This window comes from Struthio camelus, chromosome 3, assembly GCF_040807025.1.
Source record: "Struthio camelus isolate bStrCam1 chromosome 3, bStrCam1.hap1, whole genome shotgun sequence".
Lineage (NCBI taxonomy): Eukaryota > Metazoa > Chordata > Aves > Struthioniformes > Struthionidae > Struthio > Struthio camelus.
Window position 1 is genome coordinate 72,053,052 of NC_090944.1, and position 143,224 is coordinate 72,196,275.

Genomic DNA, 143,224 nt, shown 5'->3' on the forward strand with positions numbered 1-143,224 from the left:
AGGAGCAAAGGCTTCTGTGTTGTGGGGTAGCCTCTACCAGAGCTCACGGTGGCTTTTCCCTCTCCTGCCTGACTGCTCCTTCCAAAGCTTGGAGTGACAACTTCCCTTCACGGCACAGTGCTGCTATTGGGGCATAGGGACCTGAGCTGTTTCCTATAAACATCCCCCTTTCCTACACTTCTACTGGCGTGGGAGCTTCTCCAGGCAGTTGAACTATCACAGGGCACAAGTGGCCAGCATCAGCATCTGAGGAATCGCAATATTTGCCAGCAGTGTTGTAAGAGAACTTTAACGTTTTAGATTTTAAGAGAGCATGGATCTAGCGATGCAGATGTTGAGTTTTTGTGAGTCAGGCAGGCATTGTCTGAGGTTGGGAAGATGGCTTTTGATCAACATGTGTATGGTATAAGGATGTTATTTCATATGTGAATATCTATTTGCATTTAAAAATAGAAAGGGCTATATGGTGCACTGCAGTGATATTCCACACTGCAGTTTGGACAACATTTTCATTCCCAGATTGTCTCCAGCTCCCTAAATGAAGTGTATTGGGTCAGGGTTGGCTCTCTGACTGGAGCTCCTCATCTGCCTCTACGGTGCAATATTCTGTGCTACAAGGTGCCACAGACTGTGCACAGAAAGCAGAGCTAAACAACTGCTATTTTAAACTCATAAAAGTTTAGTAAGCCTATAGTACAAAAGAGTTACTTCTCAGTAAGTGGTAGCAATAAAGTAATAATGCCGCACTACTACTAAGCAAAGCACACCGAGGAGAAGCTTGTGCAACCAGAATTAAGAAGCATAATTATGATCGTTTTAGCCGATGATGTCATGTCTCATTTGGACATGATGTCAGTGGTGTACAGCTTCAGTTATGGTAACAGCAGGGGAAGGCTGGTGGCTGTGGGTCTTGTTTCAGATGATCCTTTTCATACCACCGTCCAAAAAGCGTCACAGTGATGACTGGCTTTGTTGGTCCTATCTTATTTATCAAACGCCCATCACTCAGCACCTAATTGAAGAAGATAAGAGAAGGATAAGGAGGAGTACTCATAGGAACAAGTTAAAAGCTTACAAAGATGTGACAAAACAATGAGAAGGTACGTCAAACCCTATTGCTCACGGAAACCAGTGACTTCGTTAGGCGGACATTGAATAAATCGGACTCCTCACTACGAGCAAGTTTTCTTTGGCTTTTCTGAGACAGCTTACTCCCTTACTAAGCCCCAGAGAACCTAAGGTGAAACAGCTCAAGGGCATCCCATTACCTCAAATTCCCCAGGGGCCAGCTGAACCCCGCTGTACAGGACTTCTGGAAAGACGTAGTGAGTGCCGAACGTGCCGCTCAGGGAGAACGTGTCAAACTTGGTCTGAGCAGTCTCCATGGGCTGCCCACAGCTTTTCAGGTCTGTGCTTTTACACTTCAGCAGCGTGCATATCTGTGGGGGAGAGAAAAAGACAACATATTTAGCAAGACGGACACACTCCGGGTAGGAAACCCTTGTGTCATCAAATCCAGTGTGTGACAGAGCAGGTGATTGCCACAGGATATCTTTCATAATCCTAAGGCAACTTCCTTTTAGTTGTAGCTTAATTTTTTCACCCCTTGATCTGACTGGAACATGTTCCAGAACTACACCGCTTTAGGAGATAGAAATGACCTTAGTCGCTGGTGAAAGCACTGCTGGAGCAATTTCTTTCATGCCTGAAGGCCAGTCCTGTCACTTCCACTAATTCTTCCAATTCTTTTCTATGAAGACTCCCTTTTCACATGTCTTAAGGAGAGATTGTGGGTGGAAACTTGGAACAAAATGAAACAAATGAAACAGATCTCCTCATAAGTCCATTGTACAACTGCAAACTCGAGACCTTTTACTGCCATTTGTACATGTTGCTAATGAGAACCCAGGAGATGGTCTCGTAGGTGATGGGAAGACTGGATTTGATTATCTCCATCCAACTCCTGGTGAACAGCTGTCCAAGTAATGAAGCAAGCATGGCCTGTCACACCTTTGTGTTAGCAGTTGCAGCACACAGAGGAAAATAGTGCTGGTAATGTAGACCGACTATACTTTGGTCACGGGGGTTAATTCTCCAGCTTTAATTTGATAGATGCTAAAGGGAAGCGTGAAGGAACAAACCATGGGGTTAGCACTCCTGTGAAGACTTAAAGGATATTGGCTGGCTTCGTTGTCAGGGGATGGAGGAGCTGGTCTACTTTTGTGCCAGATATTAGGGGGCCAAAAAAGCCTCTCTGTAAACATCAAATGTACTGTTCATCAGCAAACATGGTTTCCTGTGGAAGTGCAAATGAGCAGAAATAAAGATTCTGATTCTCTCAGATTGCTCTAAGGAAAAGGACAACATTACTGAGGGGAAAAAGGACAAGTCCCGCCTTCTCTAGAACAGTCAGTCCTGGTAGGGACCATCTGCCCCCTCTTCCATAGGCACTGAAATAAATTGTCCAGGCAAGCCCACCAAGAACACTGATTCTATTCAAGCTACCTTCTTGAATGCATCAGATGAGCTATTAGCTGGCTAAGAGCTCCCCTACCTCGTGGTTATCAAAGTAACTCCTAAAGATGGATGTGATTTTGGGGGGGAGAGGCTGTGGGGAGAGATTCCAAACACTTCCTACAGATACTCCTGCCTGCCTAAGGAAAAAGGAAAAAAAAAAAGAAGGAGCCAGCGCCCTCTGGGAATTTGAAGGAGGTTTAGAGACCTCTCCACTGCCACAGAGCTGAAGAAGACGAAGATGCCAGATTTCCTCTGTCAGGTGATTGCTGTGCAAACGCAGATGTCTGCACACGTTTCAGTGTCAGAGGCAGACACGGTGGGTGGGGGTTTCAAGCACCCTGAGGACCAGGTGAAAGATCCACCAGCATGTCCTCTGGGGTGGGGTCGCCAGCCTCACGGTTGTTATGCAGAGGCAGAAGGAGGAGAGGTGACCGCTCAGATGTCATCTTGCTGTTGTCCACAAGTGTATGCTCCTGTAAGAGTTGTATAAATAGTGCAACTGTTAGCAAAAATAGGAGGCAGGAACTCAGGTAGATCTGGACCAACATGTCACTCTAATATTTATCCCTTTTGCTCCCTATAATGGTACCTACAACCTTTTCCGATCTTTAGGGAGGCGAGGGAAGGAGTGTGCTGGATTTAAAGCTAAATAGACATTTCAGTAACTGCTTCCCATTGCTGACAAATAGGACTCCAGGGCTGCAGAACAGAAGAAGAAAGTCCCCATCCCCATCCGAAGCTGAAGATTTTTCCCTTTAAAGAAGCTTTCTAGAATAACAGCCCCAAAAAGGAATCATTACCTGGAGGTAGTATTGTCCTTCAACCACATGAAGCCCATCAAAGGCACCCAGCACATAAACTTCATCTTCTTGTTTCTCTGCCATCTTGTAATTCAAGTGACAGCAGAGGACTTTCTGGCAAACTGTGAGATTCCCTTCCGGCTTAGTGAGCTCAGTGAAAGTGAACCTGTCATGGAAGATGAGCCCACTGAAATCATGGTCATTTGGTGAGAATCTCTCGATGCTTTGAGCATACGAGCTCCAGTTGACAGCAGGAGGGTAGGCAGGAGAAATGCGAGGGTGTGAACTGAGTTGAGCAACAAGGAGGTGACCATCCTCTGTTTTCATATTGTAATAGTATGCTCTGGCTCCATCTGGTGCATAAATACCACTTCCTGAGGAGAAAACAATTTTGAGTTCAAAAAGAATCAGACATTTCATATTGTCCTCTTAATTGCCCCATTGCTAATATATTCACCATTTTATAAGTACTGCGGAAATGTTAGGGTCCTCAAAGCAGAACTGTAACAACTCAATGCACAGAGATCATACTTTGGCAAAGAATACCATTTGTGTCTCCACATGAGGTCTGCTTAGTGTAGCCAAAAGGCAGAGGGGTACCTTATGGTTTTATTTACAGCCTCCCCAATTCTCTTTTCTCCTATACAGAGCTGCATGAGAATTCCTCTGTTCTGGGTTTGCTGATGTAAAAGGATCATCCACTAGTTGAGAATGTCCAAAACATAAACACATGCAAGTGTCACAGGCCTCTCCTGATAGACATGGAAGGATATGGCAGCTCTGTAGCCCAGTTTATACCAGTTGAGAGCTCCCTGTATGGGGAATCCGCACCTGACCAGTGTCAAATGAGGGAGGGAAATCAATGCACCTACAAGGAAACATATGTCACACCCTATATTGCCGAAGAGCTCTGCCCCTCAGTCACATAATATGGATAACAAGCAGCGAATTGTTAGGCATTTCAAACATGAAGCCCCAGGCAATACTGCGATTTCAGAACACAGTAAAGATACTTGCCTGGTTAAAATATATTATCCCATAAGCTAAGCTCTAGAAAAACACAGTGCCGCCCTATTAAAAGATGCAATGTTATTAGCAGCATTTCCACAACAGGCCTGAAAACTTGTTTTTAATAATTTTTCCACAACTATGTTAAATATAGCTACAAACAAATCTTGCATTTGGCCAGAATAAACGGAATGATGCACTGGGTTTGCAAGTATATTTAGAATTCTGCATTTAATAGCAGGATCACGGGTGGCAATGAACAGAGCCTAAGTTTCAGAAGTTTCTACTCAGATAAAAGGGGCAGTAGCTTAACTTACAGCTTGCTTAGAGATAGTAAAAGAAGGAAAGGAAGTCCCTAAGAAGCTAGGGAGGAGAAAAGAAGATACCATGAATTTTGTTGTGCCTTATATAGCATTAGTTGGGATAATGCTCCTCGGGTTTAAAATGTCATGACTGAAGTCTTCAGCTTCCAAATAAATGGATTATAAGAGCAAAAAAATCACCTTGTAGAACCTTGTAGAACAGAGAATAAAGACTCATGATTACAAAGATTTTTCAGACACTTAAAATTAATTACCTGTCATTGCCAAGCCAGTGTTGTGTGTATTTGCTGAAAGTAAATTGACACCCATACCCATAGCCCAGGCAGAGTGAAATTCAACAGCAGTCAAAAATGGCAAGACATTCATCCAAGCAGTTGGAAACAGCACAGTGTCCACCTGTAACTTGCTCACCAGGACCACCGCAGGCTCACGGAAAAGTATGTCGAAACAAGTGAAGATGCCAAACTTCCCAAAGGGTGTCTCAAAAGTGACAGTCTCTGGCTCTTTAGGGATATTAAACTGAGTTTCTGACATAAAGAGGTTATACTGTAGGGAAAAGGAAGAAAAAAAAATTAGAGAGAGACAGAGAGAAAACAATTACAAGACACCTACTGCAATATCCTGGTGTCATTGCATAAAACTATTCAGAATGACTAAAGAAGCTTTTTTCAATCTGCTGAAGCTATTTTTGAAGCCTTCATATGTAGAAAGTCAGGCTAAGATTGGATGATCACTACAGCACCCAAAAGGTGAATATGGGGAGACAGATATTGTCCTGGCATCTAGACAGAAAAGCAGCTTGGTATCTGCAGATTTTTTGACTTTGATTTGCCACCTGCTACACCCATGAAAATAATCTCTTCAGCCTCCCCATGTTCTTTAAAATTCTGACAACCCAAAAGGCACAAAGAAGAGACATAATAATAGAAGAGGTATGCAGAGGAAAGAAAGAAAAGAAACAGAATTGATGACCCTGATGCAGAGATGCATGGAAGGATTGGAAGCACACAGGTCCAAGAAGAAGTGTGAGATATTACAGTGAGACCCGAAACAGAAAAGAAAAAGGTTGCAATGGTGGGAAGGGGGCAGGTGGTCTCAGCCAACAGAAAAATCCAAGCATGAGAGGTTCTCTGCAGTGCAACGTTTTCCTTCCAACTTTTATTCTCCCTTAAGGTTTGCCTTTACTTAGAGTCCTTTTACTGTCCAAGTCACTTGGACAAGAAACACACGTAACCAAAAGCAGGTTACGTGCTAGTAAGCAGGTTCATGTTTACTGGTGCAGTATTTCAAACCTGAACTTGGAACCCAGCTCCAAGTTGGGCTGTGCCTGGCTGGCACAAGGGAGACTTCACTTCAGCAATTGTAAGTTTTTCCCTCACCTGCTTTGCTCAGAAACAAATACCTTGGCAACATCCATGAAAAACTAGGTGAAATAACGAGTCCAAAGTGCATTAAATAAACAACTGACTTCAGACTGTCCTTGCCAGCATGTTTGATATCTGGCACACTAAGCCCAAACAACTTTGATGTACCTTGCAGGTACCTACAGGTACATAAGACTGGAAAAAAGAAAAGATACTTTCACTGGGTACAATTGTTTCAATTCAGTCATCTCTTTTTACTCCCAGCATATCCAAATAATTCCTGTTAAGCAAAAATTGGGCTGAAACGAAACATCACTGGGGGAGGGGAGGGAGACAGAAAAGGGCCAGTCTGCCTCAAATCAGACTATTCCTGTAAGATGAGAGGCAGCTAACATTTAAATTCCTGGAATATGAAGGAATAGTCTGAGGCAAAGCTGGCACTGAAAATTTAAGTTTTTTCCCCCCCCCCCCTTGCTCAAACAGCAGGATTTCCAGTAAAAGGGAGTTAATAAACTGAGGAAGTCAGCTAAAAATATCTGCCACTAAATTGGACCTGAGCAGTCATTTTTCATTCTAGTCTGCTTTTAGAAATATCACAGTAAATACAGGTTTAGAGTCAATGCCTTCCAGCAAAAGAGATATTCTTTTAAATTATGAATAAAAGCAAGAAAAAAAAAGAGGTAGGGCAACTGCCATGGGATAATAAATGGAATTAAATTCACTTTTAAAAGGATATATTTTGGAAGCTGTGGAAAAATAGGTCCCAGCTTTCCAAAACCATTTCTTACCTTATGATAACGTGCTATTAATTTCCCTTCTGAATCAAAGACAACATCAGTATTGTACTGATAGCGACCGTCTCTGGGGCAGCTGGGATCACTGGAGTTACACGACTTCTTGTCTCCAATGTTTGCCACCACATAGATAGAGTTATTCCTGGCCATGCAGCTGAGTCGTTCCTGCACTGGTGCAGGAGCAAATCTAATGTGTTTTAGACAAAAGAGAAAAAAAAAAGACAAACAAATAGAGGGTGGAGTGTAGAAGGTCCCCTGGCGGCATCTCTGATCCTGCCCCAAGACAGCATGGGCTTGGGGCAGACATAGGAGCCCTCCCACCAGCACCCGGAAGGAAATACCCCTGGAGGCTCGCAGGATGCCTCTGAACTGCTCTGTGAATACACTTGCTATGTACAGAGCAGGCCATCCCTGGACACAGCACTCTTCTTGCAGTGCAATGCACAGATCTACTTTCCCCAAACCTATATGCATTAGGAACTGGAACAAAAATGTACTTAGACCTGCTTGCCACCACACACACATTCAATGAGAGGCGATGTATACTTAAGTTACTTATGCCTCAGTTTTAAAAAGCACAGAATGTGCACCTCTCCCAGCACTCACTCCACACTGTTAATCTTCATCTTGAATCCATTGAGGAACATCCTCACATATATAATACTATGGTCTTAAGACCTCATTATCAAGCCTGCATATGTAAAAAGGGCAGACAACCATAGCTGGGACTATGACTCCAGTACTTTTCATGATGTAGGGACATGAAGTCCAGTGCTCAGCTGTAGGTGGTCATGTCGCTGCTGGAACATGATACTCGAATGACTGATCATGTTTCAGAGCACAGATACTCCAGAAATTAGGACCTTATCTTATCTTAATTGTGAAAAGCTAAGATTTGAAGTTTCAGGGTTTCATCATGCAGAAATTTGGACTTTGACTAGTGAACTCATCATTCCATTATTAGTTGCTCAGAAACTAGTTTTCCACAAAAATGTTATGCATGCTTTTATTTGAGCATAGCATTTGCCAGCAAGAAGTAAATACATGAATAAATAATCAAAAACTTTTGTTACAAGATTTTCAATTAGCTCTAGTCAAAATAGTGTGGAAAAAAATGAAACCATAATATGAAGTGGCATATTCTGGCAACAAAGCTTTTCTAAATGCCGAGAAAAAGCTTCTACACTTAGCAACCCAAAATCTGTATGTTGTTTAAGGAATTTTTCTTTATGGTGTCTTATTTGGAACATACTTTTTTTAAAAAAAAGAGTTCCCTTTTCAATTGGTCGTGGATATGCTACATATTTTATCATGCAGCTTACCTCGATATCATATTATGCAACTATTATTGAAACTTTCCCTGATATCAAAAGCATTAGCAGTTCTTACACATTCATTGAGAACAGCTCACTGCTCTGTGAGACACCAGTTTGAAACCACATAAATCACTGCAGAAGGACTCACCTTTTGGGATCAGTGCAGGGAATCCAGTTCACCTCTGGATCAGGAATATCCTCCAGGTAGGGGTAGATGGCTTCTCTGGTGAAACGCCAGCCATAAATGCCGTCTTCAGGAGTCACAATGATGTGGGCACCCTGGCAGGACAGGCTCCGTTAAGAGTTCACCAGGTAACCAGGAGAATCAGCAGAAGGGAAAATGCAAGCTGATAGTGCTAATAATACATCTAGTACCTGCCGGGCGGCTTCCTTGATGGCCCCTTCCAAGATGTCCATGTTTTTGTTCATCAGTGCCAAAGCATCGTCCGGAGAGGGAGGCTCGTTGGCGAGCGCCGGCAGGATCACCGAGTGCTCGTACACAGCCGCAGTGAAGCTATCCCAGGCGACGGCCTGGAGCACTGAGAGGGCGAAAACCGTGCCCTGTACGAGAGGCTGGAAAGCGAGCATGGCTCGTGCCTTGTGGTTCCTGGGAATGGGCATGGGGTATATAAAGCGAATAGAAAAAGGAGTAAAGTTTTCAACAGTTCGCTTTGGAAATAATCATCTATTAAACAATCTGGGAAGGTACAATGTTATACCGTCAACATTTGAGAGCATTCATTCATGGCAAGAAGTCTAAGAATCACTTCTAGGAATTGCGTGTCATTTTAAATTCAAAATGCTGATGGGAAATAAAAGGCTAAGAGGGCATTCTGGAACAATATTGGTCTATAACAGTCTTCCTGGAAATAGTGCTTGCAAAACCTATTTTTACATTCCTCTTCAAGCTTCCAAACCTGATCTCTGGGCTCACATGTCCAGACTCGCATGGTTAGGGCTGACTATTTTCTCTGTGAGTGTCCTCTATCACTTAGAAATCCAGCTGGAGGGGAAGGTAGACAAGCAGCACAAAGTACGGTTCTCATACTTCAGAGAGAAGATTATACCTTTTCTAGATATGAGACATATGGACCTGCCATGCCTCTTGCCTTTGGCGAAGAACTTATTATACTTGCAGCAACTGCCCCAAGAGTGTCCTCCCTCATAGGTTCATGATGTGATTTACACTAACCTTTGAACTGTGTTAATCTTTATGTCTCGACCTGAAATATGTATCTACTTTGTGAAAATGAATTAAACTTCATACAGATTTTTTTACTATTTTTTGATATGAAAAGCAAATTTTGCACAGTGACTGCTTTGCAAATAGCACACTACTACCATAGCCTCCATTTCTTCATAAAAGATCTGCTGTTAGAACTGTATCTCTGATCTCGCACTATCTCTGAGGGTAAACTGACATAACCTGGCTAATAATATTTGCTGTTCAATAAGAAATCAAGGAAAATATTCCTCATCCCAACAATATCTCCCTCTTTACTGTGCAATTTCACCCTGAAATCTTATTTTGTTTTGAAGGCATCCTCAGGAGAAACAGGTATTTCAGTGTCCTCTGACAAGATGACATTGTGCTCATAGACGGCTGCAATGTAGCTGTCCAGGGCACAGGCCTCAAGAACAGACAGGATAAAAACCGCAGCAGAGGCATGACCTTTACAAAGACCCATATCTGAAGCCTGGAAGTCACTCCAAATGAGGACGGGGCAAGCAAAGACAGGTGATTTTATTAAGAAAAGTCTTGCATGAAATTGGGAATTCCCCAGTGCCAGAAAGCCGACACCAAGTGATGCAATCGCCATGTCCGGAAAGTCTCGGGGCATCAAGGGGCAGGAGAGCTGCAAACATTGAGCAATTCTGCGTTACAGCACAGGCAGAGCAGTCACCACTGGGTGCAGCTGAGGAAACGCGTCCCCTGCCAGATTTAAGAACGATACAGGCATGGATACAGGACCAAAGCAACACAGGAATTGCTACAGTGAAGTGAATTGAAGGCAAGCCCAGGTCACAGCAGGAAAACGAGCCAGAGGAGTTTTGAGAAATCTCAGCAAAATCCAGTGCAGACACTTTCCTGGCCAAACTCATGCAGGCAGGGCAGCTAGAGGCAGGCAGCCAGTGCCGAGCTCTGTGCTGCTGCTGTTCACATCCAAGCTCGCTCAGCACAGAGCCAGCGCAGGGCTGCAGGGGCTCAGGGCCAGCTCCACATTTCGGAGGGCGGGTATCAGGCAGGCTCTTACTCTAAGCAAACCCATCAGCACACCACCCAGTAACTGAGCCCTGAAAAGATCCCCAAAGATCATTGCTGGAACAGCATGATGAACAGGAGTCATAGTTTCTAAATTTTGACTAATGCAACCTCCATCAGTCTCAGCTGCAGGTCACCACTGCCAGAAATCTTAAAGTTAAAGCTGCATGTGCACAATAATGACTTGTGTCTGGTTGCCCAAATCTCTTACCTTCTTTAGGTCCTCCTTTGCTTCACTACCCCTGAGAGAAGTGTTTATTGTTGTCAGCGGTATGTGCAAACTTGTCTTTATACACAGTGCTTTGGTATGTGGATGGATGGGCAGATTTCTGTACGATTGCTTTCCGCGTGCTTGACTCATTCCACACAATAACACATTTCACAATGATAAACGTTATGCAATCTTTGCAGTAAAAGAAATTCAGCACAATATCGGCTCGTGCCAGTCTTCTAAGGAAAAATATTCAAATTTTTTTGGACAGGTACAAATATACCTCAACTAGACAGCAGTGGCCTTCAACCAAATCCTGAAATCAAAATAATAACTAGATTCAGGATGTGGGATCATATATTGCTTACACACACATTCCCTTAGCCAGAGGACTTGTACCTACAGTGAGCAGGCCTGAAGGAGCTGCTTCCTGCTTCCCAGGCTGGAAACGTGCTCCTCCTCTATACCTTCCATATTGGTGAAATGTGGAATTTTCACCAGCAAGGTGAAAGCTCAGTGCCCTCCTTCCACTTGCGCCATAGTCTCCCTTTAATCCAGATCCTTTCCCCAGAATTGACTTGCAGTGTAATCCACTAGGTTCCTGGCCCCAAAACGTGGGCGACAAGCACAGTGTCCACAGTGAGTCTGGACTGATGGGAAGAGCATCTGACTGAACATTCCCTTGCTGGCATGAGATTAGTCTTTGGCCAAGCAGGGGCTGACTCCAACAGTGAACAAGGTTTTAAGAGAGCATGGATCTAGCGATGCAGATGTTGAGCTTTTGTGAGTCAGGCAGGCATTGTCTGAGGTTGGGAAGATGGCTTTTGATCAACATGCGTATGGTATGAGGATGTTATTTCATATGTGAATATCTATTTGCATTTAAAAATAGAAAGGGCTATATGGTGCACTGCAGTGATATTCCACACTGCAGTTTGGACAACATTTTCATTCCCAGATTGTCTCCAGCTCCCTAAATGAAGTGTATTGGGTCAGGGTTGGCTCTCTGACTGGAGCTCCTCATCTGCCTCTACGGTGCAATATTCTGTGCTACAAGGTGCCACAGACTGTGCACAGAAAGCAGAGCTAAACAACTGCTATTTTAAACTCATAAAAGATTAGTAAGCCTATAGTACAAAAGAGTTACTTCTCAGTAAGTGGTAGCAATAAAGTAATAATGCCGCACTACTACTAAGCAAAGCACACCGAGGAGAAGCTTGTGCAACCAGAATTAAGAAGCATAATTATGATCGTTTTAGCCGATGATGTCATGTCTCATTTGGACATGATGTCAGTGGTGTACAGCTTCAGTTATGGTAACAGCAGGGGAAGGCTGGTGGCTGTGGGTCTTGTTTCAGATGATCCTTTTCATACCACCGTCCAAAAAGCATCGTGCCAAAGCATCGTCCGGAGAGGGAGGCTCGTTGGCGAGCGCCAGCAGGATCACCGAGTGCTCCTATACAACCGCAGTGAAGCTATCCCAGGCGACAGCCTGGAGCACTGAGAGGGTGAAAACTGTGCCCTGTATGAGAGGCTGGAAAGTGCACATGGCTCGTGCCCTGTACTCCCTAGGAAAGCTCCCAGTCAGAGAAACAGTGACAAAGGAGCATACACATAAAAGAAAAGAAGGGTAAAGTTTAACTTAAAGGAGGGACAAAGTGCTGATCTGTTAAAGCATTACCTTGGAATCAACATCTGAGATGCAATATGGGAAAGCACATTGTGTTGTAAGGATATCGCAACTCAAAATACTTGAAAATTGGCAACTTAAGTAGCCAAGCACAATACCGAAATAAGTTACCAAACAAGTGAATAGAAAGAGTTATCTGCATTCTATTGTTAGGTTTTTCTTTGCTACCAATTTCAACACACTTTTACACTGCACTTTCTTTTTTTATTAATAGGCATTGTGATAGACTTTTCTGTGCATTTTGGCTCAGTTTTGATATCTAAGTAAAGCGTGGATGTATCACCCCTGGAGCAATGTTTTGTGAAGTCCAAATGACAAAAATGATGGCCCTAGGAACCATTTGCTTTATTCCACTGTCTTTACATTCCTCAAATCCTGTGCTACACATCATTGTTTGTAGCTTGCTTCCCAGAGTTTCTTTAGATCAAAGTCTTTACATTATCCCGCTGTACTTAGAACTGTCCCTTGCTTTTATCCCACCGACTTTCAGAATGGAAATTAAAACAGAACAAAATACTTCCCACAACTTTCAAAACTGATAAAAAGGGCACAAAAATCAACCTCACTTTTAGTTAAGCCAGCTTTTAAAGAATAATAATAATAAAAATAATTTTAAAAAATATTTTAAGGAACTTGATTACATTTTGAGCTGCTTCATCTCTCAGTTTTTACACAAAATTATCTTTTGCTAGGAGGAAAAAATAAGCTCTGGTTTCATTCACACTACAATAGGTAATACAACAGGAGCAACTAACCTGTAGAATAGCTGTAAGTATTACCTGAGGATATCTGACTATACGAAAAGGCTAAAGCATAGCTTTTGTTTTGCTATAGATTACTTTTCAACAGACTTCCACAAGAAAATAAGCATCTGGAGGAAATGTTTTCCCCTTGAAATCAGTCAGGTAAGCTGCCAGCTTGATTGTTTTCCAAGAACCTCCTTGCCAGGCTGCCACTTGCCTGAAGCAGAAGGACAAACTGTTCCCCAGGCTGTGCCTCAGCTCATGTCCCCCCTGCCCAGAAAAAATATGCTTACTGAAGAAGTCATCACCTTTAACCCTTTAGTTCAGTTCAATACAAATACATTTTCCTATGACTTTTTCCACAAAAAAAGACACTCCAGTACTGGCAGTGTTCTCATTTGGGAAAGGTTTTTCCTGAATAGCAGGAAGCAGAACAGGGTGCCTGACTTTTGCTTACGGCAGGCTCTCCTTGTAGAGCTGTTTCTTCTAATCCGGAAGTGCTGTGCGCGAAAGCAAAAGCTAGAGAGTTCCCTGCTAGAGCAGCACGAACTGAGTGAGAGTTTCAAGCATTATGAAAATCAATGTGCATCTGATAATCTGAGTATCTGCAGCCTCTAATCTGAGTATTTTTCTGGGTACTTTGCTATTTATAGCATGCTTATTCAGGAGCCATAAATGGGAGCCTTTAAAAGACTTCAAAAGAGATTTCAGTGATAACTGAAGTAATGCAGCTTGGAAGCCTTTTTTTTTTTTTATATTAGTTCTGATTTTCACATCAACTGAAATATGGCTTGTGTCACATTAACCACAGTTAGCCATAAGCCTGAAGTAGGAAGCAGTAAATGTCCCCTTGTTTAGGAACAGCTAAGAAAACATTCAGCCCGGGAAGGCGACTGACCAAGGACAAAAAGCAACAGGCAGAGGGGATGGAGCACTGCCCCACACTGCCCAGGACAGGGACATTTCAGCTGGACGGAGGCATTCCTGCCTGCCAAACCAGGAGGTCACCCAGCAGCAAGGAAATAACCCAGGTTAAAAAAATAAATCTGCTGAATAAAACCTTATGAAACTACAGCAGTGCAGGCTATAGGTAGTGTATGGGGAAGTTCATTTTAGAGCTCCAACTACCTTTCACACCACTGTTCTCCCAGTCCACTCTTTCTTCTCACCCCTGTGTTGTTCCCTCTGCTACTGTCTGAAGATGAGGGCTATCTGAGGACCTACTTGTGCCAAACAGGATATAATCCAATGTCAAATCAGCTTCGCTGTAGAAGTAGTCTGCCTTCAAATTGTTGTCCTGCTTCTTGTGCTGAGAGAGATTCTGTGGAAAGCTACTGTTTAGCTGAGGAGTTAATCTTTTCCTGGACAAATCTGTGTGAAGGGACACACCTACAACTACGCAATCTTTTCACAGAAGCAGTGGGAGCATGCGCTCAGGGGCAGGGAGATCAGAAGCCATCCGTTTTTAGCAAAAGCACATGATTGTGTTGCTTAGGTATAACAGGAAACCATATGCTAGGGTTCAGATAAAAATGTAGAGGCAGAGACTTTTTCTCCATACAAAGCAAGAGTGTTCTCTCTTATTACTGTTACGGAACTGCAGCACTGTGTTACAATTTAATACCAATCTACAAACTAAAATCTGATTTTTACAACATTTACTTTGTTTATTTCATTCAAATACAAAGTATTTTATGTCCACTAAGTCTTTTTTTATGATTTCTGTCAGATTAAATGTGAACATTGCTTTTATTTCAAAACAAACTTTCAGAATAAAAAATAAACTTAACTCTACATAGACAACTTAACCATACCACCTAAAGTAATCCACTTCAAAACACACCTCCTTTTTGGTTATTTTGTTGTTGTTGCCGTTTTCTGGAAACTACACTCTGCTTTCAGTGCAGTGCCTGCACCCACACACATGCAAGTCCATCCAATCTGTTCAAACTATCAGCCAGCCTTTCCTAAAACCTGCCTGCAAATTCCTGACCCTGCCTCATGTCAGCATGAGCAACCATTTCACTGGGAGACAGACACGTACCTGTGAAGTTGCTAATTTCTGAGAATTATTGATAGGGACCCACCTGACTGCTCAGAAAAGATGGTACAGTTTTCACTAGTTTTGTGGAAAGGTCATTTTCCACACTTTAAAACTGTGGCCAGGAAAAGCAGTGTCCTCAAACTATAATTTAGGGTGCAACACAAAAAATATTACAACAGTGTGGGCTGAGTTAAATATCAAGCTTTGAAGCAACAGTGTTTTGAGGCTTTCTTTCTTTTCCAAATTAAATCACAGAATCACAGAATGGTTGAGGTTGGAAGGGACCTCTGGAGATTATCTAGTCCAACCTCCCTGCTCAAGCAGGGTCACCTAGAGCATATTGCCCAGGATCACATCCAGACGGGTTTTGAATATCTCCAGGGAAGGAGACTCCACTACCTCTCCGGGCAACCTGCTCCAGTGCTCAGGCACCCTCACAGTCCAGAAGTTTTTCCTCAGGTTCAGATGGAACTTCTTGTGCTTCAGTTTATACCCGTTGCCTCTTGTCTTGTTGCTGGGCACCACGGAGAAGAGTCTGGCCTCATCCTCTCAACACCCTCCCTTCAGATACTTACACACATTGATGAGATCGCCTCTCAGTCTTCTCTTCTCCAGGCTGAACAGGCCCAGCTCTCACAGCCTTTCTTCAGAGCAGAGGTGCTCCAGTCCCCTCATCATCTTGGTAGCCCTCCGCTGGACTCTCTCCAGTAGCGCCATGTCTCTCTTGTAGTGGGGAGCCCAGAATTGGACACAGTACTCCAGGGGAGGCCTCCCCAGGGCTGAGGAGAGGGGCAGGATCACCTCCCTCCACCTGCTGGCGACACTCTGCCTCATGCACCCCGGGATCCCAGTGGGCTTCTTGGCCACAAGGGCACACTGCTGGCTCATGCTTAACTTGTTGTCCACCAACACTCCCAGGTCCTTCTCGGCAGAGCTGCTTTGCAGCAGGTCAGCCCCCAGCCTGCACTGGTGCATGGGGTTGTTCCTGCCTAGGTGCAGGCCCCTGCACTCGCCTTGGCTGAACTTCAGGAGGTTCCTCTCCGCCCACCTCTCCAGCCTGTCCGGGTCCCTCTGAAGGGCAGCACAGCCTTCTGGTGTGTCAGCCACTCCTCCCAGTTTAGTATCATCAGCAAACTTGCTGAGGGTGCACTCTGTCCCTTCCTCCAGGTCATGGATGAATATATTGAACAAGACTGGACCCAGGACTGACCCCTGGGGGACACCACTAGCCACAGGCCTCCACCTTGACTCTGCGCCATTCACCACAACCCTCTGAGCTCGGCCATCCAGCCAGTTCTCAAGCCACCTCACCCTCTACTCATCTAGCCCACACTTCCTGAGCTTACCTAGGAGGATGTGATGGGAGACAGTGTCCAAAGCCTTGCTGAAGTCCAGGTCGACAACATCCACTGCTCTGCCCTCATCTACCCAGCCAGTCATTCCGTCATAGAAGGCTCTCAGGTGGGTCAAGCATGATTTCCCTTGGGTGAATCCATGCTGACTACTCCTGATCACCTTCTTGTCCTCCACATGCTTAGTGATGACCTCCAGGAGGAGCTGTTCCATCACCTTGCCAGGGATGGAGGTGAGGCTGAGAGACCTGCAGTTTCCTGGCTCCTCCTTCTTGCCCTTTTGGAAGACCGGGGTGACATTGGCTTTCTTCCAGGCACCTCTCCTGATCTCCAGGACCTTTCCAAGATGACGGAGAGTGGCCTAGCGATAACATCCGCCAGCTCCCTCTGCACTCGTGGGTGCATCCCATCGGGGCCCATGGATTTGTGGATGTCAAGTTTGGACAAAAGATCTCTAACCTGATCCTCCTCAACCAAGGGAGAGTCTTCCTTTCTCCAGCCTTCCTCTCTTGTCCCCAGGGTCTGGAATTTCTGAGGACTGCCCTTAGCAGTAAAGACCGAAGCAAAGGCAGCATTCAATAACTCTGCCTTCTCTGTATCCTTCGTTACCAGGGCACCCGCCCCATTCAGCAGCGGGCCCACATTGTCCCTAGTCTTCCTTTTGCTATTGATGCATTTGGAAAACCCCTTCTTGTTGTCCTTGACATCCCTTGCCAGATTTAATTCCGACTGGGTCTTAGCCTTCCTTGTCGCATCCCTGCACGCTCTGACAGCGTCCCTGTATTCCTCCCAAGTGGCCTGTCCCCTTTTCCACATTCTGTAGACTTCCTTCTTCTTTTGGAGTTTTGGCAGGGGTTCCTTGCTCATCCACGCAGGTCTCCTGCCCGCTTTGCTCGACTTCTGACTCAGAGGGATGCACCCGTCTTGAGCCTGGAGGAAGTCATACTTGAATATTAACCAGCTCTCCTGGACCCCCCTTCTCTCTAGGGCCCTACCCCATGAGATTCCCCTAAGTAGGTCCCTGAAGAGGCCAAAGTTAGCTCTCCTCAATTCCAGGGTTGCGATCCTACTTATTGCCCTGCTCCCTCCTCGTAGGATCCTCAACTCCGCCATCTCATGGTCACTGCAGCCAAGGTTGCCCCACCCTTCACATCTCCAACTAGACCTTCTTTGTTTGTTAGTACAAGGTCTAGCAGCGCACCTCTCCTCGTTGGCGTCTCCACCACCTGTGTAAAGAAATTATCATCAATGCTCTGCAGGAACCTCTTTGACTGTTTGTGTCTAGCTGTGCTTTTAAAAAGCTGTTAGCTTTTAAAATTTTACTCATCTGCCTTCAGACTTTCTACTCATCTCTGGTTTAAAAAAGGGCATGTTTAGACATGGGTCTGAACAAAGTTCCAGGATAGACCTCTAATCCCCCCAAATTTTTTTTTAAATTAAAAATGCTTTGTTATTGGGCTGCAGTCCACTGCTACGGGCTTGGATCCCACACCATTAAAGTCAGAGGAGTTTATTTTATATTATCCCCAGTGAGAGCAAGGTCAAGCCTATGACAATCAAAAGATATCACGCAAAAATAAATACAGAGCTGCCCAGCATAGTAATTTATTTTTGCTGCAAAATCAAGCCAACAAATCAATGTGCAATGACTATGTTGTAAGATAGCACAACTTCAGATAGAGACTGCCATTATAATTACGGGTATTAACATTAACTAACATTATGATTAATTAGCATTACAGGAACACACAGATGAGATCTCAAAGGATCCGCAGTAAAATTACAGTGAAGCTTGTTCTGTGTGTGGTGGGTCCTTTTCATACCACCTCCCAAAGAGCGTCACACTCAAAACTGGCCTAGATGTATGAGTCTGGCTTATCAGACGTCCATCGGTTAGCACCTAATTATGGAAAAGTAAAATAAACAGGAACAAAGCAGTATTAAACATCAACAAAGCAGTATTATTGCATGACAGATAAAAAATAATATTTTCACTAATGTAGACCTAGTTAAGAATTGTCTTGAAAAAGACAAAGCAAAGCACAGCTGAGTCTCTTACTCACACAGGGACCATAATGTCTGAGAAAAATTAGACTTTTCTCTCATGAGCAACATCTTGTTCTAGATTTCTGGGGAAGTAGGTACTGATCTGGGATTTTGCCTTTAGTCCATAGGTGCTCCAATCATTTGGACAGAGGCAAAAGGAATGAGAGAAATGGACTGACTATACTAGCCTACTCAGATGTGGTGAACAATGCTCTAGGAATGCAATCAGGAAAACTAAACAGAAAAAAAGCTACCTTGAACTAAAGCCAATTACTGAAATGGAGGACATTGATAATTTCCAAGTTGCTGCTGTGTCTTGCAGCAGTTTTTGGCCATTTGTGTTGCAAGTCTGACAGTCTGCAAGGGTATGATGTTACCTCAAATTCCCCAGGGGCCAGCTGAACCCCGCTGTACAGGACTTCTGGAAAGACGTAGTGAGTGCCGAACGTGCCACTCAGGGAGAACATGTCAAACTTGGTCTGAGCAGTCTCCACGGGCTGCCCACAGCTTTTCAGGTCTGTGCTTTTACACTTCAGCAGCGTGCATATCTGTGGGGGAGAGGATACAGAAAAGCAACTTACTTCTCAGCTTTAAACAATCACGAGCTGGGTTTGATAGAAAGAAAAGCTCTCATGATGAAGGAATGATCCAATATATCTACTCCTTTATTTAGACTAAGGGGATCTGTGGATACTTCGCATTTGAAACTTTGTAATAAGATAGTTCTTCACCAGCATCACAGTAAATCACTGTGTCTGTGTGTACCCGTGTATTTATGTGTGCATACCTGCATAATGCATTTGCATTTAGTCAGAGATGTTGAACAGTTTGTGACCTGGGTAAGTTACTTCAGCTTTCTCTGTTTCCTAAATAAAATTAAGTCATATATATTAGCCTACTCTACTGGGAATACTGTGAAGATATAAGGAGAAGATAATAAAGATGTAGAACATTAGAAAAAGCATCATATAGAAATTTAAACAATGAATACATGTGAATACAAAGGTTATACCCATATAATTTCTTCATTTTATTGAATAACTACAAGTTAGAGCATCTGATTAGCACAGTGATAATATCCGTAGCAGCAACTAGCTCTCTGTTGTGACAAGAGCATCCCTTTTGAGACAGCACAGACTCTAGAGATCTCTCCTCTTTTGTATGCAAACATGGAAATCTTCTTAAAGTGTTATAGCATAGGATCAACTCAAGGTCTTGATTTTCATAATTTGTATCACAGATGGAAAAGTAGGAGGAATATCCTTGATAAAGTCAAAATGACTCATGAAGAAAATATAAATGTTTTGTGGGGGGGGCCCAACAATGTATTCTCATAAACTGCCACAGTCAAAAATTGGACAAACGCAAAGGAGGTGAAATGAGAATATCACAGCCCTCCCTTTGTCCAAATAAGAACAGAAAAACTTTACCTGCAAATAATACTCTCCTTCCACAATATGTAGCCCATCAAAAGCACCTAGAACATAAATGTCTTCTTTTTGTTTCTCTGCCATCTTGTAACTCAAATGGCAACAGAGGTCCTTCTGGCAAATGGTAAGATTTTCCTCAGGCTCAGTGAGTTCAGTGAAGGAAAAGAGATCATGGTAAACAATTCCACTGAAATGGTGGTTATTTGATGGAAGCTGTTTGATGCTGCTGGCATACAATTTCCAGTTCACAGCAGCAGGATAAGAGGGAGACAGACGTGGGCGTGAACTCAGTTCTGTCACCAAGAGGTGACCATTTTCTGTTTCTGTATTATAATGATATGCTCTCGGACCATCTGGGGCATAAATACCACTCCCTGCAAATACATAAAAGCAGAAAACTCTCAATATGAAAGCAAGTGTGTGGTGAGTAAGTAGTCTTTACTAATTAAACATGCATCAAATTTTCTTCTAATGTTGACCAGACTCTTTCATAACTAAATTAAACCTGCACATACTACAATCCTAATCTAATGCTTTTTGCAGTCACTGTAAAGTAGACCAAACTCTGATATATTGTGGCAAGATTAGTGCACCAATTCTATGCTGTTACACATGATTTAAGTGACTGAAGCTCATTTCTCATTGAGTTAAATTCCTTGTCTCTCTGACAACAATATTTCTGATTAGAGTGAATGGTAACTCTGTCATGTCCAAAAAATTCTTTAAGGAAAAACAGGTTACCCAAAGTCATATTTATGCGAAAGCTGTTCACATAAATACATTCTTAAAGCCCAGAGGAAAACCCATCCGCAAAAAATACGGGTTGTATGTAAGGTTTTCAATGAGTCAGAACAACAGGAATGGGCCAAATTTACTTTCATTTGGAAGGCAAAGTTTAGGAATACTTTTTAGCCACATCAGTGAGCTTCTCTCATTTCTGTAAGCATATGTCCATTAAACTCATGCATGAATTCTAGCATTTTTTCAGAAAAATATACAGCAAAAACAGAGCCTACAGAGAAAGCTTTACACAAGCTCTCCATTCCAGAAGCAGTATTTGCAAGAAGACTCGTGGAGAATATTTCTCAGCGCTAGGTTTCCACCTAGTGGAGAAAAAAAATATCGGCCTTCAGATCAACAAAGGATTGATAAACATCAAGATAGGAGTTAGAAGATAATGGATCACATGCATTACATCTCACGACTACTCATTTAACAAATAAGTAAAGGTGTCCTAATTAATCAAAACATATCTGAGTTCTAATACACACCACATTTTTATTTCCTTCCCAATCCTGTTGACATGTGTATGTGCGCTTAAAGTTTACGGATATTTCTGCTCAGGTCAGCAGGACTAAGTAGATAAAAATATTACCCATGCGAAGAAGATCAAATAGACCAATGTCACCTTACCCGTCATATCTAAACTGGAGTTGCGTGTGTTCGCTGAAAGAAAGTTGACACCCATTCCCATAGCCCACGCTGAGTGGAACTGGACAGCTGACAAAAGCGGGAGAGTATTACCCCACGCTGTTGGGAACAGTATGGTGTCAACTTGAAATCTGCTTGTCAAGACCACAGCAGGCTCGTGAAAGAGTATGTCTGCACAAGTGAAAATGCCGAAGTATCCAAAGGATGTATTGAAAGTCACGAATTCTGGCTCCTTGGGATAATTAAACTGTTTCTCTGTCACAAAAAGGTTGTACTGTTTGTGGAAAGGAAGGAAAGGAAAAAAAAAAGAGGGTTAGGAAAGAAATGAAACTGCTTACATCACGCTATAATAGTCAATATAGTACTGATATTCACTTAAACGCAAGCAATGGCACATAAGTTTTTGTGAACTTGCTATACGTTCATTTTGTAAAGGAAAATTCATACCACGCAACAGAAGTCAAGCACAAATATCTATGGATCTGACATATCAGTGAAGGGGATTTGCATTTAGTTATCAATAGTTTATGATATTAGAGTTTTCCCATCTCATGTGTCATTTCCTATTGAGAAGCAGGAAAAATACAGGGTTTTCTGAGTTTCAGTTAATTTCATGCAATTACTTGCTGTTTCAGAATAGCTGGAATAAAGCTCCCTCAAGGCAAGGACTTTTACCTGCTCTCTGACATCTGCTAAATAATGACTATAGAAACACGTTTAAGCCTAGGAAGTTGCTTTTGTTTCACATTTCTACTCTCCTGAGGATCATGCACTTTGTAAAATTGTCTTACTTTGTGATAACGAGCCACCAATTTCCCTTCTGAATCAAAGACAACGTTGGTATTGTATTGATAGCGACCGTCACTTGGGCATCTTGGATCACTGGAATCACAAGGCTTCTTGTCTCCCATATTTGCAACCACATAGATAGAGTTATTCCTTGCTAGACAGCTCAGTCTCTTCTGCACTGGTGAAGGGGTAAATCTAATCAGCAAAGAAGAAAGGAAAAACAGTTGTTCAGTATAAATGACAAAACTAAGACTTTAGATCGTAAGAATGACAGGTTTAGATTAGTCATTTCTAAGACAAGATAGTAGTTTTCTGTTAACCAAAAGAAGGAAATAATAGATTAATGATGAACCTGTAGAGGTGTGTGAATAGAAAAAGGCTGGTTGTACCAATAGTGACCATCACTTGGGCATTTTGGGTCACTGGAATTATGTTACAGAACAACTATCTGAAGCTTTTGGCTTCCAACTAAGAGACCACAGAGTTTTGGGGGCATGGGTGAAATAGTGGCTTCAGAAAAAACAATGATGAATGTTGCCATCATCTTCCATGGAGCCTGAGGTTCAATCCTGTATCTCTTCAGAGCCTGATGGGGTGGATACCAAAGACATTGCTTAAACCACCTGGACGATTACACGCTGTTGCCGTGAGACTTTTATAAATCCTTTTGACAGTGGTTTTGAACTTCAAAGCTTAGAATGCTTCACCTCACATCAAATACCAGGGGAACACAGGGAGTTCCTCACGGTAAAAGTAAATCTTGGCACCTTCAGATCTCCTTTCTGTTGCCATTGTCAGGCAGAACCTCAATGATATATTGATATATGGGCTAATTCAACATTCTGCTTCAGTTCCGGATTCAGCAGCCAGTTTAAGGTAGTTTAGGATTTCTTTCTTCTACACTGTGTTTAGTTATCTTTACCTAAACGTTGCAGACTCGAAGAATGGTGAGATTTATTAAGAAAAAAAAAAAAAAACTTAAGCTTCCTTTATTTTATAATACTGGCACATTGACAAAATAGGACCGAACAATATCATGCTTTAATTTGATGGAAATAAAATACGTTTACAGGACAAAAAGGCCACCATGTCATGCTTCTTGTTCATTTAGGGTCCAGATTAAAAAATATAAATCCAAAATTGTGCAGTATACACTTTGAATAACAGCTGCTATTATATTCAGAAATATTCCTGTATCTTAAGTGTCCTACCACATGCATGGAATACATTACAGAAATGTAGATTCTGTATATTTAATATTTTTGTTTTAAATAAATCTTGACCTTTATGAGTATACTAACTAAAAACAAAAGGACTACAATGAGAAAAAACTATAAAGAAAAAATGATGAATGAAGTTGTTTGAAGCAATTTATGGCAAGTAGATGGTATCTAACCTGTCTTCATCTCACATTTAAAACTATCCACAACCACTGCTAAATGGAATGATCGCCTTCCCATCAGCCCACTCCTCCTTCCATAGCAGAGACAATACCTTTCAGGATCAGTACATGGAATCCAGTCCACCTCTGGGTCTGGGATATCCTCAAGATAAGGGTATATTGTTTCCCTTGTGAAGACCCAGCCATAAATGCCATCCTCAGGAGTCACAATGATATGGGCACCCTAATATAAACATATCAAAAAAAGGGAAGGCATTTATTTTCCCCTATAAATAACCAGTGTTTACCAAACTACATGTCTGTAACTAGGCCATAATACCTGTTTGGCTGCTGCTTTGATGGCTGCTTCCAAAATATCCATGTTTTTGTCCATTAGCACGAAGGCATCCTCAGGAGAAACAGGTATTTCAGTGTCCTCTGACAAGATGACATTGTGCTCATAGACGGCTGCAATGTAGCTGTCCAGGGCACAGGCCTCAAGAACAGACAGGATAAAAACCGCAGCAGAGGCATGACCTTTACAAAGACCCATATCTGAAGCCTGGAAGTCACTCCAAATGAGGACGGGGCAAGCAAAGACAGGTGATTTTATTAAGAAAAGTCTTGCATGAAATTGGGAATTCCCCAGTGCCAGAAAGCCGACACCAAGTGATGCAATCGCCATGTCCGGAAAGTCTCGGGGCATCAAGGGGCAGGAGAGCTGCAAACATTGAGCAATTCTGCGTTACAGCACAGGCAGAGCAGTCACCACTGGGTGCAGCTGAGGAAACGCGTCCCCTGCCAGATTTAAGAACGATACAGGCATGGATACAGGACCAAAGCAACACAGGAATTGCTACAGTGAAGTGAATTGAAGGCAAGCCCAGGTCACAACAGGAAAACGAGCCAGAGGAGTTTTGAGAAATCTCAGCAAAATCCAGTGCAGACACTTTCCTGGCCAAACTCATGCAGGCAGGGCAGCTAGAGGCAGGGTGGCAGGTAGCTGGCCTCAAGCTCTGAGTCACTGCCGGCCACATCCAAGCTCGCTCAGCACAGAGCCAGCTCAGGGCTATGGGGTTTCGGGAACAATTGCTCAGATTTAGGTGAGAGTAGTCTGGCTATACCATGCACAGTCCCTGCTCATGCACAGGTGCACAGGTTGTACAACTGCTTTGGTAGAACAAACTGGGTATTTAAATATGCCACTGCATGACACAGTCACAGCATTAGCAGGTGGAGTGTTCAAAGGCAATACAAAAACAAATGCCAAAGTTTCACAGAGGAGGTCCCACAGCTCTACCATGTCAACCTCTAAGTGTGGTTCCAGGACCAACAGATGATCACGGCAGAACATGCTCATGAGCCATTTTGAACAATAAACCTGGAAACCAGGATTCCTCTTTAGGTTTGTTTCACCTTCTTTCAACTCCACTGTGTATGTGAAAGGATGAAGAAGGGAAAAGAAATGTATTGCCATAAAGCTACACAGGTTTAGTTAAGCCTGTCTGGTTTCTACTGGAGTTTGCCCAACTTTGAGTTTCAGGACTGAACACAAATTTCATAGAAAGTAGTGATCCTTCTGATAATCTCTGCTGCCTCAAGTCCTCACAGCACAAATCAGGTAGGTAAACAAGTCATCAGCACTTTTGCATCCCATGCCCCTTCACCTTGCAGCTACCTCTGATTCTCACAGCTCTTTATCTGCCTTACCACCAGAAGGGACAGGATTGGTACTTTTATGATAGGATGAGTCTTACACTCCGCAATACAAAAAGGAAAGGGAGCTATTGCTAGGATATTCTCAGAAGACACCTTCCTTTTGCTACCCTGAGCCTTCACAGTTCAGCTGGGTATCAGAGCAGCTTACCTCACTAGCGTCTCAAGAATTCTGCCTCTGCCAGAGCCTTAAACTTTTAAGTATTTCTCATGCAAATGCTACTAGCTATTCACAACAAAAGAAATTGACTGAAAATTGATAGAACTAGAAATTAAGCCATTTGTTTTGTATTTGGAAAAATGGCTGCTGTAGAAAATCCCTTTTAAGACACAGTTGCAGGTTCAAGAAAAAGAAATAAGACTTGTGCCACATGTAAAGACTTGAAGACGACTGCCAGCTCCCCAGCCATGTCCTTATTTCAGATCACCTTGCCTTTTTTGCTGGGCATCCAGAGGGGAAGAGCTTTTTTGTCAGTGGTGGGGGTGCTTTTATTTTTATCTTCCTTTGGTTTGATCGTTTCTGTGCCTAAATGTTGGAAGATTACTATGAAGCCCTAGACTTTTGAGAGACTTGCTGTTGCAGGGGCAATTAGTGCAAACATTCCATCTGGCATTTATTAGCAATATGGACCTCTCACAGACCAAGTTGAACCTTCATATATAATACAAATATATATCTGTACATACATACACACACACACAAATGTCAAAAGTCTTCTATGACTGAGGATGAGTCCTGCATGTAGATGCAGTCTTCTCTTCATTACCTTTGCCTACCATTTTCACATAACGCAGGTACTGCTAGACACAGTCTTACAGGCTTTCCTTGTCTAAGAAAGTTCACAGAATTTCAGAAAAAAGTTGCTTTATTGTAAACACTATTGTGCTTAATGCTTTGCCTTTTCAAATTCCATTTCAACATTTTATGTTATCAGTTGAAGTATTACAGGATCCTTTAAAAAAAGGATACAGAAAATCATGGTAGGAAAACCAGTAGTTTTATCTGAGAATAACCCACAGCAGACTCAAGTGTAGAAGTTAAGACATTTGAAAATACACCTCTTCACATACAGTGGTGCACTGCATGCATATGGTGCACTGCATATGGAACACGATCAAACAGGCTGACATCTGAAGGTAACTTATCAGTTCAGTCAATCCACATGAGGACTTCCAAAAAGAAAGGTAGTCAGTGTTTAGTGTTTCAAAACAGAGATGCAGCTACAAGTAAATGACAACTGATTGTTCACTAGTGGATCACGTATCCCAACTCGAGATTAATGCAACATTTCTAAGTCCACTCATCTCAAGACTGAGTTAAACTGCAATAGTTTTAAAGAGAGAATCCAAAAGTATGTCCGGCTATGTTTCACTACCCAACAGATGAGTTCTTTCTTCATTACTGCCAGAAAGGTTTTGCAGGCTGGAACTGGAACTATTTGCAGAGGGAAAATAAAAGGAGGGGGAAGAATCAGTTTTAATATTCTTTAGCTATTTCTATGTAACACTAACATGATAGCATAAAAGCCAGATGCAACACGGGAAAAGCTGCCTGGATCACTGAATGTGGTTCCCTACTATCGCACACACATGCAAGCACATACATGCAAGCAATAGCTTTCAAATCTGTCATTCCTACTGACATAAAACAGCTCACAGACATCCTCTTGGAGGAACCATCAATAGCATTTGCTCTCTAACGTAAGCAAGCCCAGCTGCTTGCCCTGCACAGCAGAACCAGCACCGGATAGAGAACAGGCATTACTTGGTTTAAGTCTCTGTTTAGCTCAGTGGGGATTTAGTAAAGCATACAAAGAAAGAATTTAAGCAATATTTTTACTGCTCATTTTGTCATTACCATGCTGGTAGTAAGGAAAAAATGAAAGCACATCTTTCACAAATTTGTTTTATAAGGCTTTTAAGTAAAAGAAAGAATAAATATCTCAGCATACCTCCTCCTTGTGGCCTCAATGATATAGAATATTCCAATTGCGAGTCCCTTTGAGGAAAAAGTCAATTACAATCCTAATAATAATAATGACCTAATGCAATAACTTATAATTCCAATCGATATAACAAGCAAAAATTTGTGATTACTTACACTTAACAGCGACCATCCCCCTTGGATGGCTGAGGCCCATTCAAAACCCAGCTTCTCATATAGAAAACCTCCTAGAGTGGGACCTACAAATGCACTGCACCAAATCAAAATAAGGTGTTGGCATCCCAAAGAAAAAATAACAGATCATATTATCAGCAGGTTGTACTTTGTGGCCTCCTTCCATTGGTTTGTTCTTTGTCAACAGACAGTCTTCCACAGACCTACCTTTTCTATAATCCACAATAAATATCAATTCTTTGTTTGCCCAGCCCCAATAAACCTGTTTAGTTATCTCCTCCCAAACATAGCACCAAATACACTCTTTCCTGTATCCAGGACTGCTTAGAGGTACCATTAAGGACAGTGCTTTAACAGGATATCTACACAGATTCACCTCTGCCACAAAAAGAAATTTAAACCCTCATCCCTCCAAATTTAAACCTTCCAAACTTCAAGACAAAAGACTGATGGGTACAGGCAGGTGGCAAGGATACTGTGGCAGATTTCATCACTGCAGTCACTACCAGGCTGAGGTGTACATAACCTCCTTGCACCTCCACACCTCTGTAAAAATGTCCTCAAAGTTATGCAGCTGTTGTCACCTTATGAAAGGGATACATGACACGGTCACCTGCTAAAGCAGGGGACAAAATGCTATAAGACCAGGGGAACATCCTGGGATCAAGTCATATAACAAAAAACATATTTGGTAACAGCAGAAAACTGCATTTTGGTAGGTTTGTACTACATGTACCTGCACTAAATCCTAGACCAGATAAACAGGACAGCTAGTTCTTCAGTTATTTTTCAAAATAGTGCAAATTTGTACCATTAAAACCCACTAGAAGTCACAGAGGACTACAAGGACTGATAAATATTACTGGAAGTGTCTGTCAATAGTAGATCTGTGTCTGTCCCCACTAAGTGACAACTCTGAACGGAGTTGCTGGTAGCATCTCTCACCCACTTCTGTTATAACCACTGGGTAAGACGTTCAGATGTGCTCTGCTAAGCTATGCAAACACAGAACTTGAATAATGGCTGAGGCTCTAAGAGAACAGAAAATTATGTCCTAAGCTATGCAGGACAAAAGAAGCTAAACGTGGAAACAGAGAGGGAGAAAAGAACCAAGTCAGAAGCAGATGCTGCCTACCTCATTCTATGTAGGAGGACTTAGCTCTGTAAAGCATCTGCTAAGTTAAACATGTCTAAATATTAAACATTAAAGGTTTCAGTGCTAATAAAAGTGACCACACAGAAGTGCAAACTAACATCCGCTTAATCAGAGCGGCTTTTTGATATGAAGGGCAATACATTTCAAGGAAGATGAGTCAGAGCCCATTCCCTTTGTTGAGCAACAAGTTATGTTTTAACATGTCTACCCTGACACCTATTTAGTAAGACCCTTTTGAACCAAGGTCCAAACAATGCCTGCAGTGAAAGATTTTTAGTCATGACATGGCAGGCTTTCATGTGACAATAGCGTAGAACAATCAAACACTAACAGTTTATCCAAAGGTGACTGTATACCTACCCAAGAGACCACATGGCACTGAGGAGCCCAGACACCAGTCCCAACAGACTCAGACCTTCTTCAAATCCATTATCACTATGGAAAGACAGACCAGTTAGACTAGGTGTAATACAGCATTGTGTCTCAATCTATAGTCTTCCTCTATAGGGATAGTTTTTTTTCCCCCTCTCCTTTTAACTTGTCACTTAAGCAGTGACAAACAAGAGTGCACAGCAGTCATGTCTGTTTATCACAGCATCACTCATTCCCCATATGTCAAGCGTAACACATGACAGATAAAACAAGATCTTTCCTTCTTAAAATCTAAGAGGAACATACTTTAATACAAGAGTAAACAAAGCCCATCTTAGATCGTTACTGCCAAGCCATATCACAGACCTTGTACTATGAGCAAGAATGACTCATGCAGGTGCAGTTGTTAATGCCAATGCACCCTGAAAATCCAGTGAAAACTGCTGGATATTAATCTGCTGAAGAAGCTGAAATAAATCCCTACAGGAAACAGCACCAAGGTTGCCCCTACTATGAGAACCAAAGTGAGCTGAACTTCAGAGCACTTAACAGCACACAGATACACACTTTTGAAACTGTATTTGGGAACATAACTACAGTGTCTTATTGAGCTGGTCAATCAAAAAAATTAGGACAAAAAGCAACGTAAGCTTTTAAGTATTATGTACTACCTTTGCCTCAAAAGGAGAAAAAAGCCACACCAAAATCCCACTTGACGTTCACTCCTGAAAATATGTTGTAACTTGAGCTCTCTACTATGAAAGGTAACATGAAAGACATATTGGACAAAATTACTTACTATGCACAGTGCAGTATCTCTGGAAATACTGGAATAGCGCTCATGCCAAGGGAAAAGCCAATCAAAACCAGCACTAGGACAAAAGTCCACAGCTGACTGCAAAAGAGGCACTTAGAAATAGTCAATTGTTTAAGAATCTTTTTCAAATCATCACACCATCTGACTGAACGTTGCTGCACTTCTCCATGACTGATGAGAAAACTAAGTTTCTTGAAGCCAAAATGAATTCTGTTTTAACTGAACAGTAGGACTGGAAAATAAGGCTCTCCACATAAAAAAATGTTTGTAAAAGAATTTTTGAAATCTTGCGCTTGAGTCAAATATATCCTTATCAAATGGAGTTCAACTTATGAGGAGCACGCGCAGAAGCAGTAGGCAAACGAGTTTAATTCAGCAACACGTATGTTCAAACTCCAGACTTGGTTTTTTGCATGAGTGAAGGATTTTGCAGGTGAAGTTTTTAGCCTAATGCATTATGCCTCAAAAGATGTTACTGAATGAGGATTTTACTGCTTTCTTTTTCCTCACCAGCTCAGTTAGAAATGCATTATCCTCTTTAAAAAGTGAGAGCCTAGGAGGAAAGGGCCGACTAATTCTACACATTAGCAAGTCTATCACCAGCTTTAACAGAGTATATAACCTAGAACAAAAGGATTATATAGCCGTTTTACAAACGTAGCAGAGTACATTTTGCTATGAATTAACACGGCAATGCAATGTTCAGGTAAGACTGACACAGTCTCCATTCAGCTAGCTGAAATCAAAGCTATATCCTGGCATTTTCTCCAGTAATCTACACAGGGAGAGAGAAAACTTTCTCCAAATAAAACCCATAGCAAATAAAACCCATAGCTGATAAACTTTTAAGAAACTGAGATTATAAAAATAAGAGAGAAAGACGACTTTGTTTTAATGCACTGGAAATGCCACAGAACTGGCAATGCCAAAGAAAATATGAAGCATCACTCTTCCCACCTGGCACATATTAACATGAGCATTAACAAGAACAAAAGGTAAAGAAAAAGGATCCATTTTAAGAAGCTGTTATTTCTCCTCTATTTTAGCCACACCTCAGTTTTCAGATGCTTCCACTGATGTACATTCATAGTCTCATGTCTGAAGCAAAAAAAACGCTGCTTTTTCATGGTCAGAGGTGCTAACAACAGATTTGTTGACATCTATGACTATGTCATTATAGTTGTGACCAAAAACATCACTTAAGGATATGGTTCAAGAAGAAGCAATCCTGTACCTCTCAATGTGCAGTACAGGAGCAGGTCCTAACATGAAAAAGCACACTGCTGTTATTAAGCCTCCAGAAACCAGCAGCCACTTCCTGAGGTACTGTGAAAGAGCAAAAGAAAAAGGTATGTAGTTTAAAGATATGAATTTGTAATGTAACAATTTCATCCTTCCCAATCCTTCTCTTCTAAATCTTCATCCTTTAAACAGTACTGCTCCTATAGAGACCATCATTACACACCAGCTAGGGATTCACAATTTCTCTGCCAGTTCTGAACACAGCAAGAAACACCGAATTCATTTTTCCCTGCCACAAATGCAATCGCTGGCAGGAGCTGCTTAATACAGAGATTTCTTCAGGACGCTGAGTAAGGAGTGATACTGTTCTGCTAGCAAAATGTTTTAGGTCTTACTCTTCCTTAAGATAAGAAAGACCATCTAGCATTGCATGTAATTCTAACATATGATCAAAGGTCATTATTAGTTCATGTCAGGAAAAAAAAAAAAAAAAGCTTCAGAAAATTGGCATTGCCATTCATGCAGATAACACAAAGTCTAGGTTGTTTTGTTTCTCTGATCACTCAAAAACGGCTGTCAACAAGGCAGTGTTAGATATATCTGTTCAACTTGATTCCTATGCTGCAGTTAAACAGAGCTAGAAAACCAGCTATGACAGGCTAGCTCTCCTGCCATAACCAATAGGTGTGCTGATACACATCTAATTCTGATAATACATTTTTTAAGAGATAGAAGTCAATACAGCAGGCCAGAATATCTTTATTCCTTTTCCCAAAAATTGATAAATTAGAGGAGAAAAAAAACCCAGCAATAACTGATGAGTTTTCTCACTTTCCATATTGGCTGGGAAGTGGACTATGTTTAGTCCACCAGAAAAGTTCAACATGTTTTAACTACAGGATACTTGTCCACTGTTTTTACAACATTGGACTTTCTTTTATTACCTGGACATTGCACAAGAGACCTGTAAGCTGAGAGGACTCAGTGCACGTGTAAGGGGCTGAAAGATAGATCCCTTTACAGTACTGGGCCCATGTCTATTTTTTCAATATCAGAAATTCTCCAGCATTAACTATGTATACAGAGTGCTTTATTAACGCTACACAAACAACAAGAGAGTACTCACTGGCAGCTTGTCGCTTAAGAGTCCAAGGAAAGGAGAAGAAAGGGAATACGAGAGTGCCAAACCTAGGAATACTAAGCCTACATAACCAGCTGGGAGTTTGAACTATGAAAAGAAAGAGGAAAAAAAAAAAAAAAAAAAGCTAAGAATGCATATGCTACATTTATTAAAGGAAAACTTAAGAATTGTATTTTAGGTCAAACTGCTGAAATCCATGCATGATTTTTAGTGTCGGGTTTTACTGTATCATACAGAGGTTTGTGAAATATTTGAAGTCATCAAAGCTCCAGCCTTCTTCCACTTTCACATCTTAGTGTGAAATGATAAGGTTTGACATGACTGAACATATATCAAGCCTAAATAATCTTACAGGTAACACTGATCTTTATCCCTAGGCCAGCACACTGGATTCTAACATCGATATCTGGCATATTTGAAAAAGACACTTCAGACACAAAAGTTTAGGTGGATTTAGTCTTTACGTCTCCAAACAGTTTTATTTTCATTTAGAAAAGTAGAAATACAGTAGTCATCCATTGCAAATCAGTGCATCTTTAAAGCAAGCAGTCCTGCAAAACACAGCTTGGGTTTTTCAGCTAGAGGATTTTCATGAGAATGAATAAGAGGCTTTTTGCAAACACCCTGAGGTCTACAGTTTCCTAATGTAAAGTCACTTTCCTATATTGAAGCAAAGCATGGAATGAATTGAAAGTGTACTAGCTTCTCACATGAGTGCTTTAACTACCACTTATAAGGTATTACAAGGTGTTTCATGTGGCATGGACTATATAAGTATTCATTATTTCCTTGCCATATACAATAACATGATAATAACTCTAATTTAGTGATTAAAACACTCATCAAGAGGGCTACAGTCCTTTTACAGCAAGTGTCTGCTAGCACAAAGCAGGCAGACAGCACAAGAGCCACATCGCTGCAGAATATTCTACAGGGGGACAGTTACAGATCCTGCCTGGATGGTCAAGACATACATTCACATCTCTAGTAAAGGAACAGGTTAGCTCCAAGTCTCTTCCATCCTGGATGAACACACTAAATGCTGGACTAGAGAGGAAAAAAATGTAACAGCAGTACTACAACCTGCAAAACTCTACTCCCTAGGGAAGCTATTAATAAACAAACCATTCAAAAAGCATTGCCTGACTTCAGGCTGTAACAGAACCATAGGACTGCTTACTTCAAATTCATTATCTTAAATCCTGTGGACAGTAGGGGAGGGGGAAGCGTTTGCCTTCTAATGCGTGAAAAAGTGAACCAGCAGGCTATGTCGTTGCAATACTTGCAAGCACTTTAATATTGCCATCGCTTTAAAAGAAAGAAAAGCAGTGACACCCTATCCCCCAAAATAAGTGTCTCCACCTACGGATACAACATTGTTAGTGACTGTTGCAGTTCCACAGAATTTGCTTTCATGAAGAAGGAAAAATCCCAGTTTACAAAACCAGCTGCTGTGCCTGTTCAGAGAAGGGACTCTGCAGTTGAAATTAACTGGGAAACATATATTTTAAAGGCCCTAGATTTCTTCATTTTCAGAGGTACTGAAACCCTGCAGCAACAGATGAAGTAAATGGGAACTGTGATTTGTCAGTACTGTGGAAATCAAATTATTAAAAGCAAATTAAAACTAGTGGATTTGCATAAGGTTTAACATTGTTTACAGTATTTAAACTAGATTTATAACCAGTTATCCACTATTTAGGAAGTCACTACTTTCTTGCACATTAAAACGACTTACCTTCTTTAGGATAAACAGAGACATTGTAGGATCCAAAAAGCCCAAGCATGCACTTAGAGAAAATATAGTAAGACAGAGAAGTAAGACTTCTGGCAGAAGAACGAGCTTCCAAAAGGAATCCTTGCTAGGGATCGAATCTGTCAAGAGAGAAGGGGAGAAAATTGCATTCTTTTGCACAGCATAAGCTTATGACTCATTTTCCTGTTTGCAAAACAAACAAAAAATCCAGTATTTTCCCTTTTATAGCCCTATTAAGCCTGTTATCTAACAAGCAAATGGAAGCCAATACTAAACTATTATGCAGTTATAACCTGACAATTATCATCTTGCATGAGGACTTATTTTTAAGCTACTGTTGTTCCAAACAGCACTATGTAAAATTTAGGAAAATTTACACCATTACAGTTAAAACCTCTGTTTATTAACTGTAACATTCATTCACATTAACCAAATCTTGCATTACACCATATAAATAACCCCCTTTGCTCTCCCTGTAATTTGGGGGGAGGGGGGGCTTCCAGCATTAACCCCTCAAACATGACAAGTTCTCTTGTTCCACGCAAAACATCTCCAGCCTTTCTTCAAGTAGCTACCATGACAAGCTGATACTAAGCAGATAAAACTGATCCTTTACAAGCCTTGAAGCTAAGGAGACACAATGAAATAAAAAAAATACCTCAGTTCATTTCTATATAGACAGCTTAATGTTTGCAGAAATGGACAACCAGAAATGGAGGCTGGATTCTTTCTAGGCCATCTGCATGCATTAACTTTAGTTAGCATTAAAAGATGGGCCTGATCAAGATCACAAATTAATTTAGCTGGAGCTTTGCCCTCTGAGCTGCATCAGACTCCAGAAGTTGCTGTTTTAATAAGGGACAGTTATATACATGAGAAACTAAGGTTTAGTGCAGTCATTTGTCTCAAGCTGACCAACCAAAGGAGGGAGGAATAAGGAAGCTTACCATATTTTGGCAACAGAAACATATTCACAGGCACCAAGACCAACATCAGACACCCCAGTGTAATGAAAGGGACCTCATAACCAAATGATTGATATAAAAAACCACCTAAAGGTGGGCCCAGCACCATTCCAAGCCCTGTAAAAATTTCAAGGCTGCCCTAAAGGATGAGAAAGAAAACAAAGTGGAAAAAGTAAGTCTGCTAAGAAATTCCAATATAACAATGAAAAGCTAACCACTTATCTGAGGAGAAATACAATGCAGTCAGGCTAAAAAAAGAGGGAATTCATCACTAAGGGGAATAACAGCCAGTACAGACCTTTACAAAGGGGGTTAGCAAAAGGAATTTTACAATTGTCTGGGTAACAGCTATTACCTCTCTCGCTTCATTACGGAGAACCACTTGTATTTGAATCCATTGCAGCGTTAGCCACTCGGCTGCCACCAGATGTGTCTAACTCCTGAGGCAAAACAACTGCTCTACTGATAGACAGCGTCTCCAGGACAACTCAGGCTGAAGTGATTATTTCTCCCACGTGCAGAGTTACACTACAGCCCGAGGGGGAGGACTCAGACAAGCCTACCTGGATAAATCATATCGTGTAGGATGAGTGAGATGTCTCAAGTTAAAGCTTTCCCTCCATAACCAACTGTTCAGATTTAGTGACTATGGGTAAGGAGTAACACTGAAATTGCACTGGGGAAAACTCAGCGTGGTTAAGTTACAGACAAAAAAAACTCTTGCTTCTTTTATCAGATCTTAATTTTAAAAAAAAAAGGAGAGTAACACAATTGCACTCAAATCTCCTTGCATTACAACACCATGGTCAACACTGTCAATACCTGCCTAAAAGTTTCCTTAATCAATGCACAGGCCAACCCTTGCAACAAGTAACAGCTGGTCAAAACAGTTACTTAAGTTTCGATAACTTCTGGGACTCACAAAGGCCAGAGTTTCATCTACATAAGGAAGTTGTTTAGCTTTAACTTGACTGATACAAGCGAGAGCAGACAAGTACCTCTGGAGTGGAGCACCCAAACTGCATTCAAATTATGCTTTACTTCTGTTGCTCTGAGATTAAAATATTTACATTTGAGGAGACTCCAATTTAAAATCAGGCTATGCATCATTCATTCCTACTGAATTAATGAATCCACTTCAGGGGAATAAGGCATTGGATCAGTACACATCAGGGTACACCTGATACTGTATGAAAAGTGATACCGCTTACGTTTTGCGGTTGTATACCTCCTCTGATAAAGAGACAACACTGACAGAAGCTAGACTTCCCACTTCAACAAGACTAACATGCCTACATTCAATAACTCCCCCACACATTCTCTAGGGCATCCAATGAGTAAAAAGTGAGCCGAAAGCTGGTACCAAAAGGGTAAGGAGAGGAAAAGTGCTTTTAGTTTCTGGCCATATCAAGAAAGGCAACAGAAAGCAAGGCTAAAATTCCTCATCCATTCCTTCTGGTTTATTTTACCCTAAGATGCATCTTGATTTAACAAGCCAGCTTTTCCTTCTGCCTACTGCTTCTGCAACCACCAAAAGGGCAGCTAAACATAATAGCAGGAGCTCTTTGTCACATCCATTCTGAAGGGATGAAGTTTAAGGACAGCAAGTCTACATGAATGACTTGGAAGAGGTTTTATTCTTATGCAGAACATGCCACACAGTATATAATACGGCAAACTAACATTTTGTAAGTTCTCAACATGTCTTCTGATAGTTAAGCAAAGGTATCTACCAAGCCACAGCTGTGTTATATCTGCAATTGTGTTCTTGAGGTGACTTACACCACCACTTACTGTTTTCAGCAACGCATCATTTTTATTGTGCTGCCATTAGTGTTTATGATCTTTTTCTTTCTTGAAGTCTGATGGTAAGATAGACAACTGTATACATCTTGTAACTCCAACTAGGCTCCTTTAAGTCTAGGTTACTTTATTTACCTATTTAAATTACATTTTAAAATTTGCAAACAGGAAACCTTAACATTATTGACTGAATTAATCCAAAGTATGACAACAATGTATTACCTGCTTTTCAAAGAAAATGCTAGTTCCTTATTGCTGATTGAATTTAGTAGTTTTTACTATCTAGTATTTGTATATACATTTACACAAGCAACTATATGGTCTAACAAGAATCTTAATAAAAGTATCAACTTTCTCAATTTTATTAAATATTCTGGAGGATGTTCTTAACATTTATTCACTAATTAAAGTTTAACCCAATTATTTGTGTCAGTCTATATTTGAATTGAAACCAGAATTAATGAAGAGACAGAAAAAGCAGTGTTTTATTAAATATATAGCTTTTTTTCCCCAAAATATAAAAGCTATTTAAATAAAGGTAATCTCTAATTGGACTGAATCATTGATGACCACAAACAGCGCTCTTCAGATTTCAAGAAGTTCTAGCTCTCCTCTTCTTTTATCAATATCTTATCACTTTTATCAATGGATTAAGCAAGAGGAACAAAACCAAGGTTGTTTCCAGTTTTGGATCTCTCATTCATTTAAATTAACACTATTTGAATGAATTATTCAAATGTGTTGAATAAACTGGAGCCAAGAATATGCCTATCATCCATGTGGAAGCAGTTATTAAAAGACGCATTATAATTTTAATAATCTGGTTTCAGGTGAGGAGATTACTACTACCACCATCAATTCAGTGAGCTGTCTTCAAAACGTAAGCAAGTAAAAACGTACTGCTTGATTATTTACACTCTATTTAAGTTATGCTAACGTGTAAACTTATTCATTCATAATCACAATTCTAGAACATTACATGACAATTTCAAATAAACCTGAATATGAGAGCGCAAATCTTATCCTACTGGTTCTAGGCTGCCTACAGGTAATTCACTGTGTTGTGGGTATTCAGCTATCATGTTGGTTTTTTGCACTTACCATGACAGTAGCTATGTTATTGGGGAATGCCTTTGCAAGGATTGAAAATGACGCCGTCATTGCTGCTGCAAAACCTACTGCATCCATTGCTCTTACTAAAAAGCACAAACTGATGAACACTGGTCCACTGGGCACCTTGTCCAGCATTCTGCAAAAGAGTAAGCTCTTAAGAGGAGACAAGTCATCTCCCAAAAGCTTCTGCAACACTACTACTTCTTAGTTAAAGGACACAGTTAAAAAGAGTCTCAATGCTATCTACTGCTACATCTTTTTGAATCATATTTGAGATGTTGAATGACATTGCCAATTCTTTCTGACAGTTTTCTCTTTCTCCCTTGGAAAAGGGCAAGGGATAAAGGTAGCGCCCTCCTAACCTGCGAAAAACTCTAATGCTTTCTGCTGTATTTCATAGCTTTTCCAAGCAACTGTGAGAGGAACCTGATGTAACAAGTTAAAACTACCAAGGGCTCCATTTACTTTTTATAAAACTTTTATTTTGCTAAAATGAGTGGCTTACCCTCACTGGCTGCCTGGTAAATCTTCTCATTTGCAATCCACATTTTTTTAAAGAAAGGAATAATTAAAATATTATGCATAAATACTTCCCTTATTGCTGCACTTTGACAGATTTCTTGCCACTGACTAAGGGAGCTATTTACATATATAGGACCTTCATCCTTTGCTTTCAAAGTACGAAACAAACCTTGGAACCTACTGAGAGAGAGACGTGTTCATTCTGCTTTACAAAGGAGAGAGATAAAGTAAAGATGCAAAAAAGTTAAGTGATCTACCCAACACACAAAAGATGCCCATAAGAGTCTCCTGTTTTGTTTTATGAACACCTTGTCATATGGATGAAAATAAATTGGGAAAAAAAAATGCAACAAAACCCAAAAACTACTCACCCAAACAGAATTGTAACACATCCAGAAACAAACATCCCTGCTACAAACATGAATTTTGCTCCAATTTGCGTAAGCTGTAAATTAAATATCATCTTTACAGGTTATTATTTCAAAGCTAAATCAAAAATCTTTCAAGTACATTACTGTTAAGAATTCACAATGTTACGGGAATTTCACAGAAAATGCAACTACCAGATCTGGAGAAACTGCTCCTGTCTGTGTGCCTTCATACAATACTGAACCTAAAAATATTCTAAATGGCTAAGTGACTTAACCCAGTTTTCAGATTGGTACAGTTAACTATTTCACAGCTGTTTGCTGCAGCTTCCGTACAGCAGCAGATTACGGCAGCATTCATTACTACAAACAATCATTTACACAAAGCAATACAATCCCCCTCCAGTTTGTCACTGATATCAAGTTAGCAGTGAAGCACCCACCACGTTTACAGCACAAGAGAGGCTGAGGAGACTCTCTCAGAAAAGAGTCAAGGGAAGCTGGCTCAAAAGCAATTTTACCATGAACTTGAATACCACAAAGCTTTGGAATAGGAAACATGGTTAACTCCAGCCTTTCCCATTCTCAAAATTAGCAGAAAAGAGATCTCATCTTCATTCATTTTAGACTCTATCACCTGGGTGATGGATGACGAAAGGCATGCCACAAGGCTAACTCAATCCAGTAACACAGTATATCTGAGCTTGTAATTCCGTGCTATAACCTTCCCCTAAGGAAAGCAGACATTTCGGACTGTTTGTCTTGTTCAGGCCTGGGCAAAGTCGTTGTGTCTCAGCCGTTATTAATGAAGCCAGTACTCCGCTGAGTTTCAGTGAAATTCTCATGATTTCTGACTGCAGGACCACGCACCTCTATTGATAAAAACTTGTTCACTTCAGCGTCTTTAGTGAAGGCAGCTCCCTCCCATCCACAAAGTACTTGGTGAGGTTTGTGCCATAGCTGAAAGTCATCCCAGGCACTTAGGCTGAACTAACCAATGGCACTTGTGTGACATCTTGATGAGCCACCTCATCCTCAGGAGGAAATCATTCACCATGGGTCAGGGGAGAGACTGTCCAGCCAAAGAAACAGAAGATGGTGAAACTGCAGGAGCCCCAACTTATATAGGGTATAAGGACCTTCACCAGCAAGTCTAGGCAAGGAATTACTAACAGCAGTGCTTCAGCATATAAACACATAAACTGTTACGTAATTCATTCGTAATTTCTCCGTCAAGAAAAAAAATGCTGAATCTGTGTGAGAACTTAAGTTGCAAGAAATGGAGACACTTACCTCATACTGAGGTAAATGAAGAGGAGAGGGAAAAGGAGTTAAGGAGCAGAGAGTCATAACAGGAAGAAATGTTATGAAAAGGCAACATACCAGAAAAGAAGAATGGATGCAGCAAACTAAAGAAGAAAAAACAAAGCCCTTATAAAATAGGCCAAGGCAAACAGAATAAATAAGTGCAATAAATAAAAAAAAAAAAAGGGAGGAGAGGTAGGTTAGGGGAAAAAGGAAGTAAAATAAAGAACTGATGAGCAGATTACTCTGAAGTAAACAAAATAATTAACCAGAATAACAAAACAGAGATGTGTCAGCCATCTTACGCTATCTTCAAGAATTGCAGCGAAGAGTAATTTTTAAATTGTACTGACAAGATTTAGCACCATTCAGACTGACTAGCCAGGATCCACTTAATGTGGAGCAAAACTTTCAAAGGCACCGCTGAAGAGACACCTCTCTTCTCCACCTTAGAGAACTATCTTCAGGTAATAACCTGTCATCATAGAAATAAGTTACAGCTTGAATTATACTTACATAATTTCCTAAGATTAAAGAAGTCAAGAAATTGAATAAAGCAAAACATCCAAAAATCATGCCAACAACTGTGTTACTGGCACCTTTTTTTTCTGCCTGTAGAAGAAGAAAAAAAAAGATAACAACTTAGTAAAAATGGAGGTAAACTCTTGAGGCAAATAACACTCAAGCCTTGCACTGATTTATTTTTTTAATTCTCCATCAGATCAGTTACAACGCTATTTTCTTTTTCAAAGGCAATAGAAAGTCATAAGGTAATAACATAATAATTTAAAGACATTTTGTCCCTCTATTTAAGTTATACTTAATGTAGGGAAAAGTAACATTCATTCTGCAATGAAATGGAAATTCTGTCATGTTTGCTGTACTGCTGAACAGGTGACCAGACTTCATATACAGATTCCTTGCGCACCAGCTTAAACGGAGCTAGCTACAGAGCTTTGATCCCTCACACGTTGGGAAGGCAACAAACAGAAAAGCTTATCTTCATTGTATCACATCTTCCCATAACAAACACCAGGCAAATCATTTACCCGTCCAACTGAGAGACCTTGCAGTGGCCAAGTACACTCCTACGGTATAGGCAATTCACTGGAATATTCAGAGCAGAAACGATCTTAAGATTTTTCTGTTAGAGCTTGAATAATTGGGAACAACTTGGCCTTGAAAGAAACGGACTTCTGCTGCAAAGGCATCATGACAATTTATGTTTCATCCCTATTTAAGCATTGCATTCACTCAACACAATGAGAGATTTTTTTTTCATCAGTTGCCAGTCCAGTAAGTTTAACACAGTAAAAGACAGCCAACACGAGCTAACGATAGGTAGTTAAAAAAAAAAAAAAAAGTCACTGAGTGGCTAAGGCACTGCAGTGCAAGTCAAGACATGGCTAGAGTTTTAATCTCAACTCTACCACCAAACTACTATGCAACACAGGACAAAATATGGTTTCACTTCTCCGAGCACATATTTTTCCTTCTCTCTCTCTCATCTATTTTGTCCATATAATCCAATGTAATCTGACATTTTCCTTACTAAGGACTGGATGTCAGCTTAGAAACCTGTTTCGTGGATTTTAGAGTGTGTGGAAGCTATGACTATACAGGTGACAGCAGGAAAAAGCTGCTGAACTGAAGCCTTATCAGAAACCCTGAACATATCTGAAGCCAAGCAAGCAGACATTGCCTTATTATTAGTCTCCTGGCTCCTCTGCAGCCACAGGGAAGATGGCATTAGCCTATAGACAGGATCCCGGTCACTACTACACACATTCTGAGGTATTTTAGCCAGCATCAGTCTCCTACTATGAATTCCCACAAATGAAAAGTGTAACTCATAGCTCACACAGAGCCACAAAAGTTCTATGATGCTCAAGATCTTCTAAAAAGTTTCCACATGCCAAAAAAATTTGAGTAGCTGGTTAAATTGTTGGTTTACCTCTGCAGGGAAAAAGGGACCCAGGATTGAATAGCATATCATTGAACTGAAGTTGAGAGAAGCTGTTGCAACCATTGTAAATAGCTGTTCTCTGGTAAATCTTCCCGATTCTTCACCAAGCGCTTCTGGTATGCCATCTTCTTAAAACAAAACAAAACAAGCTTATATTATAACCTGGTAAAAGGAGGTACAATTTATAAACCAGGTTTGAAAATAAACATTTATACAAGACTTCTACCTTCTTGGCCCTTGCAATTAAGTCGAAGTATACTACTTTTCTCCTAAGTTCAGGCATACAAATTTTGCCATAAAGATTCCATCTTCTCAACGCAGTACTAAAACACTGCATAAACGGAGAGTCATCTCCAGCCCTGGAACTTGTTTTAATACATCTCCGAAACCCTGCAGGCCACCCTCAGACTTCACTCACTGAAAGTGCAGGTGCTGTTGCAAGAGCTTAAGCTGCACTCCCAGCACATTAGCACACATAACCCCACTGAATCATAACCCATGGGGCACTGTCTCAGCACCTGAACCCTGCTATGTAACATGCCGGATTACGTAACAGAACAACGGAGAGAGCCTTGCTCCTCACTTTTTGCCCACGTGCCTTGTTTTACAGTGCAGACTACAATCCTTTCTCAAATAAAACACATTAAGACATAACGGGTCGGCATTCTGTGTCTTCTGCTCAAGCTGGACATAGCCCAAAGGGAACTTCCAGTTGATTTGCTTTCATACTCTGGGATTTCTTTTCCTGCGGGCCCTTCGCACAGCCACTGAGGCTTGATTCACCCCGCACCAGCGCGCTGTTAAACCCTGCGCGCTTTAGCTGCCCTCCCAAAACGCTTCCCTTCCTACCGGGAGCTTCCAGAGCCTCGGCAGCGAAGGAGGAATACCTGGTCCCCCCTCCGCCCCAGCACCGCGCCTCCCCCCGGCGCTGGCGGCGCCCGCTCCGCGCTGCTCCGCGCTGCTCCGCCGCCGCCGCCGCCGGGGCGCCCCGAGCACGGCCGAGAAGGCGCCGCGGAGCCGCGTCCGCCGCCCTCCCGCGGCCCGGGCCGAAGGCAGGAAAGCGGGAACCCCGCCGCTCCCACCTGGCGGTGCCGTGACCTCCGCGCCGTCCGTCGCCTGGCTCCCCATGGGCGACGCGCCGCGCTCCCGCCGCCTCCCCGGCTGGCAGCTCCCGCCGCCGCCGCCGCCGCCGCCGCCGCCACTGAGCATGCTCGGGCAGCCCCGGGCAGCCCGCCCACCCCGTCGCCTCGTCCCTCCGGCCGGGAGCGAGCAAAGCGCCGGCGCCGGGGCCGAAAGGCGATTCGGGAGCGGGGGAGGAGGGGAGCTCCTAGGCTGCTGTGGAGGGTTTGGGCCGCCTTTGGGCTTTTTGTGCTCCCCTGTGCCTGTGTGCCGGTTGCCAGCCCTGATAAGGAGAGTACCAAGAGCCAAAGAGAGTACCGTTCCCAAACAGGTAGGGCCAGGAAAGCAAAGTAAACGAGGAAAAAGCCAAACGTTCCTCATCAATGACGGCTGCAGTCGAGTCAAAGTGGAATTTTCAGAAATTTCAGCCATTTTTGGAAATGCATACACTGGAACTGAAATGTGTTGGCAAACTCACTTGTGCAGGAGCAGAACTGTGATTCACAGAGGTGGTGGTATAACTGCCACCAGGCTTCACACCGCCTGGTAACAACCAGTTGGCTCCCAATACACACTTCACATCTGGCTCAGCTGAATTAATTATTTGCTTACTGGACCCGGCAAAACAAGAAAAGCAGCTCATGTACTGTAGGCACAGCAGCTTCAACATGTTACAGGTAAAGATAACAGAAGGGGTAGCAAGCAAAGCTGTCACAAGAACAAGCGGGCATTTGCTCGTTACGAGTAAACTTAACTTTGACATTAGAAGGATGTTTCCAGCAAGCGGAGGAATGCAAATTCCAGAAGAGCCTCCCAATGGAAGTATAAATCCAAAGTATGGGCTAAACCAGTTTATGAATATGTTACTGTGATTGCTACGGACAGCAGGGAGCTGGGGTTGATGACCCAGGAGGTACTTGCCACTCCTGTGCAGCTAAATGAAGCTTTGACAGCAAAGAGGGACTGGTCCTAGGGACTATATGCTTTGGTACAGCTGACTGGCCTGATTACATATCCTAGACACACAACCACTTTGGCCAAGTTTTGCACTCTAAGATTCTTCAGATGTGACTGGCAATTACTGATCATTAAGACTGCTGACTTTGTCTTGTAAGCACAGCCATTAACCTATTTTAAAAGGGTTATAACGCCTCTGTCTTCCACTAGAAAGGCTGACTCATTGATCACAGTACATCTTTGCTACTTAGTGTAGTTACTAGGCCAGATCACTTATTAAGACTGGTAGAACAAGCAAGATGACTAGTCACCTTTAGAAACAAAATTCAGCAAGTCACAGGAACAATAGAATAGTAACAGAAAAGTTAAACGACAGTTGTCACAAGAATTAGTGGCTATAAACTAGCCAGGAGTAAATGCAGGCTGGAGATAAGACTTGGAGATAAGATATAAGAGGTGATCTAATCAACACATTTGGCACAAGTTTTGGGAGGTATAGGGGGAAAGGAGGGAAGATCAGGAATGACCTGGGGAGAGAGGAAGGAACCTCTTCAGATAGTAACAAAAAGACAGCCCAAGTATTGTTTGAGGAGAATAATCAGTAGTTACTCCTTAAAAGCACTATTTTGGCTATCCCATCAGTATTCCATCCAGGGACCAGTTATACTACTAAGATTCCTGATAAGGACATTTCAGAGCAAATGTTCCCATTTATCTAACTTTAGAATCCCACACACCATGTGACAGGAAAGAATAGAATACTTTTCACAAGTTTAAGAAACTGTAAAGCCTTTTAGCAGTCACAGAGAATAACACACATTCCTCTGCTGAAATGTGTTTTGACAATATATTGTGTTGCATATACTGTGGCTACGAAGTTGCCTGCCTCTTTTCCTGTTTGCCTCCAGAAGAACACACAGACATAAATCCTTCTCATAGATGCTGCCCCTTCAACAACCTTACCCAAAAGAAAGAGGAAGGGTACTTTAAGTGGTCCTGAGTTCAGCAAAAGGAAAATAATGAAAATTGCTCTCTTCAGCCTAGATTCTGCTCGTTCTCTAGCTGCCCACTACTTTTAAGACCCAGTCTTCTTCTCATTAACAATTATGCACAAAACATGATTAATTCCCATAAAGCCTATGGATTCAGATTTCCCTGAAGTTAACGTGCGCAAGAAAAAGACAAAGTGTTGGAATCGTTAATATCTACACTAAGCAGCAATGATGCACTGTGATTATTGAGAGCTATGGCTCAAATAATGAAATGCAGCTATGAACTTCCTATGCCTGTATACAGTTTACTAACGCAGTGTTTATAATTATAAGAGGAGGAATTTTTTAAAAGTTCTTTCTTATGTCAGTCTGCAATAAGTTTACAACAGCTTTAATATAACCAGCAGCCCCTTGCGATGAAAGTTTGCAAACTGCGATGGTGTTTCCCTTTGCTAAAATCCACAGGTGCACAAAACCTGTGGAAGGGAAGCAAAATCAGCAAACTCTTTTTTGATTTTACTCGAGTAGCACTTGGTTAGCTGTTCTGAACTGGTTCCTGGAGGCGCTTAGGAAGTTTACATCTGCCACCTCTGAGATGGTACGCAGGACTTCTGTGGATGAGAAGATGGGTAAAAAAAGTAATCTGTAGTAAGAAAAGGGGTAAAAAATGACCTTCCTCCACAAAAATATTTATGATGCAGAACATATTTCTGAACCGTGTGACCAGGAAACAAATAAGATGATTATTCAGGAAGACTAGGGTGGAATGTGCACTGATGTTATTTGAGAGGAGGCTTCCGACATGATGTTTCATAAGCCTGAGAAGTCTTGGCTGTTTTGGAATGAAAAGTGAGATAATTCTATCTTGTGATATTAGAAATTGTTCATAGCACTGCTTGTATTTTGTATTCTTAGAAACACAGACGTCAGAGGAAAATAAGTTTTGCACGGTTTGTTCATAGCTTTAGAGGTTAGCAGTGTCAGGATCTTTCTTGGAACTCCGATGAATAGAGACAACTCAGTTTTTTCATGGCTGACACACTCCCCTTCCTATCTGACTGCCTCACTGTACTGTGCAGCTGTCTGAACTGCTCGTCATTCAGTTCCTGAATCACTACAGTTTCTAAGATGGTACTTAAAGTCAAACTATAACCAAAGGCTGGCATTCTGAAGAAAAGATGGGTCGTTGCCAGGGTAGGCACAAGGTGGAAGCAGAGAGGCTACCACAGCAAGAGACCAGCGAAAGAGTCGAGAAAGAGAAAGAAGAGGATGGCTGAGATACAGTGGGCCATTATAGTCTCATTGCAGCGCTACTCTTGAAAAAGCCCCCAGAAGTGCAGTTGTCGTTTTGATCATACAGGGAAAAAAGAGGAACATTGCCACAGTGGAAAGGGGGGACAGTCAGGGAGAAATCAAGAAACTGAATGGAAAGCAGAGAAGGTAGCAGCTATGACCAACACATTTTTAAATGTGTGCAGGCAGATAATGAGTCTGAATAGATCACCTAGAACAGCTACCTGATGAAATCCAACTGCTTGAACGTTATGTGACAGCATCTTGTGCCTGTTCCTCCTCTCCTCGAATCCAAGTTTATAGGCAGCATGTTATATTAACTACTTATAAGATGAACAGATCTTGAGAGGACTGAGTAAGTTCCCTGATATGGCTGGCTGTTCAGTGAAACCCAAGGCCAGCACCCACACAGGCATCTTCTCAGCATCCCAGCCAGGCTGTCGCACTGCATCTGGAAACTCTGTTTTCTAGCCTTCTGCTTGTTACCGCGCTCAACCAGCCTAAGTAGACTAAAAGTACTCTCCTAACAATGTTATAATTCAAGAACTTTCTACATCTTTGTGCCTTCTTTCTGCAAGCAGTCCCCAGATAAGGATATCCTTTGCCTCTGTAGAACTCCACAAGTAAATATAGGGTGCAGAGACGCGGTTATCATTGCACTATGCAGCACTGGACTGCGGTCCTTGGTTTAAACAGATATGATACAAACGTGGTTGTATGCCAGCACTGAAATGGCAGGTTGTTATACCGTCATAACTGCAAGCTGACAGAAGTACAGGCAAACAAACCACCTACTCCTTGTAGGAAGCAGAGCTGAATGGTAGAGCAGCTGGAGCAGTGCCAAGTGTGGGCCAACGTGAACACTGAGTTCACATTAACGCATTGCTGTAGAGTGGACTTCCAATAGGACCACTCACTATCACTGATTACCTACATACAAATACATATACTTACTGTATTATATATATAAACATTTCAACACAGAATTCAGTACCAGTGAAAATCTCCCCTCCACATGAAGATAACTTTTATCGTAAACTGTTTGTTTTCTTGCAACTGAACTAGGAAAACTCTTCCTGTGTATTCCACATACAGAATATTAGACTATAATTTGACTGTCATTATCTCCTTCCTTAGATGTAATACAAATCTTTCAGATGTGCATACTTCCATCTCCTAGATAGAATATATATTGCACACATATATAGGACATATTAATGCATCTTATGGCTGTCTAAGGACCTTTTGTTATCTCATGATGACGTTGAAAGGAAAGAATAGTTTATTGTTCCACTCAGTACAAAAAGCTCCTCTATAGATTAAGGTTCTTTGGGTTTTTTTGAAGGGGCCCATGAAGATTAAATGATGTGTGTAGGTAGAAACATTCTTTCTAGGAGGAGGGAAGGAAGGTGGGCATGATAGTCTGTGTGTTTTCTGAGGTGCAAGGAATGTCTCCATGAAGGAAAAGGCATGTTCCCACTTCCAAAGCCTCTTCTTGCAGAGGAAGGGGGAAGTCGTGGCCAAACGTCCCACAGGAGCTGCTGAGCAAGAACACCTGTCTTAGGGCTGCAGCGGAGAAGTTCAGAGCTTTAAGCACTATATGGCAATACCTGGAGATGGTCTTATACACTTTGGAGGCTGTGGGCCTGTTGTAACGGGTGGTGGCGTTCCTATTAGTTTTGCCCTTGATAGCTCAGAGCGCCAGGAGAGGAGAGCTCCCCACATTGCGGTTTGTCTTTGTGGCTGTTCTGCAGAGGGCTCTGGTTAGCTGCTGCCCCTTCTAGGCCTCTGTACCAGGGTGCATACCCAACTGCCTTACAGCTGACACTGTCAGGGAGAGAGGACAGCTGCAGCCACAGCCAGGCCTTTCCCCCAGGTAGTCTCAGCAAGGGTGGTGCTGCCCGAGTTCGAGCCCGACGGGTCAGTTCGGAAGCAGCTGAGCAGTTTCCACTTTTTCCGTCCTCCGCTGCACTCACCCGCCCTGGTGGGTCACTACGTGGACAGTGGCTCCTCACAAAGGGGACTTAGCCGGCATTTAAGTGGCAGGGTGCTGGATAGTCATTGTAATTCTAAACTGCCACTCCTGCCACTTGAAGATGCCAGAAAGATTGAAGCAGGACGTATTGTAGAAAAGGTTACTGGTAATCATGGTGATAAACCATGGTCAGCTCAGGTGGACTGCAACTCCGCAAAAAAACATCTGGGACATGAGGAACTTGCTGCTCACGCAGAAATCAGCTGACTCCTTGTATGCCCGTGCACACACCACATCTAACGTGCGTGAGCATGGCACAGCAACAGGGCCGCGCGGGACTCCTGCGACATGTCCCAGTTACAGCTACGTGCCGTTGAGGCGGCAGAGATTAAACCGACTTATTTTCTTCCACCTCCCTCTGGGCTGCCAGATACGAGGAACTGCGCCCTTCGCAACCGGCGCGCTCGGACAGCAGCCGGCGGCCGCCGCCGGCTCGCCGCTCACGGCGGCCGAAACGGCCACGCAGCAGCGCTGCACGCTGCCGGGGGAGGCAAACGCGGGCGGCACGACGCCGGCGGCTCGCTCCGAGCGGCGGCGGCGGCGAAGATCCGCGGCCGCCCTCCGGCCCGGGCCGCCGCGTCTCCATGGCTACGCGGGGCCGGGGAAGGCGGCGGTGGAGGCGGCGGCGGTTCAGGCAGCGCCGCGGCCACCCTGGCGGCGCGCGGCGGCGCGCGCCGGGGTCCTCGCCGCGCCATAAGAGCGTGAGGCGGAAGCGCCGCCCCCTCTTTCGCTGGCGGCTCGCGGAGGCAGCGGGGTGAGTGGCGGCGGCGGCAGCGGCGGGCCCGGCGGGGCTGAATCCGCCCGGCCGGCGGGGCATCGCGGCGGGGGGAGGCCGGGCGGGGGCTGCGGAGCGTCCGCCGCCTCTCACCCCGCCGCTCTGTGTCTGTATTTGCAGCAGGAAGCCGGGCGGGAGCGGCACCCACCGAGAGCGCCATGGCCGAGGAAGGGTGAGCGGGGCCGTTGGGGCGGTTGGGGGCGGGGGTGTCGCGCGGGAGCCGCCCGCGCCGCCCGGCCTGGCTGTGTGAGCCCGGCCGGGCGCTGAGGAGCCCTGCCTGCCGCCTGCTGTTGCTGCCGCCCGCGCCCGGTCTTGGCGAGGAGCTGGGTGCTCGGCGTGAGGTTGCCGTTTGGGTGATGCGGTCGTGGCGCAGGTGGTTGGCTCGCCAGCAGGTCTAAGATGTGCGTTGCTCTCCAGTTTGCTGTCCTTGAACGTCATGACTGTGTATTGCAGGCAAGCTGGGAAGTTTCTGCTTACTGTTATGATGATAGTAGCGGGGAGAGTGGAATAACGTCTGTCTTCTGTTTAGCATTACTGCTGGAGGTGTAATGGATGTTAACACCGCCCTGCAAGAAGTGCTGAAGACCGCACTTATCCATGATGGCCTAGCTCGTGGTATACGCGAAGCAGCCAAAGCCTTGGACAAGTAAGTGTTGTTTTCAGTAAGCAGACAGTGAATAGCAAAGCTGGGAAAGATATGTTGTGCACACAGTGCGTACTTTGTCTAGATTTTTTAGTTGAAAGCTCTTGGTTTGAAAGGTCAGGTTTTTTTTGGTCAGGGAGATCAGTGTTTTTCTATTTGTATTTCAGGGTCTTCAATTATGACCTCAAGACATAGATGTTAAACTAGGAGACCTGTAACCTCAAAACACAGATGTTAAACTAGGTGGCCCAAGAACAAGAGCTTACAGCATATTAAGTTCTTCTTGTGATTCTGATGCCACAAACTTTTTATGTGGGTTGATTTTATGAAGAAAATGGGATGGCATTGGCAGTATACAGCTAGGGAAATCTGAGTCTTGGGAGTCTTGTTGCAATTACTCTGTTTTGAGAAATGATAACGTTTTGTAAAATGTTTGAAGAACTTAACTGGAGAGGACTAATATGTTTGTCAGAAATAACTTGAACTGGAAGTTTTTTGTAGTTTTTACTAAGGAAAATTTCAAAGTTGGTATAGCTTGCTTTTTTTGCTAGCTTCATTTTTGTGTTGAAACTGCAAAGAATTTTTTGGAGATACCATATCAAAACAATATTAAACTGAATCTTGTTTTGCGTGTTCCAATGGTAGCATACAGTTATGGTCTCTGGCAAGGTGAGGTAATGTTGGTGAAGACTTCTAAAGAATAGGCTCAATACTTAAATGCAAAGCTACAGTGTTTGAATGATGACTTTCCAATTTGTCGGATACCCCTTCACTCCTCTTATGAGTGATAACAGTAGTCTGACAAACCTGTACAGTAAAAGCTCTATTGACAAGGTACCAAAGAAAAGAGGAAAGGGGAGTGGTACTTAGCTGATTAGAAAATGGTTCATAAGAGCTCTTTTCAAGTAAGATACAACTTCACATACTGTGTGTTTGGAGGTTGCATGTGCATGTTTTCTATGCCTTTGTGTGTGACCATTTTTGCTTGGAAACTATTTCTGAAACAATTTGGTGAAATTAGTGGTGAGGAAAGGCATAGAGAAGACTGATTTTTGTTTACAGTGGTCAAATTACATCAAGTTAAACATAGAAGACCTATACAGCTCTCTCTGTTGTCAGGTACCCCTTTGATATTCTTAACATTGTACTGCAGTATACAAAGATCCTAATTAGAATTGGGGCCCTGTCATAACAGCTTCTTTGGACGTAAGTAGAAAAGATTGTTCTGAAGAGCTTATAACACTTTGACATAATTCAAGCTTTTAATAATTTCAGTTCTAATGTTGAATTAATGTCTGAGGTAAACAGCAGAAGCAGCTTGTAAATTGGTTGCTTTCTAATAACAACACCAGTTGTTTGTAGGACCTGGTGTTTATCTGGTCATTGCATCATTTTCAAAAGACAGAATTTATTCAGTGGGGTTTTAAGAGGCTTCCAAAATGAGTAGATTCTGATAATACACTAATTATACATTGTTAGCCTTATTATGTGTGTGAAAAATGTTAAATGTATAAGTAGATTAAGTCTATCAAAACTATATTTAGTGTTTCAAAAGTCCATAAAGTATATCAAAAGCAAAAATTAAACTTGAGCGGCTATCTACAAAGAAACACGCCCTGATTCTTATACTTAAGTGTTTTGATTACTAAAGAAAACTTAGCCTTTGGAGTTGCAGTTGACAGTTCTTGCATTTTTTTAGACGCCAAGCCCATCTCTGTGTTCTGGCTTCAAATTGTGATGAACCCATGTACGTAAAGTTAGTTGAAGCACTTTGTGCAGAACACCAGATCAACTTAATAAAGGTGAGTATCAGAACTTTATCTTAAGTTTAGAAAAGTTATGCTTGCACTCTGTTACTTTCTTCAGTTCAGAGAGTTGAATCTTTGAAGCACTGTGCTGTAATTCCATATATGACTGAGTAAAATATTTTCTCATACAGCAGCAGTGCTTTTTTCAATTCTGTTTGACAGTCATATCAGCAGTACAAAAAAAAAACTTGGATATAACAATGACAAGGGATGTATATTGAGTATTTTGTAAAGCTGAAATGAAATTTCATGTCAGTTTTGAGGCAGCTGAGCCTGGATTCTAAGAGATAGAGTTAATGCTGCAGTGATCCTGATGCAGGGGAGGGGTCTTAACATGGCTTAATCTTCAAATTAAAATCCATAGGAGCTGTACAATGATGATATTTTGGCTCCCTCTACTGATACAAGTGAGGAAAGCAGCCATACGTTACCCAATGCTTCTGAGAGTACAGCAGCTTTTTTTTGCTCAACCCAGTTATAAATGACCAATTCTAATGCCATGCAATGTCTTGCACAGGTTGATGACAACAAAAAACTGGGTGAATGGGTAGGTCTCTGCAAGATCGACAGAGAAGGAAAACCTCGCAAAGTAGTGGGCTGCAGTTGTGTGGTTGTCAAAGTAAGATGATGCTAATTCTAGCTTATGTATTGACTTTTGAAAACGAGCAGTAAAAATATAATGTTCTAAATTTAAACTGTTAGTAGAACTCTTGGATTTTAAAATGGTTGCCCTCCATTGCTGACAGTGAAAACAAACTACTTTTCTCTATTTACCATTCACCTTTGTGAAACGTGTTTATTTAAAATCATTTTTATTTGTTCTGAGTTTGTTAGAGTGCTTAAAGTATCTACACTCACTTGCTAGTAAACATTAAATAAGTCTCTTTTGTTACTGGAAGAGATGAGGTACTGCTTGAAAAAAATAAAGTGCCAGTTAGTTGCATCTGCTTAACTTGACAATGTTTTGCAGAGCACATTTTAAGATAATGCTGGCAAAGTGAAGCCACAGTACGAGCCTTGAAGACTTTTGTTGTCTTTGAGGTCCCAAGAGATGGCTACATGTTCCTAATACACTAATGACCTCTGCATGTATTTTCATACTTTTGTTACTGTTTTCACGTGACTTGCTTGGGTTCCTTTAAGCAGAGATGAAGAAATTGCCTTTGGATCTCTGCCAGTGGGTGTGTTACACTTGAACAGAGTAGTCCTTCGGGGAATTAAGAAAAAGTAGCTGAAATTTGTTTGAGGTTACCTGTGTAGAGGGATGTATTTGGGAATGCCTTCAGAAACATCGTGTCGGAGAATGTCAATTCTTTTTAAACCTAAGTTATAAATTTTTGAATGGGTCTGTATTATATTCATGGGTTTCCTTGTATTACAGGACTATGGCAAGGAATCTCAGGCCAAAGATGTCATCGAGGAATACTTCAAGTGCAAGAAATGAAAGAAAAATAAATATTGAGCCTGATTAGTGTGTGTGTGATTGATGGGTGGGTACCTGTCAGAAAATTTTGAATTACAAGAATAATGTAAGATGGTGAAAGGACTTTGTAGGTCTTGGAGTAGTTTGTTAGTCTTTCAGTGCTGTCTGCTTCCTGAAAAGATAATGTCCCTGCAATTCCTAATCTAGGGTGCTGCTGTATCCTGTTCCTACCCCAGAGGTTAAGAACTCATGGAAGTTTGCACAGCTTTTAAATTGCCAAAGTACTGAAACAATTGATTACTGCCTTTGCTTGCATCTGGCTTGGCAGGGCTTGGGCCTATACTGATTCCTGAGTAACGTGTTTGGGAAAATCTGAAGTACTGCTGCATCTGTGATGAAAATTTGGCTCCCTCTACTGAAACAAGTGAGGAGAACTGCCTGAGTTGTTACCCAAATCTTCTGAGATGTTGCAGGAGTTCTTTAAATGTTATCTTAATATATGCAGAGAATTTATAGAGGCTAGGTGTAGTTTTTTCACTCAGTTCTGAAGCTAATAGTGTGTTGAATTAGCTTCTTATGAGAAGTATTCTCATGTACTTTTAAATTTGATTGTGCAGAGTTCTTGGTCATCAGGGCAGCCAGGTAGCTGAACTCCTGAGCTGACTTGTGCCTTTTCTGTGTTGGAAATAAGTCAGGATTGGAACTGGAATTCAAGATCACCTCCTTCTCTATTTTCTGTTTTGCATATTTCTCACCTTCTTTTCTGCCGAGTAGAGCAACTGTAACTGGAGTGTGATAAGGAGTTGTTTTATTAGCCTGATAAATAGGATATGGAGGTTATGAAGATGTGGAGTTGGGCCCCTGCAGGCTGAGCAGTCTAGAATGCATATCTCTTAAGCCCTTGAGCTCAAACTTTCTATTATAGTTTATGTAACCCCTCTTAGGAGATCCCTAGTCACACATGTAGTATGGAGGGAGACATCTTGCCCAGATGCTAGGCTCAGTGTTTGGATGCACTTCCCTGCAGCTCTCGGGTTTTTAGGCCTGTGGTTCTGCCTAGCTGCTAGAAAGTGCCAGCTAGGGTTGGGTGGCTTTCTGATTTCAGTGAGGTTCCTGTATTTGCTTTGGAGATGTACTTAATTATGGAGTCAGAATTCCAAGTTTTTTTTTTTAAAAAAAAGACTTTAATATATTTAGTCTTTCTCATTTGAAGGGATGTTAAACACAACTACATTTTAATTCATGTCAAGCAGGTATTACAGATTTAAAAGGGCTGGTATTATACAGAGGGAAGTTCTTCACAGAAATGTACAATTTTTACCAATTTCTATTCAGGGTTTTTTCAGTATAGTTGAAATAAACCAGTCTTGTAAATCCGATTTCAGTTACGTATCTTTCACTGAGTTACTAGACTTTTCTAAATGCTGAAAGTAGAAATTAAGAATGTTAAATGGAGTTGAAAGCCTTTGAAAAACTTAATTTCTCAGTTCAGTTTAGTTACTAAGCTTAAATATTTTGCTTGTGTATACACACAAGCATACAAGCATACCAAAGCACACCTCACCTTTTGTCCTATCTTAATTTGCATCTTCCAAGAGTTTTGGTTCTCATTTGAAAACAGATGGTCTAATACGTTAAGGCATACATGTTTCCTGTATTTTTTTATAAGGCTGTTTGCAACTGCATTCTAGAAAGTGATTAGGTAGCAGTCTGATAATGGCATCTGTGGCTTTCTTTTCTTTGGCTCTCCATTCTAGCACAGTTAAAGTCACAAAATGACATGGGTCCAAAACTGAAGCTTGGTACCGGGATTCAACAACCTGCGTACTGCTGAGATTGAAATTTGATTCTTGCTGTCCAAGGTTGCATAAGCATACACAAAAATCACCTTTGGGGATCAATTGCAGGCTATACTGTTAATAGGCCAAAAGAGAGAACTGTCTGGCATGGTGTTCTTTCAAGGAGTGGGCTTTGGACTCTGTGCAGCATATATTCTGTTGAAATTGGAGCCTGTTGGTGAATGCCTCCTGTCACCTTGACTGGGAGTATTGATGTGGCTGAAGTGTTGCATCAAGCTGTGTGCGCTTACTTGGAAGTCCAGTACCTATCTGAGCCTGAAGAGTTGCTATAGATGAAAGCATCTGGGAGTAATCTTACTGACAGGGATTCCAGTTAAGAGTCAAGGTTTTTTGTCAGGGTTTGTTTTGGTTTTTTTCTCCTCCTCTTAGATCTCATTTGTAGAACTTCATATGTGCCTGCTTGATTGGGTGAGACTAAGAGGCAGGCTGATGGCTAGAAGAGGGCTTTTACTGTAATTCGAGCTACTCTTCCAACTTGTGCCTAAAAGGCCGTGGTCAGGAGGACTGCCACTTCTTTACTGTGCTACATGCATAAGTTGAGGACTCCTATAATACATGTTGAAGGACTGATTTCAAAATTCAGAAATTATGGTCAAAACCTGATCTAATTTTGGATGCTTAGCCTAATTGTAGGGAAGTGATTGGATAACTACCTCTGTTTTGTGAACTCTGTTACAGGTAAATGGGAGGAAAAGGGCATTGCTACATTTTTCTTTTTTGAAATAGTTGTGAAAATGTAGCGGTAGTTACACATACATTTGAACTTTTCATTCTCAACTGTACGAGTTCATACTAGCCATCCCTATTTTATTCCACATAGGGACCACTACGAGAACATAGTGTTTCATGTTTTGCAGTTAGGCTTCACAGATGCTGTTGAGAGCAGATTAATTATCTGAATTCATATTCAGATTGGAGCTCCATTTCAGCCTGTGCAAGAGGTGTGCTATAGCTGTTGCTGGTTTGTCTGGTTGAGGAAGATTACACAGAAAGAGGGAACTTGCAGGGATTTTAATTTTCAGAATTGAGACAATCTTTGAGCATGTGCAAACTGGTTTTCCAGCAGTTTGTAATTTGGCTGAAATGTGGGGCTTTATTTTAACAAAATGACACAGGAAAGCAAGAGAGTAGAGCATCCTCTCAGATTTATATACGTTTTACTCTTACTACCGAGGGAGTCTAGACAACTAAATCGGGTACAAATATTCTTCTTCTAGAGGTCTACAGTTATGTGAAGTTAATCTCACCTGCCTCCATGGTTAGGAAATTAAATTCCTTAACTGGAAGCACTAAGGTTTTAGGACTTGGTGATAAAATTGTACTTGTTTTAGCATGGGCAGGCAGTAGACCTGAGACTACTTTAAGCAGAGTCTACCCTTCCAGCTGAAAATTAAAATTTAGATCAAGGTGGACACAACGTGCAAAACCTATGCTGGTACAATTATGTTTTTGCGTAAATCTAGTGAATGCTGATCTCTTTAGTGTGAAGCACTGTAATGCCAGCCACACCACTTAGTTTCATAATTTGGTACTGGAGGGGAAAAATGGAAATTTGTGGAAGAAACACTCATGTCTGCAAGAATGTCAATTCTGAGAGAATCATCGTGGGAAAGTGAAAAGAAAAATTCCCCATAAGTCTGGATAAAATAAAGCTTAGCATTTTTCCATAATTAAAATCTATGAAACTGATCTAGGTTTTACTTTGTTACTTCTCTACCCTCTGAATTTCAGTTGGCAATCTGCTCTATCTTGTTCTGTCTATTCAGTTTCTGAAGCTGCACTCTCTCTGCTTCCCTCAATATGTCTTAATGGAGGAAAACTAATTAAAAGTAATATGGTGCGTTCTAGTCTTTCTATGGATTTGCTGTCCAGCTGCAACTGTGTATCCCTTAATGAGTGAATTTCAGGAACAAAGTCAAAGTTCTGGATTTTTATGGCCTATGTATGGAAGAGTCCGTCAAGATAGAAGATCTATAGCAGTGCAGGAAGAGAATTTTCTAATTTGTGGCATATTTATGGTGCTGCAGAGGAAGACCTTTGAGAAGTTGGATATGCTAGGTGAAAGAAAATTGGTATTCTGTAAGCAGTTCACCTTGGTAACCTACAGGAAGGCTTGCGGTACAATTAGGTTCATTTGATTATGTTAGAATAATACAATAGGACCAAATTCAGATTCACATCAAATGTAGGTCAAACATCCTTTCCTTTTCCGTGGATTTAGAATTGGGATACTGCTTTTGTTTTTGACAGGAGCAGTGGAATTCCTTAATTTTTTTCCTTATTTCAAAGCCACATACGGGAAACATGCACACTGAATTTATAATTGTCTAAGACTAAGAATTGTTAACACATTGCAAATTGATGTATTTAGCCAAGCCATTTGACTCGCTCATAACTGTAATGTAAATATGTCCTTAAGGAGTATTACATATTTCAAGACAATAGCAATTTGGAAAGTAAGAGTTCAGCACAGTACAACTACTCAACTTCATAGAATATTCTGCTTCATTTAACACATTTTAACTGTTGTTACTCTTCATTGTGAGAAAATAGCATACCTTTCTATTAGTGAGATAATTTCTGTATTGTATATATCCAGTAGGATACTAATCTCAGTAGTACAGGGTAGGAAAGCTATCAGTACAGTTCTGACCCTGTTAAATTATTGGGAGTTTTACCACTGGCTTGAATGAACCAGCACATGAGCTGATGTGACAATCCTGATTTGGAAAAAAATGTTACCACTGAGAATAGAGTATGTTTGCCATCTCTCTCAAGACAGTAATTGTGAAATCATGCTTGAGTAGTAAAGCTCATTATTTTCTAGGCAGGTTGTTTACAAATGCTCAGAGATGCATAAGAAACTCATTGAAAGCTTTGTGGATTTGGTTAAAGTAATATATACACAGTAAGGCTATCAGCATTCAAGGGAAATAGATCTATTTGTAATGAATGGACAGTTGAACTATGGATAGGCCAACAATAAAAAACACGTGGATTTTTTTTCTAGTGTATATTCTCTCTGGTTTGTTTAGCATTTCCTAAGTTATGATACATTAAAGGAGTGATGAGTATATCCAGGAAGCAGGTTGCTTGACTGATGAGGCTTTTGCGTCCTGTGATTATTTGAAGGCACTTAGGTTAAATGGAAGATGTTAGTCAAACTGCTTTGTATTGTTAAAATGTTTTTGGTTCACCTGTTAAAATGAATATTAAAATATGTAAGTTGCTATTTGCTGATATTTGAAGCGGTGAGAAATTAACACTTTTTAAGCTTAAAATAATACTCAGCACTGGGAGATTCTCAGCATTCTTGCTATTCCAAGATTTTCCTACATACAGTTCACGGTAGTGAAGCCTTCAGTAGAATTACTTAATAGTGGCTGGATTATGCATTTCCTCTTAATTATTGTCACGTGATTATTTACATTTAGAAAAAGGTATTCAAATAAGGACAGCTGTATACAACAGCAGCAAAATTGTTAGGCAGTGTTTCTTTTGCAAAAATTGAATGAGACGTTAATACAACTTCAGGGCTATGATTTTAAAAATAAGCTGCCTGATCATTTTATACTGATACGAATATTAACACTAGGAAGTGACAATTCTGTTTTCCTGTTGAGGTTTCTTCACTGGGTTGAAACCAATGCTCCTTAAATGCTTTTTCCAGAAGGAGTTGGGTTAACGTCTTGATTTTATGACCAGAGTGGTTAGGTTTCAAATGAAGATTTGTTTTGTAATGTGATCTTAGAATCCATGGCAGGGTCAGTAATGGAGAATTGAATAGAACTTTAAGTGTTTTATACTATCTGTAGTGTTGATTAGGTTTTTTTTTTAAACTTCCTGTTGGAGTCCAGTACTCTCTGACCAGGTTCTCTTGGATATTCCACACACTGAGAAGGTAATGTTTTAGATAAAAATTTATATTGAAGCTATTTGATGTTACATGGGATTTTTGATTTAGCACTGAGATACAACAGTATACTGAAATCACAATACAAGTGTATAGACTTAGCAAAATATAGCAATTGCAATACAGAGTCTAATCACAATACTGCACTGTGGTTTCTGTTACTGGTCTCTACAATACGCTCACTGTCGTGATGCTGGGCGTCCCGAGTTGCTGGAAGGAATATGTGGGTTGAAGCCAACTCAAGCCCGTTGCTCTGTTCAAAATTCATTTGTTAGTTTTCCAGGTTCTATACTGTCTTGGGCTGAGCCATGTATATACTTGCCCCGTGCTGGTCTGGCTAACTCAGGGAGACATTCACATTCTTTTGATAAACTCAGGAAGAAACATGTACACCAGTTGATCCACTCAACAGATAACAGCTGCTTATCTGAAACAAAGGTCATGCTCTGTGTTGAGATAAAGTCAGCTTTCTGTGCAACAGCTGTGGTTAAGGAGTCACACGCTACAGTATTCCTGAGCTTCTGGGGCACCTTGCCCTTGTCCATCTCCTCTGAGCCTGCTTCTGTTGTAGGGTTTTATTGGTTGGTCACAGCTGTGAATGAAATTCCATTCAAGTTTTGTTTCACCTAAACCTGTCTTACCTAAAAGTTATTTTTTAATCCAGGTTGGCCAAGCAGGAAGAGTGATCACTATTCTCTCTTGCATACTGGAAGACTGTTAGCATATCTTCCTCTCAGATGTCTCCTTTATAGACTAAACAGACCCAGTTTCTTCATGTTTTCCTCAAGTTTTTGCTGTAAAAAACGAATTAACAGTGATAAGTCTTGCAAGGTTTCAGTTAAATAGACTTTGGATTACTTCTTAAATTACAGCCAGTTGTAGTCATTGCTCTAAAGGTTACCTTTTACCTGTCCCATGAAAGGATGTAGTAGGCAGTGTTGAACTTCAGACTTTGGAGGTGGAAAGGCTGGGCTGACCCTGTCTTTCTCTGTCCTTGGTCAGACTATTTAACTTCCCTTACAAGTTTTCCTTTTACATGAAATAGGGATAATACAGAATAGATTGCTCGAAGAGGCATGTTTGTGGCCTCTGTTGTGCAGAAGAGGCAGAATTCATTTCTTTTTCTGAAGTGAAATATCAGTTTCAGTGCTTTTGCATGGATTGGTAGTCCTTTCCAGGCCTAAATTCTTAGGCCTCTATGTGAGGCGGGAACCCAGCAATGTACTTTGAAGAAATGCTTGGAAGTCATCACGAGGGTGCTTAAAATGACTACGAGATTGTGTTGGCAAGAACGTCCTATGTGAAATTCAAAATGCAAAATATTTCAGAAAGGGCTAAGCTCATTTTGTTCTGAAACCACCTCTGTCATGCTGGGCCGGTATTGTTTCTGTGTCCTCTGTACCTAATCTTCTTGTCTTAGATTATAGAGCCTGAGTATCTGGACTTTTTTCCCATGTATATCCACAGCACCTGCTTTGATGGTGCTGTAGACATGGCTATGACTCCTGTAGGAGCTGGCTGTACCTGCAATCCAAGCTTTCCTATGACCATGTCTGTATTTACTATTTGATCCCCTGGAATCTTGGATGCTGGCAGTCATCTCTTATTCCATGCTAATTCTGGTTAAGAAGTATGTGTGCTCATAATGTGTGGTGAGAGCCTGAGCACTTGCTTGGAAGTAATTTGTTACAAGGGCAGCTCATTCATATACGTGTTTCCCAGTGCAATAATGCTGATAGGAACTGCAGTAGCACAAATGCCAGGGGATCAGGGCCTGTCAGCAGCAAATTGCCATGCTGCAGAAGCACTTCTACAGGCTCCAACCATTCCTTTGGAGAGCATTGTTTTTTTAATGCTGGCGTGGCCAAGAGAAAAGTATATATTCTGGCTTTATTTAATGCAAAAAGTATGTTATGGCTGGTGAAGGCTAACTCCACACAACAAAGATATTTAGCGATAAAGCATACGTATTTAAGACTCTGTCTTATAAATAAGCATAAACAACTATTTCCTGATTAATACTCCTGATTTAGACAGATCTGGAACTGCACAGGCAATTCTGCAGTTTGTATGATGCAACATAGGTACTGTAAGTCAGTGCTCTTCTTCTGCCCGTTTTACTAAGGCTGATGCAAAAGCCGTCCCCAAAGCACGCCTCCTTTTCTGAAGACTTTGTGAAGATCTCTCATGCACTGCTGTAAAGCAGCTCTGAGCATGCATCCGTTTGTCAGACTTGCCTTCTACTTTAAAGAGGTGACTATTTGGGATTTGAAACCTCAGTAGGATTTTTAACTTTATGTTAGGCCATTGAACCATGTATTTAGTGCTGGGTGAGCACAAAATTGTGATTTAATGTATATAGTCTGAAGGCAAGCAGAATAAATGGCAAATGTTTTTCTTAATGGTTTCTAATTTTAGACAGTTAAGCAAATAGTTACATTTTTTCCCATTGTAGCAAGCAAATGTTTATTTTGAAAATCTTTTTAACAAATTGAGCAGCTGAATATGTCATGATCCTACATACAGTTATATAATTTTCTCATGCGTTGGGACTACTTTTGAATGAGGGCACAACTATGAAAAACCTAAATTTATGTTGACTGATTCATGTAGCTGACTTATTGTAAATGATGATATAATTTTTTTATGGAAAGAAAAAACACTGTACAAATATCTGTTAACTTTCAGACATTGGTAACTGCTTCCTCCTTACAATTCCAAAGTGTCTGGGTCACATAATATTATATCACAGAATCACAGAATCGTTTAGGTTGGAAGGGACCTCTGGAGATCATCTAGTCCAACCTCCCTGCTCAAGCAGGGTCACCTAGAGCATATTGCCCAGGATCACATCCAGACGGGTTTTGAATATCTCCAGCGAAGGAGACTCCACCACCCCTCTGGGCAACCTGTTCCAATGCTCTGTCACCCTCACAGTGAAGAAGTTTTTTCTCAGGTTCAGATGGAACTTCCTGTGGTTCAGTTTCTGCCCATTGCCTCTTGTCCTGTTGCTGGGCACCACGGAGAAGAGGCTGGCCTCATCCTCTTGACACTCCCCCTTCAGATACTTGTACACGTTGATGAGATCCCCTCTCAATCTTCTCTTCTCCAGGCTGAACAGGCCCAGCTCTTGCAGTCTTTCTTCATAGGAGAGATGCTCCAGCCCTCTAATCATCTTGGTAGCCCTCCGCTGGACTCTCTCCAGGAGTGCCATGTCTCTCTTGTACTGGGGAGCCCAGAACTGGACACAGTACTCCAGGTGAGGCCTCACCAGGGCTGAGTAGAGGGGCAGGATCACCTCCCTCGACCTGCTGGCAACACTCTGCCTAATGCACCCTAGGATCCCATTGGCCTTCTTGGCCACAAGGGCACACTGCTGGCTCATGTTTAACTTGTTGTCCACCAGCACTCCCAGGTCCTTCTCGGCAGAGCTACTTTCCAACAGGTCAGTCCCCAGCCTGTACTGGTGCATGGGATTATTCCTGCCTAGGTGCAGGACCTTGCACTCGCCTTGGCTGAACTTCAGGAGGTTCCTCTCCGCCCACCTCTCCAGCCTGTCCGGGTCCCTCTGAAGGGCAGCACAGCCTTCTGGTGTGTCAGCCACTCCCCCCAGTTTAGTATCATCAGCAAACTCGCTGAGGGTGCACTCTGTCCCTTCCTCCAGGTCATTGATGAATATATTGAACAAGACTGGCCCCAGGACTGACCCCTGGGGGACACCACTAGCCACAGGCCTCCAACTTGACTCTGCGCCATTCACCACAACCCTCTGAGCTCGGCCATCCAGCCAGTTCTCAAGCCACCTCACCGTCCACTCATCTAGCCCACACTTCCTGAGCTTACCTAGGAGGATGTGATGGGAGACAGTGTCCAAAGCCTTGCTGAAGTCCAGAAAGACAACATCCACTGCTCTGCCCTCATCTACCAATGGGGTGACATTGGCTTTCTTCCAGTCCTCAGGCACCTCTCCTGATCTCCAGGACCTTTCCTGGAGGAGATGATGGAGAGTGGCCTAGCGATAACATCCGCCAGCTCCCTCAGCACTCGTGGGTGCATCCCATCGGGGCCCATGGATTTGTGGATGTCAAGCTTGCACAAAAGATCTCTAACCTGATCCTCCTCAACCAAGGGAGAGTCTTCCTTTCTCTAGCGTTCCTCTCTTGTCCCCAGGGTCTGGAATTTCTGAGGACTGCCCTTAGCAGTAAAGACCGAAGCAAAGGCAGCATTCAATAACTCTGCCTTCTCTGTATCCTTCGTTACCAGGCACCCGCCCCATTCAGCAGCAGGCCCACATTGTCCCTAGTCTTCCTTTTGCTATTGATGCATTTGGAAAACCCCTTCTTGTTGTCCTTGACATCCCTTGCCAGATTTAATTCCGACTGGGTCTTAGCCTTCCTTGTCGCATCCCTGCACGCTCTGACAGCATCCCTGTATTCCTCCCAAGTGGCCTGTCCCCTTTTCCACATTCTGTAGACTTCCTTCTTCTGTTGGAGTTTTGCCAGGGGTTCCTTGCTCATCCACGCAGGTCTCCTGCCCGCTTTGCTCGACTTCTGACTCAGAGGGATGCACTGCTCTTGAGCCTGGAGGAGGTGATACTTCAATATTAACCAGCTTTCTTGGACCCCTCCCCCCTTCTCTCTAGGGCCCTACCCCATGAGATTCCCCTAAGTAGGTCCCTGAAGAGGCCAAAGTTAGCTCTCCTGAAGTCCAGGGTTGCAATCCTACTCATTGCCCTGGTGATGTAGCTTCTACCTCAACGTCTGCCCTGAGTTCCTACACAGAGGTGGGAAAGTCACTTAGAAGTGTTCACAAAGGATGATTGATCAGGTATGTTCATTTTCTGGGTACACCAACTTGCCTGTGGCTTGTGTTGTAGAAATGTTGAGCATTCACAGCTATTGGAATGTAATGTTAAGCATATAAAGCTACAAAGCAGACTTTTTTTTTTCTGAAAAATGGTTACAAGAGTGTCAGACTGGTTGTTCTAAATTGATGAGTGCCTGTAGTTTGTGTGGCATAATTTACCAAAGTGTACAGTGGGGAAATCATCCCCCTCAGGAGTGTTGGGGAGACAGTGTTTTCTGCTTGTGAAGTACTTTACTAGGGATGTTGAAGGAAAGCTCATGAGGACATGAGCTCATATGTTTGCACACGTTTTGGGGGTTCAACAGTGCACAATTAGCAGGCAGTATGCAGTGCACATAGCTGGGGAAGATGAACAGACAGTTTCATATGTTGTTCATACGGTATTGAAGCATGTAGGCATACGTATGATGCCACCTCTCCTGATTGGGACAATGTGGATTGTGGGAACAATGTATTTATTTTAATGTAGATGTTATGAGTTTAATTTCTCCTTTGCCCCCTGCATCTTTTTTTTTTTTTTTTTTTTTGGTAGGATGATCATCTCAACATAGAGGTCACCTGTAGTTTAAACCAACATTTTCCTACAGCTGTTTGAGTTCCATAATGCCTTGTCTACTATTTGGATGGAAAAGGCCATTTATAGGGCTCTAATAGGCTGTGCAGATATTTCCCATTAAACCCTTTTGCTCCAGGGGGATGTGCTTGGGCCGCCCTATGCCTGATTTTATTTACCTCTAGATTGTCTCCGCTCTGCCCCTCAGTCTGACAGTGCCCTCTCATGCCAATTCTGAACAATTTTCCCCGATTTAAACAGAAGATGGCACCATTGCTACAGCTAAAAGGGCAATATCCAACAGGAGGGAACAGGCCTGTAAAGCGGCTACCTCCCTGATTAGAGTTATAGGAGCAGGTGCTGCACTGATCCCATCAAGCTGGCTACATAGGAAACAAATGTGAAATGAAACTGTTTAATGCCTTTGAATGTTGTCGATTACTATGCATATTTTCCAGCATTGTAGCCTTGTAAAATCTAAATGAGTCAGATGTTTAGACTTTTACAGGATTTAGAAATGTGTTCATATAAACCAAAGAACTTTGTTGCACAGCTGTGACTCCTTTAATCTGTTTTTCTCAAAGTTGTTATGTGCAGGGCAGAGAATATTGTCTGTTTTCTTTCTTTCACAGAGATACCTAATTTATTAAATAAAATGCAAACTTACTGAAGTTTTGGGAATATGTTTAAGCAGTCAGTTTTAGAAGTTCACTTTGTCCATTGGCTAGATAAGTAGCCCTATGTATCAGACCAGAGAACACCAGTGTGAAATTAAGTGTGTAAGGGACAGCATAGACCTAAGATAAGAGTCAGGGTAGGTGAAGGTATTTTCTTTCCACTCCCTCAAGTGTCTGAGGTATTGCAGTGTTCAAAGCATTTCAGTGTGCTTATATTGTATTCACACATATGCAATGTATTTGAAACATTCCTGCCAAGGAGATTGTGGTAAAAACTGTAATGTGCAGCTTGCTGGGTTTCATTGTAAAGTAATATAATCTCCACATGTGTGAAGGCCAATGCAATATTTTATTTTTTGCTTACCCCAGGGAATGTGATATTAAATTTATCAGCTGAAGTATTTGAATGAGAACTCATAAATATTTTTGAGGTGCATCAATGGTGTACACGGGGAGGGAGAAGACATGCAGCATTGGGGGAAGAGGAAGTAGTTTATATTTTTTATTCTCCTCTGTCAGATAACATAGCTAGACCTTGACCTTCATCTGGAGTACTGGCAAATTTTCTCAGTGATTGAAAACAAGTTTTAAATTGGGGAGAATTTGTTAGTCACTGATTTTTATTGGTAACTATTAACTCCAGTACCTGGAATTCATGTGTTGTTCACACAGTATAGAGAACTCCGGGTGTCTTTGGGAAGCCCTCTCCTCTGCCTGCAAAGAGAGGTGTCATACTGAAACTGTTTCAGATGCTCAGGAGAGACTGTTAGCTTGTCCATTTTATCCAATGTACTGAGTCTGCAGACACCCTGCAATCAGCAGCTGAGCAAGCTACTGTCAAATCTGGGAGGAGCCTGTGCACTACATTAATACGGTTATACCTCTTCCAGGGCCTAAGCAAAACTCTCTGCATGGTATTATCCTGTGTTGTTGTGTTGATCTAATCACTTGTTTGGAGAGCTTCGGCATCTCCGAAACAACTGTGTGGTGATTTAAAATAATCCAAACCATGTTGAGTTAGCAGTTCTCTGTCATCACTGGCTCCATGTTCAGCTGCCAGTATCAGGGAAGGTACTGAGAACTAGACAGAAGACATCATTTTGCCTTGTAGAAGACCTTCGTGCTCCCGCATCTTGAGTACTGCACACAGTTGGTCTCCACATCTCAAAAACAGTGCTGTTCTTCTTTTTTTTTTTTTTTTAAAAAGGCATCTCAAATTATTAAGAGGATGTAACATCAGCCTTATGCTGTCACTTCAATTTGGAGAAAAGGCTGAGTGAAGGTGTGGTTAAGGTTTACAAAATCAAGATGTCAACGCAGAATATGAGTGCAAAACTTTTATTTTCCTAACCTACAGTACTAGATTAGGAGCCACACGTTGAAGCTAGGGATCATTTAAATCAGGTTTTAAAAGTACCTTTTTAGGCAGCATGGGCTAAACTTCTGGAACTTGCTGCCTGCTGCAGGAGAGCGTGGACTCAAAGCACATCAAGTGGTTCAAAAAGGGATTAGACAAATTAACGGATAACAAGTCCAAAACCGGTACTGTTAGTAATATGCAGGGCTTTTCTCTCTGACATCCCGAATCTAATAGCTGTGGATACAGGAGAAGTATGAGGATCGGACCTTACACACTCTCCCTAAGTAACTTCTCTGACTACCACTGTGGAGACCGAATACTAGGCAAGTGGGCCATTGGTCTCAACTTCTGGGGCATTTCTGACAGAAAAGGATAGGAAGGACATGATTTAAAAGTGCCAAAACAGCCTGAATGGATGCCTAGAGCCCCTTGTGTCATCATCACATCTCTAAAAAGAAAAAAAAAAAAGAAATCTGTAGCACTCACAGAGAAAGCAAATAAAGAAGAGCTGTCTACTTCGATCCCTAGGTAGTCAAGAAGTTTGGATAGCTAGATTAGTTTTATTAGACTTTTCAGGAATCTGCTAGGTTGACCAGCTGGCTCAAAAATGAAGGCTAACATAGACTGAAGGTGGCTCAGGCTAATAATGGTGTGAGAGAAGTGATAAGCCTTTTTACTGTCACTTAAATTGGGAATATTAGAATTGTGGACTTACCTCATGTGGTTATCCTTCTAGACACTTGTTAGATGTTTGCATTTAAAAGCTCTTAGGCTTTTTTTTCCCTCTGAGGTTGCTCAGATTTTGCAGTGGTCTCACTTTCTGTGCCTTTGACATCTTGAGGATTGCATTACTGTGATGACTTTGCTCGAAACTACTTATAGAGGCAGATCAGAAACTGATTAGCGTAGGATAGATGTTGGAACATAATGTCTATTGCTCTGGAAGCATATTGCTCGTGTACACCAGGATGTGCTCCAATGGAGTTAAAAATGTGCTCCAAATGGAGTTAAAAATGGGAAGTTTTTTCTACTCCTTGAAGTTTTTAATCACCCAGACCTGCCTATGTTACAAATCAGCTCTCCTCTCTCTCTCCGTGATATTTCATCAAGCAGAAAAGGTGAGCTGGCACTTTTTTGGTATAGTAGTGAGGGAGCTCTTGGCACTTTAGAGCACGTTTCTCCCTTTGATCTAAAACAGGCCATGTACGTTGACTTCTCTGGCACGCTACAAAGTTCACCAGTTCTCTTAAGTTTTTCTGAGAGGAATGGAATTGTGAAGGTGGTGAAAGGGTGAGTGGGGGCAAGGATTTATTTGTTTTTTCTTTCTCTTAGCTGTTGTTGGCTTGAGATCTGAAGAGTGAAGCTAAATTTGTAATTTGTAAAGACTATGTTTTAAAATATTTGCCAGTTGCTCCAGATAATAAAATACGAATTTTTGTCCAGAAGAGAAGCTACAAAAATGAACAACATGGATCTTTTTCACCTAATTTATGACCTGCAAATACAGTTCCTCCTCAACCTGCACAATTAACTCTCCTCATTCAAGACTGACTGTCTTGATTACATCTTCTATCAATAAAAAACCATGAAAATGTTTTTCATAAGAGGAAGGAAAGAAATACGGCAATATCAGATGACTGCAATGTAGGCTGTTGTGCCATTTGGGCACTTGGTTTTTAATCCTGTTACAGCCAATATATAAATTACAGTGTCTCACCTTTAATATCATTGTCAGATTTAGTATAGAGACTGTAATAGAGACTACCAAATTTGTATCTACTTAAAGTTTCTAAGCTTTTCTATATGGGCAGTCTGGGATCTGATACTACTTGTTCCAACAGATGTTGGTTATGACACAGCTGCTTTGTTTTTCAACCATGTGGATGTATCAAGAAGGATTAGAAGGTTTTATTGTTTGTTTAAAATGCTGCATTTGATTAACATAATTTTGAAGAAGTATTCTTTCAGAAATACTTTATGGCTAAACTGCTGGTATGAGATAGTTGGTTCCCAGAGGAAAAGATGCAGCAGGTCTGTGTTAAGCTTTCTGTTCAAGCTTATTATCCCAGCCTCCAAAATGTGTTTTCACTAACCAAGCAGTGTGATAAACTGAAGAAGAGGATGTGCAGTTTAAGCATTTGGCAATAGTTCTGCTAGAGTTGCTGTGCCAGGCTAGTGGCAGAAGTTCATTAAGTGAGGTGTTCTTTCAAGTCTATCATGTCTCAGCTACTTTACAATCTCTGGAGGGTCCAGGGCAGAGTTTGTATGAGCTGTGCCTTGGCATTCACCAGATAGTACATGCATTGCAGATGTTCCGGCCTGCTCACCTGAAGTTTGTGGTAAGTGTAAAACGCGGTAAGTTTTGGATGATTTCAATATTAAGTCTAGTATCTTATTTCTGAGGCGTTTTTGTTGCATGAAGCAATAAATTCAATTCTGTCGTCATTAGGCAGGTGTTTATATGTACTGCAAGACTTTAATCTCTCTCCAGGGAACAGATACTTTAGGAGGCCAGTCTACTACTTCATGTTTGCACCTCTGGCATGTTCCTGGTTCTCTCTATGCCAGGAGAGCAAGCATGGTTTGATAGTTGGGACACTGGGCTTGGATCATTTTCTAGCTTTGCCAGTGATTACTGTGAAACCTAGAGAAAATCTTTTCCTCAGCTCAGCAGCTACAAAATGAGGGCAATGCTGCTTTTTTTCCCCCCCTGCAATGTGTTTCATCTACTCAAACTGGAAGCTCTTTAGGACATAAATTGCTTTGCCTTAGATGTATGTATTGTGATCCTAGTCTTGGATGGGATGTGACTTTGTATTTTGAACCCAAAATCACAGTCTCCTAGTAATAATGGAAAAGAAACTTTATGTACAGAATATGTACTAAGGAATCTTCCTAATGTAATGACTTACCAGTGTTCTGAATTTGATAAACTCATATGTAATATCAACTACAGATATATGATTGCAACATGTCTACTGTAAGTTTTGGGTTTAGAGATGTAGCAATGTGTACCCTCTTTGTTTTCCTAAAACAGGTTTATGCAGGTGGTGAGCTGACTTCTAACTGGATCATGAATTAATTTTGTTCAGCCCTACCAAAGTCCCACCCATGTGATGCCTTTGCTGTTCCTAATGGTTACTGATGTTCTCCCTGTCTTAGAGAGCAGCTGTTTCTTGCTGCAGCAGTTCCCAGGTCTAAAGGCAGTTTGGAGCATCTGAATGACCTAGCAGGGGCCTGCTCATTCCTTGTTGTTGAGCAGTCATCAATGAAAATTTGAGCTGAACTTTAGTGCAAATTACTTGGAAAGCCATGTGAGAATTCATAAAACAGAAATCAGGATGGGAGTAATACCCCAAAGATGCTTCAAGAAGAGATCTTGGAAATCTAGCAGCTCTTATAATCAGAAAATGACATCAGGGAAGCAAATAGCATTTGTAAAAAGTTTTGGCTCCTGGGAGAAAACTCACAAAGAAGTTAAACAGGTTATTGCTAGATAATTTTGGTATGCTATGTAGATTTCAAATAGCCCAGCCTTAAAGGCAGTGTTAAAACAATTATCTAAAGGAATTACGGTCGAATGAAAAAAATAAGTTTCCAAGTAAACCTCTCATACTTAAGATAGCACACTAGGATAACATTAAGACAAACGGACGAAACAAATACTTACAGCTTTAAACATGAGCTATTTTTTTATATGCATAAAATCAAGAGAGAAACTACCATTTGCATCCAGCAGTCAAATTAATGTTTTCTCTTAGTCATAGCTGTGTTTCGAAAGACTGGTTCCATTAGATTAGGATAGTATTCTTTTACTCTCGAAAACAGCTGCAAAAACCTAAAATGTATGAGTCTAACACCTCACAGAAACCTGTGCTGATACAAAGAAGAAATCTCTACATTGTTGTTTTGCAACTTTCGGTTTGCTTATTTAAGGAAAAATACACCACAATCTGAATTTATTTTTCCTGGAGACTCTAGGGAGATATAATTATTTCCTTTTCTGAATCCTTTACCACACATGCTTGCACTCATACATACATGCATGCATGTGCACGTGCACACACACATGTGCACACACACGCATGGTCTCTTGCTTGCTTGCTGTCCCTCTCTCTCTATCTCTCTCTTTCCCCCCACCAAGAAGGCAGCACAAAGTCCCTGAAGGGGGGCAGGAGGTACTTATATTTGCAGATATTCACGTTATCTCTATACCCACTGATTTCTTGACTTCAGCAATACTTCTGTCACTGAGTTCCACACTCATTTGTGCTTAAAAATCAAAATGTTTAACAGTTTATATATATATAGTACTTTAATTGTGTGTATTTTTATTCTAGCAAATGAATGTCCATTTTATTAGCTGTTTACTGCTTTAGGAAGTTTCTTTACTAGTGATTTTTACTGATCTCTTTTCCAAACCATCCATGCCTTTCAGTCTCTCTATATAAGTAGTGTCCCCCTTCTCTGATGAAGATCCCTGGCTGTGCAGCCAGGAATGCTGAAATCCTGGGACCAGGAGGGGAGGAGTCAGGAGAGATCCTGATCTGTAGCTTAGAGGATACAATCCTGAACTGGGAGTGGGGAGAGAGAGATTTGATCCTTGATGTCCAAGTCATTTCTTGGGATTCTGTTTGATTTTTTTTTCCTTCGATGACTGTCTACTATAAAATACTTAAGCAGTCCATGGGACAAAATACCAGAACTGCTGTCTGCTTCCTTCTGGTAAGTGCCCTGATCTCTCCCTTGTTGTACCTATTTCTGACTTCAAGGCTGGTTTGATCAAATCTATGTATCTACAAGACACAGTTGTCACCTGTGACTCTCCTTATTGTCAATGGGAAAAAATAGGATCATCTTAAAGTAGTTAGTTTAAATGATAGGTGAAATGAGGTCCCTACTGCTTCACTGGAACTATAAAGGGAGCCTATGACGACTGATCAAATGTTTACGTACCTCTTGTGCATGGGCCCTGGTTATGCTGAGAACAGAGCTCACTGACAGGCAGCTAGATGTAGATACAAGTCCACCATTTAAGTAGTCCTGCCTTAATGTGTTGCAGAGATAGCCTGAGTTAAAGGATGTTTAGTTTTCTTATTTCATGTTTTTTTTCTGCTAGAGTCTGAGTAGAAGCCACTAGCATGAGACTCTGTTCTCCAAATTTAGTAAAAATGGGGAAGATCTCCACACACACAAACAAACCAAAGAAACCCAAACAAACAGAAATTCCCACAGGGAAAGAAGTATACTTGCTCTATTAGTGAAATGTTATGTGAGGGAAAGCAGTGGTGGAAGGAGACCAAAGTCATGGTCAGCGCTTAAAAACAGTGCGTACGCAATACTAAATAGCCATTTTACTCGACCTAAACTCACCATTTTGCCACCTAAAAACTGGTCAGAGACACAGTTCTGCTGTCAGCGTGCAAGCTGGATATGCCCCAAAGCTCAGATGGCAGCCCATGAGACTGCAGACCCACCTGGCTGCTAAGGTATGCTGTAAGTCGAACAAAACACAGTAAATGTGAGCACACTGTAACTGCCCCTGGTTTTATAGGAAGAAGCAGCATGTAGATTTGAGTAAGATAGTTGGGCCCTTCATTCATGCTGTTTGAAAGGTAATGTGCTAACTTTCTCAAATTTGACCTGAAGATTAATTAGTCCTGGAAATGTAATCGTCTGGAATGAAAATACCTGATACAAAAGAATATCCTTGCCACCTATTTCACAGCATATTTATACAAGATGATGTATTTTAAAGAGTCACTTTTAGGGTGCTTCCTCCATCAAACCCCTTTACCCTTGTACTGTTGATTGTCTCGACTCTGAAAAACACAGAGCACTTTCAATTTTTCCCCCCTTCCTAATAAGGAATCAGAACTGGATGCCTATCTCTGTACAAAACAGTTGGTAGGACTTGGAGTTATATTTAACCCTAGCAATATATAATATCAGTAAAACACAAACACTTATACTCCTAGGGAAAATGCACAATACTGAGTTCACTGAATACAGGAAGAGAAATGATCCTACAAAATGCAGAACAGATAAGGTCTTAACTCTTTGAATACTGTTTTCTGGTCTTTTTTTCCCCTTTTTCTTTCCTTTCCTTTTCCATGCTGGCAGCCAGACATGTACTTCATGGGACAATAGCTCTGATTAATCCAAGCTTCATTATGACCTAAAAGCTAAACAAGGCTAGTTGCATTTTGTACTTCTGGCAGTCTCAATGATGTTAGAGGAGAGACAGGAAGCCAAAATGCAAAACAGTGAAAAAAGAATGGAAATTTGGCAGCGCTGTTTCATCTAGATGGTGGGATTCAAAATAATCTAGTGAATGAAACACTCCAGATCAGTTCTGAGATACATATGGTACAGGGTAGATGCAACTCTGATCCAAATTGTGAGCCATATGAAGGGAGGAGGAGGAAAGAGCTAATATGGGTTTGTTGCATGGTTATAACTCTTTGAGGTGACCGTGCTATTCTGGTTGCACTGGGTGATGCCGGTTGCAAAGCACAGGGCCCAGCAATTCTGGTAGCTAGACCCACGTGATAGATCTGCACTCATAATCTGAGCTACCCTGTCTTAAGTTGCTGCTTCCTGATTAATTTCCTCTAGAGTGATTCATTTGTCAATCTTAAGTTAAACAAATTATTTGTATCTGTATTGGAGTAGTGATGCTGTAAGTAGAGCTTGGAGCGTTACTGATTTAGCTGTGCCAGAGATGCTCAAAATTTAAGTAGAAAAGAAAGAAGGAAAATGGGAGAAGGAAAGGACCCAAGGAGGTGAGACATCACATATGACTGATAGAGCCAAGACCAGAGGATGCAGGTCTTCTAACTCTCTGTTCACTGTTCCTAACCTTGAGCTGGTAAGAAATATGTGCCTGCAACAGTCTTAAAATATCTCCCTAATCTTCCTGCTGTTACTGGAAATTTGTTTTATTAGTGGAATATTGGCATAGTTTTATGGACAGGCTCCCTCATCCCAGGGTAAAATTAAAGTGTTAGTTTAGAAAATAAATATCAAAAATCTTCTCTACAGCCTTTTCTTTTGCCTGTCTATAATACCAAAATTATCTCATATCTTTGGGGTTTTGGCAGAGCAGAGGGTATGTTCTGTACTTCCATTTATGCAATCATAAATAACATAACTATTAAGAGCACTTATATATACAGAAAGAGTCACTGAGTGCAATGCAATGAAATTAACTGTAGGACTGTGTCTTCCTTTAGTGAAGAAAATCACTAAGCTGACAGTATTATAAAACATTACATCGTTATTAAGTGGCTTTCCAGTAATTTTTCAGTACTCAGCAGAAAACATTATCATAACTGATATACACTAATTCTCTTGTTTATGTGTGTATATAGTGTAGCTTCCATTAAAATGCCATTACATTTACAAAAGGGACTCTGTAAAAGTGACCTGGTGGTCTTCCAAATTTATTCTTTCAGTGACTCCAGATCAAATTTGCCTACTTTAAACAATACTTTTTTAAAATTGTCAGTGTTGTGCATTCCACCTGGAATCAAGTTATATTCTTTCTGTGTTACACTCCTAATGAAGATTATTCAATCACTTAGCTGATCATTTCATTAACAATTTGCAACAGAATATAATCTGGTTCGCCTGCACCTAGGGAGGAATAACCCCATGCAGCAGTACAGGCTGGGGGCTGACTTGCTGGAAAGTAGCTCTGCCGAGAAGGACCTGGGAGGCCTGGTGGACAACAAGTTAAGCAGGAGCCAGCAGTGTGTCCTGGTGGCCAAGAAGGCCAATGGTCTCCTGGGGTGCATGAGGCAGAGTGTTGCCAGCAGGTGGAGGGAGGTGATCCTGCCCCTCTCCTCAGCCCTGGGGAGGCCTCCCCTGGAGTACTGTGTCCAGTGCTGGGCTCCCCAGTACAAGAGAGACATGGCCCTACTGGAGAGAGTCCAGCGGAGGGCTACCAAGATGATTAGAGGGCTGGAGCACCTCTCCTCTGAAGAAAGACTGCGAGAGCTGGGCCTGTTCAGCCTGGAGAAGAGAAGACTGAGAGGCGATCTCATCAATGTGTGTAAGTATCTGAAGGGAGGGTGTTGAGAGGATGAGGCCAGACTCTTCTCCGTGGTGCCCAGCAACAAGACAAGAGGCAACGGGTATAAACTGAAGCACAAGAAGTTCCACCTGAACCTGAGGAAAAACTTCTGGACTGTGAGGGTGCCTGAGCACTGGAACAGGTTGCCCAGAGAGGTAGTGGAGTCTCCTTCGCTGGAGATATTCAAAACCTGTCTGGACGTGATCCTGGGCAATATGCTCTAGGTGACCCTGCTTGAGCAGGGAGGTTGGACTAGATGATCTCCAGAGGTCCCTTCCAACCTAAACGATTCTGTGATTCTGTAATCTGTAATTTAATAATTTAATATCTTGCCTCCTTCTCTCCCATCTCACTCTCCCAAGAGTCATAGTAAATGTGGGGTGTGAAGAGAGGAAAAATCTGTGTTGATTAAATAAGAAGTAATTGAATGACAAAGAGTGCTCACTGGGAATGTGCCAGGCTGAAGTTTTTCTGATTATTGTGATATTTTAAGGCTAATGAGAATTTAGTACACAGGTTAAGTGAGAGCATTTACGCATCTTAAATTACTAAGAAACTAGCTTTATTGCTGGTTCTGTTCTGCTTTCTTCTGCCTGTAGTCTGGAGAACTTTTTATAAAAACCTTACAAAAGCAACTTTCAGCCCTAAATCCCACCCCAGAATCTGACATTGCCCAGCATCTATTCAAAGGCTGTTACGTAGCACATCATTGCTGCATTGCTTCAAGCCCCTTCCCTCCCACCCTGCTCAGTCCGGGAATTGTTTCCTGGCTGTTCTGCAGCTTCCCCAGAAGTAATAGGGCCTTGTTTGCATTTAAATGTTTTGCATATACAGCTTTGTCAGCTAAGAGCATGAGAAGAGAAGAACAGAAACATACCACTAATTAAATCAGCTGTTCTGGTAAATGTACCTATGCCACCAAAAGGTTCTATTAAGAGGTATAAGTTATGTCATCTGGGTAACTGGTATAAACACTGCTGGCAAAGATCTCTGGCCAATACGCACCACAGCTCCACTAGGAGTTTGCTGTGAAAGCTCTGTCTGCAACTATTTTCTACTACAGAGAAGACTCTAGCCGCAGGGTGGAAGTACAGTTTATGTTGAAAGTTAACATTCAGCTTTTCTGGTCTAGAATGGAGTCTGAAATTACTGGGATCGTCAAACTGGGATAAATGTGCTAATTTACCCCAATATCTCTTGACAGGTTTAATACAGAGCTTGGGAAGAACAGGCAGTCGAATTCTTCTGTCTCAGACTTTCTTTCCTTTCCTATATATCTTTCCTTTTCTATGATGTGATAAACACAACTTTGTAAACTCAAATTCCAGTCGGAGTTCAGGCAAAAAAACCATCTCTGGAAGTATTGGTCTGTAAGGAAGGCAAAAAAAACCCCAGCAACAACTGTGTCTTTGTATATAAATCGATGGCTTTATTCTATTGTGCCTCAGCACAAATCATGCAGATAAATGGCTGACCTGCCTGATGCTGGAACTGAGATATGGAAAAGATGCGAGGAAGTCCTTTTCCATGAATTTCCACCAGGAAAAACAAAGTGCACAAACGAGATTAGGCAGAAGAAAATGAAGGAAGTCAACAAGGCATCTCAGGATACTTTTATGGACACCATGAAGACTTAAAACAGTAGCTTGTCCTTTAAAGCACACACTTCACAAATGTCATCTCTCTGTCCCTGTTAGCATCTGCACAACCTCCAGAATATGATTCAGAGCATGTAGGTTTAATCAGAAGAGCTTTCCCTGACTGTTTAGGCAGTCATGCCCTCTAATTTCACCCCTTAATTTTGCTGACTAGAGACAGTGTGAGTACCTCCACTCTCTCCCAAGATATAACGATGGCTGCAGCTAAACAGTGAAAGCAGCTGGGAGCAGGGTGAGTCGTCCGAATCTGGCGGGCTGATGTGAGACGAATGACAGCTCGGTAAAATCACTGGTGGGAAGAGGAAGAAGTGCAACAGCAACCTCTTCTATGTCATTCTACATGTGTGGTCTGCTATAACTGGTCCTGGTGATTTTCCTGCCGGTACTGTTAAATGTTTACTTGATGCAAAAAGTGAAATCTGGAAATCTAATACCCAGGGTGTTACAGATAATAACCTTTCTGCAGAATACACTGAGCAGGGCCAAAGAACAAACTTGGTGTCCCTAATCTTCTGTCAGGTAGTGGTGTGAGACATTTATAACGGTTTGTATAAATAAAATAAAATTCCAATCAGCAGTATTTAATATTTTCCTTCTATTCTGCCTAGAATATCTGGACTTCAATGGACTCATTAATGTGGTTATTTCACTGTGAGCTAAATGGCATCAAGAGAAGTTAGGCCGTACTAGGGACAGGATGCACGACCTAAATTTTGAAGAATCAAAGTGATCCAGATAAACTGGAATAAAATGAAGAAGAATGAAAGCTCCCATTCACATAGCTATAGCTTAAGAAGCACTCATAACTAGGGAAAAATGTCTCAATGTAAGCTTCATTTTGAGGGAAATGCACATGTGGATTGGCCAATCTGTTAATTATAATCTAATTAAAGGAAAGCATGATTATTATATATTTTAAACCATCTGTAGCAGTGTCACTATCACTATTAGGGTTTGGAAATGGAAAAAAATGTAAAACAACAGTTTTCACTGTTTATCTGCTTTTGTGTGCGTCTGTTTAACTCAGTTTAGACTCTGAAATTACTAGGCTTGTCTGGTTCACTTTCCTTTAGGGGGAGTGTAATGTTCTGGTTTTCGTGTCCTATAAAAGTAGTGATGCTACAAAATTACAAGGGAAATGCTTCTGTCCCGCCGTACAGATAAAATTAAAAGCAACAAAGATATTTTCATCTCCCAAGATGAGGAATCTTAAAAAAATAAGCAATCCACTCAATAAATGAAAAATAAAGATAAGCTTTAGCACAATATTATCCGACCATTGATGAGGATTTTCAGTTACATATTTAAACTCAAAGCATCCCTTTAATAAAACGTACAGCCATTACTATATAATATAATGTCTATAACCAGCTACACCTAATAGGACTATAATCCCGTTGAGCTGCTGTAATGACATGAACCACAAGAGCAAAAGAGTGGTTTATCAATGTCAACAAACTCCCAGATGGAATTGCAGTCTTCTATGTACTGTTTAGTTGTGTGCTATTCATTAAAGCATAGGACAAAAATTATGCTTTTATTAAAGATGCACAGATGAGAATGTGTGTTGTTGAAAGAGACTTGTTTAAAGAGCAGAAGTCATCTATTGATGCACAGGATAGACATTTTCAGTGCAGCATGTGGCGTCTTGCATAGTACCTTTTCAGTATTTACAGGAGGCTTGAGACTTGAATTCAAGCTCTGAAAGAAATACAGTACTTCAGGCTCTGTAGACTATTTCTGGTCATGTCTCTTCAGCTGCTATTTTCTGGTGTTCCCTGCCTTCAGGGAAGTCTGGCTGCCTGAGAAGAAAGTGTGAGCTGGAGTGAGGCACTGCAAATTTTTCTGAAATAAACTATAATATACTGGCTAGGGAAGTTCTTTGTGACTAGTTGGGACTTCATAGAGGATGTATAAGGATGTTTTAAGGATTGTTATTTTGTACAATTTCAGAAGGAGTCAAACAGCACAGATTCCAAAGTTTGATTTGCTGTCTGTGCAGTCATGTTTGGGATCATTTTAGAAAAGGCTCAGGACAAAGAAAAAAAACTTTCTCCTAGCTTAAAATGAAATTACAACTAGAGAGTGGAGCGATGAGAGAAACACGGAGTTAAATTGTACCAAACATGAGTGTTTTATGAGTTTTAACTGGTTTGGGAACCCCCAAAACATTTCAAGGGATTTTCAGTTCTTCCAACTCCACAAGATTCACCCATCTGTAATTTAAACGGATGGACTTTTCAATATTTACAGATGTCAAGGCTTTATAGACCGTTCGGAGGGCTGGAAACAGAACAAACTGAATCTGGGGAAGTGGTTAGCAGCCCGTCAGAACCCAAAAAAAGAGACATCAGCTCTGTGGACGGCTGGAAGAGTTCAGCAGTTCACTCCAGGGAAACTGTAAGACAGGCCGTACAGTGAGAACAGTATGCTTTTGTGGATTTAATTCCCCTGGGCAATATCAGAAATACGGTGATAGCATTGTAGGATGTTGCTCTCGATGGATCTCATAGTTATTTAATTCCTTGTGTCTTGCAGAACTCAAAGGTTTCCACCCGTATGGAGCTAGCTTCTCTGTGTGTGCTTTATATAAGAACAACAATGGTGGAACGAAACTGGATATGTACGCGGGCTAAATAAGGAAAACACGCCTTTAAATTCCACACTGCAGCGCGGAGACTCTTGGTGCAGATTTCTGTGGTATGTGCTACAAGTCTCTGTGTGGAAGTAGTGTGCCCAGGGACGTAAATCCTATCCCCGCAGCCCGCCTGATATGTGGGCCTCTCCAATTTGCCACTAAAGTGTAACCACAAACATGAGCAGCTGCCATCATCAGCAAGGGGAGTTTCTTTGAATTGCTGACACAGCATCAATCTTGTCATCCGCTTTTCTTTTGAGCTGGACAAGCATGAAGTTGTCTTTCAAATATATGGAGCCTGACTTAGCAGACAGAAGGCAGAACGTGCCTTAGGCTGGAACGATGGATGGCAATAGCTGGGCAGTATCAATTGTACGTGAGGGGCAAATTTCAACTCTTCCTAAACTGGCGATGCAAAAACTTTGTTCATTTGCATGACAGAAAGAGATTTTAAGGGTGATGACTCGGAAATTGTCTTGAGTTGGTTGGAAATATTTTTATCAGCCAGTCTTGGGGTTTCTTTGTTTTAATAAAGCAGATTTAATCCCAGTGTCTCCTCAGAACTAGTCCCTTAGATCCTCCCATAAATTTTCCTCATGTAAAAATCCATATTTAAACCGTTTTGCAGAAAAAAATCAAAATTGACCTTAGAATTTCAGTTTTGCAGTAAGTTTTATATATCGTATTTTGTTTTGACATTTGTGTTCTGTAATTCCATGACATGTGAGTAGAAACACGTTTCAGGATAGTAGATATACTGCCATAATATGTGATAGTTGCAGTATTTCACATTCCATTTTGAAAATTGTAAGGGCCTGCTTAGTACTGACTGAAGTACTGCATCTTCTTTCCCATGGCAAAATATTTCCTCTTCATCTTCTGATGAAACCGCTTGGTACCTTTTCTTATTAGGCATACGTATGGCTGTCATGAACAAATATAAAAATACAAAACCACAAATGAAATTTAAAATGAAATTTCAGTTTAGAGAACAATGTTAACTCTTTTCCAGGACAAATGCCACAAATGTAGAACATTTTGAGAGAATTGTTGTTATAATTCAGAATTCAAGAGAAAAAAAGATAGATCTTTAAAAGCTTTCTGCAAATGCCACCTTGCTATCTTCAGTAATTGTTTACAATGGGACTAAAAGCCGGAATAAAACCAGACATAACACGATTCCCTGCCCCACTCACTGATCCCCCCAGAAATCTCTTGATTCTGCTCCGGTCTGCCTGCAGTTGGTGGGTAATTCTTGAGAGAGCTAAAAGTAGCAGGTGAGAGGGTTAAATAAGCTTCTTAAACAATTTCCATCCTGCCACTGCCCTATTTAAAATCCCTGAATTACACACCAGCAGAACTGTTTATTTCATTATTAAAATGAGGCTGTAGGGTTCTCTTTTCTCCCACCCACACATGATGTTCACGGAAGGCGAACTACTCCCACATGATTACAAGGTTTGCTATTAAGTGTGAACTTCATATTTAATTGTAATTGCTAGCAAAATATAATTTAACAGCAAAGTATGCTGAATTTGTAACAAAGTACCCCTTTTATTTGAGCAGGAATATGGATGCTGCCCAAATGTATCCGCATGGTTCCAATTAAGTGGAGGAATGTTTAATGTAAAACTCAACTTGATGAAAATAACTGAAGTTTCTGACAAACCAATAAATTGGAGTCTAGAAAGCTCTGCATATATAGTACAGTCAGGGAGGGGCAACACCCGCTGGGTCATCAATTTTGGTCAAGTCTTCCTGTTCGTTTATACTAAAATAATACTATGTAGGTAATTCAATTTCTTTCCAGCTGTAAACATAGAAAGGAATGCTATATGCAGATCTGACTGAGGGCTGAGTGGGGCTCTGCGCTGACTCCTTACCCCCATGCAATTTCCAGGCAGAAATTTTGAGAAACTTTAAACCAAAGGTTGCTCTGGGCTTCCCCCCCCCCCCCGCCCCCCACCCCTTTTCTTTAGAAGCTAGCACATCAACAGTTGTCACGATGTCCCACAAAATATCCACTCAAAAGACTCGAACATTTGTTGATGGAGATCTGAACATACGGTTTCCCGTAACTGCTACCAAGGATGCTGGATAAACTGAAGGGAGAGCTCCAGCCCGCCAAGGCTATTGCTCTCAGCCTGTTGTCACTGGCAAGTTAGTCCTCAAGGTTTTGTTTAAACTCAGGGCAATGCTGGAATCAAGTTCTAGTTGGCGATCAGTTACACAAAACTGGATGAACTCGCCTGGCTGAGTTCACAACTAGTCCTTTATTTAATACAGGCTTTGTTTTGAGGAGTTGTTTGTTTGTTTGTTTTTTTCCTCAGAATTGCTGATTTGTAAACATAAAGCTGTGGTGGTTGATTAGCCACATCCATTAAGAAGGAAAGCTCTGGTAGACTTCTTGTTCTGGCATCCATAAGGCTCCACCTCAGGTGTCATGCCTTAAGAAGGGGAGCCTTTCAGAGGTGCGAAACCAGCCTGAGTCCCCAGGAGAAGAGGAGCCAAGGGACACGAAGCATCTTGTCCCAACGAGAGCTGCTACATGTGGTAAATGAAATAATCAAGCAGTGCGTTACTGACTGCAAACGCAACTTCCTCATGAAACAGAGAAGACTGACAAAGCAAAGTTAGGCCTGGGGGATTTGAAACGGAGACAATAGGTTTATGACATTTTTACCTTTGCACTGCTGCTATTTCCACTCACCGCTCTCCAAAGTCACTTCTGCGAGCAGCACGGGCTCAATTTTGCAGAGGTGGTTACATGCTCAAAGAGATTATTTAATAGCTAGAACTGGATCTATACAAAGAACAAACTTGCAGGTACCCTAACCAAACCCTTAACACTTGAAAAGGGTGATTATACGGTGCACTGGGAAAGCATGCTATGAAACAGTGTGCGTGTGCGTGCGTATGAGTGATCTTGCTTAGGCTCCTCTGAACCACTCACCTGAGGTCTGCCTAAGCTGCTTTTTTCTCATTGCAAAATTGGTCTTATACACTTATTTTCTTTCACTCTGTCTTTGCTACCGAGACTGTAAACTCCTAGGCAGTTTCTTCTCATGTGTGTTTCCAGTACCTAGCACAATAGTGTCTAATCTAAGCTAGGCCATAAAGTGCGACTCTGATGTGCATTAAAAATAATCTCGGTTAACATAAATTGCACTGTAATTCTGCTCAGGTTTTATGTGTTAAGCTATTTCTCTGAATTCAGCTGGCCATCTTTTCTTATGCAGGTGTATCGCTAAAGGCTCTTATGTAAGAGCTGTTTTGTTTTTCCTGCCCCCCCCCCTTCTCCCTGCCTCAACAAACAGCTTTGTAACACAAAAGAAAAGCTGGCTAATTAATTTACCCTTTCCCTCTACCTGCCAAGAGATCCGTTTACACTCTGAATGTGGCAGACCAGGTTACTCTTACCCTTCCAAAGCCAGCATAAGAGCAGATTTTAAAACAGGACTTTGTAAATATCTATGTTTACTAGAAATAATTAGCTTTTTGGTCTTGTGACCAAAACAAATCAGTCGCTTGAGCAGAAGACGATGAGCTTTTACTTCCCATTATGGGAAATACAATCTGTGCAAGCTTGAGAACATTGTTTAGTAGCTGATATTTGTGGGTCAGTTCAAAGTTATTGTTAGTTATCTTCCGTTGTCTGACCCGTCTCTTGGTGGAACTCTGTTACAGTCAGCATTTAAGTGTCCTTTTTAAGGGTACAAAGTGTCCTTTTTAAGGGTACAAGTGTTATTTTTGCCACAATTTTTCATTTAACCTTACAAATTCAGAATGCTCTCTCTCAGGTCATTTTGAAATATGGCAACAGAAATATGGGCTGAATAATCAGTAGTGACTCAGAGGATCTAATATATATTTAAAACTATCAGGATATATTGTTCTATTTTCCCAGAAGCTTAATAATGAATAACCCTAAACCTGGCATGCTTAGTATTAATCTCTGTAGGATATTACAGTTTGCACTCAAGACCTGAAGCATTTTTTCAGCACCAGCACCAGTTGGTTTGTGCCTTTTCCATTTCTGCTGTGCCAGACAGATCAGTCCATAAGCCATATGGTATTTCTTATTGCACAGAGGCAACAGCTAGAAGACAATGAAAGAAGGGAATAGGCTACATTTGTATTTTCCGTTGTCGAAATAGTATCAGTAAGTTCTGTTTATATAAGAAATTTCTACACTTCAGAAGGAATTTTTGTTGGCATGATAGAACTTTAAATTGGTATTTAAAGAATAGTTTGACAGTATTGTGTGTTAATTTTACCACAAAATACAAATTTATTCATGACATTGGGCAAAAAGTAGCTTGATAAACAGAAGCAAATTAAAAATTCAGCATTTAGGCTTACACATCAAGATACTGGATGGGAATGAAAATGTCAATGATGTGTTTCATCCCCTACAGGTCTGCTCCATCACAGTAGGAAGAGAGCAGGGGGCTGCAGACTTCCTGGGTGGAGGGAAGCAGCAGGGACAGAAGTTACTTGTGAGACCACGTGTTCTTTGCCTGCAGTGTTCCCTAAATTAGAGACCTAGGAAGCTTTTGCCCCAGCAAAGCCCACAGTGCCACAGACCATATCCTTCTCCCTCAGTAGGATAATGCTGAGCTGGAAATGGAGCAGTGAGTCTTTTAGAGTCTTTGTGCCTCTTCTGTGCCTTTTTGTACACTCCTCTGTGAGAGCTGGGCACATGGGATGAAATTTCCACTGAATTTCCCAGCAGTATTCTCACGGATTTCAGCGGCACCATTTTCTGCAGAGTACTGACACTGCCTCTTTAATTTTAATTGATCTTTAATTGATCAATAATCAATCGATTTTGATTCTCCTGTCTAATAGAGTGGCAGTAATGTCACAGTGTATTATTATTACCCATTAGTATGGAGAAGGTTCCAGTTTGGAAATAAGTCTCTATGTTACGAGCATTTGCTCGCTTTAGAGGAGCTTTGCACCCGATGCAGCTGCATTGCCACTCCAGCCTCCAACCTGGCTGATGTCTGGGTGATGCAATCACGCAGCTTGTTCCGCAGCTCAGTTTGTATCTTAGCGTCCTCCTTAGTTCCTCATATCGAAGACTAGCTAAATGCATCTTTCATGCTTTTCTGAAGGTTTTAAATAAATCTTTCATGTCAATGCACACAAAACCAAATCCTGCTCTGCACTGTGTGTGGGCATTCCCCATTACAGCCCTGGGGCTAAAGATATGTGTGGTATTCATGGGCCTGGCATTGCTGCAACCACGTTGAGGACTGATGTTAGCTAAAGCAAATTTACTGTAGAAAATGTCAGTAGGGTTCGTGCTCTTAGAAGCCCTGGACCAACGCTCTCCGGCTTGCAATGTGATAATGTAAGTTTCTCCATACAGTGTTGCCAAACTTGCTCAGTCTTGGCTTGTATTACTTTGCCTGTAGAGGCATTTAAACTGGACTAAGCAAAGTACTGGAGAATGTACTGTTGGAAATAATCTTCCCTGGGATGTTGATGAAGAACAAAATAACCTAATAAATCTTCCTCACCTTTATTCTTTATTATTCTATTCTCTCTAGAGCAAATATCTGCCAGCCAGGTAGGGAATTTTGTGATGTGTGGACTAAGGAGACAGCAGCAAAACTGTGGTCTTGTTTTGTCAGCAGTGAAAAGCCAGCTCAGTTCAAGGACAGATCCACAGGGGACAGTTTAATGTTGTAATTTATATGGCCCTCCTTGGTGTGCAGATATTCTCCTGGGTATTGCCATCAGAGTGACAAGTAAGCAGCATTTTGTTCTCATCAGGATTTCCAAATGTCTGGAATATTGGAGCAGGAGAAACTGTATCTTTCTAGAGCTTATTTTTATGGAATGCGTTATAAAAAGGGGTCCTTAGGAAATAGCAAGTCACCAAAATGCTTATTAAAATGACCTTAAGGTCAGATTCTGCCACTGTTAATCACAATAGCTGTACCTTAGTCTGTGAGCTTTCCCATTGGATTCAGTAGGATTACTTAAGGAATTCAGATACTACCTGATGGGACCAAAGTGGCAGACAGTCTGGCCCTTAATAATTGTAGCAGCTGTAGTGCAACATGCCCTCATTTTCACTTTATATTTTAGCTAGTTAAAATATTTCACATGAAAGTAATTTTCTTTTGAAAAATGCCTTTTCTCAAAGATGAAACTGTACGTAATAATTTTCAACATATTTTGTCATTTTTCTATGCTTTAATATATCTGCTGTTGTAATCTAAAGTCATATTTGCTGAGAATGTACTTCTAGATTCGAAGCTCCGCTGGTTTTAATATTACTTTAATTTAAAAAATTTACGCTGTAGCAAAAATAAAATATTTTTATTCTGAACTCTTCCTGAAATTTTGCAGGTTTCAGAAAGATGCTTTCCAGGGTTTGTTTGTATTTCTGTTTTGTTTTAAGCCACTTCTACCCAATAGCCTGGTCTAAAAGAAGTGGACAATACTTCATACTTCTTCTGAAATTGTAAATAGTGGTCAATGACTTTATTCAGTGTTCTGACAGCTGCATAAAATAGAATGGAGATGTTATACAATTTTGGATATGAATGGGAAACCCACCTTTAAAGAATCATTTTTACTTCTACAACATGAAGTGGTGAGAGCTTACTTATACCCTTTTATGCACTAAGAGAAAGGGGTGCAAGGATTATTCTTTTTCTTCTCCTCACTGGAGAAGAAAATTGGAATTTGGCTTAGGTTTCACACTAATAAATAGGTTCTTTTCAACTAGTTGCCTAAACCACTTCTTTAGTTGCTTATGAGCACATTCTTAGTTCTGAGCATTAGTTCAAGTTGTTGAACTTGAACTCAAGGTCGAGCACAGCAAGAAGGTATTTTTACCAATAAGAGCTTTCATTTTTCAAAATGTGCTTTGTGCTTTGTTTCTTTTAAAGCCAGTAAATTTAAAAATACTTAAATTCAGTGTAATTCTGTGACACATGTAGTAATGTAGGCTGCTGTGCAAACATCTAGGCCTTTATATCAGAGGACTTAGGCTTTATGCTAGTTCTTTGCTCAAGGATGAACTTAACCATGTCTATGTAGCCTAAATGTGGAATTATTCATATCAGATGTTGAAACTAGATTAAAAAAAAAAAAAAAACCCTTAATAATGATTTAATTGTAATCAAATATATACTATGCAAATTTAAGCCAAAATAATCAAATGTCAATATTCAAATCAGAAAATACATGGTTTAAAAGTGCTTTCCTATGTCCTGCTGATATGGCTAGAATTATCGAGATGTTTCTGTTTAAATTCTCTGTAAGGAATCAGAATCATGATTATAGAGAGCAAAAAATAGAATTTAAAGCAAATTTTGGTTTGAATGATATCATATGAAAAAATAGGATTTTTTCACTTCTTTCCTTCAGCCAAACTGTACCTTATGAGTATGTATATAAATGTCAGTGATCTCTGCAAATTTCATGGGTATAAGGATGAAAACTCTGTTGAGGTATTTAGCTAACCAAGAATAATAATTTCTTGTTTGTTATTTTTCTCAGTGTAAAGTATTTTTCTCAGTTTGAAGGAGATCAAAAAATATTTTTTGTTATTGTGAACATAGATTAGTCAGTGTGAACCACTAAGATGCAACTTCTATTTTGAAAATACTTCTTCTAAACTATTTGGACAATATTTCCAAAGAATTAGTATATTCAAAGGAGAATAGGATTCATACCATATTACGCCTAATAGGAAAAAGGAGATAAATGTAAACAGCTGTCAGCTCCAAAAGAGAAAAATTCCACACAATCTATTCTGTTTTTTGACAGCTCAAGACTGTTTTATTGCATAGTTATAAATGTTTTTGTCCAACATAGTACTTAATATCCTGAAAGCTGAAGTCTATATTACTTTTCTAGAAAGCTATTTTATACCTCAACCTCTGAGAAGTTTTTTCCTAGTGCTAACTGTACTCTTCCCTTTTCTCCTTCCATTCATACAATGTTATGTATTTCAAGTATAATCCCTCTATTAGAAGCACGGTATGTATTTTAAATATTTGTAAGTTACGTTCACCTCTGAAATAGCCAGTAGCCAAGTTATATTCCTTTCTTGCCTTGCATTTCTTGCCTGCACGTGGTGTTAGCAATACTACACCTGCAGATTTTACTTTTGTGTCTTACGATAGTGTCTGGAGAGCATGGTCAGGGGTCATGATCCCATAGCGCTTAGTGCTATGCCAACATAAACAAAGACATTGTAGCTGCTCTGAACAGTTTAGTCTGAGAATAAAATGGGGAGATGGAGACCAAGGTGGGGAATACAAGAAAAGTAGGAGATGGTGTTGCTCAGCATTAAAACAGTGCTTAAACCAAGACCCCTATTTGGCAAAACCCTGTGCAGCGCTGTTCACTGAAGTGCTGGAGCGTATGCTTGCCTTGAATGAGGTCCTTTGCTGATGTGACTTTTGAATATGGGCCCTAAGGAAGGTTAGTTTTAATCAATAGCAAAAAACTTTTCTCCGAGTACAGGGTTAAGCCTCAAGACATTTCCCAGGACAGAGAAATCCTTTAGCTTCTGTGTGTGTGCATAAGGGTATGTGGTCTCTCTCTTTCCTTAGGCAAACAGTCCCTGAGTTTCTGATTTCATAGTTTGCGTGGGCTGGAAGCAAGAGGGGATTATTATATTTAAATTTATTTATGTTATACTTGGGTCTATTATATTTCTTAATATTTTAAAATGTCATAAACATTTTTAAACGCTGAGGGCTGAATCATTGCGATCCATGATAGATTCCAGTGCTCAAAATGTAAATCAGAGCAGTCTAACCCCTCAGCCAAAAAGGCACTGGACTTCCCTGAACGCAGTCTCTCCAGGGGTATGGAGAAGACCTGTGGAAGACCCCCGACTCCCCATCCCCTTTATACATCCTGCTTTGACAGCCTCATGCTCTGCTTTTTACTTTTTTTCCTCACACTGTTTTAATTCATGCCATTCACCCCCCTTTACTAGAAAATCCTCCCTCCAGCTTGTGCCGAGCTGTCTGGCCGTGCCGAGCTCACGGGCCGGCGATGCCCCTTCCTGCCGGGGCGCCCGGTCCCTGCAGCCCCTCTGCTCCCCCCACGCCTGGCCGTAGGCAGTCTCATGTGGTGCTGCACAGCATCTCCTTTTCCAAAATGGGTGCAACCTGTCGAAGTAGAGAATATTTCTCTGTAATAGGTGTTCTAAGTTACAGACTCACTGGGAAGTATTTCATCCTTCTAGATCCTTAAAACAAAGAAGAGACCCATTTATTTTGCCATTTCAGCACTTTTCTTACAAATTCTAACCCTTTCCATCTCATTCTGCAGTATGGTTGCTTTTCCTGTTATCATGCTTATTTTTATTGTTCTCAGCCCGATCAGGTGGGCATCTTTGGCTTTCTTTATCAACCTTCCACACTTTGGAGCAGGCATTGCTTGCTGTATCTCTGTCTTGGATTTATTATATTCTACTATACTTGTAATTTTTTCTCTTTGCCCCTACATCAAAACACATTTTTAGCCAAAGTTGCTGTCCTCAGTTGTGCAATAGTGCAATAGTGTTCTTGGGCCTTTTCTTACAAAGTAATAAGTTATTTTTAAGAAACACATCCAGGTTTGAATGTCTGTTCTTTTCCTTCTAGTTTTTTCTTGTGATGTTCCTTACCTTTGAAAATTAGTATCTCTGATGCACCAACTCTATATGTTATTGAAATGTAATCCTCTGACTCAAACTTCTCATTTTTAGTCCAGTAATGTATTTATCTTTATTCACCAGAATATAACTCAAAATGGAGGGTAACCCTATTGCTGAATTTTCAGGCTGTAGAAAAATCTGTAAAATTAGCCAACTGCATCACAGAAAGCTTTACTTATATGGGTAAGGAAGCAAACTTTTGCCTTTAGGAAGCTTTGGATTTCAGAAAAATTCAGGTAATAATTTTCCTTTAACCTAAGCTAGCATTGGCTGCAGGCAGTTATAAAGCTAATTTCTCCTCACTAACCAGGAAGAGGAATTTAACCCCTAAAGCAAAATTCATTGACACCAAACTGGTTTCAGTGGGGTTTGGATGATTCTGTATTTTAAGGAGCATGTATGAAGTTCGGCACACTCATGAAAAATCTATCTTTGAAATCTGTTGTTTTGCTTAGGTTTCTTCTACACATGGCTAGAAAAAATGATGACAAGTTTGCTGTTGTGCTCAAATGGAATCATAATTGCAGGTGACCTGCCTTTGGTTTTCACTCACAGTTTGATCTCAACCTAAGGAAATGATTTTTTTTTTAACCTTCAGAATATGATTGGTAGTAAAGTATTAGAAAATGATGCACTATGGTACTTATAACTGAATAAAGTAGAAGCAGAACAAAATTACAGAGCCATTTGTTTGTCTGGTATCTTGGCACTTCAGCCCAAATTCAGGACAGCATTTCTATAGAAGGGCATACTTACAATGTGCTTAGCGTTAATCAAAGGCTGGCATCTCATGAATGCACATCAGATAGATAGGGAGAAACTTAAGCGTGTGCGTAGGTGCTTTTCAAAGTGGAGACTAAGCATAAGTGTGAAAAGGGACGTGGCAAGAAATCAGAGAGACAGGTCTATGTGCCGGTGAGGATCGTACCCAGTGACATTAGTGAAGCGTAGTTCCACTGTTTTTCTAGGAGTTTTGCTGTCCAGTCCCATAGATTCCACTAAGACAGCACTGTCATGAAAAACTCAGTTAGAAATGAGGCAAGTAAAAGGGAAGAAAAATAAAGCAGAAGTTTTTCTTACCAGTCAACCGGGATACATTTGGCAGAATGTAGCATACTTGTCCAGATAACTGAAAGTCGAGCTAGAGATGCAGTTTGTAATTCCTTATTTTCCAGCGAATGTTTCCATTTTTTTTTTTTCGGTTGAATTGCTGCTGAGAAGATTTTGATTAGTTATTAACCAAAATTATTTATAAAATTCTATGTCTGTAGTTAATTTATGAGTAGATCTTGGCACACATCAAACAGCTGTAATGGCTGTACAATGTATATGGTGTATTTCTATTTCCTGACTGGATGAGGGGAATAAAATTTCCACTGCAAACATTTTTTGTAGAACTTCAAAATTAGTTTTTCCCAAGTATTTAAAAATATTTTAAAATACTGTTTCCATGAGCATTCCAGTTTTTTCTGAACACAAAGTCAACACACTGGAAATGAAGAGTTTAACGTTTTAAAGGACAAATAAAGCACTTTCTTTTTCAGCATAATCATCTCGCTTGACCAAAAGTTTCTTTAATCCTACATCTAAGGATTCATAGGGAAGTACACAGCCACAGGTATGTTCACACATTGCTTGTGTTCGTGGAAGCATTAACTGAGTTTCCAAAGTCTTGTCTCAGCACATGCTACACACAATGAGAAAGATTCTCTGAAAGTCTCTTTCACTATTGATTTCCAAATCCTTGCGGCAAATGGGTTCATATATGAGTGGGAGGAAGGGAGTACCTGAAGTTCAAGCTGACAACTAATAATGGGAACGACTGCTATAGCGTAAGATGCGTTTCATTGGACGAAGGAAAGCAAAATAGCATCAGGGGCTAACTTCAGTACTGCAGATCACTGCAGTTTTCTGATTTGTGGGAGAAAGAATCATGTAATGGTGTTCAAAAGCATTTTTTGCCTCAATTTCCTGAAAGAGGAAACATTTTTTTCTAAACTGTAATTAATACTACCAGAAAGAGATAGTCCTCCTATGTAAGTATTTCTGACTTTTTGTCAATGAAAAGAGATAAGAAGGGAATCAACAACTTCACCTTCAGCACAGAAGTCTCACATACCTGTGCAGGAAAACACAGCCCTACAGTTCTTTCATTAAAGGTGGATTTGCTAAAATATCTCTGATGCAGCTATCCATACCCCGCGAAACACAGACTGCACCTGCGTTTGCTTCTGCGGCAGGATAGAATGGATTTGCTGGAATTAGATTAGATTAGAAATCTCTTTTCTGTCATGCTCCTGTCAGTCACTGTACATACACACACAGAAGGAAAACCTGGCACAGCAGCAAAGGAGCCTTAGCATTTGATAGGACTGACACAGCCTTCCTCCTTACTTTTTGCTATCAGTGGTCAAGACTGGTTTTCTCTCTGCCCAGTTTATTTGGGTCTGGACGTCTGTTTGAGACTATAACCACTGCAAAGGACTAAAAGGATCTGAAGCTCAGACTCAGCTTGGCTAGGTTTCAAGGGATTTTACAGTTGAATTTTTCTTTTACTTGTGCAACATTTCCAAGAAATACTTTACAATATGTATTTTTTTAGCATAGCTATCTGTCAATTTTCATGGCAAAAAAAAAAGTATTTGGAAATGGGAGAATAGTAATAGCAGAGTTGTTTTTAAAGGAATCACCCTACACCGTTCTAGGCCAAAACCTTTTATTAAAGTTTTATGAAAATCCTCCCTGTTTTTCACATTCCAGTTGAGTCTGTTAGCTTTGCAGGTTTTGATGATCTAGCAGGTATAAGCACTTCTCACATTAAATGCAGTGTTGACAAAGGAAATTCACTAGCAAAGGTTTCATTAACTGGGGATTATATTGAAACCTTTTCCCAGAATTGCCAATAAATGGAGCCCTAATCCAAAATTTGGCTTCAAATTCAAGTGCAACTAATATAATTTTGTGTTTGGTTTAAAATTACCTGTGGTTATTTTCTCATTTTTGCAATATACAGTATTATGTCATCTGGACTCTCAAACAGCATTGTTCCTATGATTAAAAAGCAAACTTAAGGAAATCCTATGTATGAAAGAAACTTCAGTTTAACTTGTGCTTCCACTGAGTTCTGTGGAAAAAGAATCCTTATCCAGTCTTGCAAACATGGAGAATTAATTAGTTCCCCCAAATTATGTGTTAAGTAATGCACACACTGTTCATTCAGGGCTTGGCCCTGAGGTGAGGCAAACATCTACAGTGTGTGTAAGCATCTCTTGGATTTGAGGACACGTCCCTGGTGCAGGTCAGAGTTGACCGGAAGAAGGTGTAGCAATGGACTTGAGCTATGGGGTGCTGGCTGCACCCAAGGGCTCTCCTTGGCATCCAGAAGTTTCGGGCCAGGGGATATTCTGCATCATCGCAGGCAGTGGGAGTTTTTCCTTCGACATAAGCAATCTGAGGATCTTGGCAGCCTTGGTATAAAATAAAATAATACCCTCTTTCTAATCTCTCTCCTAGTATTAAAGTTATCTGACAAGATCTCCTGGTTTACTCTCTTCAAGCATGCAAAGAGGCCTTCAGCAACTGCCTGTTTCTCAAACTGGGAAAGTTCTGTTCCCAAAACAAAAAAAAAGTTGTACAAATTTACAAACTCTTTGGGTTGCAAGGAGGTTGTTTTATGTGGTGTTTCTAACTTTGTGCAATTCACTCCCCTTTTTCACTGTGTTTCTAGGGGAAAAGTTGCAATTATGGATTAGACGATCACAACTGGTGAGACATTTGGGCTATTCCTCTATGCTGTGGACCCTGTCACCTGAAGAGGAGGACCCTGGCCTGCAAAGGTGATGAAAGCCTGATCCAAACCTAGTGAACTCCATGCGAATCTCTCCAAGGATCTACTAGGTTTAAGGTTTATAACACAATCTGTTAAGATGAAGTTTTTGAAATTACCTAAGGGAGCTGAGTATAGCTTTTTATTAAAATTAATAGGAATTGGATATTTTAAATTCCTTAGACGTCTCTGAAAGTCTTACCTTTAAGTAGCATATAAAGATCTAATGTAACTTCCATTGCACCTAATTTAGTTTAGTTAAGAGGATGTAAACTCAGAGTTTTGTTTCAAAATGCAATTCATTTAGTTACAGCTCCCAAAGCTAAGCTGCTGTTTAGTATTCTATGAGAAGAAACCAAATATTTTGCAGTAGCGGGCACTGTGGTTGCAATTAGTGTTTAGAATTGAATTTTATCTGAGTCAAGAACATTGGAATATTTTGTGAGAAGAACTGAGATATAGAATCGTAAATCTGGAGTTTCTTTGGTTATCTTTTTAAAAGGAGCTTGAACTCATATCACCCTAGGCTTCCTTAATGGTTTTAAGTAAATAATGAAATGCCTCAGGAAAATCACAAACGGCTCTTCTGTCAACAGATAGCTTCATTTTCTCTCCCAGATTAGGGTGGTCTGAAGCTATCAGAAGCTGATCTGACAGAGTAAATCTGAAACAAATTGCTGTTGCTATAATCCTTCCTTGGCATGAGATGCTGGATAGGAGAGAAACCAAGTATTGTTGCATAACTAAATTGGTTTGGCTTGTGGTTCATTAGCTTGCATTGAAAAGTGTTGGGTTCCCTTCAATTCCTATCTCTGTGTCAAAAATTGTTTAGGATATATTTCTTCACCCCCGAAATAATGCAACAGATGCCATCTCCCAGCACCTCCTGATTTTAAGATTGATCCACAGGTGTAAAATGAAGTTCTGAGGTTCATCATTTGGATATATTTTTTTGAAGTTCACGAAGTCTAGTAAACTTTTTTGTTTATTTATATTTTTCTAGTTTAGCTGAACTTCAAATACTTTTGGAAAAAGATATGAGTCGTGACAGTTGCTTACTAGCTTGGTAAAAGTGGTGCCCAACCACTTTAAGTCCTGTGAAGGCTCTAACAGATGCGACCAGAGGAGGAGCCCCGTGTCCAGTAGCTCCTTTGGCACTGATGCAGCCGCTCAGTTTGAAAAGCAAGAAGCAGCCCTAGGTGACTTCCCAAGACTTCACTGGAAAGCTGTGGCCCAGATGCTGTATCTATGTTTACAGCCTTTTGAGAGGCTGGATGCAGAAGATCGTTTGGCCCCATGCTGGAACATCTCCAAGTGCTGGTGGGTATCATTTTGCTGAACAGTTCTTAAGGGAAGCAGATGTAACAGGGAAAAATGTCAATTCTCCCAATTTGAAGAAAGGACGACTTTGTTTTTAATTTAAGCTGTGGTGAGAAGTACCACCCAAGGTCAAGCCCTGTGCTGAAGGACAGCATCATGCTGTGGCGGGGACGAGGAGCGGCCAGGGCAGAAAAGGAGACAGTGGGTGAGGGAGTGGGGGATGTCTGCTTTTGTCACAGCCGTATGCCACAAAGCGTGGTGCTATGGAGGGGCCTCATCTCCTCCCTCAGGTGCCCTGCCCACTCTTCTTTCCCTTTCTGTTATTCAGTTATTATTTGCGTGCTTGTCTACATGATAGACAAACTAGTTGAGCTGTTGTTTCGTTTTCCTTCTACTGGAGGTAAAACAACATCAGTGGAAAAGAAGACTCCCCTGTTATATCTTTGTGTAATATCAAAAGGAGCTGTGAGAGTTAAAACGATTTTTCTTCCCTAGCAAAATAAGAGATGAAAGATTTTAAAGCCTAATTGTATCAAAGGAAGGAAATTAAAATTTCCTTATAGGAATTCAGGTTTGCTGAAAAATTCAGGTCCAGCCCAGAGACAAATATGTTTTATATTAAAACTTGAACAACCAGCCAGTATAACATTTCCTTAAGGTTTGTCCATCATGCTACTGGTTTCTGCATGGAGGGAAACATAACCTTCCCTTGCTACGTCTCAAGGAAAGTAAACAATATTGTTAAGAAGCTTGTCATATCACAAGTGCCTAATTAGGGAGGCTTAAGGAGCTGGCAAGTTTGCAGACATCAGTAAACATGCTAGAATGCCTTGAGGAAGAAAAATGTTGTGCGATATCTGCAGATGATGTAGGTACAGACTGACCTGCGTCCCTGTAATACCAGAATGATTTCTCCAGAGGGGCAGGGAAAGGAACGTATTGCTGCAAGGCGCAGGGCAGAGAGAAATGTGGCTTTAACAGCTGCACCAGGGCTCCAAGTTTTGTCTCTGACTTGGAGAAGATTGTGGAAAAGCAGGAGGATCTTGCAGTAGCCCTGTACATTACGAAGACAAGCACAGATCTGTACTACTCCCCAGAAATAAGAGTATTGGAGAGTGAGGAGGGCAGCCTCACCGCTAGGTGAATGGGTTGTTGGGTAACTACCCAGGAGAAAGCATGGAGAAAAGATGGAGAAACATGGTCCTTTTGAAGAGTCTTCCCCTCTCACAGGTTTGGTCCGCTCTTCCATGCTGGAAGCAAATGTTTGGTTTTGGTTATGGCTCAGCGTTTTGAACTCTCACCTGCCATTAGCAGCTAATTACCCCTCTGTCCCACAAAGCGAAGGGGAAGGGAATCCCCTCCTATCGGCCAGGATAGGAAGGGATTTGAAGCCATACTTCCCTCCACCTTGGTAAATTCTCCTAATGCCCCACCCCCCATCCCCTTCAGAAAACTCTCTTCTAATCTTTTTTGATCTCTTTTAATTCCTCCCATTGGAGCCATTATGTTTTTAACAGAACAATTAGGGAACCTAAAGCTGATGCTATACAAGAAAGCTGAATTTCAGTGAAGTCATTATAGGAATTCAGGTCTCCCCACTCCTAAGTGCTTGTTCAAGCCACTGATCTAGGCGTTAGGGCTTTGCTGTTCCCTTCTTCAATGACCAATTTATTACTTATTCAACTAAAAGTCTAACAGCTTCAGCAGGATAGACATAGAGGACCATAACTCTGGATATTGGAGAGCCTGAGAGTTAGGGAATCAAGCAGAAACAAAGCTTGAAGAACTCTTCCATACCTTAGATAAGTCAGATTTTTAACTGAAAGTGATAAGAGGTAGCAACTATACTGCATCCTCAGTGCTCTGAGACTGTCTAGTAGGTCGTATCCTGTAGGGTGATCTTGCCTGTGGGTCCTGGTATCGCTGACCTGCGTACCAAGCTGCTCAGCATTGCCAAGACTTAAATGTTCTATGTACGTCCAGAATAAGTCATCCAGATATTTAGGAAGTCTTACCAGGAGCAGGGAGGTAGTTACTTCAAACCCTTCATGATAAAGCGCCTTAGCTTTATTTACTAGAGTGGGAGGAAATCCTCTTTTTTTCCTTCATGCTATAAATGTAAAGTTTTTTTTAATCCTAAAAATATGATTTTTAAAATTTATTTATTTTCTGGTGAAAAGTATAAAAGGTTTTTAGGGGAAGAAATAGCCTCTAAGCACACTGAAAGTTGATATGTGAAGGAAAGAAAGAAAAAAGTAGGGCTACATATTTGACACATTTGTATGATTAAAAAGTGGAAGTTGTGGGAAAAATTAATATTAGGAGTTTGTATAAACATGTCATTAAAGATCAAGTTAAAAATAAACAGATAATCCTACCAAATTGCTTTTCATGCCCTAAACTATAACTTTTATAACTTTGTAACAACTGTATTTACTACTAATAAACCACCAAAATGTCAAGGCTGCATGAAAGAGTTGCAACAAGTCGTGACTTTTCAGAATTAACCCAGAAAAATCTACAGTCAATCAAGTCCACTTTGGGATTAGGCATATAGAGAGGCTTAATTAGACATTAGTGAGGTCTTTAATGGAGCTACTGTGAGGGACACCTGCCGAGGATCTAGTCCGACATCTCTTTTAAACATATTTATAACTAGCCTCTAGGCTGTGGACTTGAAATTCCATGTCTGTTTTGCTGATCACTGGGTGCTTGCAATTGTTTACAAGTTAAACAGCAGGGAGGCTGGGGCACTAAATAAATAACATATTGTCAAACTATTTCCTTGTCCAATAACGGTTTCTCATTAGTTCCTTCCTAAACCATGATCAAGGAAGTTATTGATAAAAGCCTGAAGACAAAACAATTCATTCTTTTGCATTTTTAAAAAAAATAGTGTTTGCAGAATTCTACCGTTGCTGTGAAAGGTATACTGGTACCTGTACCGTCATCGGTTATTATACCCATTACCTTTCATTGTTACTTGCAAAATGTAGGTGTTATTTCATGTTGTTTGCACCAGTTTTATACCAGTGTGACCTGACAATCTAACTGGGACAAAATAAAACTGCTTTAAATTTTCTTGATGATGTTCCTGCTCTGAAGGTTTTTTTTTTTTTCCCCAGCCAGCTCCTCCATCTTTCTAGAGGCTCTTTTTTACCACTGGAGTGGTGAATAGGGACATGCTCCATGGCAGCATGAACCATGGCACTCCTTGCTGCTCTTCTTGAATTTTCTCTCCACTCCATACCTTTGCATGTAACCAGGGGCTTTCTGGTATAGAGGAATAAATGGTATGGGAGGCAAAAGAGGGCTTGTGCTTGAGTCCACGTGGAAACTCTTCATGACACTTGGGTGTACATCAGTGTTCAGACATGGGCTGAGGCCCATGGGAAGAGAAAGAGCCTGGGATCTCAGGCCTGTGTTGCCTCTCAGTACAAGCCCAAGTGCATTTGCCTTTAGTGTGGGTGGCTCAGCCACTTCTGTATTTATCAGCTACATTTGTGTCATTGTTAGGCAACCAGGGTAAGGTATAATACAGCCCTGGGCCTTCCTAGAGGGGCCCTATGTTGCCCGCATAAAAGGCCATGGAATCAAGCAGGCAGAGTTGATGCTGTCTTTACACATTGCAGACTAACAGTTTGGCTAGGATTCCGTTTAGGATGAAGGCTTCTACATTTAGGTGTCTACATGTGGGCTTGGCATCTGAAACCCTTTCTAGTCAATGGAGAAGAAGTCAATACAGTTTCTGCAGTCAAAAGAGAGATTTAGCTGACTGGTCACTTAATTAGTCTGTCTGTGCTCAGTGCCTGATATTATTTAAGGTGCCCTGCCTGACCTCCTGGCTGTCACTGTGGGAATCCAAGGGTCTTCTGTAAGTCCTTTGTCAATTCTACCTGCCCCATTGGTAAGTTTCAGATACGTTAGAGCTGCTCAAATAGCACTAGACACCTAAGTGCAGGCAACTGTGCCCTAAGTTTCTGCTTTGGACTGTGGTGAATTGCCATTCAGACACGGCTGATGGCATTGACTAGGTCTCCCTTAGCAAGTTTACACACTCTCTCTTAGCAAGTTTACACACCTACATATGTACATCTAATATTATGTATTTTAAAGTAAAGCTGAATCTCATCCTGCAAGGGATAGGTTGATTGAAGACAGCAATATTGATATATGCTGTATCAGAGAACTTGACCAGTTTAGCTCCCACCCATATAAGGATTTCTAAAGAGAGTTTAGATGTAGCCAAAATATCCAGCAAGGGGCAGGCTGTGTTCAAGAGTGAGCCTGCCGAGATTCTGATTGAGAGCTGGATACCATTTTTCTTGTAATAAGAGAATTCAGAAGTTTGATTATTAACTAGACAAACTATTGCTTTATATTAATTTTATTTTATTAAAGTACTAGAAAGAATTGCATTTGCAACTGAAAGACACAACTTGAAACTAGGCTATTCCAGTCAACACCTAATTCAGAGAAATGCCACACACCAGAGTTTTTCAGAACAAGATCCAGAATCAATTTATTAGTGCTCACTCTAACCACAATGACAATTCCTTAGCAATTTTACTCTCTGAGAGATTGCCTAACTTTGGTTGCCTACTCAATGGCCTGAAAAACTCAGATGTGGCTCAACCATCTGGCATTGTTTTATACATTTTAAAAGATGTATTTAAGACCTTCTGTGGCTGGAATAACACTTCTCCGGAGCTAGCACTCTGATCTGTGCTCCAAATCAATCACATGATTTTCTTAGAAGGCCAGAGATACCATCACTAATTAGGTCTTTTATTTTGCTTTACTAGATTATCTGATTTTTAGCTTTAAGATCTCCTTGGCCAACTAACAGAAGTTGGATAAGTTATTTGGGTAAATCCATGCCGATTCTCAGATAAAACCTACTGAGTCGATTTAAGAGTGCCACTTTTCCAAAATGTGGAAGGCAGGTTTTTTTCTTCTTTCCCAAGATCTATGAACACCAGTTTGAATGTTGCAGAAAAGACCTTATCATAGTTATGTTTCACTCCTTTGCCAGAAGCTCATCTTTCTGGGGAAGGAAATGCTTGCTTTAGGAATGTTTGATTATAAGCCATTTCCAGACTTTGCTATTATGTTACGATGATGTGATATGACAGGGAGCATCAGGAGAACCTAATGTTCAGTTTCAACGTTTTGCATATGCGTCAAAAGGCAGATATTAACCTGACTCAATACCTTTGCCATGTCATCTCCTTCATGTTTTAGAGAAATATATACATTATTTGATGTGCACGTTAGAGTTCTAGGATTCTCTCTGGATACTAATGGGTACTCTATGAAATAGGCACGTGAAGATACACATGTGAATATGACAAAATATGAGTTAGGACGGCACATAGAGGAGAGAAGATGACAGGCCAAAGATAAGCAGCTGTACCTAAAAGGGGTTACAAGTCTTTTTTCTATTCCTGGTTATCGTTAGTAACAGTAGATGAAGTTCAGCAAGTTTGGAAGTTGTATCTAGGTCAACCTGTTCAGACTCTACTGCAGTCTCTTTAAAGCAATGAAGAGATTCTTTAAGTATTCATTGCTTGTAAAATGTTCATTACTGTCTGATTTGGACTGAATTGGACAATTCTCACCACAGCCACCCTCCTAGATTTAGAATTTCTCCTGTTCACATCGGATGGTATGGGAGTTTGTTTCAAGAGATATCTGAAATAAATAGAAATGCTCATTAGCAATTTTGCATGTCACAGCTTCATATTTGTTGGTGTTTTGACCAATTGACCAATTTTATCTTTCCAGAGGAGGGAGTGGGGAGTGACTACATATCCCCCACTACTTGGTGGGGGAGATGGAGTAACCCCTGAGCTTGCCTGTATTGCTATCCTGGATCTGTTCTCTGTAAGGCCCTTTGGAGGCAATACAGAAGGTACAGACCTGGCTCCACTCTCGAAATGTATCCTGGTTTTAAGGTCCCTCTTTTTGCCAGCTTTGCTTGGCCTGATGTCCCCAGCTGATGTTAAGCACTGATTGGAGCCTAAAAGTGCTTTGAAATTTCTACAGTATTTTAAAACCCCAGGCATGGATTAGCACCATCAATACTTTTTTCTTTTCCTTTCCCAGTTTTTGAACATGTGCCAAGTGGCTGCTTTGAGTTGTACTGTGGTTAGCACTGTTTCAGTGCGTGAGCCATGCCTAAAGCTCATCTACCAAAAATAGCCAGGATCAGGCAGAGTTTAGGCACTGTCCTGCCCCAGATTCAGAGAGTGATGTAACTTACGCAGCAGCTAAGCTTTTTGTGTGGTTCATACAAAAGCACTTGGGCACATGGCTAGGAGCTTAAACACAGCTGCCCAGGAATGCTGTGATCCAAAATGAACTGCATCTACTGAATTTACGTGCCATCAGCCCTGGAGAGCTGCTGGAGCTTGTTCGATTATTCCCTTGGATTTTGGGGGGATTGCAGCATTTCAGTCTTGCCTTGCGCACTGCAGGATGAAGTCTGAATCTTGCTCTTTACCTCCTGCATGAGTTTACAGTGTGTGTCGCAAAGGAATCCAAATAAGTTTCTTTGAAAGATTTTTTTCCATGCACAGTGTAGCTGAACAGGATCACAAACCATTGTTCAGCTGAATTCGTCACATCACCAAGACAGTATTATAACTTGAATCCATTTTCAGCAGTTATTCTGCCTTCAAACAGTTACTTTGAGTCACGGTTAGAATCTCAGTTTGTTACTGTTGAAGTAAATAGGAACAGAAGCAGGTCTGTGAATACCGCTAGATCTGTGCTGAGATTAAAATACTACTTTAGCAGTATACAGGCTGTATCTTTTTCTTCATCGGATGCCTGATATTGGTTTTGTTTTGCCTTAGACAGCATGGTTTATTATGCTACAGTTTCATAGACACCGCATTCACTCTTCTGTACTGAATAGGATAACTCCTGTTTTGATGATTCAACTTATTAATAAAAGAATTATCCTCCTAGATAAAAACCTGCCTTTGATCAAACTTGTAAATATCTTTTAAAAAAAGTCATTTTTCAGAATTACATTTGCTTTAGCATCAAAATGTACTCTAGGGAAAGATCATTGCTCTTTCAAAAAAAAAAGAAAGCAGAGATCTCTGCCAGATACCTCTCTATCATGCAAAAAGCCTCCGAAAGAAAGAAAGAGAGAGGTCACATTGGTGTCCTTGCCAATAAGTAAGCTGAAAAAAACAAACCAACCTGCAATTATGGCACGGATTTCAGCAACAAAGATCCCTTGTATAAAGCATGGGCAAGATTTCTTTTCCATACAAACCGGCCCACATCTGAAGTAACTCTACTGATTTTAGTAGTTTCCACAGACCTGTACCGGTTCTTTGGCCCATGGGAGTTATGGATATTGGACAGGTTATCAGCACAAGTCGATGCAAAAGGTTAGAAAATGAGTAAATAGAAAATGGCTCGATGTAGCTGTGCTCCCAGTAAAATGGAACTGGTGACTGCAAGGGACTTTACACTGCAAGGAAGGCCTGAATGCATGTCTTAAATTAAGGCCTAGCTTTTAAACTATTACACTGTTACTGCACTTCTTGGCTCTTGCTTTCAGGATCTTTTGACCCCAACTGACTATGCCTGAGATGCTTTCAAAACAAATATGTCAGAAGGGCCCCTATCCCTTGCGGGGACCTTGGGCTCTCTTCCATGCTCTCTTCCTCTTCCAGCTATGCTGGAGCTCAGGCTACGACGGGATCTGCTGCAGCAACGCTCAAGCCAGGGCCAAATGTGCCAAACAAATATTCCCAAATGAGTTAGCATTGCAGCACTGCAGAAATGACTCGGAGGGAGTGCTCGTGCTGTGAGATATGCACTCCAAACTCCCACTGAAGCTAATGGACATTTTGGATGTGAATATCAAGGAAAACATGGTTGGATAAAAAAAATTCAAACTATTTGGAACCATACAGAAGGATTTATGTTTCTATGTCACAGGTAATTTATGTGTTATCTTTAACATTTGTGCCGTATGTTCTTAATTTTCTAACCTAAAAAATCTGATAAACTTTTTAAACAAGTCTTATAAACTTCCTTACTTTTTGTTTTGTTTCCAGGTTCTATCAGAAATCAATAAATAAGCACTATGTAGTTTAAAAATTAAATAAAACCGTACCCAAACCTTAAGTACTATTAAAAACAGAATTAAAACTGCATAACAAATTGTAAATACGAAGCTATGTCCAATGCAAAGTAAAAATCCCTCTAAAAACACCTATGTCACAGAAGGCTATAGTGTTTTAAACAAGAGCCTTTTCCTGAAAATGTTTGCAATGGTAATATTCTGAAGAGTTTATGTTAAGGTTCATTTGATTCCATTACGTTAATTAGCCAAACCAAACAAAGATATGTATGCAGCAACTTCCAATCAGGAAATAAAAATCACAGTATCTTACTGCTTATTTTTTGTTATTTTAATGTATGGTTAAGAGAACACAGAAAGTCTTTTTTTCTAGAAAATATTGTTTGCCTGTCCTGATGCAGCAGGCATAGCATCTCCCATTTTGGGAGTAAAATGGCCACGAATATACTTGGTCTTCAAGGCAATGCCCACCAAATATGTTTTCTTTATCCTTTTCAGAATGTATGCCTAAACATATGGACTCCTACTGACCCTTTTGGGTCAGAACATCCTCAGTCTTTGAATTACCATAATTCCCTGTGATAGTTCTTGTAAAAAAGAATTAAATGTTTCCGCTGAAAATGCTTAATCAAAACAAAACATTTACATTTATTTCTAGAAGGGTGAGAGCAAAGGGGAAATACCAGCGAGCTTATCTTTTCGCTCCTCTTCTAACTAGTTTCAGATTTATTAAGCAGAAGAAAGAGTCATATCAAGACTGAGCTGGTAGTGACACTGACTGCAAGGTGTGATGGACTGCTGGGTTGTCCCAACACCTGACACTATTGGAGCTGATGGGTGTTTTTTCTGCTGGCTTTTACCTTAGAGGAAACAAGACTCCTGAAGAGACAAACTCAGGGAGGGCATTTGAAGCACTGTGGTCAGGCTTTTTATCTTCACTTATGTGACAATCTCAGCTTCATACTTCCTGATTTCTAGTGCAGCTTTCAACAATAAAAGGGAGAAAACATCTAAATCAGTTTGGGAATGTCAGTAAATGTGGAAATTGAGGTGAATTGAGACATCCACTGAATGCGGAAAGTTTGAAAAGCAGAAGAGGGAGAGAGCATCGCTCACTGAAACATCACTGACAGAAGACGCAGAAGACGCTCCCCAGCAAGACAAGCTCAGCAAGTCTCAACGAGAAAGTATCACAAGCAACGACCTGTGTTCATTAGTTTCTACAGGGAAATTTTGGAGGCCTGTTTTCCTGTTGTTAGTTTTCTGCCATATGGAAAATACTCTAACAGGTCTAGAAAAAGGCAAAGACAGCATGATGAAAGACAGTCTCATGGAAGAAGATTGCCATGTATTTTTCTATGCAGTGATATATATTTTCTCTCTTTTCTCTAACCCTGCTTTTTCTCGCTCAGATGAAGAAATGTAATGGAGAAGAGGAGCTATAGCCTGACAAGCAGTGAAATGGACAGATCTGAGATTCATGAATATTAAAATAGGGCTTCCATGCACTAGGGTAGAGATTTAGCCCCTAAAACATCTTCCTTCTTTTCAGTCTTCACCGGCATGCACCATGTCATGCTCATGCCAGAGCAGTCTAAGGGCATTGCTTCTGCTAAGCAAGAAAGAACTGAACTCATAGCTGCCTGGGCAGCTAAAAATAGAGGGGTGTCAGCATGCTGCCGCATGACATTTTTTGGCAGGAAGCTGGAACATTTTCATTTTGCAAAGCAAGCCAGTGGCGCTGGATTTGTGCAGATCACACTCACTCTGCAGGGACCACCCTCCCTCTCTGCAGGCCCCCTCCCCATGCCAGTCTCTTCCAAGGGCTCTGGCTTGCCTCTGTGGAGGTCTTTGCTTGAACAAGGATTGCTCTGGGTGGCACTGCCAGCCATTCCGTCAGGAGAAGCCAGCAGAGATTTTCCTTGGAGGGTGGCTTCCGAAGGAGGAAGCCTCTCCAAGAAGAGTAAACACAACATATCACGTTCTTGCCCACTGCGGTAGGGTGATGCAGAGTCCTGTTTCAGAGAATACTGTCTTGGTAAGGCTGATTTCAGCATGGCACACGCAATTGCACAACATAACGCAGTGCAATGACGTGAGACAACTAAATGACAAAATGCTGGCTCCCAGTCAAACATGTAAAGCACCTATTTTCAGCTCTGCCATCTGCTATCAGTTTGCACAGTGTCTTTCCCAGCTGAAAACACAAGGCAGAATTGGCACAAAAGGAGCATTCCTCTGGCTGGTCACAGACTGCAGGATACAAAATTTTCTCCTCTTGTGACCAGCACATCTCTGATTTAATTTTTTTATTTGTATATTGAAATAGGCTGCTTTGTGGAAACTTAATCGCAATAAAGAAGAAAAATAGTCTTCAAGGAAAAATGTTCATTAACATCCTACCAGAAAAAATTATGGTATGTCTCTTCTGCCGTCAAAATAAGCACGCAGAAATTGACAACTGAAATTAGTACCAAGATTGATCGAACCTTTCTGTTGAAAGTTTTTCAGTTGGGATCCTTTTTCCATTGCCTGACACTCTACAGGGCCATTAATTCTACTGTCATTTGTACTGATAAACAGGGAAAAAATAGAGTAAGCTCTTTTTTTTTTTTTTTTTAATTTGCAAATAACTTTTTGTGAAAAAATAGAGACTTTGGGATATTGAATAGGGGGGCTGGGGGGAGCATCCCAAACTCGGCAACATCTAAGCTCCTCTCTAAAGGCAAAAAAAAGCCAACTATTTCCCAACCACCTCTACTAAATTGATTCTTCTGTCATTAGAGCCCTGATTTTGAAGGAGGGAGCTGATCTGAAATTCTTTCCTTTATAATAAAGATCAAAACCACCAGGACTTTTGCTGCTTTCTTCCCTGAATAAATAAGACGTTTCTGAGTTGAAACCCTGGCTCCATTGACTTCACCGGGGCCATGATTTCACCCCAGGAATTATTCTAAAAGCATTACTCATTTAATAAGCATACCACACTAATTCTCTACTGTTTCCGTATGAGCACCTCCCAATGCCAATGTAAACCCACTGCACAAAGCTACATTAAAGCAATATTTATGGTTGAGATCTTAACACAAAAGTCAGGAAACGCAGAGTTATGGTTCCCCCAGCCAACCATAACCAAGGGTAGCTTTAGTGTTTTGCATTACTGTGTCTATACTCCACAATGTATGTCCAAATACCAACGACTGAGTTATAGCTGCTGTGGGAACTATAGCTTTGAATTTCAGTATATTTTTGCATTTAAATTCTCAACCCCAGTCAGGAACAACTGCGAAAATTATGATTGCAGCAGAGTTAAGTACCTCCAGTTTGCTATTATTGGTTACTGCAGACAGTGACACAGGAGAGCCGTAAGCATTCTCTGCAGTGTGGATGATGGGGAGCCCAATGGTCTCTTTTCCCACTGAGCTCCTTGACCAACAAAATACTTAGGCTGCAGTCATAGGGTTTATATTGATTAACCCTTCCACAAGCACGGTAGCATTCAGCAGATGCACTGGCAGAAATCAAGGGAGCTATTAGGAGTTTAAGGAGATTACTTAATACAGTTCTAATTCTAATATCTAGTTAGCTCGGTCTGAGAGAGGAAAACATAAGCTGCTTTTCTGTACCCTTTACATAATATATTGCCTCAGGGAAGCGCTACATTTTCACCTCAAAGGAAATAGGGCTGTTTTTACCAAGTGTCCTCAGGAACAAACTGCATGAGATGTGGTAAGCAGAAGATTTGTATAGTGGGCAATGCTAACCAGAATGACTCACAGCGGTGTGAAATACTCTGTGCTCTTCAGCAGTCCCTCTCTATCTCCGATCTTGGGCTATTCTAGGGCAATTTTACCTGTAACCTGCTAGGTAGCTAACAGGCAGTTTGTTTAAGAATTGTTTCAGACATGAATCTTCTGTAGTGAGGAGTAAAAATAGATTTTATAGCTTGATAATGCCGGGAAAGGGATGCAGAGGCTTACAGTAAATTGAAGATAATTTTTGTAGTGTTCCTCAAAGAGCAAGAAATTGAACTCTGACTTTACAAAGCCAGCCGACTCGGGAGTGGGGTAATGGCTTGAATGCCAAATCAAGAGAGACAGAAGCTGGAAGCTGTGTCTCTCCCCAGTCTGGTCCAGTGATGGGCTGGAATTAACTAGTCTGGCTACAGAGAGAACTGAGTAGCTTAAGGTTGCTGGCATTTATCTACCATAAACGCTTGAGGAAAAGAAATTACTTAGGCATATGTTTCTTTCAGTGAGAAGCTCATAAATGGGATAAAGACTCTACAACCCCAATTCACTGAGCTGGGCTGTATCTCTTGGGGTTCTGTAGCCTCATCTACATTGTGACTGTGATCACGGTTTGTATTAATTAGTGAACGTGGCCACTCTTTTAAGGCAGGTTATAATCTTATCTGTTGGGGAAAAGACCCAATCAAAGCACAGCATGATAAGTGGAAAGAGACTGTGAATGCCTACTAGCAGCCATTCCAAATCAACACCTTGGTTTGCTTTCAGATCTTATCAACATCTCATCACAAGGATGAATGAAGTGATATATCTGGCTCACCGACCAAGACATGAAGAGTGTTTTCCCCGTCTCTTACCAGATGCCAGCAGCAGCGTGCAGCTGAACTGGCTATTCCAAAAGCTTATCCCTTTTGAACATGGCTGCTGCTATGTTCATAGCTCATGCTTATATGTCTTGGCTTTTAATTTTACATATTGAATTGCTTGGATAAGGTCAATATGTACAGCAACAACACTCCCACTGACTACATGAGTCCAGCTGTTCCTGCCCCATATTTCCATCAGATAGTCCCACCCCTGCCTGAATATAGCAATGATATAATTGGATTGCACAAGAGTAAAACTGTTTTAAGAAGACCAGGCAGTAGAAACATTTTGCCTTGTGCACATATATTTCTTCAGTGTGTTTTGCAACAATTCTAACAGATTGCTCAGTCCTAGGTAAGAGTTAAAGCCAAGCGGCTTAACACAGAGCTCTTGCACAGTCAGATCAGACAGCAGCATATTACTTCAGATGAGTTCATCGTTGCTGTTCACCTGTATTTCTCTGTGTGGGGCATGTGTACAGTGCTGTGTCCCAATAAAAATGTGTGTGCACAGATCTTCTGTATGCATGCACTTAATATCTTGGAGAAGGGACAAGCAAAGCTTACCAAAAAACTTGAGAAAAGAAAAAAAACTCTGAATAAGCTATTTTTAGCTCTATAAAAGCAGCATTTCTATTGGTTTTTTTTTTTAAATCTTTGTTGGAAACTGCTTGAAATGTAAATATATGGACATTACAGCCGTTTGCAAAAGGTTTGCCTGTGCTCAGCTCAGCTGTTGGTTCATACTTAGAAACTCTCATTTTGTACCCTTAAAACAATGAAAGGGAATTAGAATCGCTTACCAAGTTATAAGTTAATGCTGGGGCACAGTATAGTTCTTGCAAACTGCTTGATCATGTACAACTTATTGGTAGCTCATGCACACCGGTTCACTAGGGTGTTTGCAATCTAGAAGTCTAGTAAGTATGTGCCACCAAGCCAGTAAAGCCAACTGAAATTAGGGGTAAACATACTTTTTACTGTTACTTCTGCTGCTGAACAGAGATGTTGTTGCCATGACATAGGGTATCAGGCTTTTGGGTAAAGCTGAATTACCTACCCCATTGCTTATTAAATCCCAATTGGTGAGATAGTTTCTACAAATTCTTTCAGTTCTGGCTGCCTCCTGACTCTGGTTGACATGAACCAACTCTGACAGGCCCTAGCATGATCAGATTATCAGTTGGGGTGTTTTAAAGGAAAAGAGCCTGTTTTATGTGCATATTTATCATGAAGTAGGGATTGGTAATGGGGTCTAAACCCAAAAGTAGCATTTAGAAAAGCATGGGTTAGCTGGCATAGCTGGTACCTACAGCTTCATGTAACTAAGAGTAAGATGCAGGTCTCTGTCCCTTCATTTTCCATGAGTTTCTGCTGCATATATGGAGTATGTTGCATACCTGTGACCTTTCAATTAATGTTATTTATATTTCAGTAAAATGCCATGCTACTTTTCCAGATGTCCTAATCTTTTATGTAAATGAACATATTAAACTCGGCCACTAGCCTCAATGAAACCTGCCAGATCCACTGTGTTTGGGCCCGCATGCTATGCAGACTGAGCTTTATTTGCATAAACTTGTTCTGTAAGTGTAATCTTATGTATCATCTGCAGAGTTAAAGTTTCACTAATGTAAATCCCTGACAAATCAAGTACAGATGTAGCTCTTTGCCCTCAGGCTCAGCCTGTCATTTCACTACCTCCTTTGTATCTTTCCCCTGTTCCCCCCGCCCCCAAATGTTTTTTAGTACTAGTAGTCATTTAAAACTGTTTATGTAGATACATTGCAGGTACTAAACATGACACTGAACGTTAGTCATTTGGTCTTTTTCCTTTTGATCAAACTATCTCACAAAGTAGCATTGGCACGTAATTCTAGGTATCTGGTTGTACCACCTGGAAAAATTTGCTCTGCCAGTCCCCAGATGCCAGACAGATTGTTTCAGTTTGCCAGGCGATGTTCCAGATAAGGAGTCAAGCTCGATAAATGGTTAATGTAAGCTGGCAAATTCCACAATGCAGCCAAGGAAAATTCAGTCAGAGGGCAGTAGGGGGTGTAACTCCCTAAAACCGCGAAAAAGAAGTGGCTGATGGGGTGAGGGGATGCTTCTTGTGCTTAATACAAGACATTAAGCTTGTGCTTAATGTTCCATTATCTGTGAGAAATGAAAATTCCCTTCCAGTCGTAAAAAATAGTAGATTTACAAACAAAACAAGATCTGCCAGCTCTTGAACCTCTTATGAAAAGGAGGAGAGTTACTTTTGAATTCAGAGGGTGTTGGCATACACTGGGTTTGTTTCTGATTACTTTAAGGTCTAAATATGTTTCCTTTGCTGGTACCCAGTTGCTATTTATTTGGCTTTAGTCTTTGATCTCCCTTATGCTGGCACATCATAAAAAACATATTCCTGTTTGAGTTCTATATTATGCAGTTAGTCTCTGCTTGGTATGTTCACCAGGCTAGTTGTACCTACAGAATAAGACTCTCTTTGTTTTTGATAGACTCCAGGTGTTTATCACTATAACTTACTAATGGATTTGACCACAGAATATGCATGCAAGACGCAAACTGAAAAACTGATGGCAAAATTACTGGTTCGATAATTCAACAGCCTGCTATACAATAACCAAAGGAACCACACACGTGCACTCATGCATGCACACATATACACACACACAAAGTGAGTTTTGTAAAAAAATAAAAAAATAACATCTTTCAAAGACCCTACTTACTGTATTTTTTTTTCAAATGAATTTTCTGCACTGGAAATTAACTTTAACTTCAGATTGATTTGTCTCTCTGACCTTTCTTTGAAAGCTTTGCAAATTTAAGCAATTCCACATGTTAGTGCATTTTAAGAAGGTCCCGTGTCCAGCTGAGATACTGCAATTACTATGGCTGTGCTCCTTCTCCCTTGCAATTCCAAGACAATGGAACATCAGCCCATCTAGCACTGGCAATTAGCTAGCCTGTTTCATCTGCACTACAATAGCCTGGGGACTGCAAATGTTAACTGTGGTATCTCAGCTTCATACCATATATTAACAGCACTGCTTTGCAATAGGCAAATATGATTTGTTTTTTTTTCCTCCAGTTCTGGTGAACCCACCTTTTTGTAATAGGAAATGATAGAAATCCCGGTTCAGGAAATTCCTTATTCCCACACGTACTACCAAATGAAAATTGCCCATTTAAGTGAGCCTATCTCACCACTTTAAAACCAGAAGTAATCTGTCATTGAGTTGTTGTTAGGAAAAAGAATTTGTAGCAAAATGACCAAACTCTCCTATTTGCAAAGCCAATGGAAGAGCTTTCTCTATGGATGTGCTAGAAATGCAAAAAATTTTCGTAAGCTTTTATCTTTGGCACACGATGCCTACAGGAAGAGTGGCTGAATTGCAGGCTTGAGAACACACTGTAAAGGTCAAGGAAGCCATGGTAACACTGACCTCTGCCACCCCTGACCTTAGTACTGACTGTAATGCTAAATATAAGATAAATGGTGGGAGGGGCTTGATTAGGGCATGGTGTTGGTGCTGAGGAAACTTTTGTTTGTAGCTAAAAAACTGGTTTACAAGCAGCATGTTTTGCTGGAGACTTTTGTTCTATGTCCCACACTGGTCACAGAGCAGGATTTTTATAGTCAGTTGTGTTTTTTTTTTTTTATAGTGAGCTTGTGCTCACATCACTACTTCTTCACTAACCACTGTTATCACCTCGGCTCACGAAGCTGAGTTGGAAAACATGTTGCTCACCCAAGTGCTAACATTTCCTAAAAAAATTGTATGGAGATTTTGCATTTTGCTGATCAGTATTATCATTATAATATTTCTTTTAACATAAGATGCCATATAAATTGAATATACTATATGAGAATGGCCTTTTGTCACCAACAGCTCACATTTTGCAACATTGGGTTTATTCTTCAGTTCTCCAGTACTCTGAAGTGAGGACTTCAATAATTACAGCTATTTTGAATTTTTTGTTCAAAACTACTGTGCACGAAATACACCCTTTTTCTCCCCCCAGTATGAATTATTTGATTATTTGAGCTTTTTTTACAAGTAAATCTGTGGATTAATTCACCCAAGTAAGCCCCTGAAGAAGTGCAACATTTTTCTTGGGTTTTCATGAACACAAATAGTTCCAAAAATGAAGCAGTACAGATTTCTTCTGTATATGCCTACAAGTGTAGGCAAAATTCACATATAGATAAGCTTTCATTAAACTGATTTTAAGCAAACCATGTTATTAATGACACTTGTTATAGTTAGAATTAAACTTAGGTCAGTAATTCAGGTCATTAATAAGTGATTCCATTATTACAGTAGAGGTAACCCAACCATTACTCACTGACAAATTTTCATTTCTTAGTTCTATTGTTTGATTTTTTCCACACCTTAAGAAGTTGGAGTGCCTTTCAAGTCTAAACATGACACTATATTTACTGGCTTCATTAAAAAAAAAAAAGTTTTTAACCCAGTGTATGACTATGCATTTTCAATTTTACATTCAGCTTAATATAGTCCTTGTCTAAAAACCGTAAAACTGATGATGTTCAAAAGTATATGGAAAAGACTCCCAGGATATATTTTCAGGCCAAGGCTTACATTTACCCCATTTATACCTGCTGAGTTTTCTCTGATGTTTTGCTACTTTCTTCTTTGGCTGCAGGAGATGTTTCTTTCAGAGGTCAAATACACTTTCAGTGTCGGTTACTTGTGTTGTCACCATGCTGCTGTGAGGTGTTAGCTAACATCCAGGACTTGCCAGATTACTTTCATTAGGAGAAGAAACAGATGACACAATCCAGCAAATTAACAATGATCACATGCAAAATCCTGAGAATACAGAAAACAAATGGCAGCAGGCAGTTTCCTTGCAAACAGTTTCTAAGACTGTCTTTTCACTTGATCCTGAACGCTTGAGTGTCATGACTGCTTCTGCCTCTTGCATACAGACAGTTTGCCAAAAAGTAGTCTCCTGGTTCTCAAATTCCAATTCGATTCAAAGTTTGAGTCCAAGTTTGATTCCAAATTCCAGCTCCCTCATGCAGTGTGGCTCTAATTTTGACGGGCCCTGGTGATCTTGTCTCGAACAGTGACTGCTATTATTTCCAGCCTCTCTTACAGAAAATGCATTTAATTCCTTGGACATGAAGAAAGTCAGATCAGTCTCCGGCTCTTCTGTTATCTGTAGATCAGGTGCAGCTGAAGACAGCTAGTAACAGTTGCAAAAGTGTGGAGAAGGGAGGGCTGGGGACAAAGGCTGTGGAGGAAAAGGCAGAGAAGATAAAATGGCTTAAAGTAATGGAGTAGTGGTAAAAATTCTTAAATCCATATGAGAAACACAAAAATAATGTAAAGAAGAAGGCAGAGCAGTGAGATATAAAAGCTAAGAAAAAGGAGTGCTTACTTGACTTTTACATTGCTTTAAAATACTTTCTTGCACTTGGGAAAATAAAGTTCTTTCCAGACATTTAAAAACAACAAAAATAGTTGATTTTATGTAACATACTGCACAGCACTATCAATCCTTGCTCATGTTCCTTTCTGCCATGACAGTTTAATTTGAAGGAGAAAATCTAATTTCCTGGGCCTATTAGGTATCCAGCTAATTCCACACTCTCGTGTAACACTTAAAATTGCTGACAATTAATAGAGGAGGCACAGCACTGCTGGCATAGCGTAGACCCATTCTAACAGAATCACTGAACAGTTTAGCTTGGAAGGGACCTCTAGAGATCATTTGATCCAGACCCCTAGCTCAAAAGAGGGGTGTTGCTTGGGGCGTTGTCCAGTCAAGTTTTGAATATCTCCAAGGCTGGAGGTCCCACACCAGATACTGGTCTGACACTGGTCTGTTTCAGTGTTTGACCATCCTCGTGGCAATTTTTTCCCCTAATATCTAATAAGAATTCTTCACATTATAAAATGTGCCATTTGTTTCCTGTCTTATCGCTGTGCACCTCCCAAGAAAAGTGTGGCTTCACCTTCTCTACACCCAGCTGAAGATAGCAATAAATCCCTCAAAGCCATTTCCAGGCTGAACAAACCCAGCTCCCTCCCTCTCCTTGTACATTAGGTAGTCCAGCCCCTAACTATCCTGGTGGCCCACCACTGGTCTCACTCCAGTACATCAATATCTTTCTTAGATGGGGGAGCCCAAAGCTCATCTCAGTACTCCATTGTAGGCCGTACTGGTGTAAAAGTTTCTGTGGAAGAACTTCTGCTGGTGTCTCAGCTTCCTAGCTCCAGGTCTGGGAGCGAATGCCCTGTTGTGTCCTTGCCAATATGCATCAGTCCCCACAGGAAACCAGCTCAGATTATGGGTTAGATGGGAGCTGGAGCTCATTCCTGCAAGTATTGACCATCTGGTGGCCAGTCTGGACAGAGCTCCCTCATATCACAGGGATGTCAGCGAAGGGGTCAGTGTAGATGCATCCTCCGTTAACCAGTGATGGGCAGACTTAATGCTCTCAGCTGCTGAAACTAATCCCAACAAACTAATCACAACACAATTTTTAGCTTTAGACCAAGCTTCATGAAACATAAATGTCTTTCTTTTTGGGCATAGTTGATGACAGAGAAACCTAAGAAAAGGAAATATCTTCCACATCATTTAACAGCCCAGGAACAAAGAACTCTCTCCTACGGAGAAAGGTCTGTCTGGGAAAATCAGCAAAATGTGTCTCCCATACGCATTGTCCTTAGTACCATACTTGTGCTTAAAGAATCTTGGCATCTGAGTGAGTGGGATACGAAAGCAATACTTCAGTGCATTAACTGCTGTTAAATTTTGTGAGCTCATCCAAATTCCCTATAGTATTTTCTCCAATAATAAAGGTTAAATTTACTAAATAAGTGCTATTTATTTGCCAAATATATACCTGCCTTTTGAACTTCTGCTTGAATTGTACATGCAAATTAATGCCTGATATTCAACTGCTTTTGCAAATTCTGAATATATGTGACTAAATTTGCTTTAAGGCTATGCATTTTGTAGACACCGGTGTAGAAAGTTTTTGAAAATGTACTGCTAAATCTCAGTAAAGCAGGCACCACTTAGTCTATTAAATTCTACCTAAGTGTTTCCCTGAACCATTTCACATTTTTAAGTTTTTCTTTTAATTGCATCTTCACGATTACTCTCTTCTCTTCAGAGGCAGATTGGAAAGAGAGTCAGTGCTTAGTAGTTTTTCAATAACTACGTAAATGACTTCTGCTTAGTTTGGGAGGAAGAAAAGTTCTGCACATATCATCCATATCCACATCTATATCCTTATCAAGTTTTATGTATAACAGGCATCATTTACAAATTTATTCCCTGCTACCACCTATACCAGGCTTACTTCTCTAAAGCTGCAAGACCCTGGGTAACTGTTGCATTTACAGTGGTAATTGATATATGCTCTGTGAGATCTGACATATACCTTAATGTGGCTGTTATGTGATCCTGGGAGTTTCCCACAGTGGCAGGTGCTTATCATTCTTGTTCATGTTCCTTCTGTGATTTGGAGTTGTAGATACGAAGACCTGGGAGGCAAATTAGAAAATAACAGCTTAGCCCTTATATCAGCCATGCAATCAAACTAAATGATTGAGGTGTTCTGGATCAGAAGAACCCATCCAGACAACTCTTTCTGCAACGTACATAGCAAAATGTATTTTAGTCATTACAGTTGTATTAAGACAAGGTTTTGGATCGTTTCCTCAAGAACACAGAGTCTTAGGAGTTCATGACTGTATCAACAGCACTATAGGATCAAGTTTGTATTGCTGCTTTTTGAAATCCAATTAGATACTCCTGTAGCTTTAGCAGCTACATATCTTTAGAGTCAAATACTTAGATGTTGTTGTAGATGGGCCTGCAGAGACTGAAGTCCTTATGAAAATTTAACTGCAAGGCCTCACTTGAGGGAAAAGAATTACCATTCTTCAAATAAAAGCATGGCAAAAATAAGCTCTGCTGGCCCATGTTGGCTAAGCACTGGCTTTTGAGTACCCTTAGGGTGTGCCCTGTGCCTCTAGGAATACCTCTCTCTCTGGACATTGCAGCCAGGTAGCCCAGGAGCTGAACCTGGCACCTTCACCTGGTGTGACTAGGGCAGGGTAGGAAGGACTTCACTCACCTTTGCTTCCACTCTTGGAGGGGTCACCCACAGATTAATTTTAATGCTTATTGTTTCTATATTTAGTGTTTTAATTTTAAAGCACTTCTAAGGCTGATAATTAAAGTGCTGCACGTGGGCAACTCAGCTCTTGGGCTGGAAAATGGGATCTTGGTATGAGAAATACAGGTGATGATTGCTATATGCAAACTCAAAATACCTCAAGCATCATAAAAACAAAGCTGGTGCTTGGGGACAGGGTTGGTGAGTGGGTGAACAGTGGACTGGCTGCTGCTCTTTCATTGAGCTAGACAAAAGGACGTGAAGTCCTTGTTTCAGAGAACTAGAAGCTTGCGTGGTCATGAAAAGAAAACAGCAGCAAGCCAAGTTATTTTTAAAGGGGGAGAGAGCCCATTAGCTGGTCCTGAGAGGCACTTTGGTGACCCAGACTGCCTATCCACAGCCTGGAAGCTGTCAGCTGTCTCATGCTTTCCCGGCAGAAAGGGCCATTGACTGCAGCATCAGTGACCTGTGGAAGAATGCCCTTGTCCTGTCCTGCTGCTCTCCTTGCCGCCGGGCAGAAGCGGGCTGTGGCAATGCCTGGTATTCCCGAGCCCCACGAGCCTTCAGCGCTGGGCCAGCGAGGAGCCCCCTTCTCCCAGGGTGCGTCAGCATCAAGCATACATCAGCTATCTGTAATTTATCCTCTGGTAAAACACACAGCTTCTGTGCTGGTTCTCAAGTATCTGCAAAGTGTCCTGGCTACTTCAGTAATATCTTCCAAGAAGTGCAGGGAGACAAGCGAGAGGATGTTGGTTTTTAAAAAAAGCACAGGAAGCAATATTTGGCTGTAAGCATACCTGGGGGGGCAGACTGGTAAAGCATGCAGGTTGTATTTCTCAGAGTTGAATGGGAACAAGACAGCAGTGGAAACAAAGTGCTCTTTAAAGAAATAAAAAGGAGAAGTAAAACTGAAAGAGTCCTTAGTGTAGCATTTTGAGTTTATGAGGCGTTTCCTCTTACTGATGAAGATGAATGGCTGAACTTTTCTGCACATTGTTGTTAAAAATGACTGGAATACAACTACAAATAGCTGTCTGTTCTCCTGTCTGCAAATTCCAAACGCAAAAACGTAAAATTTAGCATTGAGTTCAGTGTCACATCCCTTGTGAAGCCAATAGAAATGATATAGTTTACACCGACATAAAATGTTACTCGCAGTCTGGCTCACTAAACCACTAGGGGACAAAGCCTAGGAAGTAGTGGGAAATCTTATTTATAGACATTTCAATAACATCTAAAAAACTTTTCCCTGAGCTTTGTTTCCAAGCATCTTGATTTGCTTATTGTGATCACTTCTGTAAATAAAAGTTGTAGCTGCACAAATCTTTTGGAGACTGCCTTTTAGGCAAGTAGCAGCTATATTTCTCTCACAAAACAACATTTATTTGTTGATTAAATGAAACAATTTTAAATACACAGAGAAAGAGTTTAAGAATGGTTAAGTCATCTAATCCAAGGACTGGGGGAACACAATGGAATCTGGGTGACCAGTTGCTCTACTGAAACCGCAAATTCATGACAGTTGAACAAGCCTTGAATATATGCCAAGAATAAATCTGATGAAAGTTGTTGGCTAGCTTGTGCAATACAAACTGATGATCTAGATAAGCGTGGAAGTACAAACGTTTGATCTATACAAGGTCAGGATTAATATGAGAGGTAACTGGGTAAAATCAGGTAATATATGGCAGACAGGAGATTAGACAAGTTCATCTAAAAATCTGTTCTGGCTTCAGGCTTGTGAATACATATGTACAAGCCTCATGTGGCACATTTGTGCATTGTCTGACAAGACTTGCCCTTAACCTTCTTTTCTATGATTATAAAATGTGCTCTTCATGTCTCTTATTGTAAGGCATATTTTCTAGCACTTGTATTGTTCCTACAGTTCTTTTTGTAAGCTGTTTTAAAAGGCAGAGCTCAGAATGAGGCTTGGGGCTGCGTCAGGGCTGCCAAGAGCCCTGGCCCTCAGGAGGGGACCAAGCTGCGGTGGCTGACTCTGCCCATCCTGCCTCCACCTACGACTCCCGGTGGAGCTGGTTGTGGACAACCCCACAGATACTGCTGGGGAGAAATATCATGTGCATCATGCTCCCTGGGACAGTTTTGTCTGCCCTGTGGTAGTGTTGGGCTCAGAGGTGACTAGGGGTCCTTCCTTGTGGTGACACTGAGAGCCTTCCTCAGGGGCCACCAGAAGGACATCTGTCAGTAGTGTGGACTCCACCTGGCTGCCCAGAGAAAGAGCTCAGGTGGTCAGAAGAGCTTCCCAGGAGTAGTCTGGGACATAGGAATAATTCAGGAATACAATAATTCCAGAATCGTGTTAGCTGTCCCCATACCTTGGAGTTCACGTTAAACTGGAGCACTGCCACGATGTTACCCTAAGCTCATTAAAGCCATTCTGCCTATGCCAAGCCAGGGGTGGGGGCCCGGAGGCTGAGCACAGAAAAGTTTGTACCCTCACTGCAGTGCTAAATACAAAAGTGAATAGAGCCATCGCCCCTGTTTTCCACAGCACTTACACCCAGCCTATTCACTAGCTACCTTTCAGGAGCGTTCAGATCATCTTCAACGTGGAGAAAGTTACTTTTTAAACTTAAAATTAATTTTGAAATGTGAACATGTGTTTAGAGGGACAAGGTGGGGGGCAAGACAGGGCTAAAGCAACCTGCAAACATCAAACAAGGGGTGCATTAGACTGTACTGTTGGATCCTTTGGATATTTAATCCCTAGATATGGGTCAAGAAATCCAAATGCATCATACAAGAGGATCTGACAGGAAGTGAGGCAGGAGAAAATGAATTGTTGTGTCTTGTGATATGCTATATACAAAAGAGTGCTGGGGTGAAAGGATATGATGACACAAAGCTGCTGGCAATTTAAACCTTGGCTCAAGCATAAAGTGAATACGTTACTCTGCATGGTGAAATTGGAAGGTGCTGTCATGGATTCATTTTGTCTTCCTTGTGTTTTTCTAGCCCCTTCTCGCTCATCTGACCCATGGAATTCATATCTGCATATCAGAGCATAAAAATACTTTTTGAAGGTGTCAGGCTGTGAGAGCACTTTAATTATAACTCGAGCTGTATGGTTTTTAGCTGACCTCCACATCCAGATCCTGTTAAAATCCACTAATTTCAGAAGGCAGTGTGTCAGATGGCCCCGTGCAGACGGCTCTGACTCTGTTCAGGGCACAGTACCATTTGTGCCTTGACTTCTAGGGTGCTTTGGCATGCGAGGGGCTCACCAAACCGGCCAACATGTTGTACGAGCTTTTCACGCAGTTAGCTACAAGGTCCTTAAAATTCACGGTAGGTAACGTGGAGCTCATAGAGAAAACAAAGAAAAAAACCCTAAATATAGTGTCAATAGCTGCCAAAAATTAGGTGTACTGGGAACATTACCTCCCTTTTGCGTGACCTATTTTTTTTCCACTTTCATACTTTTTCTCACTGCCTGTTTTCTCTTTTCTTTCTCTATATTTTTTAAATCTTTTTAAAATGACACCTTTTGTCATGCCATAGATATTAACACAAGAAAAGTCTCCCACTCCAGGCCTGACTGTTCTTGCAGGGCCTAGGAAAGGGATTTCCTCTCAGAGCACAAGAAGTTTTTATTTCAGTCTGACTGGATGTGCTGTTAATCTCCCTATTTGTTTTGAAATGTTTCCTTTTCAGTTTAGGCCAGAAGTTAGAGCAGAATAGAGAGAGTAGGCTGACATTTTAGTTGTGGATAGCATTCCCTTCCCCGTCCCCCTAAATTTAAGTTGCTCATCTAAGGTGTATCTGAAACTTTATGGGCTGGAAGATGGACTGGAAAATCACGAAATCAGACATTTCTGTGAGTTCCCTATTACTTTCTGGGCTTGGTGTGGCTGGACATACCGCAGGCCCAGCTTGTTATACAGTATTTTGGTAGCTCTAGTTCCTTACAAACATCTAAAGCCTGTGTATATACGAACAATTAAATAAATGAAATAATTGGGGAATTTTCTAAGCTCTCCAGAATGGTTTGCGCTTTTTGGAGTTTTATATTTAGTTCATTTCTTGTTTTCTGGGAGAAGGCTGACAATTACTTGCTCTCCAAACACTTCAAAGTGAGTTAAAATGCTGTCTATCATGACTGCCTGTCCTTGGCAGTTGTGAGACTTGCAGACTGAGCTAATCATTTTGAAGTCCAGGTGTAAAACTGTCTAAAAAAAATCTATTTATATTTAAATTCCTTAGAAAATATTTGGTGCCAAGAAGTTATTGTGGCTATGCCTTGGCTACTCACAGATCTTAATGGTGAGAAAAAAAAGTCAGCCATTTTACTAAAAATATGTGGAATAGGCATAGCCTGCACCTTATAAAATTTTATTTTAAGAAACTAAGGCCCTGATCCAATCACAATGAGGTCAGTGGGACGTTTTCCACTAATTCAGTGGGCTTTGGATATGGCCCTAAGACATTATTTTCAATAACAAGGACTGTGTGAAATGTATCTAATATTAGAAGTTTACTGTAGTCTTTCTATAATTGAAATGGTTAGCTGCTGTAAAAAGATTTCCTCTGAGCTGAGACTCTGTGTGCTAAATTTGAGCCTGAAGCAAAATTAAAGATGTTAATTCTTGATAACAAAGGATTTCTGCACAGTGATCCAAATGGGATTGTTTCTCAGCTATCCTATTCCACAAGACGTTGCCATAAGAGAATTGTGCAAGTCCTCCATTACCTCCTCCACAAGAAGTTTACAGTCAACTAGTGGATTTGGATATACTGTTCACATACAACAACAGCATGACAGGTACATGTGACTGATCTGATCTATACCTGACTTGTGTTGTTCTTGGACAGGCACAACTAAGCTTTCCCTGAAAGTAGTTTCTCCTCCTTTGTTGTCCTCATGGCCTAAAACCTTGACAGACAGAGCAGCTCACTGTCGACACCAGATGTCTGGGCAGCTGAGGTCTCCAGATGGATAGAGGCTTGCTAGGGCAGAGCAGCTCTTTGCCAATATCGGAAAGAAAAGGAACTGCTTGGATAGACTGGGTGCATTTGTATGCAGGTAACAGTCTGAGGTAATTTTTCCGTTACAGCTGCTAAATAATGGGGCAAGAATACCATCTGTATCCATGTCTGGTGAGGAAAACTGTTCCTGATGCACCCTCGGTGGAGGATGACTCTAGCCAAGAGACCACCTGCAGGACTGAGGTACAAGATCCAAACTGGAAGGCACAGGAGAAATGGATAAAGAGGATTAAAAACCCTATGTGGAATTATCTCCCTTTTGGGTGTATGGGCTCTCAGAGAACACTGAGACTCACTGATTCCACTGCAAAAGAGCCAAAGCACTTTAAGGCTGCTGTCGGAAATGGCCAGCAAGACTGGCTGTTCAAACACATCCCAACATTGAGCTGCGGCAACAGCAGGCAGCGGCTATGTTGTGAAAGAAGAATTTGGGCAGGGACCATCACCATCTTGAGCTCAGGCTACTGAGAGCAGCCCCTTGCAGCCTTCTCTGCTTGCAGCTGCACCCACTGGTGCCCAAATGGAAAACGGATGAGCAGGGAAAGGACTTCCCTTCTGTCTCCGCATCGAGCTGTGGGCACTGGAGAAAAAACCTTTGACAGCCCCCCCCACCCACCCAACTGTGGGAGGACGGAGTTACTGCGCCAGGGTGGTAGTCTCGGCTACTGTTGATAATTCATCCTTTCCGAGTTGCTGTTTTATTGCGCTTTCTTCCCTCACCCCTTCCCTCCTGTAAAGCTCTGTCCATGTAAACCCCTTTGTTTAAAATCCGAGCTTCTGCCTGGTGAAGCGTTGCTTGTTCCTGAGTGCTCACAGAATACAGTTCAGTTTCCCAAATTTCTGCATGGGAGGCTCCAGCAAGTGCCATTTAAACAATTTTCACAGGAATGCCTGGAAGCTGAATCAGTCCTTCTAGCTGCCCAAAAGGAAAGTAACAATTCAAACAATGATCCTACTGAGAAGATCAATTTCAGCCCATCTCAAAGCAATCTGATAATATTGGGCAGGCATCATACGTGCTTTATTTCCTTTGTTCATTGAATCCAACTGCATACTGCAGTCAATACTTCTATTACAGCTCATGCTAACATACCGTATTAGGCCAAATTCTGACCTCACTCCAGTTTCACACCTGAATGATTGAACTGACTTCCGCCTTATTGAAAAAAATCAAATACATTAGACATACATTGATATTGGTGAGCAGTTACACACGCATAACTAGTCCTACTAGAGTTAAGTAATGGCTCACAGATTTGAATGAATTTCAAAACTTGGCCCCTAAACATCACTTTAATCTCCTTACTTTTTTAACAAATGTTCATTAAGTAGTGCTTTGGACATACTATAGGTATGGATTTGTTTTTAATAGATTTCTGTATAGCATGGGACATGTCCTATTTTTGCTTCGTCTTGATCACATTTTATAGTAAATATTTCGTATCTAGAGATTTTTTTAAAGTAGATTATTATTACTACAGTGGCATCCTAGCTTTTTCAGTGCCCCATGAGATCTCACAAAGCTAGAGTGATAGGGAAGTCGACTTCCTGATAACACCCATTTTTCTCAAATGAAAGCAAAGAATGCAAAAAATGACACCCAAGCTGAGAAAATCTTGTCTGATGACACCAAACTAATATTTCCCAATAGATGGGTTCAGCAATGTTACACATAGCTGACTGATGCAACAACACAGACAGCAATAAATAGTAATATCTTTCCACTGAATTTAGTGGTTTCCCTTTATTCATCATGCATCAGTATGGCAGTATGCAATATGGTTATATGCCACATACCGAAACAGTTATGCATGTTGTACACAGTCTTAGAGAAATGGATGTTCCCTTCTGATGGAAAAATTTGCTACTGACATTTAAAAAATGGAAATGGAATGTTTTAAAATTACATCCATCCTTAAAGTCTTTTTTAAAAGACCTTCATTATGTTTCATGAAGACACGTAGCACATTTCGTCTTTGGCCTTGGAGCAATTCTGCAGCAAGACTGATATCAGCACATCGCCCTTACATTCAGGCTGAAGCTGCATGCTTGCTTCAGCCAATGCGTGTGGTTTGTGATGAAAACAACAGTCCCTCCTTTCCCATTGCTCATCACTTGCATATTCCCACCTTTCTTTGTGCTGACAATACTGCCCTTGCAGCCTCGCAGGAGGGGCAAGGACACCTAAAGGACTGATCACAGAAAATTAAATTTCAGCTGCATCAGTGCCTGATCTGGCTTCCTGCAGGACTGAACAAATCACGCACTGCCGCAAGGGAGCAAGCAGCTCTGCATACAGAGGAGAGGGAGAGGACCATCCCTTTCAACACAGCTCAGTCTTCTGGAATAAAGTAATTGTGAAATTTCAGCTTCAGTCAAGCAAGCAGAATTACCTGCTGAGGGTTGGTTTGTGGGGAAATAGAAACAATAAAAGTTGAAACGAAGCCATAGGGTTTGATGAAGTCTGTCTACGCTTGGCAGAGACTTTTTCCTTTCTTAGAGCTTCTTGGAAATGTCTTTAAAACATTCCAGGTTTGGTTTTGCTCCTTAAATTTTCTTCAATGTTTTATTTAAATAGTGAAAAGCCAAATTCTTCCCTCAGATATGCATGCAAGAACTCCCACATTAATCAGAGGAATTGTCTGCATATATCCTAAGTGCAGGAGGTTTCTTTTTGGTATGTGCTTTGTTTCCTAAGAAGAAATAAGTTCTAAGCACAAACTTCCTCCTATTCACACACAGGAGAGCAATATTTTGCCTGCTTGCAACATGTATTAGAGGGCCATTGTTCTCACCCGACAGTGAGCATTAATGCAGTTCATAAAAAAAAACCTGTGGCTAAGTAAAGATTGTCTTTGGAGCACAGGGTATATCAGGACAGGTAAAATGGAGAATCCTACCCCCTGATTTATGAAATGTGATGAGAAGACAGGAAGAGGTGCATGTTAGAATGGGATAAGACATTAATTCACTAAAGAGAAATTGGTGAATCATATTTGATTTAAAATGCAGGGACTGAAACGCTAATGTAGGTCTCTAACCTTCTTGATAAAACGCTAGTGGACTTAAAAATAGGTTTTAAAAGTTGAGCTGCTGTTTTGATTTGTAAAACAAGTTAAACCAAACTTGACAATAAGGCATGTGCTTTAAATTTCCCTGGTTTGAGGCACTGTTTACTCTGGCAGATATATCCTTAAGTGAAGCTTTTTTTCCCCCCTCAAAGCTGTTACATGGTAGACTGATGTTGGCTGACCCTGAAGCAAAAATTTGAAAACAGCACATTTATTTTCCTCTTAATGCTAAACACACATGCCATGAAGCATTTTTTGGTCTAGCTGGAAAATCATCAAATCTGGACTGTTTGTCCCTTTTACCCTGACTTTAATGTTTTCATGAATATAGAAATAACATCATGAGCAACTGAACTTGGGGGACCAGAATGTGTGTGTTTTACAGTGAAAAAGCAGCCTGTAATTTGTAGGTTGCAGATTGGAACTGCCAAACTGGAAGAGATGAACAGTCGGCCATGTCTGTGACAAGGGATTATACTGCATGCTTCAAGTGGAGGGGAAAACTCCCAAAGTGCATCAAGCCAATTGTGTAAAATTTTACCTGAAATATAAATTTACTTCTTGGTCATTAGCTTCTTTCACATAGGCATATAAAAATCATTAACCCTGCCAAAGACATTGGTGTGCCAGGTTTTGCAACCTTTTTCTTCACTTAGGAGCAAATATCTAGTCTTTGGTGAAATACTAGGTTGATAGTCATCTTGCTCCCGCTTGAAAAATCCTTTGGAAAAAAAATGGCAGATAACTGTCTGCTGTATTTATGACATTTAAGGGCAATTCTGGAGGAAGGATTACTTTAGTATTGCTGTGCTAGTTTAGAATCCAAGATGTAGAGATTCTGTAAGGGCTGTATGAGCTTTTCTCTTCTTTCACAACTTTCATGTAAGTGTGAAAAACGCCAGCATACATGTAGAGCTGCAATTAACCACAGAGACACTGATTTCTCTTTCACTGGAAACCGATTTAGAAATCCCCCAAAGTCTTCTACAAGTCAGCAGAAGGTGTCAGGGTGGATTACTAGAAGAAGGACCAACACGAGCTTGTTGACTGAAGTTGCCATTCTTACTCTTCTTGCTAACAGGGCACTGGTTTGAGCGAAACACTGAAGGTCTGTTCTATGCAGTTCTTGAATGGGTTTGACTAGACTGGACTTCAGCTAAATGGATTACAATTTTAAACCACTTTAAGAATGTCCATGTTCAGAGATGAAAGAAGGTACTTAAATTGGTGCCAATCCTCACATCAGTAAAAATGAAGAAAGATTTAAGAAAGAAGGACTTTTAAGAGATCATTCCTCTTGATGAGATGTTTAAGTCTTTGCCAATGCTAACTGAAAGGAATGAAAAAAAATCCTCTGGAGACCTTTTAGCAATTAGTTCCTGTTTGCAAAGAATCTGGGCCTCTACTGTGCTAGGGAGCTGGGTCCAACCATTTTTTTTCCTGAACTGGACTGCATCTCATTAGAGATGCCCAGCTGTATTTGCCTCTCTCTTTCACAGCCACACACATCACTTTTCATCCTGTCCTTTTCATCACCTACCGCTTCTATAGCAAGTAAAGCAAGTTTAAATGTAGCATGAAGAAATCTTTTACTTATTTAGGCAGATTTCTACTGCCACTTAGCAGCTGGAAACACAGAGGTTAATGCAGCACCTTCAGTCATCATGCTGTGACCATGACCCTTGCTGATATTCTGCAGCCATCAGCAGTACACAGGCCACAGTTTAAGAACTCTGTGACACAGAGACCGTGTATCTAGTATATTTTGCCTCTTCCCGAGACAGAGTGCAAGCTAGCTCTAGTCTAGAACTGCTATGCCTGCCTTATTGCAAGCAGCAAAAACAAGGGGAATCAGACAGTGTCATGTTGCTCCAGCTTCTAGATGGAGTTAGCGCTACTATGTTAGAACAAGATCTGTTTGTCCTCATCTATGTAGGCGTATCTCCAGAAGGTTATAGGTGAAACCTGGAAGATCCTAGTGGATCATCGTGTCTCAAAATAACACTCACACTGAGAGCTATGGGGCCACACCCATAACCATTCTGTAATATCCTTTAACTGAGGAGTGTCCAAGCATTACTGTTAAATACATTGGTTCCTCGTGGTTCTTGTCCCATGGGGGTGGCTAATGGAGATATTGATGGGGCTAGTGTGCATTTCTGCTTCCCTTCAGAAGAGCTAACAGGAGGATTGCAGTCCCCTAGGGCTCTCTGAGACACTCTCATTCAGTCCTACCAACTGCTCTGCAGGAGTGAACCATTGCAGAAGCGCTCTAAAAAGATGAAATGAGTGATGCTAGTGTGGCAGAACACTTTACTGCTCTATGTAGGAAAACCTTGGTAAAAGACCACTGCAGTTTGCTACCTTTCCATTTTGCAAGCACACAATGAGATTGCAATCAATAACAATCGTGCAGTACAAATAGAATCTTGACTTTATTTTGGTAAATAGCAAAATTCCCACTGCTGGGCCAGAATATCAATGGTTTCAGTAAAAGGCTTGCTTTCAAAGGCAACAACCAAACTATTATGTGCTGGTGTCCTTGAATACAAAGATGTTGCCTCTGAAACTAAGATGTGCATTACAGTACCCTTCTATTCTGTAGCTTAGCAACTCAGGACGTAAACGAATACTCTTCAAAAGAAATCCCATTTTAATATGCAAGATCAATGTTTGATAGTAGATTTTGTGTTCAAAGTTGTCCAGTTTAGATGTAATTAAATCTGTGCTGGAGTGCATACGTTAGGTTCCAGCAAGAATTCAGTGTTGATTTTCTGTTTTTATCTATGCTCACTGTCATTTTCATATATACATAAACAACTTTCTTTGTGTTTGTGGGTATGTGTACGTATGTATACAAGTACAAGAGATATCCTGGTGTATAAAACTCCCCATATATTTTACTTTTAGTGTGGGAAATATTCCCACATTGAATGTAACTCCTATCCAAATAAATCAACTTGCTTAATTATAATATTGAAGTTAGTTTGTTTTCCATGCACTACATTTAGAATCAAATGTGCCATACTAAAGATTTTTACATCCATATAAAATGGAACCACCTTTTCATCAGCTGCCAGTATCAAATGAGCTATTTCCCTATATTTACTTCCTAGTGGACTCATTTCTACACAGAAAAAGCAACATTCCTACTGGCATCATCTGATAATCTTAATAACTCTTCCAGCAGAGAGAATGAGCAGAAGACAAATTCAAATCTTTACTACTGCATCACTTTCTAGTTATTATGTACAGTTATGATAGCTTATGCCTGGGAATAACAACCAAAATAAAATGTCCTCCTTTATACTGTCTTTTTAAATAGTATTCTTATGATATATTAATGCTAAATAAGGAACAGGGGAGACTGAAAAAGAGGAAGAAGTTTGGAGAACATGGCACTACCGTAAACGATTAAACAGAGCAGGAAGGAGAGCATGAGGGTACCTGCTTCAGAGCTCGCTCTGCTGGGCGAGTCATGACGTGCACTCTTGGTCAGCTGTCTTCAATCATACTTTCTTAGGCCTTCTGAGGTGTGCTAAACACATGGAAGTTAGCACAGGATACAGTGGTCACAGCTCATAACAGATGTGGAGGAATAAGCAAATACACTTTGGATTAAGTATCTACTTGATGCTACCTGCCTGAAGAGACTGTTCCAGAAAACCTTCAGAGCTGCTGTGCTCCCAGGCAGGGTCAATTTTTACTAGCAATAAACTGTTCAACAGAAAAGGGTGTTCCAGTGATTCTGAAAATATTATTTTGATCTGAGTTTGCTAAAGAGTTTTGTTTGAAGAAGCACTTTAGTCTCCAGCTTCATGATCCCAAGGGTTGGAAAGTGGGGATCTCTAGGGCAGCTTTTCATTCGCTATGGAAAGCTTCACTACCCCTTGCCTATACTTTTTCTCGAAGCGTGGGAGATTTTATTTCCTCAGGAAAGAGAAAGAATCAAGCTTGAGATGCCCACAGCTACTGCTCCAAAGACAAGGGTTCCCACCTTTCACCCTCGTGACCCCATGTCTGGGGGCTTTCAGCCTCACCTGTAAATTTGAATACTATCCTCCAGTTTGGAAGCTGCTGTCTTCATCCCTACGTTAATGAGTAACAAAATAGCAAGCTTACTCATAGTGCCAGGATCTTGTCCTTTATTTCAATTGCCCTGTTTTTGTTCAAAAGGCTTGAAATGGAAGGGAAATTTCTTTTTCGGTCTGGTAAAAAAAAACCCAAAATTAATTTCATTTGGAGTAAAATGTTGCCCCATCTCAGCTCCCTCCCCTTTTTGGCAAAGTTTCATTAACTATTTCAAACAAACAAAATTTCAATTGTTCACACAACTCTGTTGAATACCAGGAGACCTCTTCTACCAAGCAGGACAGTTTTCTCTCAGTTCTTTGGCTGGTTGTCTAAGGTAAGTGTCACTGCATTACTAGTATTTCATGTTTAACACTGATGTTACACATTCGATTTCAAAGGATTTTTCTTTCCAAAGTAGATGAGCAATTTTTAGTTATACTAAAATCAGAGCATCACCATACAGCTAGAGCTGGCTCTGGGATGGATTCTCACAGTCCCCTAAGGATGAAGAGCAATGCAGCAGGTTAGGAGGAAAGATGGATATTGTGTCCAGAAGCTGCAAGAAGGTTTTAACTGAAAATGCCATAGCGACTTTAACACTTCATGAGGTCAAACTATCAGTTTCATGTATCATCCTACCTTGTACTGGCTTATAACTGTGGGGAAATGCTGGACAAAAGAGATGACTTAGTTTAGATTTTGATTACATTGTGTGCACTGCCCCTTCTGTCAAAAACATGTATAAATACATCCCTTCCCTTATGCATTATAACGAGAGTTTGTGCAAGCCCTGCATCTCAAGTGCTCTCTGCACTATGTTAATTATCAGAGGGACTTTGTTGATGCTTGCCAGGAGAGACATCTTTCCACAACTTCCATATTTAGCTCGGCATGGATTCCCCCAGCCGCCTGTGCTGGAAGATGCTACCCCTCCATCCCATGGGACTGCATATGTATATGTGTGTGTGTGTGTGCACACAAGATGAGCTAGCACTAACTTTGTCATTACCTGATGGAGATCATATTTGATGATGATGATCCTCCATAGTTGCTTCAATGTTTCAGGCAGCTTACGGAGTTGGAAAGATCTTAGTCACATCTTTCCTGCTACTGTCATTAAAGATGGAACAGCCCAAGGCATCTGCAGTTATGCTTCCTCTCTAGATAAAAAGGAATGACCCAGCTTTATTTGCTAGGCAGCTTATTTGCAGAGAATTGGGCCATTTCTTCCTCTCCTCCTGCCTAAGAGTGATTCAGGTAATTATTTTATCCTTTATAGCATGTTTCTGATTTCTGCCTTCATTCTTATGTTAAAAGCCCCTTAAACCACTGTACTAAAGCCCTGCACATCATGTATCATATATGCAATTCATAATCACATCTGTTTTAGTATCATGACTGGAATTAGCTATTTTTAGTGACTTTAGAACTGAAACATTGGTCAAGGTTTAAGACACTGTGAAACAGAGTCTAGATCCAGCCTTTGGTAATTTCAAGGTACCCTCTCTGATAGAGGTGCAAAAAGGGTTAGTCCCTGGATGTTAGAGACAAAATGAATTTTGGGTACTGTAATATGAATACAGTAACAAAAGCTTGTTTCAAAATATTTTTATGCACAGTTTTTATGACTTTAACTTTTGTTTATGAAATGAGAGAGTACTAAACGCATTCAATGGTATGAGAAAGTACATATCCTTTGTAAACTCAAACAATGCTAAAAATATTAATCGATTCAACATTTATAGGAATGCCATTTTAATTAAAGTGTCATTACAAAACATTATTTTTTGACTGTTAGCGTGTAATTTTGCTGTAGTAGATAAGACAAAAAGGAGATTTGTGCAAAATTACTCAGCACCTCATGTTTTTGGAAAAGCATCTGAGCCACAAACTTTTGATCCATATTCAAACTTCCCAAATGTTGTTTGAGAGTTTTGAGTCACTCAAGGGAACAGCTTCTAAGTTCAAACCTTAGTTCCCTTAATAATCAAGGAAAGAGGAAATAGGTCTGCTCTTGAGTCTAGCTTCTTTTCTAATATATTTCTGTAGGAGATAAGTGTTAATGACATGGGAGTTCACATACCTTTTCTCTGGCAGTGAAGCCAAATTTGGAGATTATTATTAAGAGGTTATCATCAAAGGTTATGACAGAAATCAGCAGCTCAGTCCTATGTCAGTCTGCCAATGCAATTTTTGTGGGACTGCACTGGAGATTAAATTATTGCCATGAGCTGTGTTAAAAAATACAAAATAGCTGAACAATAAATTAAAAAGGAGGTGGATTGATTGTTTTTGTTAGTATCTCAAATCTTTGTCATGACAGGAGGAGTTGCTTCATATCTGTTGCACAATGAGAATGCACAGAGAATCAGTTGCCATTTTCAGCTGATGGGGTAGCATTTTGTGCCGTGGTAATGCAGTTGCCTAGGATCGTAAGCCCTCTCTGAACCTTTATTTGTGTCAGGTTCAGATAATATCGAAAGTCCAGTTGTGTTATCATCAAGTCCTTGGTCTGTAGCACCCCACAAAAATCCATCTAGGAGAAAAATTCATTGGATTCTGTCAGGAGAAATTAAGGTGATAGTATTTCTCTTTCTTTTATCTATGTTTGTGTTAGTTTCTCCTGAAAGAAGCAGTCCGAAACTTCCCAGCACAGAACTCCTGTGTTAGAGATTTCCTTTGTCTATTCCATCAATTGCATCAGATAAAAATTAAGTGAAACAGGACTTACTGACAGGAAGACCAGCAGACAGAAATTTGGCTGGGCCGTCAGTTACACTTGAATTTCTGCTAAGCATGTCATGAATTGTGGCAGCTGGGGGAGTTTAGTAAAATAAAAAACCAACAAACCTAAAAACTCTCTACCTCAGAGCATTAAAGCTTCTCAGTTTTGATTTCAACAGCAAAGCAGAGCTGCTAGTGGTGTCTTATTTTTTTCAGTAGTTGATTTTTTTCTACTGAATAAAGACCATATAAGTGCTTTTCAGATGTTCTTCACTTGAATGTTTGATTATTGGCATTTATTTTACCTTGCTTGGCATAAGATACTTTAAATCATAACAATCAGCGTACTTACTACGGTGCTGGATTCTATGGCACTAATCTTAAACACATGTATGACGGAAAATCACTTGACTGGGTTCAGAGGGGTGATTTGCAAGTATAAAGTTCCCACAAGGCGCAAGGTTTTTCAGCATTGGTGCTTGTGGGCAAGATTCCCAAAAGCACCACTGAAAGTCTGCCATTCTGTCTGCCTTTTCCAGAGATGATGAAAGCCCCATCTTTCTGCTTATCTAGGCTTCCCAAGTCCTCCCTTTCTCAGTCATCTCCTCTGCTTTGGTTGTGCTGCTTAGGCTGCTCTAGAAGCTTTGAGGAGAAGAAGCAGGGGTTTGAATACTAAAAGCACTATATTAGTATGTCATATTGCATATGTCTGTAACAGCATGGTATATCAGGACTAGGGCAGTGTTGTGCCCTAGTCAAAGCCCATCAGCTATTTCCATTGCAAACCACCCTGTTTAGATGTGGCTGTGCCACTGAGAGCTGAAGATCCCTATGGAATTCATTTGAAATGTGTGTGGTTACGTTTTATTTGATATCATGAAAAATCCCAGCTGTACAACCAGCTGTAGGCTTGCCCTGAAGATAGAGACTTTCCTGGTTCCTGGCTTTGCTAGGCTACTGGGGATGAGCACGGTAACATAATTCTACCGTGCTCCATATTTTTTCCATATTTCAAAAATTCATATGAAAAAGTGCTCTTCCCACATGTGTGAGGACTACTGAACTCTAACTGAGCTCAGGATAATTGTTTTCAACTTGTCTTTAATTTTAAAGTTTGCTTCTTCTATTTCAGACTGAAGAGGGGCTTGTCTGCCATTTCCAATTATAGTAGCTATCCTAATAAAAGATATATTTCTGTCTACAAACCTTGTCTTGTCTATGTGTCCGTAGACGAGCATACGCACACAGGGCTGAGAACAAGTGGACAGTGACACTATTAAGAAGTTTATTTTGAAAGGTTATAAAAAATGCAGTCTGCTCCATGGAGGTAAGTCACTACGTGAACCCACAAGCAGTTTTAGAAGTTGCATGGCTTGACAGGGCTTTGCTTTTCGGGCAAGTGTCATGGAAGTGGGGTTGTGCCTGGCTAGGGCACGGTTCAGCTTGTTGCTTGCATGCTTGAACTGGGCCTGCTGGGGCTCTTCGAGTCATGAGAATGGCACTGAATGCTGCAAGTGCCCAGGCTGAGCCCTGTGGCTGCTCCTGGTGCACCACTGCCCTTATGGCCGCACCTTGGCACGCTCTGCAGCATCTCAATGACTAGCAGCTATAGCCAGCGGGAATGCAAGGTGAAAATGGGAGTGGGTTTTCAGGAGAGATGGTGAATGTCCACTGAAACAAGCTATAAAGGGAAAAAATTAGTTTCTTATCTCAGCAACTTCAGATGAAGCCTGAATTTCTTTACAGAAGATGTATAATAGATATATTCTAGTTACTGAGTTCAAGTCAGATGTGGACAGTAAAATTCGGGGGCCTCTGCTAGGCAAGAAGTCAAGTAGATATCTAAGGATCCCTTTTAGTCTTAAAATCAAGGGGTCTATGAAGAAATGTCACAGTGCCACAACAAAAAGCTGCAAAAGTTTCGCAGTGTTGGGGGGGAAGAGCTAAGATATGCTGAGGAGACGGAGGCCCTGATCCCACAGCCAAATTTGCAAGCATAGATGTCTCTCTCCTGAATGGAAAATCAGTTACTCCGGAGTTTACTACCTCAGCTTAGGTCAGGGAGTCACTAAAAGAAATACTCAAAGGATCACAGTCATTGAATAGCTTGTTTTGCTGTAAGGAGTCAGCTCATAATATAGCCCTACTCTTTCCCATGGAGTTCTTGAAAAACTGGCAATACGTTTCTATGCACACTCCTCTCTAAGTCTTATGAGCTGGCTGGCCTCTGCCAGGCCCATTTTTTCCCTTGAGTGAGCTTCAGGTTTGTTTTTGCTGCTAACTCATGTGGTCAGGAATGTGAGGGACTACCAAACACAGGGATTTAAAATGATTTTTATTTATGAAACAAAGTTCCTGGGGTGTCATTTCCAATTGGAGCCAATTCTTTGTTCACCTGCACAGGCCTGAGAGGGCTGCGATGTACACAGCTCACAACTGCTATTACTTTCTCTTGATCCCAGCTACTTCAAAGGTCCTGATGTAGCCAAAACAGCCAAGAGACTGCTGATATGACCCATAACACTGTCCCGAATCTCTGCTCTGCTGTGAGACCCCGCTCCCAAGCCTGATAACTCGCCTCACTCCCCTGTTCACATACGCACTCTGACAGTGCAGGAGGTGGCTACCTCTTTTCAATGCTCCGAACTCCAGGATTTTGGGAGAACGTTGCACATTTCAGCATCACCTTAACTTCCTTGGGTATGTGACAGAAGCAAAAACAGCAATCTAGCTCACTGCATTTTAGCACAGCAAGCATGCTACAAGCCATGCCAGCACAGCACAGCGACCCATCTAGGCTGTTGCATGTCACACTTCCACAGTATTTCATTGCAAGCGAGGTCAGATTTTGTCTTAGGAAAACAATGGCTCTAAATAGCACTAAATAGTTGATGAGTTTCCGGATCTGTCCAGGGGTGTCTGCATGGAGAGTGCTGCTTTTTGGGCTGCTGTACAGGAGGGGAGGAAACCTGCCCTTACAATAAAAATGTTTGTTCAAGCAGTGCTTTTATTGGTAGATTATATCTCACAGGAGCCATGAGGACTGATTCTAGCTGTGTGACGGCCTCCCTTGTAGCAATATATCTAGTCTGAGTACACACAAGTCTCATTAACATTAATAAATTGGCACTGAGGGAATTTTATAACATCTCTACGGTTGGCTGTCTTAACTTTCTGCAGCCAGGGCTTTGCTAGTATTTTTAAAGGCATAGACTGAGGGAAAAATTGAGATGAGGCAGAACAGAAGTAGGGCTTAGTGCAGGAGTGAAGGGGAAGGGCAGGGTGCCTCTGCTGCCTCAGCCCCATTTTCCACTCATTAGATAGATGTAGGAGTGCGTATTCATGAATGTCTCTCCCCAGGTATGTGTGTGAGGGGTAGGAAGGGGAAGGGTGTGCAAGTGCTGGTCATTGCCCTCCTTATATCCCCCACTTTATTTTCATGTAACCTAGAGTTGTCCCCTCCCCATAGCACATCCCTCACTGTCAGGCTACTCTGCTACTCTCCACTCCTGCTCCGCTCCCTGTCTCTATTGCAGGCAGCCCCCCTCACTCCCCAAGCTCTCTCTGGCGCCCTTCCTTGCTTTCTCCCAAGGCTCACATATTCTATACCACTCTGCTAGAGTTTATTTTGTTTCTCAAGGTGCAGCAGAGAACTGCATTGCTTCAGCATCTCCCCAGGTTTCCACAGTCCTCTCAATTGCTCCCTCCTTTGCTCTTTTCCTCAGTGCTCAAGCTCCTCTCTGCCATGCAAACACCCCTCGGCCCCTGAAGCGCCCAAGCTTCTAAATCCCCACAACCTGCTCCTTCTTGTTGCACGACAGGGTAATCTCCCTTAGACCAACACCCTGCCAGTGTGTCAGGCCCTTACATCCCAGGCTCTTGGACCTCCCAAATCACACACGCCATCATCCTTCAGGACCCTGCCTGTGCCTTCCACATGTACCCTTACAATCCCGGTCTCCCCAGGACTGTGGGGACACGTAGTTCTTCTTGGGCTCACCACCTTCACCTTTGGTGATCGTTCTTTCATCACAAAGAGCAGCTGCACTGTGGAAGATTCTCTCCATTTCCTTAGTTACTGCTCTACAAGGAAAATCACAAGCAGGGATCTTTTGGAGTTTTTAAAAAGGTAGCTTTACTTAGATGCCAGACTGGAGTCCAGATTGTCATCAGGACGTTTCAGTGTACCTTATGACCTTGGTGTTTGCTGCCTGTGGCCCCCCCAGTTAAATTCTGGTTTAGGGATAGGCTTTAGAGTGGAAAGAAAATATCAGTTCCACAACTCCTGCATGTGTTTCCTAATTCTTCTCACAGCTAAGGTTAGACTGCATGTGAATGCAAAGCATCAAAGGTCTCAGAAATTTATTTGAGAAGTATATGCTCAGTCTGTGCAATAGTAAGACAGCCTTATGCCAGAGGCAGATTAATATGGTACTTCACCTCTCTAACAGTAGGTTCTTAACACTAACAGAGCTGTGAAAATTAAATGGGCCTTGCACCCAGGTTAGCACAAAGGGGCTGCCCTATTACTGAGAGTTGCAGCTGTGTGAGCAATTCTAACCCAAATTGTTTGGTGTTATATCTGACTCCAAACATATTACTCATCCTAGATGGGATAAGAAAAAAATCCTGACAACTTGCAATTTCTCAGATTTTCTCTAGCTAGTGGTATTACGGCACCTTGTACAGCTGCTAGCAGGAGAGTCATTTTCAGACTTACCCGGGGGCTATAAGACAGTATTCGGGGAGGTCTTCTTTGCTATCAATCACAGCAGCATTCAAGTTCCTTGTGAAGAGGCAGTCTAAGTAAGTCCACTTTGAGGCTCAGCTCAGAACGAAGACTAGCACAGAGGCAGAATACAGTGGTAAAGAATAAAATTCACAAAAATCTTCATTCTGAGGGGAAAACCCTGTACGCTAACAAACAGTGTCAAACAGAGGCTCTTAGGGAAGTAAACACATCCCTCCACTCTCTTCTCATGACCAAGGATATCCTTCTGTAATTAAGCACCAAACCACCTCCTTCCTTTCTCAGAGAAAGTATGGAGATACAGCAGATTGGCAACCCTTTCCCATGAGAACATTACGGTGGAGGCAAACAGGACCTATCTCCAGCCTTATCTGGAGCTTGGATCTGAATCCAGGTCTTCCACATGCCCAGTGAGTGCCCCGGTCATTGAGTGTATCTCCCTGCAGTTTGTATGAAGCATTGAGATATCAGTTGGGCTACAAAGAACGTGAAGATGACATTGGACCCTAGGGAGTAAGGGTAGGACATGTTTCTGCCAATAGCTGTGCAGGCACCAAAGAATTTAAAATCTGAGCACTGACAGGAAGAGAAGGCAGATGAACATGACATTGAGGCACTGCACTACGAATTAGGCACTTAAATCTTTCTGTGAGACTCGGAAACACTTTGACACAAGATAAAGAGTTTAGAACGATTCAAAAAAAGATATAAGATTTCTAGAGTTAATATGAACATCCAGTTCAAATGGAAAAATCTAAATAAAAGAGCTTTGGGAGGATTATAATTCTGTGATGTTTGAACTATACTGTCAAATTCCAGGAACCGGAGGAAATCTCTCTATTAGGTGGGCCACCCTGTATCTGCCTCCCAAATCTGGTACTGGTCAGTACCATGGGAGAGGCAGGAGACAGGATCTCCTGCTCTTATCCAGTCCGGCTGAGTTGCTTTGTAGCAATTTCCAAAACGTCAAAAAAAGGTAATATATTTTCTGCCAATTCTTTTCCATTGTCCAAAGCAGAAACCAACTAGGAAAATACGTTTAACATCATACATATTTTTTCCTCACATATGAAGAAACTCAGAAGATGTGTTTCATTATAAAAATATGTCATACTTAAAAGATACTGTCTATGTGTCCTTGGTTGGATAGCAGAGCAAACAGTTGCTCAAAAGTGAAAAGATTTAAGATGTGTTAAAGAGGGAGTTCATTTTAGCTGCACTGTAACTACAATAACATACCCATTTTTTTCGTAGCCATGCCAATCTGGTATGAGCACTCTCCCCTCCTGTTACTCTTTCACATTGCTTGGAGAGGAAATCACATGGAACGAAGATGGATGAGACCAGAAAAGTTTCAGACTTTATTAAATCTAAAGAGTTTTTGGAGCTTGTGACTTACAGAGTCATCACTCTGTTGAGGATTTCATCTGTAGCTCAGTGACTGGGAAATGAAGGGTGGACAGTGTGAATGGGCCTGTATGAAGAGAATAAACTACGTTTGGCTGTAGTTTTGTCTGGTGTAATGCATGAATAATTTGCTACCTGAACCATGTTTGTTTGACTTGTGTGCAGAGAACAGGGCCTTTCTGAGTGAAATGTGGCTTTGCTGACTCCTCTGTTTGGAAATTACCTTTTTGGTTATTCAAGCAGGAAAGGATAAACACTGGAAACATTATTAATAAAACTTTTTTTAAAAAGTCCTCTTTATTCAGAATAGGTCAGACAATAAAGTTTGCCATCATGCACTCTACACTGTTCTGTGCTTAGAGCCAGCAAACTAGTGACCGGCCAGATTAGTTAATCTTCCTCAGCTTCGTCTTGGGCCCCATAACTACTGTAGCAGGTCATTAACCAGCTGGTGAAGCCCCAGCACATCGTACATTTATTCCCAAACCTTAGCAGCCATTGTTGAGTCCAGAAGCCTTAAAGAGGCATTTCTGACGTTAGCTGACAGAATGATAATTTATGCTCTCTGTAATTCAAAGAGATTCCAAGGCAACTGTAAACTAATGAAATCTGAATAGCTTTCCTGGGAATGTTCCTTATTTAATCAGTTGGACAAGGATGGAAATATATAAAATGGGCAGTCGTTCTTTCTTTTAAAAAATCCAGCCTTTTGTGCAAAGGGAGATAAATGAGATCATGTTGTGTTAAAGGAAAGAAATGTAGAAAAATATTTGATTAGTGAAATATGTTCGTTCTCCCCATGTTTCCTCATGTTTTAATTTTGCTATTCATCACTGCCAGAAGTAAAAAGTGAAGAATGCTATGTCTAGTAAGTCTGGTAACCTAGCAGAGGTATTGCTTTCAGCCAGAATTTTCTTTTTCTTCCCTTTTTCTTTTCTTTTCTTTTTTTTTTTTCCCCTTAAATCTCAAATGAAAGGCTCTCTTTAATCAGATAATTGACTGGCCGGTAATTTTAGCCTTTTGTGACACACCAGTTGGCAGGTACAGTGGTACATAACCACAAGCCTTTTCCTCCATTCTTCCCTCCCTCCGGGACACTCACAGACTTGTCTCTGTCTTATCAGTCTCAGGGGAAGGTTCTCAAACATTTTGCAATGAAAATGCAAAGGAGGGCCTTTTCCCTCCTGAAAAGGCCGACCAGCTGTCAGAGCTAATGACTGCCTGTGCACATGCAGACGGCACTAAAGGTACTCAGTCAATCCCTCGCGCACCTGAAAAAAGTGAATTTCCACTGCCCAGCTGTCCCAATATGGATGTGCAGGATGCCACTCTCTGCCCCAGGCCTCGGCGTGTCAGGCCCTTGCTGGGCTGCTGGGGCTCTGTTCTGGCAGATGCCCATGGCCCCGAGCATGCCGTACTGCCGGAGAAGGTGCTCCACGCTGTGCTGCAGCATGCCGTCCCCGGAGACCATCCTTTGCTGTTATTGTCCGCTCTTTCCTTTTATTCCTCCTCTGCTTATCACATTCAATAACAGCTGGGAACGAAACGTAGCTTGCTGCATGACTGACAGCCATTAAAGCTCCTTGACAAACCTTGGGCCTTATTTTGAAAGGCCCCTGAAACCAAAAGGATTGTGTGCGCTCTGTATGTGAGGCTGCTGAACTGCTGCCAACTCGAGGCTGCTCCATTCAAAGGACTGAGTGAATAAATGAGAATAACATCCTTGGGGACCTTGAGGATCAGTTTACTCTGAAAATCCTCAGCCTTACAAAGGGTCAGAGTCACAAGGTAAATGAAAATGGCTGGGAGGGGACTTTGATGGCCGAAACACTGTAACTGTAGAGGACTTGAAAGAAAACTGTATTTTTAAAAAGCGAAGGAAGGGAGGAAGCAAACAGGGGGAGAAGGTGGCGAGGAGGGGGGACTTCAAACTGCAGACTGACCAGAAGCAAGAAGGGAATGAAAAGCATCAGAATAGAAAGAAACTTCTCTACTCTATTAATTCATAGTAATTCATCTTTAAAATATTGCTATTTAGGGCACAAGTAGTGGCTGTACAAGAGAGCACCCCTGCCTGCTGCCTCATTTCTGCCAGAGCATTTTGTATGGGCAGCTTGCAAGGCACAGCCCCTGGGCTGGGGCTGAGCAAACAGCAGCGGGGGCATTACTGGACCATGTGCTGAGGAAGTGAAAGGCACCCAAATACTGAGAGAGTTTTGAGGTTTCAGATAAAGATGTCTACAGAAGTTGATAAGCAGACATTTCAAGAATGAATTTTTAGGAATAGCCTTGCGCTGGTTTGAAAGCCACACGAGCTGAATTTGCACACTTGCTCGGGGTCGGTTTAAGATTTGCTGTGCAAATGTAGGTAAGTCGTATAAGACTGGATCCAAGTTAACATCCTGAGACCAGCGGCAATTGGACACCTAAACACTTCAGTCTCAAAATCTCTGGCTCTTGTTGGTCTCATCTCTTTACCTTTAGTTCTCTCAGTAGCTCCATTAATACTGACAATAGTAAAGTTAAACGCATTCTTAAACATTTGCAGGATCAGGATCTAAGTGACTCAGAGCAGCCGCAGTTTCTTATTAGGTGTTTGTACAGTGCCTGGCATCTGGGCCCCATCTCGGTTGGAATTACTGTAATTCAAACCATAGTAATTACAAAAATAGGTTAAATACTGAATTATAATAGTTTTCTGTCAGATTCTCCTCTTCTGGTTAAATGTTTTTTTAAGTCCTCTAATCCATGATGTCCAGCTGACAAGCACATAGTTTTATAGTCAGAGGTTGAGTACTGCTTTCTAAGCAATGTACGTTAACTCAGGGAGGGGATATGTTTCTATCAGTGTCTGCAGCTGAAGTCGTCTTCACTCTCAAACAGTAAAAACACTGATAGGAGGGTTTTTGCAAACCAGAAACCTTTGACGCTTTTCTAAAGCTTTTTTTTTTCCTCATCAAATACAGAAAACTATTTATGCTTAAATCCTTGTGCTAGGCAGAATAGAGAGATTGTGGGCTTGTGATCAAATTCCTCTGTCAGCCTGTGGTCTGTTTGTTGGTTCGGGGTGACTCATTTAACATCCCTGTACCTCAGTTTTGTCTTCATAATGCAGAAACGGTCGTACTAGTTTAATCCTATGTGCTATGCAAGAGAGGTACAAGTAAATCATAATCCTTTTTTAGCACATAAATTAATGAAGGAAGAAATTATTTTGTTAAAGTTGCAGAGCATAGCAGTGAAGGAGGTATTTGACTCTCTGTTTCTTTTTAAATAAAAACAGATAGTTCACCAATCTGATGAAGTCAGGTTTTCTATACAGCTGGGTCTCAAACTGGGAGGAGGGGTTCAAGCGCCTTTGCGGATCTTCTAATGTCTAGTAAGGGGTAAGGTCATGCTGCGGCTTACCCAGAGTGTGGGCATTTATGGGATTTCCTTTTAGCCTGTCACCTGTTTTCCCAAGCCGGTAGGAACTTCATTATCTTTGAGATCTCTACCCTCCTTGTCAAATTTGGCTGAAATAGGCCAAAGGGTTTGAAAGTTATTGGAGTATCTCTGGCAAACACACACATATACATTCACCCACAGACAGCATGTTCATATAAGACTCATTTCCTTAGGAAATTGGGCTAAGAAAGCAGTCTGGTTCAGAGTGCTCTCGCTGCTATATACATGTCATAATTCAGTATTACTGTGAGCATCTACTGTATGAATGAACACACACACACACACATACACAAACACACACACACACACACACACACACACACACACACACACACACACACACACACACACACACACACACACACACACACACACACACACACGATTTCCCAATACCTACAGGAAGCAATAAGCAGAACCAATCATGTTTGTGCAATTGTGTTTACTTTTTGTAATGTCTTTCTATGTCTTTTTAAGAAAGATCCTGTTAAACCAAACATGTGAGAAATGGCCCAGATTGGGATTTATCTCAATTTTGTGTGCTGGGACTCATATGATAGATTTTTTTTTTTTCTAGGAGAAAAACTGAAATGGCACATGGAGCTCATTAAAACTGAGCTAATGGTTTCAATCTAATTTCTAATAGAGTAGAATAGCTAACCAGCAATGTGGGCTGAGAATAAATCTGTGCGAAACCTACTGAAATATATGTGCTTTTGTTTTCCCTCACCGTGACAGGCAAATTTTGTTGCTGAAATATTTTTATTTTTAGAAACATGAGTAAATTGAATGAGGAGAATGAGCAAACATGACTAGTCTATACACGATCTTGCTAGAGATGGATTCAGATAGGTAACGACAAACGGGACAGTATCTGCTGTAGGATGGACAGTACATGGGTCTCCACTATGCAGTTGTATGTAAAGATAGCTTTACGACAATGCAGGTCATATTTCTTTTCTTGAGTGCCTCTTGTTCTAAGCTTCAAGTAGAGGAAAGCAGGGGGGCACAGCACAACTTATTAATATGTCGGTATCAACATTTTTATAAAGTACTTTTTATTCTCCCAGTTCTGCTGATTATTTCTTACTAAAAAGTATTCTTTAGACAGGAGGTTTTCAATATTTCAGTTGCCCTTTGCGTTACCCTGCCGTGAGGGTTTCGCTAACGTGGGGGCAGGGGATAGATAGCTGACCTCACGCATAGCCCTCTTCAGACTCTCTCTCTTGCTTGCTAGTCGTTGCAAAAATGGTGCTCTGCTTTTGCTTTTCCAGTGCTTCTGTGCACGGGTAAAACTTCTGAATCCTCCTCACACTTTGCTCGGGAGTTGGAAAAAATAATGCTTTATAGCCTGCGCTGTGCATATCACTTCAGCCTTGAGATGGCAGCCCAGGGCAGCAGACAGCTGCTGCGGCCCCAGCACCCTGCGGCACGTGGGGCTGCAAGCTGCGTAGGCCCAGTCCGGGCGGCCCACTGAGGCCGAGCTAGCCCTCTGTGGCCGCCGCCATGCTTCACCAGCACAGAAAGGGAAAAAGGCATATTTTTGCTATGTTCTGTTTCTGTATAATAGGAACATACATTACATGTCAGGCAGGTAATACATTTTTGTTTTTTCTAACTGAAAACCGCAAATCAATTTCTTCAATAATTAGTACAAGATCTTTCTTGCTTAAGTTTTATTGTGCTTAATTCTGCCGGTATGAAAATAGGAAGATGGAGATCTTGAGTTCGGTGTGCCTCCCCAAAAGCAAAACATGATTTGCTTAATTTCATTTTACAATCCAATAAAGGTAGTTTAGATGCATGCTGAGAGACCCATTGGCTTCCACTGGGCACAGTACATAAGCAGTTGGCATCATATCTACTTCCCTCATCTTGCTTTTAATTCTCTCCTCCCTCACTGTCTAATATCGCCTTTCACATAATGCTCTGTTGCCCCAGGCCTTCTTGTTCCATAGATCAAATCACTTCTAATACGAAAAAGTGAGCTGATTTATAAGGGAAACATTTCCTTGATGGACACTGGAAGAAAAAAAAAAAAGGCCTGAAGAATTTACTTGATGATCCGTTTCATTTCCTAGTTATGGTGCTTACAAGATAACTTCCCAACAAATTCCTTGAGAAAATGTCTCTCTAACCTAATTGAGGGATTCCAGTTTCAATTAAAATGGTACATTTCCTCCCGCTCAGTCCTACTTGCTGAAATCGAGAGCTAGCATGGAATTTTCTTCCGCAGGAAAAATTCAACATTTAGGTTTCAGAGCTGGCTGGCTGCAGTACACAGTGCAGAGAAAATGCAGCTGGATCAAAAAGTTAGCTTTAGATCTCTGTTTTCTCTCTGTATTATGAAAGCATTGTAGCACCAGGAGGGAAAAGGATGGTGTTATAATTGGGAGAAAGCAGTCTGGGGAAGAAAACCAAGTGTCATTGAAAAATATTTCCTGGGTTGCGTCACGTGTTCATAGATTCCAGCAACAGGGAATGGAGCAGCACCAGAGAAAAAGGATAAATTTCAAAACATAAAAATGCAAAGATGTTGTAGTCTGCCTAACACTGTGCCAGTAAAGCATGATAAAAATGCCTTACTCTACACTTAGTTGTAGCAGAGAAGAATGCAGAAAAGTCCTATAAAGTTTGGACAATTCTCTTAGGAATACAGGAATTGGCATCCTGGAAGAGGCCTGTGCAGCTCTCCAGCCTGACACCTGGCTCCAGGGCTGACCCCCACCAGATGCTCCAGAAGAAGCCAAAAAAAAAAAGAAACACCCTCAAGCAAGACACTAAGGGAGTATTTTGCCAATAAGGGAGATTTCTTTGTAATTTCCTTCAGCTAGTTTCGGTCTTACTCTCAAAGCAGAAAAGATTAGTTCATTTCTAAAACATTTTTAGGATGGAAGAACACAAAGATACATGCATTTTGTAAGTTAACTGCTCATGTACGCATATAATGAGCATATATTACATATGAAAGCAAACATATGCAGAAAAGAATTACATAGCTTTAAAAGCTGCTGTAACTATGTATGAAAGAGAAAAAAAAGCCAAAATTAGTAAATATAATGTCAATACACACATTATCTTCATATTTTATAATCTATTCCCCTTCCCGTCTTGTTCCATTACGCTCTGTTTGTAATCCCTTCCACTTTTTAACCTGGAGATGTGCCCCTATGGTGGAGGTATCTGTGTTAGACTTCCCTAGAAGCAGAACAATTACCAGCAGACTAGGATTGCAGCGCTGACTGTGCTCACAACTCCTCCTCCGCATGCTGGTCCAGCTCTGGTCTTTGGCGCGCGTTGCTGATACCCACCATGCTTGCCTACTTAGAGAGCCTGCTGCAATCAGCCGGCCAGACTGCGTGGGGAGCAAGCTTCCTTCCAGCAACAAAATAAAGCACATGAGAAATCTCTTGATATATATGTGTCTGCAATACACTCACTCTGTGTTCTTCATTGGTGGGGAGGCCAAATGATGCCTTCCTTCTAGGATAGCAAAATGAATCATGCTTTCTGTCTTAGGAGTAAAGTTTATGTGTCTCTGGGAATATGATCTTTATTCTCTGTGTTACAGACATGAGCCAGATGCTTTCCTCTAATTCACATATATAAAAGATACCTTTCTTTCTCTTTTTCTCTCTTTCTTTTGCTTCCTTCCTTCCATCCTTTCTTACTAACTTCTTCTCTCCTCTCCTTTCCTCTCCTCTTCTCTTTTCTCTTGCTTTCTTACTTTCTTTCTTTCTCTCTTTCTCTCTCTCAGAGTTTGTGTATAGACTGTCCTTTCTGAACAGGAGGAGTTTGCTCTTTTTGTAGAAGAGTAGGGAAAGTTGTCATACAAGTGGAAAAGCTCTTCGTTCTTTTTAGTTCTTTAGTTTTTAGTGAGGATTGTTTCCATACTTAGTGTCCCAAAATGTCTTTTAAATGCCATTGTACTCTCAAGGGAATGCCTTATTTGAGGAGAGTACAAATAGGGATACCTCAAAGAGATATGGCCTGTAGGAAGTAACAGGCACCTGCCAACTGGGAAGCTACTGCAAGCTGGACATGCTAAATCAGTTGTCTAATCTTCAGCTTCATTTGGTTTGAATTCTGCAGCATTTTTGTCAGCAGTTATTCAGATGAGCTGTTTCACTGACTTCACCTGTGCAAAACGTGGGTGATGACTTCATTTGAACTCTACTAACAACCTATATAGTACCTGCTCCACAATCTAACCGTAATCTTGCCTTCCCTTAACGCCTTTTCTTCTATATAAAGGCATTCAGTAAGTTAATTGGAGAAGATACATAAAAAGTGCATTAAACCAGAGAGGTTGAACTTTTCTCTTTGTCATTAATATTACCATAGCATCTAGGGGCTTTTAGTCATAGCCAGAAGCTCAGTCAAGCCTGTCCACCAAGAGGTGGTATACATGCAAGAAGAAAAGATGGTCCCACCCATCTCATATACACACAAACAGCAACAGTAAACAAAAACTTATGCCAGGGAAGGGGCCCACAGTAGACT

General features: G+C 41.2%; 4 protein-coding genes, 1 long non-coding RNA gene and 4 other non-coding genes across 21 annotated transcripts; 5 read left to right on the forward strand and 4 right to left on the reverse strand.

The window, feature by feature from the left end:
• Positions 1-719: 719 nt before the first annotated feature.
• On the reverse strand, positions 720-14,409 carry LOC104153127 (pantetheinase). Of its 9 annotated transcripts, XM_068938351.1 has the most exons (9): positions 14,254-14,400; positions 10,597-10,912; positions 8,498-8,729; positions 8,271-8,401; positions 6,801-6,993; positions 4,903-5,194; positions 3,318-3,691; positions 1,269-1,439; positions 720-1,012 (listed from the first exon to the last, which is right to left on the reverse strand). In XM_068938351.1, the coding sequence occupies exons 3-9, from the start codon at positions 8,708-8,710 to the stop codon at positions 869-871; spliced, it is 1,518 nt and encodes a 505-aa protein (XP_068794452.1). In that variant the 5' UTR covers positions 8,711-8,729; positions 10,597-10,912; positions 14,254-14,400; the 3' UTR covers positions 720-868. The 9 variants fall into 9 exon arrangements, 5 of the variants coding, with proteins under 5 accessions (XP_068794452.1, XP_009687131.2, XP_009687132.2 ...); XR_011140210.1 differs by lacking the exons at positions 10,597-10,912; positions 14,254-14,400 and adding an exon at positions 2,723-2,990 and having other exon boundaries at positions 8,498-9,649; XM_009688836.2 differs by lacking the exon at positions 10,597-10,912 and having other exon boundaries at positions 14,254-14,409.
• A 3,597-nt stretch (positions 14,410-18,006) lies between these two features.
• LOC104153126 (pantetheinase) lies at positions 18,007-25,495 on the reverse strand. Its single transcript, XM_009688833.2, has 7 exons — positions 23,843-25,495; positions 23,616-23,746; positions 22,124-22,316; positions 21,315-21,606; positions 19,902-20,275; positions 18,849-19,019; positions 18,007-18,325 (listed from the first exon to the last, which is right to left on the reverse strand). Exons 1-7 carry the CDS (start codon positions 24,206-24,208, stop codon positions 18,206-18,208), a joined length of 1,647 nt encoding a protein of 548 aa, XP_009687128.1. The 5' UTR covers positions 24,209-25,495; the 3' UTR covers positions 18,007-18,205.
• Positions 25,496-26,066: 571 nt separating this feature from the next.
• Positions 26,067-48,843, reverse strand: SLC18B1 (solute carrier family 18 member B1). 4 transcript variants are annotated; one of them, XM_068938354.1, is made up of 14 exons: positions 48,201-48,843; positions 41,852-41,991; positions 40,414-40,509; positions 38,596-38,669; positions 37,691-37,838; positions 34,769-34,925; positions 33,804-33,940; positions 32,051-32,152; positions 30,917-31,008; positions 29,665-29,760; positions 28,854-28,928; positions 27,320-27,413; positions 27,171-27,217; positions 26,067-26,653 (listed from the first exon to the last, which is right to left on the reverse strand). In XM_068938354.1, exons 2-14 carry the CDS (start codon positions 41,924-41,926, stop codon positions 26,581-26,583), a joined length of 1,266 nt encoding a protein of 421 aa, XP_068794455.1. In that variant the 5' UTR covers positions 41,927-41,991; positions 48,201-48,843; the 3' UTR covers positions 26,067-26,580. The 4 variants fall into 4 exon arrangements, with proteins under 4 accessions (XP_068794455.1, XP_068794454.1, XP_068794453.1 ...); XM_068938353.1 differs by lacking the exon at positions 48,201-48,843 and adding an exon at positions 42,946-43,057 and having other exon boundaries at positions 41,852-41,988; XM_068938352.1 differs by lacking the exon at positions 48,201-48,843 and adding an exon at positions 42,946-43,055.
• Positions 48,844-48,862: 19 nt separating this feature from the next.
• RPS12 (ribosomal protein S12) lies at positions 48,863-52,953 on the forward strand. 2 transcript variants are annotated; one of them, XM_068938355.1, is made up of 6 exons: positions 48,863-49,013; positions 49,155-49,206; positions 49,564-49,680; positions 51,377-51,479; positions 52,003-52,104; positions 52,867-52,953. In XM_068938355.1, exons 2-6 carry the CDS (start codon positions 49,193-49,195, stop codon positions 52,927-52,929), a joined length of 399 nt encoding a protein of 132 aa, XP_068794456.1. In that variant the 5' UTR covers positions 48,863-49,013; positions 49,155-49,192; the 3' UTR covers positions 52,930-52,953. The 2 variants fall into 2 exon arrangements, with proteins under 2 accessions (XP_068794456.1, XP_068794457.1); XM_068938356.1 differs by having other exon boundaries at positions 48,945-49,013; positions 49,158-49,206.
• Positions 50,410-50,484, forward strand: LOC138066962 (small nucleolar RNA SNORD101). The gene has a single exon (XR_011140671.1). It is a non-coding gene; the product is annotated as a small nucleolar RNA SNORD101 (small nucleolar RNA).
• LOC138066974 (small nucleolar RNA SNORD100) lies at positions 51,852-51,938 on the forward strand. Its single transcript, XR_011140683.1, has one exon. It is a non-coding gene; the product is annotated as a small nucleolar RNA SNORD100 (small nucleolar RNA).
• Positions 52,413-52,548, forward strand: LOC138066973 (small nucleolar RNA SNORA33). Its single transcript, XR_011140682.1, has one exon. It is a non-coding gene; the product is annotated as a small nucleolar RNA SNORA33 (small nucleolar RNA).
• A 339-nt stretch (positions 52,954-53,292) lies between the features above and the next one.
• LOC138066975 (small nucleolar RNA SNORD100) lies at positions 53,293-53,377 on the forward strand. Its single transcript, XR_011140684.1, has one exon. It is a non-coding gene; the product is annotated as a small nucleolar RNA SNORD100 (small nucleolar RNA).
• A 57,172-nt stretch (positions 53,378-110,549) lies between these two features.
• LOC138066748 (uncharacterized) lies at positions 110,550-115,086 on the reverse strand. Its single transcript, XR_011140214.1, has 3 exons — positions 115,036-115,086; positions 113,498-113,600; positions 110,550-111,333 (listed from the first exon to the last, which is right to left on the reverse strand). It is a non-coding gene; the product is annotated as an uncharacterized lncRNA (long non-coding RNA).
• Between the last annotated feature and the right edge of the window lie 28,138 nt (positions 115,087-143,224).

Excerpts from the sequence above, each read along its gene's own strand:
- SLC18B1 (XM_068938352.1), bottom strand. The coding sequence starts at position 42,991 with ATGGGGAGCCAGGCGACGGACGGCGCGGAGGTCACGGCACCGCCAG. Across the intron at positions 27,218-27,319 it reads GGGGATGGTCGCTGTTAAGT|GGACTCGCAATTGGAATATT; the intron begins GTAAGTAATCAC and ends TTTTCCTCAAAG. Across the intron at positions 26,654-27,170 it reads ATTGAGGCCACAAGGAGGAG|TTCCAGTTCCAGCCTGCAAA; the intron begins GTATGCTGAGAT and ends CTCTGCAAATAG.
- RPS12 (XM_068938355.1), top strand. Across the intron at positions 51,480-52,002 it reads ACCAGATCAACTTAATAAAG|GTTGATGACAACAAAAAACT; the intron begins GTGAGTATCAGA and ends TGTCTTGCACAG. Across the intron at positions 52,105-52,866 it reads GCAGTTGTGTGGTTGTCAAA|GACTATGGCAAGGAATCTCA; the intron begins GTAAGATGATGC and ends CTTGTATTACAG.
- LOC104153127 (XM_009688834.2), bottom strand. The coding sequence starts at position 8,743 with ATGCCCATTCCCAGGAACCACAAGGCACGAGCCATGCTCGCTTTCCAG. Across the intron at positions 8,402-8,497 it reads TCAAGGAAGCCGCCCGGCAG|GGTGCCCACATCATTGTGAC; the intron begins GTACTAGATGTA and ends CTGTCCTGCCAG. Across the intron at positions 3,692-4,902 it reads CACTGGCTTGGCAATGACAG|GAAGTGGTATTTATGCACCA; the intron begins GTAATTAATTTT and ends TTTTCTCCTCAG.
- LOC104153126 (XM_009688833.2), bottom strand. The coding sequence starts at position 24,208 with ATGCCCCGAGACTTTCCGGACATGGCGATTGCATCACTTGGTGTCGGC. Across the intron at positions 22,317-23,615 it reads CCATGTACTGATCCTGAAAG|ATTTACCCCTTCACCAGTGC; the intron begins GTATTGTCTCTG and ends TTTGCTGATTAG. Across the intron at positions 20,276-21,314 it reads CTCCAGTTTAGATATGACGG|GGAGTGGTATTTATGCCCCA; the intron begins GTAAGGTGACAT and ends ATGTATTTGCAG.